This window comes from Anthonomus grandis, chromosome 22 (assembly GCF_022605725.1).
Source record: "Anthonomus grandis grandis chromosome 22, icAntGran1.3, whole genome shotgun sequence".
Classification (NCBI taxonomy): Eukaryota; Metazoa; Arthropoda; class Insecta; order Coleoptera; family Curculionidae; genus Anthonomus; species Anthonomus grandis.
The window spans coordinates 7,782,643-7,926,821 of record NC_065567.1 but is presented as its reverse complement, the minus strand read 5'-3'; the positions used below and the strand labels follow the sequence as shown (position 1 = coordinate 7,926,821).

Sequence of the window (144,179 nt, the reverse complement as noted above, 5' to 3'; positions counted from 1 at the left end):
CTTTGTGCAAAGTTTCAAAAAATTTTAATAAGCGAATCTTCAATTATTCAATTAAATGTAATTGCAAAATTGTCACTAACGTGAGGAAAAGTGTCAATAAATCAGTGACAGTCGATATTTGAAAACAAGTATGAATTATTCAATCGACGAAAAAATAGCCATAATTAAGTAGCATTATGCGGGAAACAGTTTTAGAACAGTATCTGAAATGTTTTCAGTTTATTTCCCCACCAAGCCCATTCCGTCCATTTCAACTATTAAACGTATTGTTAATAAGTTCGAGCCCAAAGGTACCGTAATAAATAATTGTAAATGTTCAACTCAGGATATCGAAAATAGAGCCGAAGAAAGAGAGAACAGAGATCTTAATATTCTACTGAGTGTGGAGGAAAACAATATGGTTAGTACGAGGGTTCTTAGGCAAGAGGTAAATAAACATCATACAACGGTATTGCACACTTTAAAAAAACACAAATATTCTTCGTATAAATTCGAAGAACATCAAGAGCTGCAGGAAGGAGATGAAGAGCGAAGAATGGCATTTTGTTTTAAAATGATGGAAAGAGCAAATAATTATAGGATTTTTTAAAGAAATATTTGTTTTACCAATGAATGTACATTTACCCTCAACAATGAACCAAATGTTCAGAATTGCCGGTATTGGAGTCAAGAAATACTCGGACACAATATCCCCAAAAAACAAATGTATTCGTAGGAATTATCAGACACCATCTCATTGGACCCTTTTTTATGGACTATAACCTAACAGCTGAAACCCATTTGGACTTATTTCAAAATCAAATTGGGTTCGCCTTGGAAGAAGTTGTTCAGGAAGATCAAATGATCTGGTACCAAATGGATGGTTGCCCGGCCCATAATGCCCGCATGGTTAGAGAGTGCTTGGAACATGCTTTTAACGGCAATATTATTGCTCCACGGTACCGGATACTTTGGCCAGCCAGGTCACCTGATCTTTCACCGAATGACTTCTTTTTGTGGGGTCATTTAAAAAGTGTCATTTATAAAAGTGTAAAATTTGAGAATCTAAACCAGTTACAAAACGCTATTTCGTTAGAATGTTATAAAATTTCCCAATATCAACTTAGTAACGTTAGAAATGAATTTTATGATCGGTTAGGATGTTGTTTAGATGTTAATGGAGGGTTGTTTGAACATTTGATTAATTGATGTTTTTATGTAATTCTCTATTATTTGTAAAAAAGTTATTGTATTTTATTTTATTTTTCCACACTTAGTAAAATATTAATAGTTCTGTTCTCTCTTTTTTCGGATCTATTTTCGATCTTCTGAGTTAAACATTTACAATTATTTATTGCAATGTCTTTGGACTCGAATTTACTAACAATAGATTTAATGGTTAAAATGGACCAGATAGGCTTGATGGAAAAATAAATTGAAAATATTTCAGATACTGCTATTGGTTTAATTAAATTCTAAGTATGACAAAATTATTTTTTTAATAATCGATAATAATAATTCTTATTGGTTTAACTTCATCGTTATATTAAATAAAAGTTTAGATAAAAAAGTAATGTTAACGTGTCTTACTTTGAATGTATGGTTGTGAGATTGATAAAACGAAAAAAAAACATTTCTTGTATTCGGCTGTATGTCAGATTTGACAAAGCCTTATAACAAATTGTTTGCTGGTGGCTGGTGTCCCCCTTAAAATTTACATGGGATTTCCTATGTTCCGCTCGGCGACGCACAACCCGGTATATCTGCATATCATGGGCGTTCAAATTTAATAATCCTGGAGCTAAATAGACTAAAGGTCTGAATATTGAGCCCTGAGGAACTCCAACAATCACATTTTGTAAGTCTGAAATTTCGTCATCTATCATTTCCCTTTGTGCCTGGTCTGTGCTTAAAAAGGATAAAATAAGTTTAATGACAGACTTATTAAAACGAATATAACGTAAGATTCCAAGCAACAGTGATGATTAAGCATTTATTATAATAGGAGGTTGCCTAACTCCGGTAATCTTGCCAAAAAAACGTTGTCAATTGTAAATGATTTAAGAAATAAGGCTCCTACATCTAGCAACATCTCTACTTCACCGAAGAGCCTTAACGATTACTTTGTAAATGTGGCTAAAAATGTAATGAGTACCATAACCGCGTCAATTGATCTAATGTCATATTTTTCAAATTCTAATGTAAACTTGCATAGTTTCTTCTTCACACCCGCGGTAACAGCAGAGCTTAGCAGTACAATTAAAGACATTAAAAACAAATCTTCATCGGGAACTGATGGACTAACACTAAAAATGTTTGCAAAACTGCCGGAAGGCACTTTAACTCATGTTACTAGTCTTATTAGCCTCATTCCAAAATGGAGTTTTGCCAAACTGTCTTAAGACTGCGATAATTATTCCCTTACATAAAGCAGGAGATAAAAACGAAGCTTCGATTTATCGCCCAATTGCACTTCTCCTTACGCTGTCGAAAATCATTGAACGATTAGTTAAAAAAAGGCTCCTATCGTTTCTGTCCAAATATAAAATTCTCACTCCTTATCAGTTTGGATTTTTTGAATAACAAATGCACAAATGATATGCTATGTTTTCTCTTTTTTAATAATGTGTACTCCAGCCTGAACAACCATCATTCAACAACGACAATCTTTTGTCATTTTTCAAAAGCATTTGATTGTGTAAATCATAACATTCCAAGTAATAAGTTACAGTATTACGGATTCAGAGGTACGCCTCTTGAATGGCTTAAGTCGTATCTTAATAACATAAGTCAGCTTGTAAGAGTTGATTCGACGATGTTTTCTTGAAAGCCAATTGAATGTGGACTACCTCAAGGATTTGTTTTAGGCCTTATTTTGTTTCTGCTATTTATCAACGACATTTCTAACCTGAACATTAGCGGGAAAATTTGTGTCTTCGCGGACGATACCAGTTTCACTTGGAGCAATCCGGACAACACAACACTCCATAGTATCGTTTCTATGACTTATTGACTATAAAGTGTTGGTGCGATTTTAATCTCCTGTACCTTAACATTTCTAAAAATAAAGGCCGATTTACACGATGCCAGTAACTGGCGCCAGTCTCACTGGCACGCCAGCGCTGGTATCGTATAGACACTATGCTGTGCCAGTCCAGTGCTGGCCGACTGCACTAGCGAGAATAGAGGGTTCGCCTATTTTTCATGCCAGTCGATTTCACCTCCATGCTCCGCAACACCCGCGCCAGTGCTTAGGCAGCGTCTAAACACGTTGCCGCCAGTCAATAGCATACTTAGGAAGGCTGTCTTGAAAGTTGAATTATTTAGTTTATTTTTTGTAATTATTTCTAGTGTTTTTGAAAAAATGGCCCGTAAGTTTAGTGCAGATGAAACTTTAAAGCTTGTTCAATTGTATAGAGAGCATGAATGCCTTTGGAAAATTCGATGCCAGGAATATAAAAGAAACAAAACCGAATATTGGCTCTTCAACAAATTCGGACCGAAATTGGTATCGAATACACAATCATACACCTTTAGTGTATACATATCGATGTATACACTAAAGGTGTGTGACATCCGGTCCTACACCTTTTCCAGGTTTAGGATGTTTATTATAAACGCTTCATGACAATATAAAATTATGAAACTAATTTAATTAAATTTTAAATTTAGCTCAGTTTAACATATTTTTAATGTTCTCGTGCTTCAAATTTAAAAATAAAATTAGTTTAAATTAACTCAAAGGTCCTCTTAAGCGCATCGTTATTCCCCGCGTAGAATTGAATTGTCGAAACAGTGGGCTGCCAAGGCAGTTGTGCATATAGGTCTCCTGATGGACCCGTCATGCCCCACCGGGGGTTACCAGAGCCCAACGGCCTTAGAGAAACCGATGAGGCTCTCTGGTCTGAAGGACTTAAAGTCGCTCGGTACGCTAAAAGTGTTACCCAAGTATTTGAACTTGGCGCGCGTGAGTGCTGGGCACTCCCCGACTACATGGTCAACGGTTTCATCCTCCTCACAGCACCATCGGCATTCTGGGTTATCCGCAATACCGATAGTATGGAGATGGCTTCTTAAGTGCCAGTGACCGGTTAAAAGACCTGTCACTAGCCGAATTTCGCGTCTTTTTAGGCGTAGTAGATTTTTGGTGAGACAGGCAGAGGGCCCAATTATGTGCGCTTTGGCCTGTCTCATACCAGGGGACTCAGTTCATCTTCGGTGGGTCCACTTGTCCAGCAGACCCTTAATTGACGCGACCGCAACGCATTTGGCGATACCAACTATGGGTTCCGGCCCCATCGGCACATTCGCGGCTCCCAGTCTGGCAAAAGAGTCCACTTCCTCATTACCTGCATGGCCTGCGTGGCCAGGTATCCAGACGAGCTGGACCCTGCAGCCAATTTGTACCAGTCAGGACTTTTATGCAATGTAGTACAAGCTTGGAGCTTACCTTTGCGGCCATGATAGCCTTAATGGCAGCTCTGCTGTCCGAGTATATTGATACGACTGTATTGCGAAAAAAAATTTAAAAATGTCATTTATTGCTATATTATACTAAAATGTTCGAGAGTTTAATCTGGAAACAACAAAGTAAATTTGATTTAACAATGAGCTACAGTCGATTTTATAATAATTAACTAACTTATATAAAAAGACCACGGCTGCTACCACACGGCGGTCGGCTAAGGCTTTCATGTAAAAACGTGCGAACATTATATCTTGACATGTTCCTTTTGCTGGATAAACACCATCGGTCTTGTACATTAAATATTTTAAAAATCTACGCTGAATTGACTCAATTTTATCAATCTCCACCTGATATACTGGATGCCATATAATTGAAGCGTACTCAAGCTTGGAGCGAACAAATGAGCAATATAAGAACTGCACCGCCCTAACTTCATCAACATTGCGACAATTTCTAATTATAAAACCCGGAGATCTGGATGCTGCTATAACTGTATTATGGATATGATTTTTAAAGTTGAAATTTTGGGCAAAAGTAACATCCAAATCTTTAATTTCAAAACACCTAGTCAAAGGAAAATTTTGTATTTCATAATTATGCTGAATAAAATTTTTGTTTCTCAAAAAGTTACCTGAAAACACTTTGACACCTTAAGAAAAAGTTTATTATTCCGACACCAATTATATATATTATTTAGTTCCGATTGAAGCAGTTGGCAATCAGATATGGTTTCTATGTTTCTATAAATTTTTATATCGTCTGCAAAAAGCAGTTTAAGATATAAAATAGTCAGTGCAAGGTCACTGATAAACAACAAAAAAAGAAGCGGTCCTAAGTTTGCACCCTGTGGGACACCAGATCTTACGATGTATTGATTGGAGCGAAAACCGTCGATTTCGACAAACTGCATTCGGTCTAGAAGGTACGAAGAAAATAATTTTAATATATTTTCAGAGCAACCCAGATAATAAAGTTTTATCTTGTTTCTTCCGAATACTTGATCGAAAGCCTTCTGAAAATCCATGTACAGAACATCCACTTGACTTCTGTTGTTTAGGGCTTGACATGTATTCGGAAAGACAACATAAATTAGTGATACATGATCTTCGTTCCATAAAACCATGTTGATCGGGCGATATTAGTGTACTTACTTGTGCGTATAATTGTTTGTGTATACAAATTTCAAAAAGGTTAGAAAAATTGCATAGAATTGATATCGGTTTATAGTTTCTAAGTTCTGACTTATCGCCCTTTTTAAAAACTGGAATAACTCGCGCGATCTTCCAACAAGACGGAGGTATGTTACTCTAAGCGCAAAAATAATAACTTCAAAGCAGAAAAAAAATTATTAACATTCTTATTCCTAAAACCGCTTCTAAAAAAATTGAAAGGGCCACACCGCAGGCAAAAGCTGTTGTCATCTTGACAAACGGTTTTGTGTTTACATTCGGCATTTGTAAAGTTCTGTGTTTTTTCTTTAGTTTTTAATTAGAAAAGGAAAAAGATTGAGTCATTTCAGTGTTTTTGTGAACTGTTACGATAGTAAATACTTGTGCCGTTTGTGCCGCACCACGAGAAAGACGCGATTTAGGCCGATCTTTTCACAAGTAAAGACCGATATTGTCATCACATTATATCAAGGGACAACCGTCGTCAGAATAATAAAAACTTATTAAGAAATCTATAATAATTATAAAATATTTACTTTCCATAAAAATGCTTTTTATCAAATAAGTACCTACCTTTACTTTAATGAAGTATGTTAAAAAGCGCATAAAGAGTTCATAAACAATAATATTGTTTATAATTTAAAGCATAATCTATTAATAATTAATGTTTATCATGTAAATATTTTCTGATAACGTCACTGGTAAAGATAACTTGTGTCGATTGAATCAACAATGCGATCGAGCGACGTTGCGATTTTGCATTTTTCTCTAATACAGGGATGTTATCTACATTGATTTAACTTTGAACGTTGACTTCCTTATAGAGTATTTTATTATATTTATATAAAAAAAATGCTTTATATTTTACTAAACAGGAATAGTAATATTTTGCGCATGTCAAAATAAGAGACAAATTTTTATGATATTATAAAGTGTATTTTTTTTGCCATTTCTACATAAGCATTTGGCATCATTGCATCAGAGATGTTGGAAGCAAATAAAGTGCCTATAGTTCCACGGCAATGCTAATTCTAGCCTTTTAATATCCTAAGTTATTAGATTTATTACTAAACATGTTTTATTAGCATCACTATTTCCGATTTTTTTATTTAGATACGTCTTTTTTTCCAATCTTATAACGTTAGTTATAAAGTTTCTTAATTTCTTCATACATCGTCTGCGAAACGAATGAATTTAATAATTTCTTCTCCAAAATTGCTTCTAAATTAATAAATGAGTTGCTTAACTTCCAAATATCATCTGAAAGCTATACATAAAATGATTATAAAAATTGTACGTCTAGTTTGGTAATCAATGCGTCAAATAATCAATTCATTTAACATTTTTTATCAATTCATCAATTCAGCTTTTCCCAGTGCATTAAAAATCTCTTGTAAGTTGAATTGTAACTTGTTGTTTATAAGACGAGCGCTAAGAAAGATTTAGCAAACTACAGACCTGTATTTATTGTTTCTTTTTTCACGAAAATATTTAAAAAAGGAATAAAGTTTAGAATCATTAACTATTTTGATTCACATAATCCTTTTAACAGTAAACAGTTTAAATTCAGAAGTTCAAAATTAACAACAATGGCTTCCAAATGGAGAATATACAGCTGCCGCAGTGTGATTTGAGCGAGGCATTTAACTGTGCATCCCTTACCACTCTCGTAATGATGCTAAAATATTATAATAAAATAAAATATTCAATACTTGACATTCAGTTTTTAATATCAAGTATTGAATTATTAAGTCCTACCTGATGGACAGAACACAAATAGTTGATATTAATGGTTTACAGTCTGATTTCTGTCAATTGCAGTATGGTGTATCACAAGAATCAGTACTGGATCTATTGCTTTTCCTGGTCTATATTAATGATTAGGAAAGCAGCGATCCTATCCGAAGGCAGTGCTGATATTATTATTATTATTATTGCAGATAATACAGGAGAGGGTGACGCAGACACAGTTGTATATTGCAAATTGGTTTACAGCAAATTATTTGAGTATTAATTAAACAAAAAATAAAAATCTGAACACATCTGCTCATATAGATTTTTATTGTCCTAATGAACCAGATTTATTAATTAGATCTAAAAAAGGTAGATTGTGGGCTGCTATAAAATGCCCACATACATTTTTTACGTTTAAAAATTGCCTCTGGAGTTTTTGCCCTTCGAAATTGAATGGTAACGGTTTCTTTAGTTATGACTCGGTCAGTTTACGTGTATCCATTCTAGGATATCTTATATGAAATTCTAATCTAGAGACATGCCACTGACGCAAGCCCAGTCTTTTCCATTCACAGAAGAGCAGTCTGTTCTTCAAGGGTTGCACTTTAGAGCAGGTTGTAGAATGTATTATTGCAGGCTGAATGTTTTAATTGTTCTTTCCTTGTTAATTTTGACCTGTTTTTTAATATAACCAATTAATTAATAATAATATTATATTTTTGCTACTTAAAAGATTTGAGTTAAAAGTCAAACAGTGTCTTATTTCAAAGTGTTTTTGCAGTATGTACGCATAAATATTTATATAATAATTGGAATTTTCAACAAATTAAAAGTTTTCTATTTTATTGTTATTATTCTGCTTATATTGGTATTATATTTATAGTTATTGTATATATACACATTTTATTTTCATCTGTGTAAAACTTCTGTTACGACATGAATAAGTATTTTATATCTTTTATAGCTCATAATTAAAATATATATATTTTTGTTTCCGTTAGACAAACCACATTCATTTAATCTTATCTCCTTTAATTGATGTTTAGTTTTAATAAAATTGGAGCATTCTCTTCTTCATCCTGTCTTGGAATTTCAGATTACTATATTATTGAGCATTTTCCTCTGTTCAGCAATATCCAATTTTTTCTCGACCTTCCTGACTTTTCCTTTATAGTACTTGTAAATATCTGGTTCTCCTCTGTAAATTTCTTAACTTTTGCTAACGCATTTTGTAATTGTTATTTTTGCTCATTGATTTTTACAAATTTGGGCTGGTATTTTTGGAAATTCCATTGTAATTTTTTTTCTTCTTGGAAATTTAACAGGGCATAGGTACTTGGTGTTATTACAAGATGCCATCGATCCAGCTTTAACAAGCATTATAAAGAACGACCCTGCAGACAACGAACAAGAACTGATTTTTCAACAAGACGGAATTCTTTCGTTTTTATTTGCTAAATGTGCGCAAGTTAAATCACACTTTTCCAGGACGCTGGATTGGACGAAGAAGTGTGCTGCCCTTCGGTTATAAGATTTAAGTTTTTTTTTTTTTTTATGGTAAAAACAAGCACAAGAGGAAAGTCCTATGTCACTCTTGGAGTGGTGCTTGCGCGAAGATATTTGTGGGCATTTATCTTGAATCGCTGCAGGTTGTATGCGTCGGGAAATATGTGAGGTGGAAGCCCGTTCCACAAAGAAGATGTTCTCTAGATGAATGAGTCCCGATACAGCGACGTCCTTGGGGTAGGCAGGTGGACTCGATGTTGATGAAGTTCCCTGCGTTCTGTTATGGGATCATATAAAAATCACAGTTTAGACTACTCCACCTAACGAATTGGAAGCTTTTCAAGCACGAATCATTGATGCGAGGTGACACCGCAATTTTTTTTTAGAATGTACAATAACAGTTGAATTTAATTTCTAACGCTGTAAGGGGGTCGACGGACAGCAGTTTGAACAATTACTAGACTAAAACAGTAGGTTTTTAAGTAAAATTAAATCGCTTTGTGATTTTTAGTGAAACTTATTGTTAGTTTTTCCGAGTTCCATATTTTCCAAAAGAGTGGATCGACTTTTAAAAACTCAGCGCATAGGGAATTTAGCACAAAAAAAGCACTTTTTATTGAGGTATTACTTGATCCTCATTCCCATTTGAGCCAAAGGTTTTGCAATATTTTTTGTGTCAAAATTCATTCCCCTCAAAAACAAACTTGACATGTTTTTGGATCTTGCAGAAAAGTTCTTTCCGACCTTTTATGCCCTGAGGTACGTTTTCGATATACAGGGTGCCCCCCTGTATATTATAAAATGTTATTAATTAACCAAAATACAATTTCTTCGTTTTCCTCTTGGGGAAAAGAACGCCTTTATGCAGAATATATATGCTGATTTAGAGTTAACTATATCACTTTCAAATTATTAATGTATCCCTAATTTATGTGACACAAGACACAACAGTTTTTAGAAAATATTTATTTATCTAGGCTGCTGTGACTACATGTCACATGTAATATGTCAATGTTTCAGTATGATATAATATTGACATGCAGGTTACAGTAGTAATATTGTTTTCTTCAAAAATATTGATCGTCCTTATAAAGCCTTTGAGTGCACCATGAATATCGATCCTTGCTATTAACATCCCACCAAATTTGATTTAAATAATCATTTAACTATAATTAAAACAATTTCACTTTTTTGAAGTACTCTCATATTGGTGATGCTTTAATGCTATTAGACATCTCATAAAATTTGAACAAATATTAAGGCCATTTTTTTGAGCCTATGAACATGACAGAAAAGGTCAAAATTTCTAATCCTCTTACATATCTAAAAACTCATACGACTTAAAACTAAATTATTTATGCAAAGTCTAACTTATTCATAACCCGATAATTTTTTTGCACAAAATTATCTAACAAGCTTGATACTCGTCAAGATAAAATACTAATTAAATATTTTACAGTTCATAACCTTAAGCTTATTTATTACTATATTCGTTCCAAGTTAGATATTCATCAATTACTAAATCTAATAGTTTTGCTTGGGAAAATAAGTTTGTTTCCCAAATTAGGTTGAATCGTCTTCTCAATCCTATTATGCATCATTTTAAACAAAATAAGGCTGATGTTATCAGTCGCTATTACCAATTTGTCTTAAATAAACCACTCATACATGAATTGTAATTTAGTTTCTTAGTTTTGAACATGGTGATCATTTGAACTTGAAATGAGTAAAAATGTACATGCGCATAATAGTATATGGCGAAATATACTATTCATGTTTTTTTTTCATATAATCTACTACTAAAAAAAAAACCTAATGCTTATTGCAATGCACATGGCAGAAAGTCAATATGACAAGGAATAAATTTAAGAATGAAACAAGAGATCATGATCAATTATCAGTAAACTTTATTTTTGCATATCTGTTTTTTGTGATGTGCTCAACATGGAATAAAAGTACTGAATTTAAACCAATCGCATGCTAAATATAAAAATATATTTCACCACATCTGGAAATTGAAAAAGTAATGAGTGCCTTTAACTCTCATTGATTTATAAATAAATAATTTGCTTCATTTTCAAAACAATTTTAAACATTTCGTATTCAAAGCTAGTAAGCTAGTATAAAAATATGTAAAAAACAATACAGAATATATAACAACCAAATATAAAAACACAAAATATATACTATAAATCTTTGTATAATGAAATAAAAATTTTAATGAAAAAATTATTTTAATAGGTACTCAATATTATTAAATGAAAAAGTGGCTTAACTGCATAGAAAGGTATCTCTAAGCGTATTAGTTGTAATGGTGGGGAGACAGTGTCCGACGGGTAGGCCTAACAGACCCTTTCCGCCAACCCCTGAAACCCCGTCACTACCATCTTTAGTCTCCCCAAGCAAGCGATTCCTCCTCCTAATAAAGGAGAGTAGACCTTCCCAGCTAAAGTACTTTAGCTCCTCTTACTGCAGGAAGGAAGAATCCATGATTTTTCTCCTGATACTACCTCATCTTTCTCATCATCCTATAAGCTGATATGGGATTTCCTCCGTCACCACTAGGGTACAGCGGACCGGGCATTGGGTAAGTGCGACTGGGTTAAGTCTGCAGTGACCTGGTACACCTCTGAGCCGGGACAGCATCCACGCTGTCTTAGCTTTAGTGGGATTGGATAGCAGTTTTTTGACTTGTCTGCAACCGTTGTTTCTACTCCAATTTTCGTTAGTCTTTTCCGATGCTCAGTTGTCTAGGATATACGAAATGTGTCTCTTACTTGGTACAAGGTAGGGCCCGGGGCTGACAGTGGGAGAGATGTTCGAGTCTGCCGAACTCGTCTACCCGCTCATCCACTACGTTGTGTCCCAGGATCCAACTTCGTCCTACCCAAGGTGTCCAACGTATTACTGCACTCTTAAACCAGTTTAGTCTGTTACTCTTAGCCTGTCTCAGTAAATGATTATTTCGGTTCCCAAAGATGACCCCTTTCACTTTTTTACTTACAGCCACCTCCAGAATGGCGAACACCGCTTGAAAGACAGATTGCTGGAAAAATGACATTTATGACATGACATGACTTCTGTTATTCATATATGACTATTCGATAGGTATTCCTCTGTACGCCCAGTGCTTTTTTTCCTTTCTAATGGCTCTGAAATACCAAATAGCCAGCATGATTTTTCATTTTAGCAGCTAAAGTTCTTTCTTACTCCTAAAGCTCTTTACATACGTCTAAAATATTTAATATCACAATATTACATTTTACATCATCATTTGCTGCTACCTATTAATTTAGATACTCGTATTATGATGTACACAATCGAAAGCTTAAAAAAATGGCTAAAGAATATTTCTGTCGAGTGAACCTTGTACGCAGAAGTATAGTCTACTAAAAACGGAAAACATAGCATCGTCGGTGTATCTATTAAGTACGGAGTTCAATAGAACGATAATTTACGACGATTTGATCCTTATCACCTTCTTTATGCAATGGAGGAATGGAATAATTGTCGTTTTCAGGAAGCTTGGAAAAGCTCCATTTTGTAATGACTTAATAATAAGATTCCTAATATGATGTCTTGTTTCCAATGTCATTTATTGTACTACAAAGTTTAGGAGAACTATATTATGGGCGTAAAAAAAGTATAAATTCACATTAAGGAGGTATAAAAGTAGATCAGGGTAGGTGAAGTAGAAATTAACCAAGACAAAGAATGTGAATAAATTAAGCCTTATTTCTTAATTCATTTACAATAGACTATGTCTCCCTACTGACACTACCTGCTTTGGGCAGCATCTTATTATAATACATATCCTTGACAGCCCTTATAGTTTTGTGATCAATTTTTCTGTAATATCTCACAAAATAATGTAAAAAGATGCTGTCCAAAATTTGTTTTAAGTGTGATAATAAGCGCATGTTCGTTGCATATTTGCATGTTCTTCGTAATAAACGGAAGTCTCTTGTATATCAAACCTTACGATGTTTGATTTTGACAGGCCTAAGAGGAAACGCTTCGAAGGCAAGGCTGGATAATAACTTAATAAACCTAGAAAACTCAGTATCGATATCATCAGAGAGGTAGTTTTAATCAGTTGTTATAATAATTTTATTATACAGGGTGTCCCGTAATTAATTGGACATAGGTTAATGTAGGATACCTGACATGAAAATAAACCGTTTGAGCTCAATGTCGTTTAGCAAAAAGTTATTGGTTTTCGTTCTACAGGGCGTTAAAACTTTTTTTTTTCCAAACATTTATTGAAATATTTTGGAATCCACTGGACAGATTAACCTAAAATTTGGTGTACTCTTATTATTTGGGATGAGGAACACGAATATGATATCTATTTTTCCATTACCACTAGATGGCGCCACATACAACAACATTGAGTGATTAAAATGCTCATAACTTTTTTGACCTACCTATACGCACATTTGCGAGTAAAAATAATAAAACAGCATTTAATTCTAGTCAAAAAAGGTATACTTCTTTGATCTCCAAAAAGTAGACCGTTTTCGAAATAAACGCATTTTTGCATTAGCTTGCGTATGAACAAATTATTATCGGAGTTTTACAAAGTAGGCTTTGCCTAGGATGAACACATCATAACTACTACCTGTCAAGGTGAAGTATTAATAAGTAAGTCTTTAATTTGGCTAAAGCTCATGTTCTTGTTGTGTTATTTTCGCTTAAAAATGCCGCGTCACAATGATTTTTCTAATGCTCAGATGCGGGATATAGTATGTGTATATGCTCATGAAAATTTTCCTAGTCGAAGAGCAGCGCAGCGTTATTTAAATCTGTATCCGGATAGAAGGCAGCCAAATCATCAAACATTTAAAGCGTTGAACGATAAAATATGCGAAACGGGCTCATTTCGTTAAAAAAACGTAAATGCGGGAAGACCAAGGATAATTGGAGCAGATATGGAAGATGAAATTTTGGTTCGTATTATCGAAAATCCTGAAACCAGCACAATGCGTATTGAGGCAGCCACTGGTGTAAGGAAATCTTCGGTGTCCAAAATTATACGCCAAGAAAAACTGTATCCGTATCATTTCACTCCAGTTCAAAATCTTCTTCCTCAAGACTTTCCTGCAAGACTCCAATTCAGTCAATTTTTAAGAGAGCGCCAATTGAATGATCCATTTTTTTGTAATAAAATTTTATTTACGGATGAAGCCACATTCACAGGAAGAGGTGTTTTTAATTGACGTAACAATCATATCTATTCGATGGAAAATCCTCATGCTTTCCAAGAACACCATTTTCAACATGAGTTTTCAATAAATATTTGGTGTGGTATATTTGGGGATTGTATTGTAGGACCGTTTGAATTGCCAGCTAAGCTTAATGGAGAACGTTATCTAAATTTCTTGAGGAATGTACTACCCATTCTTCTGGAAGATGTGCCCCTAAATTTAAGACGTTACAGTTGGTATATGCACGATGGTGCACCGGCACATTATTCACTACAAGTCAGAAATTACTTGGACAAAATTAATTCTCATAAATGATTTGGTAGAGGTAGTGAATATCCGTGGCCTGCGCGTAGTCCCGATCTTAATCCCTTAGATTTTTATTTCTGGAGCTACTTGAAATCACTTGTGTATAAAAATAAAATAAATAACCGTCATGATTTGAGGCAAAATATTGTGGAAGGAGTCAATACCATCAAGGCCCAAGAAGAATCATTGTTTGGAGTTAGGCAAAATTTAAATAAAAGAATTAGACAATGTGTCCTAGTGGATGCTGAACATTTTGAACAATTATTATGATCAACAGCCTTTTCTAATTTTATCGTTGTTAATTAAATTTTAGATTAAGTGTTCATACGCAACCTAATAAAAAAATGCGTTTATTTCGAAAACGGTCTACTTTTTGGAGATCAAAGAAGTATACCTTTTTTGACTAGAATTAAATTCTGTTTTATTAATTTCACTTGCAAATGTACGTACAGGGAGGTCAAAAAAGTTATGACCTTTTTAATCAATCAATGTTGTTGTATGTGGCGCCATCTAGTGGCAATGGCAAAATAGATATCATATTCGTGTTCCTCATCCCAAATAATAAGAGTACGCCAAATTTTAGGTTAATCTGTCCAATGGATTCCAACATATTTCAATAAATGTTTGGTAAAAAATTAGTTTTAACACCCTGTAGAACGAAAACCAATAACATTTTGCTAAGCGATGTTGAGCTCAAACGGTTTATTTTCTTGTCAGGTATCCTACATTAACCTATGTCCAATTAATTACGGGACACCCTGTATGGTTATATGTTAGTTATAGTTATAGTTTATATATAGTTATACGTTAACATAAATGCTGAGAAACCAGAATTAAAAACAGTACAGTCAGCGAATTCCGGATTAAAAAATTACCCGACATAGTCTATAGCAGAAGACCTAGTTTTAGATATACCGATAGGTGGGTTAATATTCATAACTATGCTGAGAGAATCGAAAATAGACTGAAGAGATTTTTGGGCCACACACACACTGGAAAATCAGTATTGAAATCGATGCATAAAATTAATTTACTTTTAAAGGCAGAGATTCTAGCAAGCTCAGTAATTTTTGACAGAATATATATACTTCAGCGTCAGGTGTTTTGTGAATGTAAACAATAGGGAGGTAAAAAGGTTTAAAACAATGAAAAATTGAAATACTTTTTCAGATAATAAGTTGTCAAACGACATCGAAAATGTACCTCTACGAGATAAATTACTTCTAATAAATCTTTAAAATTAATTAGGCATTTTGAAATTAAAAGCACTGAACAAAAGCTAAAAAGAGACATTTATTAAAAAATGTTAAGAGATCTAAATGCATCAACTAAACAAGCATACATTTTCTTATATAATACATTTCTTTAAAAACCGTTTCTGTTATGGAATATTTTATTGATCAAGGTTTTTTTTTAATCACTTTTTTGGGATGTTAAGGGTTAAAAACAAGCTGTGTTTATAAGCTCTTCAAAAGACGCTATTAACAAAAAACTTAATAAAATATATTATTTTTGACTTATAAAATTTAACTTATTTTAAAGCAGGCAAATATTTAGAAACATGGGTTTATGGATACTTTCAGTATTTAACTCTGTATTCCCAGTTTTGAATAAAAATAAAACATCTACAATCTAATAGGTGGTATCTTATGCTTCAACTACCTGTGTGACAGGTTTATCCGTAAATACTCCGCAAATCGGAAAACGGTAATGTAAGGGAGTACTTGCCGATTCGTGTTTCTGCTTATTGGCCTATTCAGGAAAATGACAGCAGAAAACCATAGTAAGAGAAAAATATATAATATAATCATAAATAGAAGCAAAAAACTAATTATTATTCAATAATTATATGATATAATGCTCACTAACAAGCCCACAAATTTGACTTACATTGATTTAATCACACACTGGTTTGACAAGAGTCCGAGAATCTACCATGATGTTAGGTATTACCGCTTAGGACATAAACATAATTAAATCAATTTTCTTACCGGGGCATTTAAATGAAGATAATTGCTTACGATTACTTACTCCTGACTGATGAATTCGAAGAAGGCGTGCTTTATAATAACGTATTTATGACTTATTTCCAAATAGCTTGAATTCAGACTTACGCCACCTCATTACTAATGAATGATAAAAACAACTTTAAACAATTGCTGTTCTATTGTGTAGAAGTGAACGCTGGATATTTTGAACACAAAAGTAGTATATAATGTGCATTAAAGTAATATGTAAGTGAAACATATAGCGAGTGCAAGAAAAAGAAAAACATCCTTTTTTAGATTGTGAACCTTTCGACGTCATACTAAGAGGCAGTAAAATCTATCTAAAACAGGCAAAATTCAGAAAAAAATCTGTTACACTATTACATAAGGTGTGTTTGACATCATTATAACATCACGTGGTTCCTGAATAATCCCATCGAGTATATTCAACATAGTAAGTTTAGAATATAAGTTTAAAAGTCACTTTCAAAAATTTACCTCAAAAATCTTCTTAAACATATCTCAGTTACGTGTTAAGTTCTTTACAACAGCATCTGTGCAAATCTTATCTGAATGCTTAATAATACGCTTAATAAATAAATAAATAAATAAATAAATAAATAAATAATTAATTAATTAATTTCTTTATTATACCAAAATATACAAAGGCGAAGTCTAGCCTAGGGTTAAATAACTAAACCTATGTAATTACATAACAAAAATATATACCACGTTGCATAGATAGTATTAACATAGAAAAAGGATAATAGGAAACCCGTGAACTCTATAAAATCTATTCTGAGTTGAAAAATAAGCAACGACATAGAATTAAAAGAAAAAAATTACATATTTTACCTATAAATTATAAGGAGATCATCTATAACGTGAGAAAATGCGATTTTGATTTTACTTTAAAACCAGCAATGGACATCTTCAGAAAACAACCTCTTTCCAAACAGGAGTTTATAACATGAATCAAGTGAGGAGCAACATGTTGAATAAAATGTTGAAGCATATTCATTATAATTAATTTTGTCAGGATTTTGAAGGGTTTACAGGTATAGAACGGCTAGAAGAATTTCTAAGGCTAAGGTTTTTATTGCTTTCTATAGTTTTTTACTATTGCTGCTTTTTTGATAAAGGCCCAAATATGTTTTCTTTTCCCGCGTAATCATCCCCACCACCGAATTACGTAGTTCCTTGTAAAATAGCCAATTGGTTAAACTCTTAGACTTTTTAAATCTCGATAACGCTTTATGTTTTTTCTTTTATAAATTTCTTCGGTTTTCTTTTATTAATTTGCTTTCGGTAATCCATGGAGCATAAGATTTAGAAATCCTTGAGTTAGTTAATGAGGTAGTTAAAGGGCGTGTGTCTCAATTAATGAACAAGTGTTGATGGACAAAAACTCGACTTTTTCGACCAAACCATGAATGGTAAATATTATCCCAATTTATCTCTCCTAGATAAGCAAGGAAACGTTCTTGTCAAAAAACCTAAAATTGCGGTAAGACCTGTATGTTATTTATTCACTTTCAACCCGAATCCTGACGTCACAAATTATTGCATGGTAATCGGAAATTAAATCAGCATTTAGAGTATAGAGAGTCTGCAGTAGTACTGCTCACCTGAGTTTTTTACTGTAGATGCTGCATTTTTTTCCAAAATCGGATGTACCAGAGCTGAGTACATAAAATGATTGTTCGGTTCTGTTCATGATCTCTTTTTTTATATATATCTTTTTTTCATTTTTTTTCCTTTGCTTTTCTGGTGGGTCTGCCCTAAAGCAGCCAAAAAGCAGAGACACGTGTCGACACAGTATTCTTTTTGTAAAATAAACGTTTAATTTGATTCGATTGATGTGATTTGATATATCACAAAAAAAGCATTGTGGTATTTGAAATTGGAAATTGTGTACTGTTTAGGTTCCTATCTATCTTTATTAAAGTTTTTAAATTGACATCCTGTAGTAACGAAAAAATTTAATCAAATCAGTCAATAACGTTAATTTTGTCTCCAAGATATTTAAAATATTGAAAATGTATAATTTAAATGGTAAAAAAGTAAAGCATATAGAATAGTGCCTAGTTTTTATATAAATTTAGGCAAAGTAATTGAATACATAAATGTATTACCTTGCCGATAAAAAACGCAACGATTTTGAATACAAAGGGATCTTTTGTGCGGGCTTTAAAGATGGAGAAAGGTGATTGGTAGCGTTACGTGTAATTCCTTCATTCTTCTCCATCAACAAAAGAATTGTACGGGCACCGAAGGCAACCCAAAGGGTCAATTGAATTGCCAATTTCTTATAATGTTCTTGAAATTGTATTCTGTACATGTACAAACCTTGTTGTTTACATAATGCGCCGCATTGACAACCTGCATTGTATACTTCAGCTACCGCGTTTACTCTCAATCTAAGGAAATTCAACTTTGTCTTTTTTTACAGTTACTTTAACTTTAAGATATATTTTTAATAAATTTAACGTTTCCTTTTTAGGTAAAAGCTCTTAATAATACCTTGAGTTATTTTGAAAAACGTGCGTTGCGTTTGTTTTTTAAAGAAGCTACGTAAATAATAAAATAACGACGCACTAAACATTAGCATAATCAAGTACATTATTTTTAGTACTCTTAATTATCACTGGTATATTAATGTTACATATATATAAAATCAATAGATGTATATATTTATATCTGTTTTGAAGCATCTAAAGTAAATAAAATATAGATATGAAGCAATGTTTTATTATCTTTGTGAACATAATTACAGCTCTTGCCACGTCTGACTAATTGGCCAATTCACAATGCCGATTAAATTTAAATAGGTGCTAAACGCAAAATAGGCATACACAATACGCAATCCATAAACAATTTGGCATCCTTCTGTATACTGTAGTCTGTATACTGTATGCAGTTAAAAACTGTACATAAGGTATCAAAGATTTTAATTAATGATTGTATTTATATAAATTACTTTAACTTGAAAAACAGCTTATCTGCCTTTTTTATAAATGCTATTATCAAATTAAAAATGGTTAGAAAAAAAAGATATTTTACACTTTAACTTGGACTTGGACAGTAATTTAGAAAATGATTTAATTGATAATTACTTCAAAATTACAATGCTATGATGTTCTATTTTATATAGAAATGTATGTCATTATAAGTCCAAACAAATAGAAGTAAATTTAAAAATATTCAAGCAAAATAAAAAACATCTTGTCCGAGTTAACAAACAACCCGAATTTTAAAGCAGTTTATTCAATTTTACCATCTCTTATTACTTATTACTTACTCTTATTACTTAATTTATACCACGAAACAAGAAAATATTGCTTCCAATATTAATATGTTTTCATTAGTTTCTTTAATTTAGCGTAAGTTTGTATAAAATTTTTAGTTTTACTTTGTTTCTCTTTTAGTTTTATTACCAATATTAAGACAAAAGTTTTATAGCATTATGGTTACACTTAGTCTCCAAAGCTTAGCCATGCAATTCAAATAATTTTTATGTGTTTAATAATGAAAACATTATTTCTATAATAGAAGGGGGATACAAAATAATGTACTAGTTCACTTGCTTTTATTTATCCCTTCAGCACCAGCCAGCCCAATTTTATAATCTCCACCGTATCTGAAAACTCTTAAAAAACTTTTTTTAATGGTACCATACAGTTTTTGTGCACCTGCTTTAACCTGCAAAAACAACCTGAAGGACATTATAGTGAGTGTTAAATCATCAATACTTGCCAGATTCTTCAAAAGGATTTGCTAGAGAAAGGATTTGCAGCCAAATCTTAATAAGTCTTACTAAATCGAAAAACACATGACATTCTAATACTATTAGGTGAGAGAGAAAAAATGATTCCATTTAAGAGCTAATAAGGGAAACAAGGTTGTTATTTTGAGCAAAACAGAATATTTAAAACGAGTTGATGAAGTGATCTTATTGAAAATGACCCATATAAAACGATTATCTAAGAACCCTCTATCAAAATTAACACAGCATTAAATGATTGCAAAAACCTTATTCCCTCTTCAGATAAATTGAAGTTCCAACTTTGGAACCAAACAATTCCAAAACTATATTGTTTACCAAAAATCCATAAATCTGACAATAAAATGAGACCAATTGTTTCTACTACATAATCTCCAACTTACTAAATTTCAAAGTTTGGTAAACCAATTTGAGACATTAAAATTATCTTATGAATATTTTTCAATAATTTAATTTTTAGTGAAGATGAAATTCTTGTTTCTTTCGATGTAGTTTATTTGTTTTCGATCATTTGACTGAACTTGTAGAAAATAATGGTTTCGATAATATACGAGAAATAATTAAATTAACAAAATTTTGCATGTCACAAAATATTTCTCAATACAACAATTTGTATTATAAACAACTTGAGGGTACAGCTATAGGTAATCGCCTGTTTTTCTTTCCAGCAGATTCTTTATGAACCATTTTAAGTTAAATGCAAAAAATATATTTCAATACTTTCCACGAGTTTTTTATACATTAAGTTTACCTTCGAACAAGAAACATATAACCAACTTCCATTCTTAGATACCCTTGACATCAAATTTTATAAAATTAATCAGGTAGAATTTAATAAATATAGAAAAGAAACAAATACTTTTAAATACAAAGCTAGTGACTCCAACCACTCTTTCCAATATAACATTCCTTATTAAGTCTCATTTCCCGGAAGTAGTAACAGATTTAATAAAGAAAAAGAAATAAATAAAACACATGCTAGGATCAATAGTTATGACGATAGATTAAGATTAAGACATAAGTTTAAAGTTAGTCTTATATTTCATAAATTTCATCCCTATAAAATGCAAATCCTTCAAGATTGATGACTACGACAGAAGAATAGAATCTTATGAAATTGGGAGAACTAGAATTATTACAAATCCTCGGCACATCAAATATATTTGCTTTAGTGATGAGTGCACTTTATATTTTAATGGGCACGTAAATAAACACAACCATCGTTACTGGCATGACGAGAACTCATGAGTGTTTAGAGGACATACTACAACTTAATGTTTGGGCTAGTATGTTGGGAGATGCAATTATTGGTTCGTTATGTTAACCAGAGAGATGCATCCGGTATCCGGTAATTATCCTGCAGACGAAAACTTTTACACATTTTTAACAGGATAAAGCACCCCGTTATTACGTAGTTCCATTTAGGCAATGGGTAGAAAATAATTATCTAAATCAATGTACTAAAATAAGAGGTCGTGTCAAGAAAGCATATTTTAAGAATGCCAAGCTATTTCAGAAAACAAACGAAACATTTGTCAAGAGTTGGAAAGAAGATAATGAAAATCAGTTTCAACATTTCTTGATTTAATAAAAAAATACAATTTTAATTTAAATAAGAAATGTGTTATTTAAGAGAGACAAGATATCATAAGCAGGGTATTTCCATAAACGATTATGGCAGCTGACGGAAAGGGGTTTAAAAACATGTTAGCTGTTACATTAATTTGTTTCTCTCTTCCTATTATAAAAATTGTTTTCATTTTTTTGGTTGATATAGCTCTAGATATAGCCATTTTCTAAAATCCTATTTTTTTAAATATTAAAAATTTAAAAAAATAGGAATGTTAATAAAAAAAACTTTTTGATTTTCTCGACGACACTCAGCATTGTGTAAATTCATACCGTTCTTTTGTTTACTACTCTTACTGTTTATGAAAATGTGTATTATTGTATGTTAGTATTGTTTTGAGTACGGATCTTTGGATCAGTTGCATCAGTCATTTAATAGTGCGTGTTTCAGTTGTCTGATTATTCTGTGTGGACAAATGGCCCATGTTTACGAAAACAATGAACTAATGGACATAATACTTTCCTATGGAGAGTGTCAACAAAATGCAGCCGCAGCAAGCAGCTTGTATGTGAAAAGGTTTCCTTTAAGAAATCATCCAACCCCACATACGCTTGTAAATTTATTTTTTAGACTTCGTGACACAGGGTATTTAAAAGAATAACGAGGGGATTTTGCTGGACGAGCTACTCAACCCGAAATGTTACAAAATGAGGAAAACATTTTAGAAATGGTTGAAGACGACCTAACCAATAAATACTTACTAGAGCCATAGCAGCTCAAGTCAGAGTTTCTCATAATAGTGGAAGACAATACGACAAGAACAGTATTATCCTTATTAATATCAACAGAAATGAAGATTTTCATTTTGTTTACAGACGAGGCACATTTACACGAGATAGAGTGCAAAATTTCCACAACAATCATGTTTGGGCAGTAGAAAATCCTCATGCTGTAAAAAGATCTAACTTTCAACATAGATTTTCATTAAATGCTTGAGGTGGCGTGATAAATGGCATGCTTATTGGACCCTACTTTTTTCCACCTCAACTGACCCGTAAAATTTATTTAGATTTTCTTCGACACAATCTGCCACAATTATTAGAAGACGTTTCTCCAAATGTAAGACAGAATATGAAAACACCCTGTATAATATCGCCATGACTGCATATTTGGACCTATATTGAGAAATACTGCAAAATATTAGGGAAATGATTTATAATGTTTGACTTGGAGCAATTTCCAAGCTTCTATCTTCCTATTTAGGAATACCCTGTACATCTACATATATACTATTTTACTTTAAACCGATTGATCGAACTGTGCGTTAAGGTAAGCTAATTTTTTATAAGGTGTATATGATTTCATAAAACATAAATTAAGAATTAAGTATGTAAATTTTTGTTGTTTTCTCGAAGGACCACTCATCCAGCTATGAAACACGTAAAATTTTTATAAATATTTTTTTAAATTTTAACTAATTACTTAAAAAATTAAAAGAAAAGGTTTAGAACTCGATATATAATTATGTTCGTTCACGTTCTTGTTCTTCTTGATGATGATGTAATAATAAGTCGACGCTTGCTTCCCCTCTCTCTCTCTTGTGCAGTGTAGCTAAGGTTTAATTTACCGAACAACGTTTCTACAGTATGCGTATGGAACACTACGTATGGATTAAAATGGTAGAGTCAAATGAAATTTAAAAAAAAATTTATTCCACTCTAACTGGCTCCTTACAGGAAGTAGTATAGCTGTTTTCAATTCAACCTACCTTCGTAAAGTCGATTTTGTAAAGTACCTTGGTAGCTTCCATTGCTAACTTTGTAGAATCAACTATTTATTATACACATTTAGATTTATTATTTAAAAATGTTCGACGTTTTTAACTCTGAGATAGGGCAGGTGGAAAGGTCGATAGACCACTCTGGGTGTATTTACTAGGAATACTTGTTTTATTGTGAATAGCATCATTGAGGTTGCTTTTCACAATAAAAAGTTTCCCTAAAAATCAGTAACTCGCTTAATATAACACCCCAGAAAAATTGAGCGGGTCGATTTTTAATATGCTTGCTAAAAGAATTACATAAATAAGTGTTTATAAATATGTATATTTACTGCACAATAGCTTTTCCAGATGAGATAGTTATTATGCAAAAGGGCAACTTCGAGTTTGCAAATGCTTGCAAACGGGCTTCAAGTAATAGAGAAATGGTGTGCGGAATACTCCCTGTCCATTAATTTCAAAAAGAGTGTGATGGTGATATACTAGAAAGAGAAAGCTAACATTTCTGCAATCACTTAACCTATCAGGTACCTCACTAATTTTTCTTTTGTGTTACACTTTACAGCACACTAAATTCTACAAGACTCTTACATCACACAGAGAATATAGTGTATTTCATCTCACATGAACAATTTGTAGGACCTAGACCTTTTTCCCCAGAGTTGTTTTATGACGTATCTACCTAGCCATCATAAGACTTATGCTAACATACGGCGCTGTTTGAGAATCTGTAAAATATGTATGGTATCCATATTTTCTAATTATTATTGATTTGTAGTACTGCACATAATTTTATGTCTAAGAAGAATATTGGTGTAATTTCTAAATATAATATTAAATGAAAATGCTTTTGAATTACCACACCTACGATACCTTAGGAAGTTTCAATAATCCAATAAAAAAAAATTAGTCACATTTTTTTTGGATTAATAAAACTGCAGCCACAACCAAAAGCAAATTAGAAAACCCATAAAAAAACACACAGTGCCTCCATTTATCGGAGAATGAATGAAACAAAACAACTTCTGTACGGCAAATCGATGACATGCCGCGCCATCTTTCGATTGAGCGGACAACTTAAAACAACCCGACATATTCGTTCCATTCACTTTCATTTTTAACGGGGGATGTTCTGTGGGATAAGCTAAGTAGAGGTGGCGGTGTCGCTGTATATCTTAAAAACACTTTTAACTTTCGTATTTTTTGTTGAGAATCTGCAGTTTTTCTTGAACAAATTTGGATAGAGCTAATAATAAACGACAAAGAAATGCTTGTTGGAAACATCTATTGTTGAACTAAACCTTTTTTATTCCGCTCTGGATAACATTCTGGACTACACTACTCTACATAACGACTTCTTGGCGACTTTAACATAAATATTCTTAATCCAAATGTAAATACTTCATTATTTTAAATTACTAAAGTTTATGGTTTAAAACAATTCATATCAAAGCCAACCAGAGTGTCTGATAGTTCTATGTACCTGATAGATTTGATTTTTTCTAATATTGATCTCATAGGGTCTTGTGGAGTTAGAGATATTGAGGTGTCGGATCACTAGCTGTTTTTTTGTGAATTTTTTAATTTTAATATTTCTAAGCCACAAAGGTTTAGTTTTACATATAGAAACCTTCATAATATTGAACATTTACGTTTTCAATCTGATCTGGAATTAATACCATGGGCATAGGATGCATATTATGCCCAGAACTGATTCCATGGATTATTTTTTCACTCAGTAGATACTTCATTTCCTAGACATACATGCGTCATTAAAGAGGGTTAATATACAGATGTGAAGGACAAGGCCTATATTGTATATCTTTTTTTCTCTCACTCTATTAAAATTATAATAATATAAAGATTAAAGCTTATGAACTTTTGTCTTTCATATCCAGTTTTTCTAATCACAGTTAAGTGTATAAGTTTGGTGTGTATATTTATATAACACTGATTAATTATAATTATTTTCATCTTAAATTACAATTATAAATTAGTTTAGTTAAAAAAAAACTTCTGGTTCTAAGTTACGATACAAGATCCAATGTAATAATTTCATTTATTAATTTTCTTTTTGATGTATTTAAATCTCAAGGATCTAATCTTATATCTTGTGAATATTATTTAAATAGGCCAAAGTGCACCTATGCAATAATGTTTAGTCAAAGCATAGTGAGTGCTGCTGTTGTGATATGCGTTTTGTTTTAATTAAATTTATGTTTTGAGAATGTATGGTTGATAGTTTGTATTAATTATTTGTTAGTTTTAGTGTCATGGCGAAGGGGGTGGGTGGATGTGCGTGGGTCAGGATATTTTTTATGGGGTGACGGCGGTTAATCAGCAAGATAATTTGATTAATCAAGATTATAAGAGGGTAGGTATGAATTTTACTGTTGCGCATTCTAATATTCGATCGATGAACACCGGATTTGACGAATTTTCAAATTATGTGTCTGATTACGACTTTGACATTTTGGGACTGTCAGAAACGTGGTTAACTCCCTAGCATGATAGCAGTAGCTTCGAAATTCCTGGATACAAACTTATTAGGAGGGATCGAGTAGGAAGGGGTGGAGGCGTAGGCGTATATATATTTTAATGTAATTTCAGCTGATTTTGAATATGCTAGCATTAAACTTAATATAAATAAAAGATCAATTCTGTTTACAATGTATATCGTCCGCCTTCATCTAATGCGGATCATTTTATTGATTGGTTAGAGGAAATATGTAGCTTATTCTTGCCATTTTACGATCAGGTTATCTTTGTTGGAGATCTTAACATTGACTTTTTAAAACAACATTCACCGAAAAAAAAACTTGAGACTCTTAGAAATTTTTAACCTAAAACAGGTTATTACAGAACCTACTCGAATAAATTTTGCTGCAAACAGTTTTAGCCTCATTGATGTTATTATAACAAACCAATCATAAATCATAAAAAAATCAGGTTCAGTAAGTATTTCGCCAGACATTTCAGACCATAATATGATATATACTGTTTTGGATTTGCCAAGGGACGTGATACTGTTAAGCATCCAGTATAGAAATTATAATAATATAAATCGCGATCAGTTTAACTTAGACGCAGAACAGCTACCAGGGGATAATATATATTATACACAAGATATAGATAAAAAGATTAACATATTTAATAGGAATATATTATTTTTAATAAATAAACATGCTCCGCTATTATCCAAAAAGGTAAAAGAAAAACCGTTTACGCTATGGATTACAAATAATATTAAATTTCTTATGAAAGAAAGAGATAAGGCTCATCGTAGATATTTAAAACAAAAAACTGAAGCACACCTCCAGTACTAAGCAATTAAGAAATTTCACTAAGCATGCTGTTGCGAGGGAAAAAATCACCTATTTCAACACAATGTCACAAAAGCATGGAAGAGAATTTTGGAATGCTGCAGGAAAATTAAACCTTGGCTGTAGGAGGAATTCTGGCTTACCAGACAAGTTTTTAAATGCAACTGATCTTAGGAACTATTTTTGAGGTTTAAATACTACAGCTGATACAACTTCAAATGAAAAGCTTAATTTTTATAAAGCTAACAGGCATTTTAACACAAGGTCTTACCTAAATTTTACACAATTGGATGAGCCAACATTAATTAAAATCATTAAAACAATACACTGTAACGCAATAGGTGAAGACTCCATAGACATCATCTCCATAGACTCCATCTTAAAAGATCTAGAAATGTGCCTACCATATCTTACAAAACCATTATTAAATATTTTAAATAGCTGCTTATTACAAAATTTGTATCCTACAATTTGGAAAAATGCTATTTTGAAGCCTCTAGCAAAGGTAGCTGATCCAAAAGGTTTTAAAGACCTTAGACCCATTAGTATACTGCCTCTGGTATCCAAAATTTTAGAAAGGTTTCGGTTTGTGCACCAACAAATATGCAGCTTTGTTGATTTTTATAATATTATCCCGGACTGCCAATCGGATTTTAGAAAGAACTTTAGCACTACCACGAGTCTAGTACACCTTCTTAATAACTGTAGGATAAATGAGGAAAAAAAAGAAATAACATGTCTTGGATTATTGGATTTTAGTAGAGCTTTCGATACTTTAAACCACGAAATGTTATTAGCAAAGCTTTATTATTTTGGTTTTTTGAATAACGCGATTGATTTCTTTAAGTCATATCTTAATAATAGAGCGAATTGCGTAGTAATAAACAAGGCTTCTACAACTGAAAAATCAAGTTATTATCCTGTATCTACCGGTGTTCTCCAGGGTTCTATTTTGGGGCCGTTGCTTTTTTCATTGTATGTTGCAGATATGAAATCCTGCATAAAGTACTCAATGTTACAACAATATGCTGACGATTCCCAGCTGTATACTTTATTTTCACGTGAAACTCTACCCATAATAGAAGAACAATTTAATAGGGTTTTAGAAAATATAGATAACTTTTCCTGCGACCATAATTTGAAATTAAATTCGTCTAAATTATGTGTAATTTTTCTGGGTGGTGGAAAGAACGCCCTTAATGCAGCAACAACTTTAAATGCAAAAATTCGTAATGAGCAGCTACCAGTAGTACGAGAGGCCAAAAACTTAGGAGTATACCTTGATAGCGGTATTTCATTTCAAACACATATAAAGAATATAAGCTCAAAATTGCATACATGCGCTTAAGAAAACTTTACCTCTTAAAAGTAAATATTTTGTATGTAACACACTTGTTTTATTCTTATTTCTTATTTTATCCTTATTTGATTATTGTGATGTGGTGTATTCATTGACTGAAGACTCCGCTTACTCAATACAAAAACTTCAGAATTGTTGTGTGCGTTTTTCTTATAAAATTCCATTTAGAAGTCACATTTCTCCTTATTTAAACAATAACTTAATTCTAAATATGAAAAATCGTAGAAAATATCACATGTCTTCCTCCGTGTATAAAGTTATAAAAACTAGGGAGCCATTATATTTAGCCATCAATTTTACAAATATTCTTCATGAGCATAACACTACATTTATAAATTTATTTAGAATACCACAACATAGAACAGCAAATTTTCAAAAATCTTTTGTTTTTGTCGCTTCTCAACTTTGGAACAGACTTCCGGCTAATTGCAAAAGTTTTCCGTTTACTGCATTTAAAAAATATATTCGTAATAAACTGCTTGATTCTCAAAAAAACAATACTTAATCTACAATAAAAATTAAAAGAGCAGAGCGGCTCGATCTTCTATTGCCGTCTACTTATTATTGTTATAAATATTAATTAATTTACCTTTTCTGCATATCCAGAACCCCCGCCTTACTTCGCCTTACTTAAATACTTAAATATGATACTCAACACATGCATGTCTCGATTAATTAAGAAAATTTTTTTTTTTTACTTTTTACTTTTAAGGTTTTTAAAGGGCTATGCCACACAGGTTCTATCTTATGATGAACCTGTGTAAACGGTTCTCTATAATCGAGGCATGGTCCTATTTATCCTATGTATTTGGTAGGTGGTACAACATATGTATATTATGCTACAATTTTGTATATAATTATTTATTTACCCTCATGATGAATGAATTTGTTTTGAATTTGAATATAGCCCCCGGATAACCCCCAACATCAGGTTTGTGCAAAAGCTTCGTAATAGGGCTCTAAATAAGTTTAGAGCTTATAAGGATCGGGAGGACTGGAATACGTATAAACAGTATAGAATTATTACAAAATCAGAGATTCGTGCAGGGAAAAAAGCATATTAAACATATAAACTTGGCATTTGTAGTAATAAAAAAAAGAAATTTAGAGTGTTTGTAGTAGTTGAAAAAAATCCATATATTTAAAAAATCTAATGTACAGCTTTTTATATCATTACAAGATGTTGAAAAACTTACCCCTTTTCCGGAAACGTGGAAGGAGGCTAATATTGTTCCCTTACCTAAAATTAAAAATTCCACGGAAATCAACAATCTTTGTATTATATACTATTTCCATCCTTTGGGTTCTTTAGAAAATTTAGGAAAAAATTATGGAGCGCCAAATTATAATATCAGTCTGGGTTTCGGAAGCGCTAGAGTTGTGTCACTGCGTTATCTCAAGTTACCGATGATATATTTTAGGCTTTCGATTAAGATCAGGCAACTGTTTTAATTCTCTTATACATTACCAAAGCATTTGACATGGTAAATCATGAGATACTCTTATCTTTATAACATTATATAGGATTTTTTCAGTCGGCCTTAACACTAGCATCATGTTTTCTTTTAAACTGCAAACAAAGAGTTCTGCCCAATGGCAGAATATCTGAGGGACTTGACGTTATCTCTGGCGTACCACAAGGTAATATTTTGCGTCCATTGCTATACACAATTTACATATAGCAATTGACAAAAAAATTAAATAGATGTAAACAACATTGCTATGCGGAGATTATTCATTTAACCCAGTCATGCTCCTGAAGCTAACCTTAATATTAATATAGATATTAATAATATCTTTGCTTAAACACAAAATCTACTTTTAAAAATTAATCCAGTCAAACCAAAAGCTATTCTTTTCTGTAATGACGCTTACCGGATTGAGATTTTAAATAACTTTAGGTTTGAAATAAATAACGATGTTATACAATTTCAAAATTCAGCCAATAATCTCGAGCTCCTAATGATCATAAACTAAAATTTAGGGAGCATGTTACACTTAAACTTAAAATTGGATACTCTGCTTTAAAAACTATTTATTCGCAAAAGAATTACTTAAGTATTAATATTAAAAAATGCTTTATGTAGCATTGGTTTTGTCACCTTTCAATTCCTGTGACACTACCTATGGACCTTGTCTTGACTGGTCAGATGCATATCAAATGCCAAAACTTCGAAATTCGTGCCCAAGACTTATATTTGGCGTAAGGAGAAGGCAGCATATTTCTTATAAGCTAAATGATGCGGGCTGGTTAAATATGTTCAACCAAGAGTATTACATCCTATTTGTTTTTTTTTATAAATTACATAAGTGGTCTCCATCATATTTGCATAAAAAGATTGCATAGATTCCAAATAGATGTACATAACCTAAATATTAGAAAAAAAAATTTGCTTACTATTACGGCGCACAATAAGGAATTGTTTAAAAAGTCATTTACATACTTGATTACACACTACATAAATAAGTTTAAAATGAATGATTTTACATTGACAGAAAATACTTTTAAAGTTATCATTAAGCTACTTCTCCTTGGGTAATTATGTGTATTAGCAAAGAAAATAATAGTAAACTATAGAAAATCCATCCCGTGTAAATTTTTTGACCACCTAAAAGGATCCCCGCTTTTCGAGCGAGGATCCATCGGTGAAATTACGCGTTGAAATCTGGCCGATCACTTGGCTGTGTTGCAAAATTTAATTTGGCGGCTGCGACTCGGCTGATCAACACAATATTATTTTTGTTATTCGCTCTTGTGACGGACGTATCGGTACAGGCACCGTCTATAGATTACAACTTATATATATTATTAACTTATACTTAATTATAGTTGTAATCTATAGACGGTGGTACAGGTTATCAACACCGGCAAAGCTCTCCGTCGATTTTTGCAATTTACAAATAATTCTGTTATTTTTTTTAAATTTTGTCACTGGTTCTGTAATACATAATGTGGGGCAATGTATGCCAATATTATGACTGTAGGCGAACTAGAAGAGAGAATCCTACGTTAAAGATGTTTAAATTTCCTTATAAAAATCCAAATATTTGCGAACGTTGGATTTTAAATTGCGGTGAGTCCTAGAGTTCTATAAACATACTTAACAGTGCCTTAGTAAGTAAGTACAGGGTGTTCCATTTAAGAGGAAAAATGACATATTTTTTTACTTTCCCGGTATATTTAAAAAAATTGAAGATAGCCAATCAACGTATTTTAACTCGGAGAATTTGAAAATCGTAATAAGAAAACAAAAAAGACTGACGACATTGTTTTCTTGTGGATTTTCAAATTCTTCGAGTTAAAATACGTCGATTGGCTAATTTCAATTTTGTAAATATACGGAAAAAGTAAAAAATATGCCTTCTTTTCTCTTAAATTTCTCTTCTTTTTCCTCTTAAATGGAACATCTTGTACCTAAAGTTCGTTTCATGGGCCTTTAACTGTGGCTCCTAGAAGAACCAGGTATAAATACGTGTATTTTTACGCAAAGTTACAGCTGAATACCTGTGAAATGAACATCACCTACAATCTATATCTATCTCAAGTTTTCTGACTTTTAGGTAAATGAAAAATGTGTAAGGTGGTAAAACTATGAAGTGATGTACAAAGTTAATTTTTGAATACTGAAAATTAAATTTAAAGAATAAAAATATATAATAGTCAAATTCCAAAACAATAATTACTTTGAGATAAAACCTTAAAAATAGTACCATAACAAATAATAATAGTTATTTATTAGAATAAAATAGGCGTTTTAAAATTACTGCCTTCGCTAAAGCTCGTGTAGTAAACTTCATCATTTTACTGCCTCATCTGTAAAAGTCAATAAAGTGAAATTTTGGTACACTTATGTTTTAAGTGGTCCTGAACAATAATCCAGTGCCATTTTTCAAAAATAAATATCGCTAATACTACTTCTCGATTTTTCGCACTTCAAACTTGAATACAGTAGGCTATGGCCTGCTTTCTCTAAATGTCGAACTTGGCTCATAAGTGCCATTTTTGACCATCTATCCAACGAAAAAAAGTTTTTATAAATTGGTTAAGAAGCAAAAATTTTAGAGGGGTGGCTACCTTTAAGTGGGACACACTGTATAGACATAATTTAATATAAGCTAATGAGCATTAACTTCCTGTATAACCGTATAACTGTACAACGGAAGTGCCACCAGCATAAAAATATTTAAGTCGTATGCCCCCCATCCCTATCAACCCTATCAAATTGTGAGATTTTATAATTTCTTGTTTTCGAAGAGAGAATGAAAAGGAGACCTTGCAGTTATTAAAAATAAGGGATATGCAACTAAGTATTAATTTGTTGTTATTATATATTTTCTTTAAATATGTGTTTCTCTATTTTTGATCCCTGTTTTTTTTTAATTAATTTACATATGGCTTTATAATAAGTAGAATTATATTGTTTATGTTTTATTTTTATTATCTAGTTTGGTGTAGTATTATAGGATAAAAAAATTTTAGTTAACTTTAATAAAATAAATTTATAAATAAAAAAATAAAAGTTTCTTTACTTTTGCTCGGTACTGTATATTATGTAAGTACATACCTATATTATTAAAATTAGAAGTTTTTAAATTTTTGTTATAAAATATAAGCAATTATGCACCAAAATTCAACCCGGCATTTTGTCCTGTTTAATTAGCTTTAAACCATAACTTTAAGTTTTTTCATAAAAATAATATAGGTACTAGTAATGTTTCTTTGATTTTGTTATTTAAAATGTTTGTGAGAATTATTTTTTATTAAAACAAATTAAAACATATTCCTCCACTTTGTTCCTAATTAACTTCAAATGTCAACTTTATAGATTAAGGCCTTATCAATAATAATTCTGCGATGCGGTACAAAGACAAATCAATGCAAAAAATGCCAAAAATTAAGTTTTTATAGATTTGAAATCGTTTTATTTTTCTAGGCACATGCGTTTTTTTTAAATTTTAGCGTTAGAAATAATAATGGAGAAATTTTAATTTTAATGCGAACGAAACCAAAAGGATGACTCAACAATTTTTCGCGATTTTTACAAATTTTTTCAATGCAATAATATGGTAGGTGTAATATTTTATGTAGTTTTACAGAGGCAAATAATGCAGGCGACAAAACCTCACTATATATTTAGGCCCAAGCAATTTTATCTTAGTGTATCTAAATAAATAAGGCAAAAAACATAGTCACAAGTTTGTAATAATAAGTTAAATCAATATGTTAAGAATAAACTAAAAATTAATTAAAACATCCATTTTCCCAAAACTATTTTTGCGAATACCTTGTTCTGCCTTTATACGGCGCGGCGCGGCGCGAGAGAATTATTCACTAACAGATAAAATTTAAAATGTTATCAGTAATGGCAACGTCGCTTCGATTCTTACACGGTTAGCGCATAAAATATTCTTATTTAAGGAAGCATTGATGTCTCCTTGTCGGTTCACAGCTTGCCATTTACGTGGGTTATCTATTCGTTAGTATAATTATCTTTGGTATTAGTCAATTTTTTTGAGTATAATATTGTTTATGATTTTGTTTGTGAAAGGCTTTGAACGTTCTCATAAATCATTATATAATTTCCCTCATCTTCCCAACCCTTCATATTTTTTTCATATCCTGATCCTCTTCCCGTGCTCCCGTTAGTTATGGTCTTATTATTATTAATAATTATTATTAATTAATTTTTAAATTATTGTTTTTTTTATTTTTTAGCCTCGATAGAATTCAGAGAACCTTTTGTCTAAGGAATAAACCCTGTAAATCTGCATATGTTTGCCTGTTGGTCACCTTGCATATATGTATATATACAGTGACCGCCTAAAGTTCCGCATAAATTCGATAAAAATTAGAGACATGATTTTTTGAGAAAACGCTCGGACCCGTCGATTTTTATTTAAAATTTTTTCGATTTTTATTTTTTATTTAAAATATAAATATATATATATATATATATATATACAGGGTGTCCCAGCGAAAACGAAACAGAGCTATTTTCGGTATGAAAAAAATTTTTTTTTTCAAAAATCTCGGACACGTCGATTTTATTTTTGAGTTGGGACAACTTTTCCTTACCAAGGCACCCTCATACCAGCAACCCCCTTCGAGGGGGTGGAATCACCCCTAAAATCCTAAATGGAAAGAGGGGTCGTATGATACCTTATGTTGAAAGCGTTTTCACTTTAAATTTAAATGGTGACTTCTGAGTGACTGATGGATTTCTTCTGGATATGAAAGCCAAATAAAATTCTGGAAAAAATGCTTTAAATAAACCTTTATGCCTGAAACCCTTTCTTACAATTTTTTTTATTGGATCATTGAAACATGATTAAAAATTTATTAGTATTGTTAATATTATTGTTATTACACCTTATCAGCATATCATAAATAAAAACAAAATACCAAATAAAATGCAAACACAAGTATCTGAAGAACTTATTTAGCTTGCTAAATATCATTGGTACTTTTTTCATAAAGCAGCATTTATTTAAATAGTTTTAAATTATTACCCAGTCTTTTACGTGTTGAAACACTGTTAGCAATGGTTTATTCTACTGCAGAGAGGGTTGAGATGATAGAGTTTTTCTTTCGGCATAACAATTGTGCCAATAGAACGGTACAAGAATTTAATGACCTTCATCCAGAAAAACGAGTCAACAGAAAATACGTTCTAGAAATAGTTGCTAAATTTAGGGAATCTGGCAGTGTCTTAAATAAAAAGCGTGAGGTTCAAAATGCTGTTGTTGTCAATGAAGCAATGCAAATAACTGTCCTAGGTCAACTTCATGCCGAGCCAGGAATAAGTGTCAGAAAATTGGCGACGAGTACAGGAGTAAGCAAAAGTAGTGTTCATAGGATACTTAAGCATAATAAATTCCATGCTTACAAAATTCATCTGGTGCAAGAACTGAATGAGGACGATTTTGACAGACGAGTGCAATTTTGTGAATCGCTTAGTGATATCACAGCATAAAGAAACCAGCAGTCGCACTTCAATAAAAATACATTGGCTTGAATAAGCGAGTTCGGTGCATGTGTACTAACGCAGGCGAGGCATTTTTGCTTATAGTAGGGATGCCGCTGACACTCGCTACGGTCCACGCGGCTTTTGCCTTGGCTAGAGCCGGACTTAAACATTTTTTTAGATGTTATTATCTTGTAAAATAAAAATACCTACATAGTACAAATATTGATTTTTTAATATAAATAAAGTTCATACATTAACAAAATATTTAAACAAAAATAAACATCGCATTTCTACATCTAACAACGACGATATAGAAGAATACGTGCAGGAAGTTAATTAGGTATGAACCATAACTTTAAGAGACCATTCTTTGAGTAATTTTAAAACAAAAAGTTCATATAAACATATGTCCAGAAATTCTTCGTTCTCAATATACAGGGTGTTAAAATTTAACAACAACTAAAATATATGCCACTGATTTTTGTGCAATTTTTATTATGTTCTGTGGATTATACAAATAAAACTTTTCTGTCTCTTGAATTTTTTTCGTATCTTGCTTAGTTAATAATAAATTCCAAATGAAACTTTTCCCCAAATTCCTTGTGTGATCCAGGGATATGCAATTAAGTGGACTTTTTTTCTCGAAAAATAAGCGAGATACGAAAAAGTTGTATTTATATTTGAGTAAATCAAATAAGATATTAAAAATGGCACAAAATTCAGGTGCCCCAATTTTTTTGCCACAAATATTTCTTCAGGTCCCGTTCGAGATTACACTGAACCTAATAAATTTAATCATGTTAGTAACGCTTTTAGATTAACATCTGACTACATAGTAGTTTAAGGATAACTAATTATACAAATAAAGTAATATTTCAAAACAAATAGAAACTCTTAGGCCAATAAATAAAGACAAATAGTTGGCAACAATTCAAAACAATTCTAACATCTGCGAATTTTTGTTATATTATTAAGTACCAACTAAAGTAAAAGTATACAATTTTGCAACTCTTTTAAGTATGGCAACACTGTTAAAATGGTAGAAATATAAATAATGTCCTTAAAAATCAAAAAAAATATATATATTACATTGCTGCAACTTTAACTGATGCTTAATTATGTTATTTAAGCCATACAACCAAATTTGCAGCTATTAAAAACTTTGGCAAAGTCAATTATTTTGCTTCATTAATAATTTTTGACATACCCCTCTTTTAATACAAAAGTTTTTATAAAAAACGCTACGCTTTGTAAAAACGCTATCAAAATAGTCACTAAGTACGGCGCTGAACTAGGCGATACACCTATGAACACAGTTCGATAAACAGTGAGCTCGGCATCCGGAGAACATGGCTGCGGCATGGCTAAGGATGCTATTAGTTCGCTTACATTTTCGAGCGGAGTGAGACTGCTGGTTTCTTTATGCTGTGGTGATATGATAACTGTTAATCCGCGTCTTATTTAAAACATTTGCTTTTCATATGAATGTACTTTTTTTCTTAATGGCAACGTAAATCGTCATAACTGCCGCTACTGGTCAAATGCAAATCCGGGCCAGTTTCGTGAAGTTCATACCCATTTTCCCTGAGAAGTTAAATGTTTGGGCGGGAATCTTGGGCGGCTCCATTGTTGGTCCGTTTTTTCTGCCCGGAAATTTGGATGGATCAATGTACCGAGATCTCTTGGAAAATGCCGTATATCCAAGAATAGTAGAAATAATGGAAGGCGGAAATCATTCTGATGATGATCAAGTCGTTTTCCAACAAGACGGAGCGCCTCCACATTATGCTGCTGGTGTGAGGCAATATCTTGATGAGATATTTCCTGATCGTTGGATTGGAAGGAGAGGACCTTTTATGGAATGGCCAGCTAGGTCACCCGACTTAACCCCATTAGATTTTTTTTTATGGGGGCATTTAAAAACAAAAGTTTACGCTACCCAACCAGACACCCTAGATGACTTACGCTAGAGAATTATAAATGAGTGTCAGATGATAACACCTGAAGTTCTACAAAACGTCAGGCATCGTTTTGAGCAAAACCTGTATTCCTGCATGGAAGTAGGCGGGGCACAATTTAAACATTTAATAAATTGACGTAATTTAAATAAACTTGTTTTATTTAAAAGACACAAAAGGAAAAGAGTAGGTATTTCTTTTCTCTCCACTTTTACTGGCAGTAAAGATATTTCTTGCTATTTTTATATCCACAAGTCACTCAGAAGTCACCATTTAAATTCAGAGTAAAAAGGCCTTCAAAATAAGGAATGACACAACCCCTTTTTCTATTTAAGATTTAAGGGGTGCTTTCAACCCCTCGTAAAGGGTTCCAGGTATTAGGGTGGCCTCTTAATTAATAAGTGACCCCTTTGAAATTAGGACTTTCTTATTCTTTTAAAAATATTATCCAAAACAGAGTTCAAAATACCTTTTTCATTTTCGCTGTTTCTACAATTTTCACAAGCAGTCATATCCGGATAAAAAATGTTAGCCACTTCAAATTTGGCAGTTATATTCAGAATTAAAAGACCTTTAAAATAAGGTATCACACGACCCCTCTTTCTATTTAAGATTTTAGGGGTGATCCCACCCCCTCGAAGAGGGTTTCTGGTATGAGGGTGCCTTGGTAAGGAAAAGTTGTCCCCCTCGAAAATAAAATCGACGTGTTCGAGATTTTTGTAAAAAAATTTTTTTTTCATACCAAAAATACCTCTGTTTCGTTTTCGCTGGGACACCCTGTATATATATATATATATATATATAAATTATAAAATAATTTAGGTATACATTAAAAGAAAGAAGATTGCTATTTATAAACTCTCTCAAATGTCAATACACCTTGCCCGTAACTTGTTAATTACATATTTTTTGAAATTAACTGGAGACATAGCAAGTACAACTGCAGGAAAATCATTTAGACGTTTCGCAATAAGATATGAAAAGGATCGTTCGAACGGGGGAGTAAAATGCACTGGAATTGTTAGCTTACCCTTAAACCTTATATTTATATTATTGATATCAGTTCAAAATTGAATTTTAATATATAAGTATGGTGGAGATTTAAGTAATAAGACATTGTGATATAAACACACCATATGTAAATATCTTCTCTCACTCATAGACAACCACTCTATTTGGTTGAAAGCCTGACCAATATGTTCATATTGGCGAATACCGTATATTAAGCAAATACAGGAATTTTGTAATTTCTGTATTCGACTCGACAGCTACTATACAGTCAGTAAACAATATCACAGTAGTTTGTGATAATGTGATAATATTAAGGAGTAGCACAACAGAAGTTCTATTGAAAATATGTCATTGTTGATAAAGTAATTTTAAATTGAAATATGGTTTTTGTAGGGACCGATTAACATGATCAATTAAGCGAAGTTCATGATCCATCAAGGCCTAAATTCTTTGTAACTGTTTTAATTTCCAAGATGTTATTTCCTAATTTAATTGATTTATTAAAATTATTTAAAAAATTTAGTTTATCGTTCGATTTATCAAAAAGCATAGCTGAAGATTTTGTAGGATTAATTATGAGGTTGTGATTTTTTGCTTTGTTAGAGAATTTATTTAAGTCAAAATTAAGTGCTGCCACATTAAATGATGCTAACAATATAGAAAGGCTTTAGGGAGCTTAGATACATATAAGTTAAATAAGAGTGGACCCAGTATGGACCCCCGCAGAACACCACTCGTAATAGATTGAAAGCTAGATAAATTTGAATTGTAGGAAACTGCCTGACTTCTATCTTTATGATATTCAGATAATAGTTGTATAGCATTATTTGTTAGACCAATATAATGTAAAATACTTAATAAAACATAAAAAATCAAAACTCTTCACTACTAATCATCTATTTACTAAAGAAATAACCAATATAAGAGCATTTTATATTACCACAATTTGTTCATACATTTTTTAATTTAAAAAACATAAACTTAAAATTCTTTATTTATCTCATTCCAAAGACCTATAATATTATCTTGAAATTAAACAAATAAAAAAACATGCTGAATTTAAAAAAATTTGTAATATTCATACTAATTCATGAAAATTAGTATGAATATTACAAATTTGCAAATTGAACATACATATAGAACCAAAGCCATATCTCTTAAAAGTCCTTTTCTAATGATAAGATATTGAGATACTCATAAACATGGAAAAAAAACTGAGGTTTCCTTGTGGGGTGCCCACAAAATGCCCTGGTGGATGGTTCTTTGAATTTTAGGCTAAGCATTGAAAATCATTAAATTTAAGACTGCTAAAATTAATAAGGGTGCTTAATAGCACATATGTCTTATATCTAGGCAATATTTAATAAACTGTTTCATTGTTACTATTAAAATATTTACTTGGTAATATAATTTGTTATATTGAATTTTAATAGATTAATAAACCTGGCCATATTACCATACGGTAATGGTAACTGTATGTCAATAAACTGTAACATCTATAAATATTATTTTATTGAGCTATTATATACCCAAGTGCTGATTGTGATTGTGGTACTCTATGATGAATCATTTTTATGCAATGCTGATTGCATATTGTATTATTTAACTGTTGTAATTTCTTAGTTTTAACTGGTTTTAATTTATTAAGGTATTAATTTTATCTGAATTTAGGGGTGATTAGTATAAAATAACTTTGCCACCCTTTTCACCTTTGTGTGATCTTATATATCTTTTGCTTTGTATTTGGTAATTGTGGTAACAGACATACATTGTAATTTGAAATCATGCAATAAAATGATTATTTAATGTAGTTACCAGCCATAAGGACAGTAACCATTTGAGATGACTGAAACCTATACTGAAACTAAACCTGACCCTATGACTGAAATTGTAATGGGTTCCAAACAAAACAGGAGGTGTGACCAGAATTAAACAAAAAATAATTTGACAATTTTCAGCCCATTCGGATCCAAAGAAAACGCCAAAAAGTAGGATGACTACACCTATTAAGTAGACTATTCAATAAAAAAGTGGAGGAAGAAATACTTGAGTATTTTATTATTTATTTACCCATTTCTTTATCTCTTAACAATATATTGAATGAGGCCTCAGCAGTTGCCTGGCACCAAAAGCAAAATAATATGCACAAACATTAAATCAGTTTTCTTAATATTATAACTTGTTTTGATTGATTAAAACTTGATTTATATATTGTCAAAGTTTAGCCTTGTGTGTTTGTTTTTCAGAGGTCTCTGCTGAGTCAAAACTTTGGTTTGACATTAACTCAACTCTATTTCTTTCTGATATCTATCCAAGTAACACTTTGATCCTTTTTCCTGTTTCTAACAAATGTTGGAATTTTCCAAACAAACAAGTTATAAATTTTAAAATTTGTGTGAGGCTAGCGCCCGATCGATATTCAACAACCAAAATCGTGAACGCAGCATATGTCGTTTACCAGCAACCTAGTTATAGTCCGCGCTCCCTGTTATTTAATCATTATAATGCCCATATCTCCTGAAATTCCATAGAGATTTTAATAACTAAATCGATTTATAGTGGTTACAAACCCCAACAAACTAAGGTTTTTCTGTGAAAATTAATTAAAAAGTCAAGGAAATGAAAACAGCTGTAGCTCCCAAAATTCCCGCAGACTTTCGTAATTTTTTTTTTTTAATGAATAATATATATCTAAACCATTTCAGATGACTGCAAGCCTCTACAAATGAAACTTTAAAAAAAAAAATAAACAGCTAAAACTTTCAAAACTCCCAAAGGATTTGGATAAAACTTTTTTCTATAACATATCATAAATATTTAAACCGATTTCAGATGGAGGCAAACCTCTACAAGCCAAAATTTTTGGTAAAAAATTGTTGAATTGGTAAATGTTAAAAAAAAAATTAAATAACTATAACTCTCAAAACTCTCACAGGGTTTAAATAAAACTTTTTTTTATAATAGATAATAAATATCTTAACGGATTTCAAATGATTGCAAATCTCTACAAATAAAAGTTTTTCGATAATAAATTATTGAATTGTTAGATGTCAAAAAAATATAAACAGCTATAACTTCCAAAACTCTCAATGGATTTGGATAAATTTTCTTTCTCTAATATACAGTGCATCCCAAAAGTTATGTCTAAATTCATTTAAAATTCAGGGGTGTGTTCGAAAGAAAAACGCTCGGACCCGTCGGTTTTTATTTCAAGTTGCGCATTTTTGTACGTGAAGTTTGTATATACAGGGTTGCTCAAAAATAAATTACGACCATCAACTTCATTTTTTCAAATGAAAGCACCTTTTGTTTATTTCATCTTTGAATTTCGCGTGGAATTCTACGTATGTTTCATGCATCATGTCCTATACCTAAAGTCAACAGTCATGGAAAAAAAGACGATTTATGTAAGAAATAAAAAAAGAACAAAAATTAAGTTAAATGTTTAAAATGGTTGCCATTCACGGCTTGACAATATCCAAGGCGATCAATAAAGTCTCGTTGCCCATTTTCAATCATTTCCGGAGTTATGGCGCGCACTTCTCTGCGAATTCTGTGTTTCAAGTTGTCTAGATTATTTGGCCTATTAACAAATACCTTCGACTTGAGGCATTCCCACAAAAAAAGTCCATTGGTGTTAGGTCAGGCAACCTAGTAGGCCATTCGATGGATCCTCTCCTTCCTATCCACCGATTGGGAAAGGTTTCATCCAAAAATGTACGCACAGTAGCAGCATAGTGCGGAGGAGCGCCATCTTGCTGGAAAATTATTTCTTCGTCAGGATAGTCTGGGTCCAATGGATTTGGAAATAAAGCTAGTAATGCTGGAACTAATTCAAATTGGAGAAAATCGAGATACACTTGTCCCGTTAAAGTCTGTTCAAACAAAAAGGAACCTATTACTCTTCCGCGCACTATTCCACACCACACATTTAGTTTTTGAGGGTACTGGGTGTTTACCTCCATCGTCCAATGCGGATTTTCTGTTGCTCAATATCGACAATTTTGTCTGTTCACACTACCATTCAAACAGAACATGGCTTCATCGGAAAAAATAATATTTGTTACTAAATTATTATTTAGATTGCACATGTTTTGTAAGCGTTCACAAAACCCATTTCGCCTATCGAAATCGTCATCAAATAACTCTTGCACAGGAATAACTTTGTAGGGGCGATATTTGTGCTTTTTAACTATTCGGTGAAGTATAGATTTCGCCATGTGTACATTTGCCCCAATCTGCGACAGAGGAGTGCATGGATTTTCTTCCAAAGAAAGCAAAACGTCAAGTTGTTTATTTTCATCTCGAGCAGGACGACCAGATTTCGGCAGATCTCTAAGATGACCGAATTCTCTAAATTTAGCCTCTATTCTACTCACCACCTTTTGACATATCGGAGGACGATCAGGATGGATTTCATTGAATAATTGAGCAATTTCTATTTTTTCTCGTTCCGTTAACTTTACCATTGTGAAAACCCCAACTTTGCTCGTACACTTCACACTTGACAATATCTGTTTGGCGTACAACTGTCATACAGTTTCTATAAAAATACACGGTCACCAGACAACAATAAAAAAACACGAATGAATGGAATTTTGCTCTGTATAAAAATTCTCAGAGATAAGGTGACTCGTAAGGTGAACTTCAATATTAATGTTTGGTCGTCTTTTTTTCGATAACTGTTGACTTTAGGTATAGGACATGATGCATGAAACATACGTAGAATTCCACGCGAAATTCAAAAATAAAATAAAAAAACGGTGCTTTCATTTGAAAAAATGAAGTTGATGGTCGTAATTTATTTTTGAGCAACCCTGTATATAGAAACGTTTTCGAACACACCCCTGAATTTTAAATGAATTTAGACATAGCTTTTGGGATGCACTGTATAATAAATCTTTAAACCGATTTCCAATGGTTGCAAACCTCTACAAACGAAAGTTTTGATAAATATTTATCAAATTGTTAGATGTTAAAAAATATAAACAGCTGTAAATTTCAAAACGCCCAAAGGATTTGGATCAAACTTTTTTGTCTAATATGTAATAAATATCTAAACCGATTTCAGATGGTTGCAAGCCTCTACAAACAAACATTTTCTGGTAAAAAATTGTTAGATTGTTAGATGTTAAAAAATATAAGCGACTATAATACCCAAAACTCATCTGATCGTCAAACCGAACAAAAGCGGACATGGGGGAAGGAGGGATTCATCCCGAATATGATGTTCATTGGATTTTTTTGATTTTGTAGTTCAAATACGAAAGTGCTTATGAAACGAAATTGTTAAAACTCCAATCAATTATAATGACTTCCGGGAGGGGGGGAGGTTTGTGGAGTTCGGACATTTGCGGACATAGAGATGGAGGGGTCTCAAAACAGGCTTAAATCAGTGGACGTCTTTTATGAGCATCCCCCTTGATATAGTCATGTTCCTATACAGTTGGGGAATTGAGATTACGCATTCTTCAAAATAATGGTAACACCGCTTCCCCTCGGCGATGAGCAATAGCCTCCAGTCATCAGATAGGTATTTCCTGTTTTCTTTTTTTTTACAAAATAACAATAGCTTCATTTTGCTATATGACTGCACTAGTATAGTCAAAGTTCATATTAAGAAACGAGAAAAAAATGGCCGAAGGCTGATTTTTGTCAGTTGATTGCATAAGCACTAAATCCGAAGTTTCATCATCGAAAATGCCTAAACTTTCGCGAAATATTTTACGAAATTTTATTGCAAGTAATACAGTTCCGCCACCAAATTCGTACTGAAAAATGGGTGAGCGTTAAACTATTTCGCCTTTAAAAACTTCTCAAAGCGTAATAATCGATTTCCCAGCCTCTATTATTTATTTATTTATTTATTTATTTAATATATCAACGGGCTTTGGCCCAATATTACAAAAAAAATATAAGAATAATAATTGGATGATTAAACTAACCTAACCCAAGATACAATTAAAGCTTAGAATATAAAGATTACCTATAACTTAGAACAATCAGTTCAGAGAAAAAAAAAAAAAGAAAAAGACAATACTTATAGTTAACACAAAGGAACAATTACCATCACAATTCACAACACCTTATAGTTCTAGTTTAAGATAGCATTATCAATTAATAAGATTTAATTTCTTAATGAACCCTGTGCGCCCCTCAAAGCAGTCAATTACATCAGAATACTGATTAGCCAGCCTAACAGTCCTTGCCAGAAAAGAATTGTGACCATAATTTGTGCGGTGTGTTTGGCTGTAAAAAGAAGTAACTTGCCTTGTTGACCTAGGTGGAACATAAAGACCTATTTTATTAAGAAGTGCAGGACAAAAGCTTTGAGAGTGAAGGATGTTGTAAAATACTTTCAAATCTTTATGTCTACGACGAGTTTCAAGACTTCTCAAATTCAATGAGGCTTCCATTTGCTGATAGTCCAACTCATCCTGATAATTTATAGGTACTCCATTTTGCTTAAAGGCAATATATCTTAAGAATTTATGTTGTACACTTTCAATCTTATGAATATGATTATCATAGTATGGAGACCAAACACAGGAACTGAATTCTAGATGAGGACGCACAAGTGCACAATAGAGCAAACAAATAGATGAAATATTATAAAAGTCCCTTGAGCACCTCTTGATAAATCCAAGCATCTGCAGAGACCTGAAATGTGCGGAATATAACTTAAAGGGCTATCCAGTGTCACACCTAAATCCTTAATATGAGAGACAGATTTCAATATGGAGTTACCTACAAAATAGGAGTGGTTTACGGGGTCTCTATTTCTTTTAAAGGACATTGAGTAACACTTTCCAGCATTTAGATCTATACCATTTGTTGTACACCAATCAATAAGCCCATCCAAATCCGATTGGAGTCTGAAACAGTCCTCCAGAGATGAGAATAAGGAAGAATTTTAAATCATCTGCAAAAAGAAAAAAGAAGCTGTACTGAAAGCATGCTGATCATTAATGTAGAGGTTAAATAACAAAGGCCCTAAGTGGGATCCTTGCGGGACACCAGACAGCACCAAAATCTCCCGAGACTCAAAGCCCAGAACTCTAACGAGCTGCGTTCGACCCACCAGGTAGGACTCAAGCCATTTCAGCAGTGGATCCCCAATCCCTGATCTTTTCAACTTAAAGATCAAAAGCCTGTGATTAACCCTGTCGAAAGCCTTGGAGAAGTCGGTATACAAAGAGTGCACTTGATACCCCCTCTCCAAGGACTCTGACAGAAAATCAGTAAAGGATAGAATATTCAGCTCCGTAGAACGTCCCGCAATAAAACCAAATTGTTCATCTAATAATTGGCCCTGAAGATCTAATATATAGTAAAACATCGATAGTAAATTTATAATTTATATTTATTCTTTTGAAGGTTGCACCTTATTAAAAAAAAATTGCATAACGGATTTAAATTTCGCTGCATCTAACTCATATTAATGTGCATGTTAAAAAAATTACTATTGGTGTTTGGTTTTTTAAAGATTTCTTTTTTCAATTCTTTGGCTGTTCAGAATCTAAAACTCTATTGATTATTTTTGAAAATTCTCTGAAAAATATTATTTAAACAAATGAAAGATAAAGGTTTTAGAAACCAGAAATAAAGGAGCAGTATAGAAAAAAAAATATTTACAAGAAAAAATTATTTGTAGAGGTTTGCAACCATCTGAAATCGGTTTAGCTATATTATAGAAATACGTTTTATAGAAAGTCTTTGGGAGTTTTATTCATTTCTTTAACATTTGACTTTTTAATTTTTTCACAGAAAAACCTTAATTTGTAACCACTATAAATCGATTTAGTTATCAATTATTAATAAATGAATACAAAATTAATAAAACCCTAAGGAATTTTAGGATATACGGGCATTATATCGATTGAATAACAGAGAGCGCGGACTATAAATAGGTTCGGTTGCTAGATATCGATCATGCGCTAGCTTCATACACCTAACTTATAATCCATATTTAAAATAATAAAAAAATGATCATTAAAATTTCTAAAGCCCGTTTTTTAATCAACTTATTGCAATGATCAAACGATTTTAAAATATTAGTTGGTAAGCGAACTAATTATAGAGTGAATAATTGAAAACGCACTATAAACAAAAACTTCAAATTACTCTGTCTCTCTCTCTCTCCGAGATGATTATAAGATGGTGGATACCGGTTATGGTTTAAGATGCTATAGCTAATTTCTGTAACTTGAACTTTAAACTGGGATTTTATTTTTTAGATTATGCAATATAAATATGTACTACAACATTTACAGAAATTTTAATACAAACAAATTTAAAATTAGCAAGGTAGTTGTCTAATAAACATTTAGAGTTGCATATCATAAGGCTCGACATCTTAACACTAAAATAAAGAAATTTTATTAATCTATATCTACATGTGAAAATCATTTAGTTGCAGTAACAGAGACTTGGATTCCGGAGGATTTATCTGATGGTGAAATATTTAGCGAGCAATATGTAGTCTTCAGAAAGGATCAGAATGTAGATCTAATAAATGTAGAAAAAGGTGGAGGTGTAATTGTTGGCGTTAGATTATGAAATTGCCTCTAGCAAATTGGGTTTACAGTCTCTTAAAGATCAATTACCTAGTATCGATATAGTAGGTTGTAAGCTTAATGTTTTTCATAAAATAAAATAGCGTTTTTACCATTCGTTAAGGTGTGAATTAAATACTCGACTGCACAATATTTTTAATTTTCACAGTATTTATTTATTACTATTTATGTCTGATTTACATATCGCCCAAAATATTTTGACCTTCACTGCATTGAACTTTCATTTTACTCCCAGCAGTGACGTGGTTCCTTATATACTCGGCCGACCATGATGCCGGAAGATTCCCTGAACTTCCACGCATCTCCAGAAACGTCGTGCCGTGTGTCACTTATTGTGTCATCCCGGAATGACGGAGTATCAGCTTGCATTTTCGACGCTTCCGATATAGTTTCAATAGTATTTATATTTGTCGTTTATACGCAAGACACCTCCTTATCGAAGCATAACCAGACTTTGTTTGCGACTTTAATATTACTCCTGCCTCTAAAAAAAAGTTTCACACAATACAACACTTTCACCAACTGTTACAATAACCTAATTGACTTGGTGATTGCTAATTTTGAGTGTGTTGTATTGAGAGAAATATGACAAAAGGTCACTGTGGATAAATGAGGATAAACGGATAAACCGCAATCAAGCAGTAGCATCTCTATGTCATTTTAGAATGATTCCATTATCAATAATTTTGCACCTGAAACCTGTATTACAACTCTTAATTCTATCATCTTTTGTTTCAGACAGATTTGGAAAAATTTTCAACCGGCACTAGCATATCAAACAGTATAGTTAAAGTTTACCATGTCCACTGTCTCTAAATGTGCGAGAGCTGCATCCATAGGTTCTAGGTTTTTCTATAAGTTTGCTAAAGTCAACGTGTTAGATTTGAGCTAGCTTTTATATCAGAATCTGCTTTAGAACTATTCCTTCCGGTTGGTTTTGTGGGATTCTGACATAAGCCTATAAAGATATTGTTTAGATATCATTGAAAGGGTTTTAATACTTCTTTTATTGTAGTATTGCTCTTACATATGAGGCTCTGTACCCAAACATACTTTAAAGCTGCTTGATTCTATCCAGAAGAGGGCTATTCATCTTATAAGAGATCAAGATATAACTAGAATCTTGGACAGTTTGGCGCATAGAACGAAGGCCGTTTACCTTACTCCGTTTTATTGATACGATTACGGTAAATGGTCTTTTTAACTGGCTCATATCATTCCTCCTAGAGGCGCAAGATCCATTCGACAGGCAAATGCGACTAATGATTATCGAATGCATCTGCAGGCGCCTAGAACGTGGCTATATCGGGACTTTTTATAGAGAAGAATCAACTCCCAAATTCTTTCCACGTCTTTCCTGAAAGTTAAAACTGGCTGAACTTTAAGAAAAATATCTACGGACACCGTCGCAGAACTGGCGCTACTCGTGATACTCGAGTACTATAGGATTTTTCCTTTTGTGTTAGTGTATTCCGTAGAAAAAAAAACTATATCTTGGATTCCGCACTCTATATAAAAAAAACACACACACATCTATTTTTGACTCACGGTGACCTAACTAACAAATCCGACACTGTACTAATATTGTACTATCATCTGTCAAAGTACCAGAGTCGCCTTGAGTATACAAGGTGCTTTCGATTAAGTCGGCACTATTGGTATCTTTGTTAATATTTTAAGTTTGTTTACACTAATAGGATAAAGCCAAAAATAACAAAGCTATTATTACCTTATTGTATTTATTACCTGCTGCTTCTGCTGTAAACTGGACTTTTTGCACTTTGTTGTATGCTGGTTGTTTTCGTACTCTATCTTTCTTGGGGGGTTACAATGGGGGTGTACGTGGCGCGTCAGCCATTATTTGTTAACAAACAAATTAACAAAAAAATAAACACAATCTCAACTTTTCAATATTGCGAAGATTCAAATATTCGAATAGCAGAAAATTCAACCAAAACGATCTAAAGCCGCTCGACTAATAAAATTAAATAAAACCCCAAGTCATCAACCCTATCGAGGCTCTAGGCCACACCTCCGGCGCAGAACGATCACGTGACCACTCCATCTGTTCGGTAACCCAAGTATAACTAGAGTTTTCCCAGTATGACGGCTTGTCAAAGATTTTGAAACAATGTTTAATACTTTTAGCGCTAGTTTTTAGAGGTTCTTGATTTACAAAACAAAAACGCTCGCACCCGTCGATTTTTGATTTTAGAAAAACGATTTTTTGTTTACATTTTTAACCTTACATCTTCAACTCTATAACTGACATCATGTCTGGCTGCATATCTTGGACACTTGACATCATATCTGACATGCGCAATGCGCATGTCAAATACATAAAAATCTTTCCAACCACATGAGATCTGGAGATCTTAATTTTTATAAAACTCGAAATGCAGATAAATTATACATCCCTTTTACCCGGTTGTCGCAGGTACGGAATTGTCCAGAAATTACATCTCTCAAAATTTTTAATCATCTTCCATAAAGAGAGCTAAGACTTTTCCGAATTTTAAAGCCTAGTCAGGCAGTATATCAATTCATTTAAAGGTCGTGGAAGTCATTATGGCCTGAAGGACTCTTCAAAAATATACCTTTCTGAAGAGCTAAACATAAAGAAAATGCATAAAATGTTTAAGGAACTTCACCCTGGCAATAAAATATCGTACGAGTCGTACAGGCAGGTGTTTTGCCGTGATTTCAATATCTCCTTTAGTTATCCACGAACGGATACTTGTAGCAGCTGGGACGAGTTCACAATAAAAATTAAAAACTTAGAATCTGAAAAACTGGTGAAAAACTCATCTGAGGAGATCTTACGGATATCTAGGGAGATGGAGAGATTAACTACAGAAAACGCGTTAAATAAGAAAAAAGCGGAAATTTTTTATAGTAGGAAGAGGATGGCTAAGATAAACAGTAAAAAAAAATCTAATTTAGAGGCAATTTGTATGGATTTTGCCAAGAATCTTCCAGCGCCAAATATACCAACAAATGATACCTATTACAAAAGGTATCAACATACGCATTTAATGTTCACGTATTATCTACCTCTGAGAGCTATTTTTACGTCTATCCAGAAACCCAAGGGAAAAAGGGTTCAGATGATGTGTGCTCACTGCTTCATAACTTCATATATAACCATCTAGATCGAGAAGTAAAGCACCTACAAATATTTTGTGATTCATGCAGTGGCCAACAAAAAAATTTTACCTTTTTTCGTTTTCTTCATAACTTAGTCAACAACGAGAAAAGGTTAGAATCAGCTTCTATCACGTTCCCCATTCGAGGACATTCCTATATGGAATGTGATAAGAATTTTGGCCTCGTAAACCAAAAAAGCAGAGCAGATCTTCCCAAAGACTGGTTGAAAATATTGGAAGAATCCCGCCATTCCCCAACTCCATTTACGGTTATCGAGGTCAATCACACCTTTTTCCGCAGTTGGGGAAATTTCTTGACAATAGTTACGCAAAAAAGTCGCCATTCCCATCTAGATCAATCAGAGAAATTACTCCCAGGGAGATTTTTTGCACTATATGATCGATGAAAAAGAAAAGGGCATCTAGTGACGATGGTATTTCAGTGAATTTATTGGGAAAACTTCCTTTGAGTGCTATTCAGGCTCTTTCTGATGCTATTAATATTTCATTTCAGTTGGGCACATTTCCTCTTTGCCTAAAATTAGCAAAAATTTTGCCTCTTTATAAGGGTGGTGATCGTTCTAGTCCATCCAACTATAGGCCGATTTCAATTTTGTCTACTTTATCTAAGTTATTTGAAAGACTTATGAAGGATCGTCTTTTAAAGTTTCTTCTGGGGGAAGGGGTTCTTCGAGATGAACAATTTGGTTTTCTATCAGGGAAAAGCACCTCTGACGCTATGTTTGATTTCTTGTCCAAACTTCTCCAGGGTGTTAATGGAAGAGAGGCGACTGCGGCGGTGTTCTGTGACTTGTCCAAAGCTTTTGATTGTGTGAGTCATAGGATACTGCTTCAGAAGCTTTCTGCTTATGGAGTTAGGGGTGTTGCACTGAAGTGGTTTGAGTGCTATTTGTCTGGTCGCGAGCAGTCTGTGTACCTTAATGGTGACTTTTCTGGTAGGGAGTCTGTGGATTGTGGTGTTCCACAGGGGTCAGTTCTTGGTCCCCTTCTATTTCTTGTATACATTATTGATCTTATTACTCTTAGCATATGTGGACATTTTACATTGTTTGCTGACGTTACAACGGTTTTATGGTCGAATAAAGATCCCAAGCAGCTTGTCAGAGATGTTGCAGCCGATCTCCTGAAATTAAAGCAATGGTGTGATTCCAATCAACTTTGCTTAAATATGTCAAAGTCCCACATTATTGGTTTCAATTTTCAAGCTGAGAGTCTTGATTTTGGTGAGAACGCATTGGACATGGTAGACAATTCTGCATTTCTTGGTTTAGTCATTGATAAAGATTTAAAGTTTTCTGACCATATAATAAAGTTAAATAAAAAACTTGCTTCTGGCTGCTTCTCTGTTAGGGCAACCGTTCATGAACTGGGGAGATATGTTGCTCGTGATGTGTACTTTGCTTTGTTCGAGTCGCATTTAAGGTATGCTCTTCCATTTTGGGGTGCATGTTCAAATTATCTGTTTCAGTCTGTTTTTGTGCTGCAAAAGAGGGCTGTCAGAAGTTTATTTAGGGCCCATTCTAGAATGCATTGTGGTAATCTTTTCAAAGAGAGCCGTATTTTGACCCTACCATCATTATTTATTTTGGAAACTGCATGTTTAATATTCAAAAATAAGAACAGTTTTCCAATCCGACATCACAGTTATCCTACCAGACAGATTAATAATATTCCCCTTCCTATTCCTCATTTTACATCTATCAAAGATTCATTTATATATCGCGGTTTAATGATTTATAATCACATTAGCGTGGAATTAAGAAGTGTTCAGTCTTTGCGCCAGTTTCGTTGTAAACTGAAGTCATATTTGCTTCTAAAAGCCTTTTATTCGATTGAAGACTTTTTTAAGGCTGAGGATGTTGTGTAGTAGATGCTAAGCTTTTAATCTGTTAATTTTAATTTTGAACATACCTTTATGTGTCCCTTTATCTCTGCTACCTTTGTCTACATGCATGTATTTTATTTTATAAAGATTTTGTTTGTAACATTTTCTCTTGCATTTTTTTTTTTAGGCATTTTATATGTTGTATAAATTTTTTATATTTGTTTTGTAAAATCTGATTTGATTGTATTTATTTTCTGAAGCTTTGTCAATAAAATTCGTGTACATGTACCAAATTTTCGACAATAAATTACTTGAAAAAATAAGTAGAGGACCTTTGATACAGTATCGCACTACATATAATGGATGTTGGGAGTCAGCTTCGCTGCAAGGAAAAAACCGAAAGTCTTCGCGATTAGCTGTTCGTCATCTTCAAGACAACGAATTTATGCTACCTGAGTTAAGTTATGAAGGTACAAATGGTTTTTTATTATTATTAAATCTGTTTTCTACGTATTTTATTTATATATTTAGGGCAGCTTCCAATATCTGCTGAGAAGTTTCGGGACCTGCAGCATTTAAAAAAGTTTTGCAACAAAGCAGCGCAAGACTTTTTTTTAAACCTGCCGCATCACTAATTAACGAATTGGTCAATTTTAAGGATAAGGTCGGTTTTATAGATCTACAATAGTAATATCTATTATTTTTTTTAGGAATATTGTTTGGAGCCTTTCGCACTAACGACGATTGAGGTTATGATTACTGTGAAAGAACAGGCTCATTTCAATAAAATGGACTCCTTTTTCCCCTGTCACTTTTGTACCTGTATGCGATTTTATTATTTTTTTGTACTGAACGGAAATACAAACAGTCTCAAAACACTTAGGGAGTTTCTTTATTGTTTTATCTTCACAAAAAAAAGTTAATTGATTGAAAAAAGCAACAGAGCGTTCGTAAGCTAGAATTTCAACCTTAAAATCGCTCTGCTGAAAAATCACAAAAATGCTCATGAGCTCCTTTTACCCCTGTGCCCTTCAATTTCAAACAGTTAGGTAGTTATAACTAGAATAAAGAGTTTCTTCTTAATCACTTGACCTACACTCCTATTTAAGATTTTGAGGCTGGTTGCCACCTCTGCGAAGGGGTTGATCTTAAAGGGTTGAAAGTATAAAAAAAAAGTGTCCCCCTACAATCAAAAATCGTCGGGTTCGAGCATTTTAAAAAAAAATTTCAAAAGAGCTCTAAACCTTGCTGGACTGTTTTCGATGGGCCATCCTGTATATATGCTCTTATAATTGATTTCGTCTAGAACCTATTCATTTCTCATTATCTCGATAGTCGTACTACTTACTCATCTACCAAAACAATGAACCAAGTAACTAAAGCCAAGTAAAGAAGCAGTATAATTTTAAACACTTAGCCTATTTAAATGCTTATCACCATTTATAAAATATTAATGATTACATTCCTGTAAAGGGAAATGTATTTAATTAATTAAAAGTACTCAATCAAGCTTTCATTTATTTTTTATTTAAGTTAGCTTTGTTGTATTGCCGGTTAAATTAAGTATAAAAAATGGTAATTTAATTTACGCGGTTTTTATATTCAGCCGCAGCATGCGCAATAGTAACATGAAATATTTTGTGACGTAAAGATATCCTGTGATACGTCTAAAAACTACATGAAACGCTATCTATAATATTAGCAACCTTGGGTGAGCTGAGTGCGATCTGCGAACAGAAAAAAGCGAAGCGAACTAAGCGAACCAAATGAGATAAGAAATAAGCAAAACAAAAAATCCCCATTGAACATAAACATTACATTACTTTCTTCGCCCAATGGTTTTTTCGAGAAAAATTGTTTATTATTCCTGTTAATTGTGTAATTGTGACGGTATTTTGGTGGTAAAAGTAGTGTTTTATTTATTTTCGAAAAGAAGTTTGTCGGACTGTAAAGAAATGTTACAGGATGGAATACAAATCTACATAACACTGGAAAATTAGGACAAGGTGGTTTAATGTAATGTGTATTGTGTATACAGTATTGGAATGTGATAATTTGATAATGCTTCCTAAAACAGTGTTTACCCTTCAAGTCTGGTGATAATATTTATCCAAAATTTTATTGGTGATTTACAAATCTTGTTAATTTGGTCAAATTTTCTACATCAAAATGCCCACACTAATAGGAATTTCGGAGTTTATTGATGAGACCAGGGATGATTATAACTCTCCAATTACATCAACATTTGTGTCACGGATGCAACAATGTAGAAACACAATTACAACACTGGAGGAGGTAAGCATTCATATACTTTTTGCTTGATTTTTTAAAACATTTCATGCATTTTAATCTTGAGAATCAGTAAATCAAATAATAAAAATCAGGATTCTTAGTTTTGAATTAGAGGGAGAAGAAAAGGTATTTAAACAGCCTATTGGTTCTTATTCTATTATGTTTATTCTCTCAATGTCAAGAGATATTTCTATTAGCAATTCTACTACCTAGCTCTAATGAATTTAAGTCCTGGTCCTTAACTTACTAGAAATTACTTACTAGGCAGCATTTTTGAAAATGCTCTGAAATGCCACAGACTTATTACAATTATGAATCTAATAGTTATAAACAAACTTAAAATAATATATACAAAGTTATGTAAGTGTGATAACGGTATATAATGATTATAAATCAGTTTATATACATTAATGAAAAAATATTACAAAAGGTTAATTCAATTTACCAGTAAATAAACATTTATCACAGAAGTATAATAATATTACATGATAACTTATCACACCTAAACCTATACATAATAATATAATAATAAATAATATAACAATTGGTTCTTGGACTTAGGTTGTAGTCTCAGGTAATTTACATTTTGACGAGTTCAGTATTTAATGTCTCTTTTTGGGATTTGGGTCATATGTCTTGTTCAGTAGTTTTTTTTTGTTTTTTTTTAAATAATTTATTTTCTGAGATTTGGAATCTCTTATTTTAGTTACCCCATGTATTATTTATTAAATTATTAAATCTTTCTCTGCCCATCTCATGTATCCAATCTCCAACATACATTTAAAATTTTTTTAAATTTAATTTATCTCTAATATTTTGAGGAACATAGTTGAAGATTTGTGAAATATAATGCTTACTGTATTGCAGATCAATAGTGTTTCTACTTCGGGGTGCTAATGCATAGATAATGGCAGCATGGTTTTTTAGATAATGGGTATATCATATATATTCTCTTGACACTTATCACTTTGACATTTCCAACATTGATGCTTCCCAGATTATTTTGGCCAGTAAAAAACTCAAAAATAAGTTAACATCTAGCTTCTTGGTTAAAGATTGCATTGGTGTCCTGGCTGATCTGCTGACCTACATTTTCAATTTAATACTGTCAACAGAACAAATCCCTGAAATTTGGAAGACTGCTACAATAATACCTATTTTAAAAGCTGGGGACTCTGATCAAATCGTGAACTACAGGCCAATCTCATTACTCTGTAACTTCTCAAAAATTTTCGAAATTATCCTGAATCGGTCGCTATTTAGTCACGCAAAAGAACTCATCTCTGTAGACCAGCATGGATTTTTTAGCGGGCGATCTTGTGTTACTAACTTATCCTGTATGTCTAGCCACATCTGTGAATCACTTGATGTTAATACTTAAGTTGATGTTATTTATACCGACTTCCAAAAAGCCTTTGATCGGATAGATCACTATATTTTGCTGCATAAATTAACTCAGTATGGTTTTTCAGGGAGATTATTTAATTTATTTCATTCCTACTTGATTGGTAGATCTCAATATGTTGAATATGAGGGCTTTAAATCGAAACTTTTTAACGTAACGTCGGGTGTGCCACAGGGCTCGAAACCTGGGTCCGCTCCTGTTTAGTTTTTTTATAAATGACTTGGTTGAGTCACTCACTTGTCATAGGCTGGCTTTTGCCGATGACTTGAAGCTATATTTAAATGTATATGGTTTGGAGGATTGTGTTTTTCTTCAGAACTGTCTAAATACATTGGAGGTATGGTGCGCTGTTAACAGGTTAGGTTTGAATGTGGCTAAATGTATTGTGGTCATTTACTTTAGATCAAAAACACCCTTAAATTTTAATTACTTTATTAATGATACTATTTTGAGTAGATTAGAGCAAATTACTGATCTTGGTATAACCTTTGACTCTGAATTTACATTCATTCCACACTTCAATAACATAGTCAAGTCAGCCCTGAGAAGGCTTGGGTTCATAATTAGAAGTTCTCAGAGTTTTACTTTGGAGTCTACATTAAAACTGCTTTTCTGTTGCTTTGTGAGATCAAAACTGGAGTTTGGCTGCATTATATGGAACCCGCTCTATCAGAATCATGTTGGTCTTCTTGGTGTTCAGCGTAGATTTGCTAAGTTTTTGGCCTTCAGGCAGGATGGCATATATCCGGTAAGAGGGTTAGATCATAAGTTAAGTTAAGTTTAATCAAGCTTAATGCTAGACATCCCCTAACATTCTTTCTGCCAAGGCCTCATACTAACATCCTGTTGAAATCGGCACTATATACAATATGCGCTATATTTAATCGGATCTGTCACATGTGCGATATGAATTTCTCTCCGGTTCATGTGATTATCGATATCTTGGTGGATCATTACTCTTGGGATTAGGGCCCATGTGTTTAAGTTATAGTTAGTAGGTATATTGCAGTTAATTTTATTTAATTTTGTTGAACATGTGATTATCTTGTTAAACTTTTATAATTGGGTTTTTATATCATATTAATAGTTATTTGTTCTAATTTTTTGGATAACTTTTGAGAATGTGACTTTACTTTACTCTTTTTCTTTTCTTTTCATTCTTTTAGGTTTGTTTGTGTGTGTTTTTTTTTAACTATATTTTTCATTGTTTTGCAACTGTTTCCTGTTATTGGGCAAGTTGCCTGTTGGAAATAAAGGCTTATTATTATTATTATTATTATTATTATATTCTTACTATATATTAAAATAGTTTTCTTTGCATTTTATGACCTAAATCTTTTACACACCTATTTAAAATGTCCAAACCATTAATTTTGGCATTTACTTAATTTTTTTAAATAGCACATTATTGGGAACAACCACTTTTCAAATGCGGCTTCTTTTTCCCAATAATTTGATATGATTATTTTTTAAATCGGTTGATAAATAAGCCCATAAAGAGAAAAAAACTATTTTACAAAAATGAACGAACAGGAGGCAGTGTAATGACACGCCTGCCTATTTTTTTCACATAAAATAACACATCATATTTTGTCAAACATCATATTACTATTTGAGAATAAAAGAACAAATTTTTCACTGCAATATTTTTTCAGTATCTTAATACAACATATTTTATTTAACATTTACCTAACATAACATAGGTACACACAAACGGTAAACAACAGAAAAAATATTTATTTAGATAAAGATTTAATTAGTGTCAAACGTGCAATAGACGCAGAGGGTGAAAATGGCCATGAAATAGCATCTTTATTTGTTTATTTTTATTTATTTATTTATTTACGGACTTGCCATTTTACAATAAATAGAACTAATTACTAAAAACAGTATAGATATACATTGCTATACAAAAAAAAAATTAAAGTATATATCACAATATATGCCTTAAAGATCCTCTAAATCTTGCCTCTGAAGTTCCAAAAAAATCTACAGATTGTTGCATAGAGTTTGCATTATTTAACATTCTTGTAATAAGGTTATTTTTGCCATAATTTGTACAATGGTAAGGAACATAAAAAACGTTAGTATGCCGATTCCTTCTTATAGGTACATTTAGACATACTAGATTTAAAAGATCTGGACAATAATCTTGTGAAGTAAATGAATTTCAAGATTTAGTCTCCTCCCTTCCAAAGTATCAATATTAAGTAGCGATCTTAATTCACTATAAGAATAATCATCTCTGATATAACCACACCTGTAACCAATATAATGAAGAAACTTATGCTGCACTCGCTCAATTGCAGTTACATGTGTTACATAACAAGGGTTCCAGATAGGTGAGCCAGCTCCAGAACACTTCTAACTAGCGAGCAATATAGTTTCTTTTGCACAATATTTTTCTTCAATCTACTCTCCTGATGAATTTGATGTTCAGGAATTTATGCAGCCTGATATTGCATGTTCTTTTGATATTAATGAAATGCATGTACAAATATCTGAAGTCTTTGAAAAGTTAACCAATGTCAATGTTAATAAGGGCCCTGGGCCTGACTGTATTCCAGCTGTCTTCATAAAACACTGTGCTTTTGCTTTGACTCGTCCACTATGGCTGATTTATAATTTGTCTTTCAAGACAGGTAGATTTCCAACCTCATGGAAGGTAAATTATTTGACTCCTATATTTAAGAATACAGCTCAGAGGGATGATGTGAAAAACTATCGTCTGTTTCTCTGGCTTGTCGCTTTGCAAAGGTTCTTGAAAGTTTTGTCACAGATTTTTTATCAGAGAAATTTAAAAACATAATCTCAACTAAGCAGCATGGGTTTGTCAGGGGTAGGTCCATTACCACTAATTTGTTGCTTTACCAAACAACTTTGTCGGGGGCCTTGGAGAGCGGTATGTCAGATGATTCCATATATACTGACTTTTCCAAGGCCTTTGACAGGGTTAATCATTCTCTCCTGGTTACAAAGTTGTCACTCTATGGCATTGGTGGTTGTCTTTTGGCCTGGTTGAAGTCATATCTGTCTGGAAGAACACAGATTGTAAAGATAAATAACTTTTATTCTAGTCCTTTTCCAGTGACTTCTGGGGTTCCTCAGGGTGCTATCTTGCCCCTTTTTTATTTAATCTTTTTATTAATGATGTTGTTCATTGTTTTGATTATTGTAATGTGTTGCTTTTTGCTGATGATGTTAAGATTTTTAGAATTATAGACAGTAACTTGGCACATCATGAACTTTGTTCTGATCTTCACAAATTTGAATTATGGTGCAAGAACAATAGAATGGTCCTAAATGCTAAGAAATGCAAATATATTCAATTTACCAGGAGTTTTAGTCCACCATTTCATCAGTACCATCTAATGAGTTCACTTATTGAGAAGGTATCAGAGATATGTGATCTTGGGGTGCTTTTATTGCAGACTAACTTTTTCAAAAAATATTGAAAACCTGTGTAATAAGGCTTACAAAATGTTGGGTTTTATTAAGAGGCACACTCAGGATTTCAGCAGTATTGATTCCATCAAACTTCTGTATTTTTCATTGGTTCGCAGTCAACTTGAGTCGAATTCATGTATATGGTCACCTTATTATGCTAAATATATAATGTGTCTAGAAAAAGTTCAAAGTAAATTCATAAGATACATTGCTTACAAGCTTAATATTCCTTGTATTGATATTAATTACAGTGAAATGTGTAGATTGCTGAACATTGAAAAGTTGGAAACTTGACGTAAAAACTGCAATATTGTCACAACATACAAGATTCTTAACAATGTAATACAGTCTCCTGAGTTGTTGTGTCAGCTTAGTTTAAATGTTCTACTTCTACTACAGTGCTCAGACAGACTAGATTATTCTACCTTGAACAACATTGAACACTGTATGGTGAAAACTGTGCAATAGGTAGAATGATGATTATAACTCAAATAGTGTCAGTATAGATTTGTTTCATTGTTCTCTGAGTTCACTTCAACAAGTTTTAAAATCTGCTTAAGTGCAATATAATTTTATATCTTGACTTTGCTTAAAGTGTGTCTTCTTTTCTATTGCAGTTACTCTGTTTTAAACCATTGTTGTCCTTATATTTTATTTAATTTTATTGATGTTACCTGTTATTTGTTATTTATGCTAGATATTTAATGATAGTACTAATACTTCAAGTGCTTTATTGAGATATAAAATCTTATTTTTTTGAATATTTTATATACTATATTTATTTTGTAAATTGGTTAATTACCGTAATATATATTAATATGAATACTGAATACTGACAAGATTTTTGAGAATAGCTTGCACCATACAGCAATTAGTTTTGACCTTTGTTGTGAAGAAAATTCAATTTTCTATAATGTGATCTACTCCTCAATGGAAAGGTTTATTCCTCTAAAGAGGTACAAAAGTTCTTCTTTTCCATGTTGGTTTTCTTCAGAGCTTCGCAGTTTGATCATAAGAAAGAAACAAATTCACAAAAAGTTTAAAATTAGTGGTCAACAGCAGGAATATGATGAATTTGTATTTTTGAGACATCAATGTGAGTACTTAAGAGAGTTGTGCGATCAACAATATATTAATAAGGTGGAAATGAATCTCGCTAGCAATCCGAGGTACTTCTGGTCATATATTCAAAATAAAAGAACTGGTTTTAGCCTTCCCTCCAGAATGACATACAATAACAGGATTAGTATGAATATCTCGGACACTGCAGATATGTTTGCAGAATACTTTTCATCCATCTATTCGGATGAGCAAGTCAATGACATACCATCTTTTGATTTGGATAAATCAATTTGTCTGAGCAATTTAACTTTGTCAATGCAGGATGTTTATGAGGTTATTACATCCTCTAAGAATAAGCTCTGCTCTGGACCAGATGGGATTCCTGCATTCTTCCTAAAGAAATGTGTTTGTGTTCTTACGAAACCAATACTGTTCATTTTTAACAAATCTCTAGGTACTGGTTCTTATCCCACTCTCTGGAAGAGAAGTTTTCTAAAACCCATGTTTAAATCTGGTAGTAGAAATGAAATTTCTAATTATCGGGCTGTGTGTAACCAATCTGAGTTGCCAAAGCTGCTTGACTGCCTGGTCAGTCATAGGATTGCCTGGAGTTTTAAATCTTTATTTAATCCTGAGCAATTTGGATTTATAAAAAAAAAAAACATGGTTTATTGTTATTAACAAAGAAAAATTGTTACTAAAACAAAGCTACCTTAAATTACTACCACTAAACTTAACCACTACACCCCATACACACTCCAGTTCTAAAACAAACATCAGAAAACAATACATAAGAACAGCAGCAAAAAAATACATAAAAAGTAAATTAAATTCCATAATTATCCCCTCAAGTATAAGACAGCAAAGAATTCTAACCATACAAACAAATCAAATAAAATTCAAATACTGTAAACTTACACTTGAAAATCAGAATGTGTCGATGTAGTATTCATTTAGTGAATAGTAACATTTTTCGGTCAAAAGTATTTTCAATTTACGTTTAAAAGTGTCAATACATGTTGCCTCCCTGATTCCACCTGGTAAACGATTGAAAATTTTGATTCCCTAGTAGAAAATAGATTTTTTAGTTAATGTGGAGGAGGGGATTGGAAGATTTAGATCGTTCACTTGACGCGGCTTATAAAAGGCAGATCTACTGATGCTAATTTGGTGCTGTATGTCAACTACCTCTACCGCAGCTTGGAGAAGGGACTTCAGGTTGACTCAATATATACAGATTTTTCCAAGGCTTTTGATAGGGTTAACCATGGGACACTCTTGCAGAAGCTTAGGGCTTTAGGTATTGTGGGGCCTCTTCTTCAGTGGATTCGGGATTCATCAGGAGGAAGAATCCAGATTGTTAATCTTGGAGGTACATGTTCCTCTGAAATGTTGGTGCCATCTGGGGTGCCACAGGGCTCTCACTCAGGCCCTGTTTTGTTTTGCCTCTTTTTGATTGATTTAGTTTGGAAACTTGAAAATTGTCGTGTGATAATGTTTGCTGATGATGTGAAGCTATTTAGGCCTATCACATCCCTTTCCGATGCTGTGCTCCTGCAAAAAGACCTTAATTTGTTCTTTGATTGTTGTCACTTGAATAGAATGTCCCTTAATATCAATAAGTGCCATAAGATTACTTTTTCTAAGCAAAGAAACCCTATTGCTTTTCTTTATAAAATAAATAATGTAGCAATTGGTGTCAAAACAGAGGTTTCTGACTTAGGAATATTTATTGACTCCAGGTTGTCTTTTAAAAGTCACATCAATCAGGTGACTGGTAGGGCAATGAAAATGCTGGGTTTTATCCAACGGTCTACAACTGATTTGTCTTTGTTTACTTTTAGATTACTTTATTGCTCTCTTGTTAGGCCCATCTTGGAGTATGGCTCAATTGTGTGGTCCCCGTCATATAACTGCTACATTGAGCAGATTGAAAAAACTCAAAATAAATGTTTAAGGGTGGCTGCTTTTAGATGTGGTTACAGGAGACAGGAGTATTACTATCAGTTGGTCAGGGATAACCTGAACTTACCCACATTAGAGTCACGAAGAACATTACTTGACGTATTTTTTACAATAAGAAATATTTTCAGTCCCATTCCACCATACCAATTATGGCATTAATGAGCCAATTACATGAATGGCTCAAAGTGCTAATGGTCTGTCAGGACAGATAAGCTTTTTTGACTCTAGGATTACATCTTTTAAGGGGCAGTTAAAGAATATTATTTCATAGGGGCTTTAATTAATTAACTCATCTACACTTTCATTGATTTATAGATAGTTTTGTATCTAAATATATATGCTTGTATGAGTATGCTATGTAACACTTTTGTAAATGGATTCCGTAAATAAATAAATAAATATGAGGTTTACAAATTATTTTAACATAACATGTTCGAAACGACCACCTTTTTGTCTAATGAATGTACGTATGCGAGGGGAATATAGCGTGCGACATATCAACTTTTTCTTCATTGGTAAACATTTCAAATATTAGCAAATTTATTTAAATAACAAATAATAATTGCGCTTGACAAGATGTCATGTATTATGTCAACTGAAAAATAATTGAAGAGCGCAGGTATTATATCAAAACGCAGCCTATTCAAGCAATCAAAGCCTTCTCTGCTATTTTTATTGATTAAATGCGTTTATTTATGTGACTTAGTTTTTTTCTTCTTATGGGCTTATTTATCAACTGATTTAAAAAATAATCATATCAAATTATTGGAAAAAAGAAACTGCATTTTAAAAGTGGTTGTTCCCAATAATGTGCTATTTAAAAAAAGTTAATTAAATGTCAAAATTAGTGGTGTAGACATTTTAAATAGGCGTGTGAAAGATTTAAGTCATAAAATGTAACGTAAACTATTTTTCCGTGATTACTTGATTTAAAATTAAAATTTTCAACGCATTCATGGCACCCTATTTTAAAATTTACAAAAGTGATTTTTTCTATGAGTATAAAAGAAAAGGTAGCAAATATAGTATCATTGTTTTTAGAATATTATTTTCTATCGAAATACGTAAAAATATACCAAGTGTCCCATTTAAAATAAGAAAGTTAAACATTAACGTTAAGTGTTAAACCAGAAGTGATGGAAAATAATAGAATATGTCAAAAGGTGCTCTTCTAACTATTCTATTGCTATACCAAATTTCAATTGTTTATCTTGAAAAGTAAAAAAGTTATTAAGTGTTCCCTTTTGTCTGTGTCACCTGGTATAGTTCTGAGAAAAAGTATTCCTAGCCATTTGACAGGCAAACGACCTGCTGTCTTGCACTTACGTCCGATTTCAAGAGAGAGGAGAACATACCTCTAATCTCATAACCCTTCAGCTTTTTGAAGAGCATATATGGCTACGGTGTATTGTCACAAAGGCCCTTGACAGAGCAAAGAAATGACCTGCTACTTTATGTAGCAGAGTCTAGGACAATATATATTGTCAACATACAGTATTGTGCATAAATATAGCCACAAGTGATGTTTTCAAAAATATTATTTGCTCCTATTTATTCCATATTATTTCTTTACTTTTAAGTACAGGCCTGTGTATTATTTATAAATATACGGAGATATCATAAGAATGCCAATGCAGAGTAAGGAACTTCATGTTTGTTTATTTAGACAATGTGCATAAATATAGCAACATTCTTGTTTCGCATTTATTTTATCAGTTAAATATCGATTTACCTGCTGTAAAGTTGTTATTTTTGAATCTCAGAATTAACTTAAAATGGGTCGCTCAAAAACCGTCTCTGGTGATGTAAGAAAAATTATTGTGGAGCATTACGAAAATGGTGTTTGCAAGAAGCTTACGGCTTCACAGGTCAATTGTATCCAGAGTTTGCAAAAAATTTCGCCTTACTGTAACAGCTGTACCGGCGCCCATTCCTGGTAGACCCAGAAAAACAAATTTGAGGATGGATAGGCAGCTGCTACGAATTTCCAAAGAAAATCCTTTTTTGTCTTCTTCCCAAATTTTGGCAAAATTAAAAGAGGGTGGAGGAGTAAACCTCAGTTCCAGTACCGTAAGGAGAAGATTACTTGATGCCAACTTACCTGCTCGTCGCCCCGCTAAAAAACCGTTACTCTCAAAGAAGAACGTCAAGGCTCGTTTTCACTTTGCCCAATCTCATGTCCATTGGTCTGTAGCTGATTGGAAGAAAGTCGTATTTAGTGATGAATCTAAATATAATTTATTCAGGACTGATGGAATGATGTACGTTAGACGCCCCAGTGAACAAAGATTAAACAAAAAGTACATTTGCCACACAGTTAAACATGGAGGGGGAAATATTCTTGTATGGGGATGTTTCTCGGCTCGTGGCATGGGACCCATAGTAAGAATAGTGGGCAAAATGGATCGTTTCATATACAAAGACATTCCGCAAACACATTTAGTGCCATATATGGATGAAGTCATGCCAGTAACAGCCATATTTCAGCATGACAACGATCCAAAACATGCTTCTCAATTTGTTAAGAGATGGCTATCCGATGAAAAAATAATGATGGTCTGGCCATCTCAATCGCCATACCTAAACCCTATAGAGAATTTATGGCATTACATTGACACCAAAATCAGGCACCTAACATGCTCTAATACAAATATTCTCTTTGAAATAGTGGAAAAGGCTTGGAAAGAAGTGAACAATGACTATATTAGGAAATTAATTGAGTCCGTGCCAAGACGATGTGCAGATGTTATAAAGGAGAAGGGGTACTACATGAAATATTGAATTGATTTTAATTTAGTTGGGTTATATTTTTTTTAGAATCAAAACTATTTTTTGTTGCTATATTTTTGAATAATAAATTTGCATAAAACAATTTGCTGTTTTATTTATTGTGATACAAAAAATATGATAATATGAAAATATAAACAGGCTCTAACTATTCTTGTAAATAATATATAAACCTTACTTATAAAATAGATACTAAAAGATATAGAACAGGAAAGTTCAATGTTGCTATCTTTTTGCACAATACTGTATATAATTAATGGCTTTAAAAATTTCGACCTCGATTGGTATGGTCGGAAGCAAAATTATTTCTCAGTAGGAATATTTTGTTGGTTAATAAAATCAACAAGTTATACAAGACTTGTTGGTTTTATTTTTGGTTAGTTTAGTTTTAATGACCCTCAGATTTATCACCTTTTTTTAAAAATGGGCAAAGTTTGGCTCTGCAGCCTGCAAGCCTGGAGGTATATCCCATTAGAGCAGTACTTATTTGTAAGGCAGGATAGTGGATGACATATGCTATGAGCTGATTGTTTAAGTACAATACTGGGTAGTTCATTTAAAAGAACTGAAAATTTAATGGGTATTTTCAGTATGATCCTAAATACTTTACAATTTGTAACTGGGTGTAAAAAAAATATTAGAAAGTTACGATTTTGTACACTGTAATTTAATTCTGTACTAGTAATTATTTTGAAAACATCTTCACAGATAAGGGAAAATTCTCCATCATCACATTGTCATTTCAGAAAATTTCCAAGAATTCCTAAATTCAATTGAATCAATTATAAATAAAATTGGTATACATAATTTTTTTTTTGTGGGAGATTTTAATGTCTACTTCAATACTGATCAGCAGAATTTCCTTGACCTTTCTGACATCATGGGGAGCTATGGTTTTAAACAAACTATAACAGACCATACAAGGGCTAGAGCTTGCCTGGACAAAATTTTTATAAATTTCAGTACCGATTCCTTTAAATCCAGTGTGTTCGATATTGGGGTGTCAGATCATCTTGGACAGGAGCTCGAAGTGATCGTTGAGAGTATTGATGGTGGGACTCTGCACCACCATAATGTATGTAGGCCTGTGACCCAAGGAGGTATGTTGTCTTTCTTTGAACTGGTTTCCTGATATAACTGGAATTTTGTGACAGAGGAGAGTGTAGCTCAATGACTGTTTCAAAATATTTCTATCTTCTCTAGAAAAAGCATATACTCAATCTTTTTCCCTGAAAACATATAGGGTGAGGACTGATCAGAGAAATACAATAACTTGGTTTGATAATAACCTAAGGGCCATGCGGGATCATCTACAGTTGCTGAGTGGAAATTTTGAGGGGGAGTTTAAGGACTTTCAAAAAGCTTATAGAGCTGCTATATAGGAGGCAAAAATAAAAGCCAATGATAAATTCATCTCATCATCTTCTAATCCAACTAAGGCCGTATGGTAAGTTGTTAATGGTAATGTAGGTACGTCAAAAACGAAAAAATCTCATGAAAGTACTTTAACGGCTGACGATTTCAATAATTTCTTTTCTCGTATTGCCCATGATACTGTTAGAGACATTCCACTGTCGCAGGGTGACCCAATCCAAAGTCTCTCTGTTCTGGGTATGCCGGAGAATGTGTTCTCTTTCTCCCCTGTATCATTCATAAAAGTAAGAGAGATTATTGATGGCTTAAAAAATAAGACTAGTCAAGACATCTATGGGCTAAATGTCAAATTAATTAAGTCTGTTAAAAACATTATCATAGCTCCAGTAACAAAACTAATAAACAGATGCTTCAGGGAGAACACTTTTCCAGGTGTGCTCGAATCAGCCAAGGTAATACCTATTTTTAAAAAGGGTGATCCTGATAGGCCCGAGAACTACCGTCCTATCTCCTTGCTGCCCATAATCTCAAAAATCTTTGAAAAATGTATTTCTGCTCAACTTGTGAAATTTTTTGAGCAAACAATCAACAATCTTTTTACATCCAGCCAGTTTGGTTTCAGGAAGGGTAAAAGTACCACTATGGCCATTTTAGATTTAGTTGATTACTTGTTAAATGCTTTTGATAGCTTGCAATATGGCAGTGTCTTGTTCTGCGATCTGAGCAAGGCATTCGACTGTGTTCCCTATAACATATTGCTGAAAAAACTTTCTAAATATGGCAGTCCCAACAGTGTTAGTTAAACTTCTCGCTTCCTATCTGGCCAGTAGAGATCAGATGGTAAGTGTTGGTGGGGTGTCATCAGCAAAAAGTGGGATAACCATAGGTGTTCATCGCCTAGCTGGATGTTTATCTGAATCTGGCTTAAGAACAGCCTATTTTGGCACCTTCCATCCCTTAGCCACATATGCTATTCTAGCGTGGGGTCATGCCCCACAAACAAAAAGGTTGTTTTCACTACAGGGAAGGGCAATCAGAATTTTGGGTAGGCTGGGTTGCAGGGAGGATTGTAGATCTGTTTTATGAGGGCAATACTTACCCTACCTTCCATATATATATTGGAAAATCTTTTATGGGTACACAGGAATAGGGATCGGTATAAAGTACATGGTGATATACACAACTATGGTACTAAAAACTATCTGTGATATTGAGTACCTACCTATATATTGCATTTTATTTAAGACTTATTGTGATTGTGTATTGTTCATAGTATATCAATCACTGTGTTTTGGTTTTAATGAGTTTTATGTAGTGTTTTAGGAAAAATTTTATTATCAATTTTTATAAACAGTCACCCTATTTTTTAACTTTTAACTGTAACTTTGTAATTCTTGACTTGTGTGAATACGATTTTGTATATTGGCATTAATAAATTGATTGATTGATTGCTTTAAGTTTGATATGTGTGTTAGTACCTGTTTGATCAGTTTCACTCTTAAAGATGTTGTAGGCTGTTTCTGTTTTGTTATTTGTTTTCAAACATTTAATTTCATTAATCGAAATCTTAAAGTGAGACAGCAAATAATCTGCTTATCTTTTTGTTGTTTCATACCACATATACAAATCTGTATTATACCACCGAACATAAACTAGAATAGAACGATCACTCTAAGCGCCGCCCAAAATGTTGCCTTTCTCACTCGCTTTCTGATGCTACTCTTTTTTGCTGCCCGGTGGCGACTGCGTTATACAGGGGCGTCTTCAATATTAGAACTATAATAGCGTTGTGCGGAAATTTTGTACTTTAAAAATGCCGGCGATATGTTGCGTAGATGGCTGCAGGAGTAAAAGGGGATATACATTTTTTTTTAAATAAAAATGGATTAGTTTACAGAAAAAAATACACGCTTTTCTTCAGTATTTCTTAAATATCTCGGAAAATTGAGATCCTACAAAAAAATCTAATAAACAAAAGTTGGTTTAAAAACAAAAGATTGGCTTTTGTTTGATTTATCTAGGTGCTATAGGCGCTAAGATACAACTGTGTGAACATAACCCCTTTTTTTAGATAACAAAACATAATGACGTAAAATAATAACGTGAAATAATTTAAAAAAAAACGCTTTTTAGACAAATATCTAGCACATTTTTTCAAGTATGTACTATCAAAAACTTTAAAAATAAACTTGATTGTAAGTCATTAGCATAAAAATTAAAAAAGTTAGGAATAAAATAAAAATAATTGCAGTTTTAAAAAAATTTATCATAAAAAATTATGTATTTATTTCAAAAATTAAAGCGTACCCTTCTACAATGGACTATATATAGGTACCAATAATATGTTCAAAAAGTGTCAGCGATTTAGAGTACATATTTTTTTTAAATCGTGATTTTAATCTAAAAAAATGCAAAATTTTTTGTAATATTCTGTTATTAGTGGTGGTTTTTAATAGTGAAAGCTATCCGATTTATTATTAGTTGCATTGCAATCATTTGAATGATATAAATTTTAGCCACTTATACCGTCTAACTATACTTAAAACTACATTTTTTTCGTCATTAAGGGTGGTTTTTAAGGGTTTAAGTTTCAAAATATTGATGTGATACTATAATTCCCAATGTAAAACTATATTTATTTTGCATATTTATATGAATTCTAAGTTGTAAAACACCTATTTTCGTTTTATTTGAATTTTAGTGGTTTGTTCCTTCATCCCCTATTTTAAAAGCAAATAATTAGGCATTTAATAAGTTTTTTTTATTTAACTGCCTTTTCATATTTCACTGTTACCGAGTTCCATATGCTGAGTGTTGTTATCACATTATTATGTAAATTTTATTAAATATTTAAAAAATGGGTATATTAACGAAGTTATTATTAATTAAGTGTATGTAATATTAGGTAGGTAGTTTCTTGGTCAGTTAAGAAAAGAGCATGAAAGGAACGTAAAGCTAAGATTTAATTGTGTACATTCTAATAAACTTAATTTTAAAGCTATCTACCAAGTGTTTTTCTTATAGTTATTTGTTCAAAAGAGATACTTAATAATATTCTTTCAATTTCATTTTAACAATAATACAAAGTGCCTTTAATTTCAAAAAATTCCATATATTACACGCTGCCCGCCGCGATGTACGAAAATATTCCTTATTAAAAATGTTTCAAACACTCCCCGTATCGTAAAGGATTGCCGTCGAAACTAAATAATGATTTACGACCGCGTAAAAAAAGTCGGCACTGTTTAGAAGTTCCTACTTCAAACGGCCGCAAGAGAGTGAACCTACTGTCTTGTTCTTTATACTGTGATTATACCCATCATATGCTTCTGAATTTCTGGATTCACCCATGACTGTTTTACATTATTTATTTTGGAAAGGCATATTAGAAAGGATTTATCAAAATGGTAAAAATAAATGCAATAGGAGGGGCTATACTGATGATCCACAGTTTACAACATATTTCCAAGTATGTTCATTTAAATTAAAAATAAAATAAAATAACATTTTTTCTAAAACATAATGTGGACCGGACAGTCCCTGTATCAATCAAAATTGTTCTGCCCTAGTGATCTGAAAAATCTGTAATATAAATACTACAAGTAACGTTTTGACGATTTAGATCAGAAAAAATATTTTCAATTTTTTTATTTGTGGAAAAGATTACTCTAGTTGCAACCTATATATTAGAGTGTATCAAAGCACAAAACCAGTTGTATGACAGAAAGATAATAAAGATATAACTTAAGCAGTACTTAAGTTATGGTTTTAATAATAATATTATTAATCCATCTTTATTTCATATGGCATTAGAAATAAAAATGACATAACGAAACATTCAGCTTAAAAATTAAGTATAATTTAGAATATCATTCAAAATATATGGCTATAGCTGTAGAGAAACTGTTGTTAATTTCTTTTATAAATGCTTGCTTACAAGTGACACATTTAAATATATTAGGCAACTTACAAAAAAACTCAACTCATATATATTTCTTTGACAGTGTGAACCTATAAGAGAGATGAACGAGGGAGAGTTTTCTAGTGTTGTATCTGTCTTTGTTGGGATTATCAAACTTATATTTATACTTAAAAAGGAATGTATCGATGTAGACATTTATGTAGCAAATGTAGCAAATATAGCATGAATGTAGCAAAAACAGTCATAACACTTGAGGCCTTAAAATTATCTGTGTATGGACTAAGATATGGCAACTTGCTAATGACCCAAAACGTTCTTTTTGCACAAAAACTATTCTTTGAATTCTGATGAGCTTCCCTAAAAAATAACGTCGTACAATATTACCCTATAATATTTTTAAAGCAGTTCAAATTCAAATTTCAAATTCAAATTTATTAATCATTTTGGTTATAGTATAACAAACTTTTTAACTTAATTATACTTAATAATAATAGTTAACAGTAATTTTTGTTTTTAACATACACCTAGATGTTTGTGTATGCTGAGAAATCACAAAATTTTAGTAATTATATAAAATATAACTAACCATAATCTACAACTAAACAAAAATTCTCCAATAAAGTTTCCCTTCCCAAAACTATTTAAAAAAAAATTAAATTTATCTATATTTGAATAAATAAATTTTCTACAGACCTTACTAAAGTTTTTAATATTATTTATATTTTTTACGCTGTTTGGTAAGATGTTATAAAATTTTGGGGGCAAGTATCCTAAAAATCGTTGCCCTATAGTTTTTTTATGTTTGATATTTTTAGGTGTCTGTTTATATTATTTCGGGTTGTGTAGGAATGACTAACATAATTCTTGATTTTTTCTGATTTATGTGTATAAATGCATGTTGACAATATGTAAATTGAGCGTATATTAAAGATTTCTTCAGAATATAATTGTTGTGTAGGAAATCTTTTTTGTTTTTTGTATATAACTTTTAAAATAAAGTTTTGTACTACATTAAGTTGTTTTAAACAATTCTTGTATAGACCTCCCCAGACAATTACCCCATACCTTAACAAGGACTCAACCAAGGATTTATAAATTAAAATTAGTAATTGTTCATTTAAAATATTTCTCAAAATATGAAATTGATAAATAAGTTTACGGATGTTTTGTGTTAATTTTAGAATGTGTTGGTCCCATTTTAAATGTTTATCCACAATGATACCGAGATATTTAGTAAATGAAACTTCCTTGATATCAATTGATTCAAGTTTAATTTGTTGAAAGCTGGGGCGATTAGCAGCTGTTATAGAAAATGCAATATAGTTTGTTTTTTGACTATTGAGACTTAGTTTAAAAGAATCCAGCCAGTTCTTGACTGTTGCTAGAGCAAGTTCTGCAGTTTTTTTTGTCTCCCCAAGAAATTCCGTGAAACACCGCAACCGTGTCATCTGCATATGATATCAGTGACCCATCATGAATTTTAAGATTGGTAAGAGCATTAATATAAGTTATAAAAAGTATAGGTCCAATAACTGTTCCTTGTGGAATTCCAATTTTTATATAAGATGGTTCACTAATCTCATTATTTATTTTTAAAGACTGTTTTCTGTCCCCCAAGTAACTTTCAAAGACCCTTGACACTGGACCTCTAATACCATAAGATCTTAAAGTATCTAGCAAAAGCTCATGCGGTACAGTGTCAAAGGCCCTTGCTAGGTCCAGAAACACTGCCAAACACTTTCTATCACCATCAAAAGCCTGATCACTCGCTTTGTTAATTCGCAGACAGCATCGGATGTGCTGAGCCCCCCAATGAAACCAAACTGATTTTGTGTTAATACATTATTTTTTTGTAAATAGTCAATAAGTCTATCTTTCAAACATTTTTCGAAGAGCTTGGAAAAATTATTGATCACACTTATAGGACGATAGTTACCTATTTCACATTTATCACCTGATTTATATATTGGAGTGATTATTGATACTTTAAATTGAGTAGGTACTGTTCCTGTTTTAAATATTAGGTTGATAATGTGAACCAATGGTTCACATTATCTATTTCACATTTATCACCTGATTTATATATTGGAGTGATTATTGATACTTTAAATTGAGTAGGTACTGTTCCTGTTTTAAATATTAGGTTGATAATGTGAACCAATGGTTCAATAAGGTAAATATGAATTTTTTTTATAAATTTTGAGCTAATAGTATCTATCCCAGGCGCGGAATTGTTTTTTAACGAAAAAATATGTTTAATTATTTCATTCCTATTAGTTGGTTTTAGAAACATTGAAGATACACTGTACTAAACATTGAAGATACACATACTATGATTAGTTTTGAATTGTTTTTTTGGTTTTTTTATTTGGTTCTGCATATTTACTCCTACGTCTATAAAATACTGATTACAAAAGTTTGCCATGTCTTTGTTATTTGAAAATTCTTTGTTATTATTTTTTATTTTTATTATGTCATTTCCTTTAGTAGTAATTTGATTTGTAACCTCATTTATAACTTTATACATTTTGCTCATATTATTCTTAGATTCCTCAATTTTTGTTTTGTAATAGTCATTTTTACATTTATTTATTATTTTACCCAATGAGTTTCTGTATGTTTTATATTGTTGTTCTTTTTCCAAACTATAATTTTTATTCAATTTTCTTTTAATTTTGTCCCTATTTTTTATTGAACATATAATAGCAGCAGTTATCCAAGGTTTTTTTTTAATTATTTTTTGTTTTAATATTTTTGTCTCTTCAGAGCTTTGTATAATATGTTCGACAACATTATAAAAAATTTTGGTTGCAATTTCGACATCATTAATATTGAAAATTGTGTTTCCCAATTTTGTTTTATAAGTAAGTAATAATAATAATGATAATAATAATAATAAATGTGGTCAATACAGGCTTTTGATGTTAATGTGACCCGTGTAGGACCAGTTATACGGTAGTAGAATCCGTAAGATATCAAGAGAGCTAGGTAGTTATTTGTATCAGCTGAATTATCAGATAGAATTTTTGTTTATATCTCCCAGAAGTATCTCTGTTTGCTGATTACATTCACGTAATAAATAATTTTCCAGGTCATCGAGAAAAGATGATACTACTGTCGAGGGAGGTCTATATATACAAGTTATGCCATATTGTATATCAGTTATAGCTAAAGTTATCCTAATCAAAGTAATTCCCGACCTAATTAGTTTTATATTTTCTACTTTGTTTATGTTTAAATTATTTTTTATATAAACAACCACCCCATCATTCTGGTTACAGTCTCCCCCACTATAATACATTTTAAAGCCTTCTATATTAAATTCATTACCAACCAATTGCCATGTTTCACCCAAAACAATAACGTCGCAAGATATTAATTTATATGTTTGTAGAAAAACTATCATTTGATCAAAGTTTTTTTTTAAACTTCTTATGTTAAAATGAATGATATTTAAGAGTTTGGAACCTATGTTAATTTTTTTGCTTACATAATCACAGTCCGTACTTTGTTGATCCGCATTATCTAAAACGTCCAGTTCTTGTAGCACTTCTACCTCTTGCGTATTATTCGCCATAACTTCCATCATAGTCAATTTTGTTTTTCAAAAGCGTGATTTGATGTTCAAAAGACGGACAAGTTTTGTCGTTTGCTGCATGATTAATATTGCGCTCCAAATTAAACTTTGCGTTTGCATGAATACAATTGATGCATTTTTTTTGGTTTTTTGGGCACTCCTTAACTGTGTGTTTCTCCGAACAATACTCACAAAAGACCTCATTCGGACATTCCGTATTTTTGTGAAAAAATCCTTGGCATTTAAAACATCTGGGTACACTTATATCTTCAAATACTGGGTAACGCTGCCATCCTATATATTGTTTCTTTACTGCAATTAACTTATGAAATAATTTGGCTGAACAATTTCCGTAGATAGTATAAGAATCTCTTTTTTTATTGAGTTTAAAGAAAGTTATTTCTAGGTGGTCCACTGCTGCAATAAAATGATTTTGTTCCCGGATTCTGGCCTCTACAAATTCACTATTTAAATTGTCTTTATCATTTATTTTATAGTCAATTATCATGAAGCGGGGATTTCTTAGTTTTGTCACCTCTATGTTGTAGCCATTCAATTTTTCTTCTGCTTCCTTTTTAAGCATATCTATATCATTTTTTCCCTGGCATTTAACTAGAATATAGCCGTTTTTTGTACTTTTAATACTATTTACACTAATCTTTAATTCGGCAGGATTTATCGTAGTTAGTTAGTTAACATATTCAGATACTACACTAATCCCATAACGTAGACCCAGTTTTAACTATAGCCAATCAATGTGTTGTTATCAGGAAAGGTAGTCAATAATTACTAGACTAGACTTTACTACTAAAATTTATTTGAGGCCCCGTATATGGATAATTTTTCAATTTTATTTTTTATCATATTTAATAAAATTATGTTTGTTTTATCACTGTTCTTAAATTTATAGTTTTTGCCAGGTTGATTTTTTAAACAAGAACTAGTCAATGTGTACCATCAGCATAGTTTATTACCAAAATAATTTTTTGTCTCTAAGATTGCTAATAAATAAAATAAACAAGATAACAATTCAAGGATGCATCTTGAATTGTTGCCGCCTTATTTAATTCAATTTCAGACTTCATATTTTCAATAATCACCCCTTGAGTGCTATTAGCACTTTTGGGATCGTTTTGCCCCTTTCAAATATTTGATAATTGACAATACTGTGCTATGCGCAAATTGCAAGTAAATAAACAGCAGCTCTAGTCCAATGTAGCAGATTCTTTTCTTGCAACTTTATTAGCTTATTAATATCTTTGTTAATAACTCACGAGTACAGTAGTTTTTCGGATCTGAATATTCTATTATAATTTGTATTTATTTATACGGCATACCACTTAAATATAAAATACAGTGCTTTTATTCTAAAATGAATAATTTTTAAAAACAAAAAAAAGTTAATTTAGATACAGAGGACTCCCATCGTGTGATACATCATTGTAAAGAGCATAAAATTGTCTATTTAACTGTACCAATAAAGATTAAATCGTTTGATGTACAAGCGAATAGTAAGCAAAAATGTGTGGTAATAATGGATATTTTATCGACCTATAGGGTGATACATCTTTTTAAAGGGCATACAGTCTGCTGCCCAATGATGTGAAAAATATTTACAAAAAATAATAGACTTTAAGCCATTAGAGTGTAAAAATGTATGTTAAAATTAAACAGTTAATTCAGTTCAAAGAAATTATTTTACTAAATTCAAAATATGAGGCGCTATTGGTAAAACAATAATAAATCCCAATTTGAAATTCCTTAGGGTACTGGTGATTTTATACTATTTTGTTATTGTTTATTTATCTTCATTAACAGTATTAAATAATTGACAAAAAAAGAAACTTTTAAATAGCATAGTTACAAAATAAAAATATCTAGCATTCGAGTAGTAAAATATAACACAAAAAATTAAAGATTAACATGCCTGAGAAAACTTTTACAGGTACAGGTGGAAATGTGTAGGTCCAATCCAAATAAATTAAAAGAATGCTCCATTCTGGTAAATGGACTATGCTGGCCATAAGTATTTCTATAGAAATCAACATAACAAAGATGTTTAAGTCTTGTCCCTTTATTTGCACAAATTATAAGCCCACTCAATAAATAACTACAATCAATAGATCCATTCAGTAATTTAAAAATAAAACATAAATCATCTTTTATTCGGCTTCGTGTATATCGTTAATATAGTTTAAACTGATTTATAGTCAGTATGTCTATTAAGTTTAGAAAAGTTTAAAGGAAAAATTTCTTAAACATCCATCCTATATCTTTCAATAGCATCAATATGATTTCTATAACAGGGAGACCAAACAACATACTCCAAACCAGGATACCAATGAACAAAACAAGACTTCTAATACAGAACATGAAAAATCACCACTAAACCTAGATATAAAACCTAAACTTCTATACGCGCTTTGTATGGATTTTTCATTATGTGGTACAAATGATAATTTGCTTCCGAAATAATGCCAAGATCTCTTACTTCCGTTACTCTTTTTAACACAGTAGCACCAATGTTATCATTAAATAAAATTGGCTTAGAACATTGAAAGGCCTTTCAATATTCTCAGAAAATTGGATTGGGTGACCTAGAAAAATAAATCGAATTACACTTTTATAATATACATATCTTGTTGATATATGTTGAGGTCATCAGTTTGAAAATATAAGATAATGAATATTCCTTCCTTAACAAATACTGGCCTACAGTGGCCTCTAAAGCTGCAAATAAATAGTCATAGCACGCTTCCGCAAGAGGAAAAGTAGCTGAATAAGTCTTTGGCTAGTAAAGCCCCAAAATTGAATCCTATATCTTAAGTTGAAGTCTACCAGGGCAAGGTACACCACCTCTGTACTAACCTCAATGCGTATATAATTCCAACAGCATAGCAATCTTTTTCTACAACAACAATATGTATTTCAATATCGAGTCAATAAAACCATTGGATATAAATATATATATAATACGAGTAAAAGAATGTTTGTTTGTGTTATGCCAAATTTTAATAGGTTTAATATAATTTTTGTTTATTTTGATGTAGTGTTATTTGTTCCTAGCCACCGAATAGTAGGGTCATTTCCATTTTAGCTCTTTGCTCTTGACATAATTGCTTGGGGTGGTATGTACAGTTGTGGTCACATAAATAGCACACTTAGCCTTTTCATATATTACTTACAAAAAACAACTGATAAGAAAATATTTAAGCAGTTAATCTCCTCCTAATATGCAAGACTTTATGTTTATTTTAAAAATATATGCACATACAGAATTTCATTCCAATATTAACGTTTTAAGGCTGGTCACATAAATAGCACACCTTTCATTCTTATTAAATATATCGAGTGTTAATTAGTAAGTATTATTTTAACTTTTAAATTTTTGAATATTGTCAAGAGTAGTTTTGTTTTTAGTGGGTAGAAAGAAACATTGTGGACCAGAGAGGAGAGCTCTTATTATAGAAAAGAAAAATCAAGGCTTTTCTATTTCTGCTATAGCAAAAGATTTAAATTGCTCTAGGAAAATGGTTTATAATGCTCTGGCTCTCTATGAGACCACTCAAAGCACAATGAACAAGAAAAGATTAACAAGGCCTCGAAAAACCACGTATAACATGGATAAAATTATTATTAGAATAAGCAAGGGTAATCCATTTTTAAGTTCCGCCCAAATAAAACGTGAAATAGCAGACCAATATGGCGTCAATATTTCTGCAAGAACAATAAGAAGAAGATTATGTGAAAAAGATCTCAAAGGTTGTGTAGCTAGGAAAAAACCACTTGTTTCAAAAAGAAATATTAAAAAAAGATTGGCATTTGCTAAACAACATATAAATAAGGACATTAATTTTTGGAAAACCATATTATGGAGCGATGAAACCAAGATTAATAGATTTGGAAATGATGGAAAATGCTATGTTAGACGTCCTCCCAATCGTGCCTTAAACCCTAGGTACACAATTAAAACTGTTAAGCATGGAGGAGGATCAATTATGATATGGGGAGCAATGTCATGGCATGGTGTTGGACCTATTCATCGTATAGAGGGAATAATGGACCAATACAAGTATAGGGAGATTTTGCAGAATGTTATGGAACCATACATGGAGCATTTTATGCCAATTACATGTAAGTTCATGCACGATAATGATCCAAAACATTCTGCAAAATCAATAAAACGATGGTTTACTAAAAATGTGGTAGATGTTTTGGAATGGCCGCCACAAAGCCCAGACCTGAACCCTCTGGAAAATTTGTGGGATCACGTTAAAACCAAAATTAAGGTATTAAATCCCTCAAATCTGGATGAACTATGGCAAAACTTCCAAGAGGCTTGGAACAGTATTCCGGCAAGCGTGTGTGCAAAATTGGTGGATCAATACCCAAGCGATTAAGTGAAGTTATAAAAAATAAAGGATACCCAACAAAATATTAAATTGGTTTTGGTGAAAGTAAATATTTTTTAAGTGTGCTATTTAAATGGCCAGCATTTCTTTAGTTTTTTTGTTATGTTTCTTATATATTTAAAATACTCTTTTAATTTTAATTAAATACAACTCTTTGTAGAACATCTAAGCTAAATATATTATAAAAAAAATAGAAAATGGTATTTAATATTTTTTATCGCAATTTAGAAAAGTGTGCTATTTATATGACCATAACTGTACATAATTGTTTGGCCGTTGTAATCTAGAATAGTAGGAGCTGCCACATAGATAGGGTTGTGTTCCTTGCAAACTGTTTACATTTGTAAGGTGTTTTCGTACTACAGCATTAACTTGTGATTCATCGGTTGGTTTGGTAATTTTTTTTGGTAGCCTGGTCTTGTAAGAGGTTCTATGTTTCATAGAAAGTTTAAGTTCCTTAAGAATTTTTTCTCAGCATCACTCTTTTGCACTACATTTTGGACTTCATCCGCTACCTCTTGTATTGTCTTCTACCTCTCTTTCTTCCTGTTCTACCGTCAGTTGTTGTCGGACTTCTCTCCCTATTGTTGCTATTTCGGTTGGCGTATAATAACTGTCTACGATATTCTGCTCTAATGTAAAATGTAAAAAAAAAGACTTTTATTACATATTTGTTTAATTCCTTTGTCTATTTAATTTGTTTCAGTTAGTCTCGTTTAATAGAGCAGCTCTACTTTTTTGATTTTGGTTTTTAAGTCGTCAGGCAGAGGGGATTCTTGTTGGTCACTCCAATTTTGTATATCCTTCTCGTTATCGTGTTGAGCTGTAGCTTCGTAGTTCACAGAGACTATTCTAGAGAGATCACGATTAAAGTCGATTAAGTTTGGATTCCATTTTCTATCACCATTTCAGCTACATCAGATGAAAAATATATTAGTCCTGTGTGCATTAACGATCAACGTTTTCTAGTATCATGACTACATACATATTTTTCATCAGATGCTACGTTGTACCTTCCAGGTTGTAAGCAGGGGTGGATCTTGGGGGAAACGAAGGGGTGATCGCCCCCCAGAGTAGACGACTAAATATTGTTTTAAGTTAATAATACTTCAAATAATAATAATTGATATCTTTCTTATAGAAATTTATTTATAAATGTCCAATCGCAACAATTTTTGACTATTTTAATGATATATGTGTATGCATTTTCAGTTAACCTTAATTTCGGCGATGCCTCATAAAAATTAAAAGCTGAATTGTCTGTGGTCGTCGGTAATCGTCCCCCTCATTGATCGCTCTGTATCCGCCCCTGATTGTACGAGTATCAAGAGGAAACTTATCTTCCTTATAAAGCTTTTATGTTGGACTTTCATATTATAGAGAATTTTATCAGTATTGGTGGTATCATTAAACAATAGAATCGGCACCCGGAATTCCGGTGTGCAACATGCGTTTATCTCGAATTCGGATTTTTGTATATTAGTCCAGTAAATTATTATAATTTGGATGTTCATCGAATAAAACTTTACTATTCCTGTGTAACAGGATCACACTTAGAACACTAAAAGACTAGAATTAGTAAACAACAACTTTGAGTTCAACATGTGCTCAGGGGCAATGGGCTGTTATGTATACAAACATATTCACTACACAGATAGTTTACACAGATTTTTAAAAGAGAAAATTTTCAGCTATTTATTAACACATATAATAATGTTAATTTAACTTATTTGTATTGGATTTTGGATCAAAAATAAAAATTAGAAATAGATATATCCTATTCTAAGCTCAAAAATAACATCTTTAAACAAAAAAAAAATTAACATTTGCATTCCTAAAAGTGCTTCTAAAAAAATTGGAATGGCAACATCGCAAGCAATGCGCGAAATGTTAACTTGTCAAATTTGTGTTTTCTCTTTAGTTTTTGGTTGAAAAAGGAAAAAGGTCTCATTTGAGTGTTTTTGTGAACTGTTACGATGGTGAAAACTTGTGCTGTTTATGCCGAAATATGGGAAAAAGGCGATTCAAGCCGATCTTCTCATAAGTAAATACCGATACTGTCATAACATCATACCAAGGGAGAACCGTCATCATAAACGTAGAATAGGGGATCATAGACATAAACCTAAATAAAAACTTAGTGTGAAACATAAGAACTTTTATATTATAGCGCCATCTGTTAAGTAATGATAGCGTTCACGAATAAAACAATTATATTTTAAGCGGATTATTTATAAAATAAAAATATACAGTAGCGGCCAAATGTAGAGAAACTTTTAATTTTTTAAAAAATTAATTAATAGGTTAAATAAAAAGTTTTAATTTCATCACTAAATCATTGGGTACCTTAAGTTACTTATAATGATATAAAAATAAACACATTCTTTAACACATGACGAAAATACCAAAATATTTTTCATTTTTTTGCGGCCATAAGTAGAGAAACTTTTTTTCCGATCATTCCTAAACAAACAATGTTTTTGAATAAAGAGAATAATATTTTAGTCGTGTGTTAGTATTAGTCGAGTAAGATGCCACGAGGTATTCATTTGTCAGTTCAGTTAAAAGAACTAATTATAAAAAAATATCAAGATGGATTGAAACAAAATCAAATTGCAATTGATTTAAAGCTTAATAAAAGTGTTATATCTAAACAAATCAAGATGTACAAAGAACGTGGAGGTTCTTTAATTAAACCTAAGACCGGAAGGCCGCGAAAGACTACTCCTTCAGATGATAAAGTAATAAGAAGATGTTCCCAAAAAAATCCTTTCTTTACTGCCGTGGATATTAAGAAAGGAAACCCTTCCATTTCACTATCCATCCGTTCCATAAGAAGACGCTTAGGCGAAGGAAACCTCCAAGCCAGACGACCGGCAAAGAAACCATTCATTTCCAAGAAAAATCGGCATGCTCGTTTAAAATTTGCTAGAGAACATTCCACTTGGACTTATAACCAATGGAAAAACATACTTTGGTCCGATGAAAGTAAATTTAATTTATTTGGGTCGGATGGAATAAAGTATGTAAGGCGTCCCCCACATCAAAGATTCAATCCTAAATACACTAGGCCAACCATAAAACATGGTGGAGGTAATGTCATGGTATGGGGTTCTTTTTCTGGGCATGGACTAGGTCCGCTAATAAAAGTTGAGGGTATTATGGACAGATATCAATATTTACAGATCCTCAAGAATCATATGATACCTTACGCCGAAGAAAACCTTCCACTAATTTGGAAATTTCAACAGGATAATGATCCTAAACATACAGCTAAAATTTTCAGCTATTTATTAACACATATAATAATGTTAATTTAACTTATTTGTATTGGATTTTGGATCAAAAATAAAAATTAGAAATAGATATATCCTATTCTAAGCTCAAAAATAACATCTTTAAACAAAAAAAAAATTAACATTTGCATTCCTAAAAGTGCTTCTAAAAAAATTGGAATGGCAACATCGCAAGCAATGCGCGAAATGTTAACTTGTCAAATTTGTGTTTTCTCTTTAGTTTTTGGTTGAAAAAGGAAAAAGGTCTCATTTGAGTGTTTTTGTGAACTGTTACGATGGTGAAAACTTGTGCTGTTTATGCCGAAATATGGGAAAAAGGCGATTCAAGCCGATCTTCTCATAAGTAAATACCGATACTGTCATAACATCATACCAAGGGAGAACCGTCATCATAAACGTAGAATAGGGGATCATAGACATAAACCTAAATAAAAACTTAGTGTGAAACATAAGAACTTTTATATTATAGCGCCATCTGTTAAGTAATGATAGCGTTCACGAATAAAACAATTATATTTTAAGCGGATTATTTATAAAATAAAAATATACAGTAGCGGCCAAATGTAGAGAAACTTTTAATTTTTTAAAAAATTAATTAATAGGTTAAATAAAAAGTTTTAATTTCATCACTAAATCATTGGGTACCTTAAGTTACTTATAATGATATAAAAATAAACACATTCTTTAACACATGACGAAAATACCAAAATATTTTTCATTTTTTTGCGGCCATAAGTAGAGAAACTTTTTTTCCGATCATTCCTAAACAAACAATGTTTTTGAATAAAGAGAATAATATTTTAGTCGTGTGTTAGTATTAGTCGAGTAAGATGCCACGAGGTATTCATTTGTCAGTTCAGTTAAAAGAACTAATTATAAAAAAATATCAAGATGGATTGAAACAAAATCAAATTGCAATTGATTTAAAGCTTAATAAAAGTGTTATATCTAAACAAATCAAGATGTACAAAGAACGTGGAGGTTCTTTAATTAAACCTAAGACCGGAAGGCCGCGAAAGACTACTCCTTCAGATGATAAAGTAATAAGAAGATGTTCCCAAAAAAATCCTTTCTTTACTGCCGTGGATATTAAGAAAGGAAACCCTTCCATTTCACTATCCATCCGTTCCATAAGAAGACGCTTAGGCGAAGGAAACCTCCAAGCCAGACGACCGGCAAAGAAACCATTCATTTCCAAGAAAAATCGGCATGCTCGTTTAAAATTTGCTAGAGAACATTCCACTTGGACTTATAACCAATGGAAAAACATACTTTGGTCCGATGAAAGTAAATTTAATTTATTTGGGTCGGATGGAATAAAGTATGTAAGGCGTCCCCCACATCAAAGATTCAATCCTAAATACACTAGGCCAACCATAAAACATGGTGGAGGTAATGTCATGGTATGGGGTTCTTTTTCTGGGCATGGACTAGGTCCGCTAATAAAAGTTGAGGGTATTATGGACAGATATCAATATTTACAGATCCTCAAGAATCATATGATACCTTACGCCGAAGAAAACCTTCCACTAATTTGGAAATTTCAACAGGATAATGATCCTAAACATACAGCTAAAATTGTTAAAGATTTTTTTGCAGAGGAACAGCTCAACGTTTTAGCCTGGCCTCCACAAAGCCCCGACTTAAATCCCATTGAAAACCTATGGGAACAATTGGAGTTAGATGTTAGGCGTAAATATCCCGAAAAATTTAAAAACAAAGAAGAACTGTTTTGCGCATTATCGCAGGCCTGGCAGGAAATACCAGAAGAAAAAATTGTAAAATTGTTGGAGTCGATGCCCAGAAGATGTGCAGAAGTTATTAAAAACAAAGGTTTTGCTACCAAATATTAGGTTTATTTTAAGTATTTGTAATATTTTGCTTAAGTTTCTCTACTTTTGACCGCTTAAAAAATAAAAAAAAAATTTTTTGTGGGTTTATAAATAATTTTCTTATACACTAGTTATTTATTTTTTATGTTGTATTTGTGTTCCACCTAAAACAATAAAATATATTTTTAAAAAGTAATCTATCAATATTTTTTTAAAAATAATCAAAAGTTTCTCTACTTTTGGCCGCTACTGTATATTATTTTTATTTCTGATAAAATAATTATGTTATATTAGTGTTATGAAATTAAATAGATTTATCTAATGACGCCATTTTTTAATGACATTTGTTTAGGTTTATTTCCTCCATGTTGGTTTTGATGAATTAAATTATTTGCATATGCAATTTTGAGAAAAACATACTTGAATTACGATTTAGTTTGGGATATTTCTAATTTATTTACGTAGGTAATATAAATGTAAGGCGAAATTGATAAAAAAATTGCCATTTTTTAACTTAATTTTAGGAAATTCTTTTTACTTATCCAAAATCTCTAATATTCCGAAAGGGTTTCAAAAATGAGATGCGAATATGCTCCTATAATAACAATAAAATTCGTTGCGCAAGAAAATATTCCCCAGAAAACCCTAAAATAATGTTTTCCTATATAAGTCATTACAGGTATGATCAGCTAAGCCGCCATGATAGGCGTGGTGTTTTTTTCAATTTCGCCAATTATCTTTTCTTCTAACAAAATGTATAGATAGGGTTTATAAATGGCAGCATTCCAACAGCCCTGCATTGCTAAATAGGGGGACCATCTGGTACACAGATGGCTCCAGAATGAATAACAGAGCCGGATCAGGGCTTTGTGGTGGGATCCCACATACCAGTAGGGCATACTCGCTGGGGGAGCACGCCACTGTCTTCCAGGCCGAAGTATTCGCTGTATTAAAATGCGGACAGAAAATCCTAAGCTGCGGACACCGCAATACTGTCGTATCAATATGCTCGGACAGCAGAGCTGCCATTAAGGCTATCACGGCCGCAAAGGTAAACTCTAAACTTGTACTAGAGTGCATAAAAGTCCTGAAAAAACTGGTACGGGTTAGCTGCAGGGTCCAGCTGGTCTGGATACCTGGCCACGCAGGCCATGCAGGTAATGAGGAAGCGGACTCTCTTGCCAGACTGGGATCCGCGAATGTGCCGATGTCTGCCGATGTCTGCTGGACAAGTGGACCCACCGAAGATGGACTGAGTCCCCTGGTATGAGACAGGCCAAAGCGCACATAGGTGGGCCCTCTGCCTGTCTCACCAAAAATCTACTACGCCTAAAAAGACGCGAAATTCGGCTAGTGACAGGTCATCTCCATACTATCGGTATTGCGGACAACCCGGAATGCCGATGGTGCTGTGAGGAGGATGAAACCGTTGACCATGTAGTCGGGGAGTGTCCAGCACTCACGCGCGCCAGGTTCAAATACTTGGGTAACACTTTCAGTGTACCCAGTGACTTTAAGTCCTTCAGACCAGAGAGCCTTATCGGTTTCTCTAAGGCCGTTGAGCTCTGGTAAACCCCGGTGGGGCATGACGAGTCCATCAGGAGACCTATATGCACAACTGCCTTGGCAGCCCACTGTTGGACAATTCAATTCAATTCAGGGTTTATAAACTTTGTTAATTTTATTAAACTCTATGAGTGTGATAAAATAATCTCAGCCGAATACAAATTGTGTTGATTAAAATAGTTATATTTTATAATTGTATTTATATAGTCTTATAAGTTAGTAATAAAACAATCATATAACATTAATAAAATAATTTTGTAAATGCTTTATTAAGGACTGGAATCGATTTTATAATCTTATATAAAACTATTAAATGAGCTTAATGAAATTTATTTAGTTTATTAGCGTGGGCCCTTTTTTAATTCATACACGATTTTTAAATGCTTATAAGAGCAAGTTTAACCATAATAAAGTTTTTTTATGATGTTATATAACATGCTATATGATAATTTCAAGCACATTTGTGCTGCTTGGGCGGGATCCGATTTGCGCAGACCCCGAGATTGCTAGAAGAGTGAGAGGGTAAAATAGGCGATTCAAATCAATCACATTCGAATCTATGCGAACAGTCTAAATTAGAGGCTATTTGGCTCTATTGACTAAATTGAGGCTCTGAACCAATTACATAACAAATAAATAATGACATGTTAGTTGAAAACTGATTTCTTTATTTTAACAATACATTAATGAAAAGAAGAATAATAAGAAGTCAGCATTATGTTATTTCACAACCAAAATGATGATACACAATAAACGAAAATTAGGCAGCCATATCGAATAACAGATAACATGCAAAGTAGGCGTTGAACAGAGTACCGTTGCCGTTGTAATATTATTTTGAGAGTTAGCGATTATTTTATTATTCTTTGTAAGCTATCGTCAAACTACTATTGAAGAGCGAAATTTTGCAAATAACCATTTATAATAATAATTTTATAATATAATTTTTTATTTTATAATATTATAATAATATAATTTTATAGAAATGGTTACAAAGAAATATTTCTTAAGGGGTTAATAAATGTGCGTCTATTGTTACATAACAACATATCATCGAGAGACACAGTAATGAAAATACGATGGAAATAAATCAAAAGTCCCTCACAATATAATTTGTATTGAAAGAAAGGTGGATTGTAAGACAATTTAATTAAATGTCATAATAAAATGCTTAAAATGTATAAAAGTCAAAAATGAATGCCATACCATTTGTTTTCATTAAAATTACTTGAAGGTGTGGCCGTACGCACGCCTGGAAGTAAAATAAAGTTTTTAACGTAAGAAGGTCAATCTAGATTATCCACCTAAAATTCTGGATTTAAAACATACCCCTGGCGGTATATTTCATAAACCTGATGGCTTATTGGGAGTGATAATAATAACATCAAGATATCTTAGATACTTTGATTATACGATTATCATTATTCATCGTTTTAATAAAATAATTAAATATAATAATAATAATAATAATAATAATCAGACAGACTACAGATTGACAAATATTACAAATGAAAAAGAAAAAAAGGGTGGGGTCTAGCCTAAGGCTACTCAAACTTAACCCTAATAAATAATAAATATTTAAGTAATCATACATATGGTGACATATTATAAAGAAATAATTGTTCCCACTAAAAAAAATAGTTATACCCTTCTTTATACCCAACACGGGGGAGAAATAAAACTCACAACCTGCACCAAAACAAGACTGTAAACAAACAAATACCTTTGTATGTAATCATATACAACCATCATGTTACCTCTGGAGCACACCATGCTAGTGGTTTAAAAAATAGGAGCTCAACTGTTCTCTAAACAAATACAACCTAAATCCTGACTTAAACTTAGTTAAATTATGAAGTAGTAAATCATTGTTTGGCAAGGAATTACATGTTTTAATTGCATTATAAGTAAAAGACTTCTTGTATGTTCTTGTATTATGTCGAGGTATATTTAAATTTACTTCTGGTATTTATATCATGGACGCTAAAATTAGTTTTAAAATTATTTTTTAGAGATTTAGATATGAATTTTGAATTAGTAATTAAACCATGCATAAAAACACCCAAATGTTGAGTTCTACGGTTTGACCTATTTAACCAGTTCAACTCATTAATTTTATGTGATATGAGATCTGATTTTCTTAAATTAAAAATTAGACGAATACATGTGTTTTGCACCTTTTGAATACGATATTGTTCAAGTGAGTTGAAAGTACAAGAGTTTCACATAACATTGCCATTAACTTGGTACTTAAAAGGTTTCTATTGGAATATAGTTGTTTAAGTGATATACAGTGCTTTCATTTCAAAACGATCCACCCTTAATAACTTTCTTAAAAAAAAAAAAAAAAAAACGTCGAATTAGATATACAGGGGGACGCGTAATTATGCATTTACTGAATATTTTATTTACGGCAAACTTTGGTATTTTAAATTAATACTTTTAGTGTAGTACCTACATCATTTTAAAATGCTTACATTTTTTATAATAGATCATCAAAAAAAAACAAGCAATTTAGAAGTTAAAATGTGTGGTAACAAACAGTACATTTAGTTCAAGCAAATTATTTATTTTTTTAAGTAAAGAATGTGTACCGTTATTTGCGAGAAAAAAAGAGTGTCTTCAAATTTTTTGCAAAAATCTTTGGAGTCTTATAACTTTGTATGTGTATTTATTTCACTTATATTTTTTGCGAAACCTACCTAATAGGTACAAAAAAACACTGCAATACCTTACATTTTTAAGGCGTTTAAAAAGCAGGCGATTTATTATTGTTAAAACTGTCAGCTTGACGCGTGCAATTTTTCAATTTTAGTTAAAACAGTGAGTTAATAAAATGGTGTATACGCTAGCCGAAAGAATAGAAATAATTTTCCTTTATGGAGCTCAAGATCGGTGTGCTCGCAGAACCGCGAGAGGATTTAATGAAAGGTATCAAGATAAAAACGTGAGCCATAAATACGTACTAGATTTGATACGAAAATTTGAAGAGACGGGATCGATTTGCAATAAGAAAAAATATGAAAATAGAGTTGTCGATGAAGCATGCCAAGTTGAAGTACTAGGACAATTTGCTATGGATCTAACTTTGTCTATACCAAAGGCCGCAAAACTAACAAATATTTCCACTGGTTCCGTATATAAAGTTTAAAAAAAAAATAAGTTCTTTCCTTATAAAATTCATATTCTTCATGAACTCGGAGAAGATGAGTTTGATAGGAGAATTCAATTTTGTGAAGTGATGTGCCAGTGAATTGACGAAGATCCCCATTTATTGAAGAACATTTGCTTCAGTGACGAATCGACCTTTTTTTTAAATGGCCTGGTGAACAGACATAACTGTAGATACTGGGATAATGAAAATCCGCATGTTTTTCGGGAAGGCCATACCCAATATCCCCAAAAGATTAATGTTTGGGCAGGAATTTATGGGAATGAAATAATCGGGCCATTTTTTTTGGAAGAAAATTTGACTGGCGAAATTTATTTAAACATTTTAGAAAATGCAATATACCCTTCCATCATCCAATCTATGGAAAATCAAGTAGATCAACATGGTGCTATATTATTGAATGAAAATAATATAAATTTTCAGCAGGATGGAGCTCCCGCGCACTACACTTTGGTAGTTCGAGAATGGCTTGATGAAAATTTTCGAGAAAAGTGTAATGGCAGACGTGGTGCAATCGAATGGCCTGCGCGGTCTCCGGACCTAACCCCACTAGACTTTTTTCTTTGGGGCTACTTAAAAAGCAAAGTTTATAAAACCCCACCTGAGAGTATTGAGCATTTAAAAAATTGAATATTTCAAGAATGCAGAGAAATTAGCGGGCAGACCCTTGCCAATGTTCGTAAGGAGTTTGAAAATAGGTTTTTTTATTGTCTTGCTAATAACGGCGCGCATTTTGAACATTTAATAAAATAAATTTGTTAAACTAATTAAATTTGTTTTTCTACCCTACCGATTTACACTTTAATTGCTTCTTGGTCAATCAATTTTATTTTTTTTTTACAAGCATTGATAGCATAATGAATGCCCTTTAAAATAATGTATCACACCATGGGGTAGCCATTTGACATACCAAAGTTTGTCGTAAATAAAATATTCATTATTTCTAGAAATTTTCGCTAACTATTTGCTTACACATATACCGATTTCATTTTTTTTGGACAGTTGAATAGAGAATTTTACGCTCCTTACTATGATGTATCACACGATGGGGGTTCCCATTTGACATATTAAAGTGAGGTTAGCTGGAGGTGAGGAGGTGATTGACAGAACTTCAGTAAATGCATAATTAAACGTCCCCTTGTATATCTAATTTGACGTGTTTTTTTTTTTTTTTTTTTTTTTTTTTAAGAAAGTTATTAAGGGTGGATGGTTTTTAAATGAAAGCACTGTATATGACCTTTGTAGAAGTAACATGATCGGAAAAAATCAAGCTGACAATCAAGTATAACACCCAGATTATGAGCAGAATTACAAAATGGTAATATTTGGTCATCTATTTTGATTTTAATATTTTTTTTTAAATATTCGTTTTGATTTCTTTTGCCAAATCAAATAGCATTTTGACAACAAGTTTTGATTTTGATGGATTAAGTTTAATGTCGTATTTTTTTAGAGAGAAGGTTGTTTAGTTCATGATTAATAGTTTTGTTACAAGGAACAAAGTCTTTTAAAGAGTAGTGATAGTACATCTGGGTATCTTCAGCAAAAGCTTGTATCTTTTCGACATGAAGAGAGCTTATAAGTTCAGACGTGTTAATAACAAAGAAAAGAAGACCAAGGATAGAGCCCTCAGGTACTTCTGATAGTATGGGCACTAGATTCCGAGTACACACCATTAACAAACTCTTTTTGTAACCTCTTAGAGAATTACGATGCAATGAGTGACAATGAGTCGACGTCAAAACCGTAATATCTTAGCTTTTCCAACAAGAGTCGATGATTTATAGTTTGAAACGCCTTGGAGTAATCTAATAGTATAAGAATGCTTTCAAGTCCATGATCCAATACCTCAATTATATCATCAGTTACCACAGCTGCCTTAGCTGTGGAGGATGCGGAATACCCCTTACGAAACCCGTTTTGCCGTTGTAATATTATTTTGACAGTTAGCGATTATTATTTCTATTATTCTTTGTAAGCTATCATCAAACTACTATTGAAGAGCGAAATTTAGCAAATAACCATTTACAAATGGTAACAATTACAATGTTTTTGTTTCTGAGATCATACCATTATCATTTAAATATGAGTACATCTGGCTGTATAAAATTTTCTCTATTATTTTCGAAATGGGAGGTAAAATTGCTATAATGTGCAAGACATTAAAGGTCTCTGGTTTTTTTTTTTGATTTTGGTAAAGGTATTCGTATTGCGGTTTTCCAACTTTGACGAAAATTATTTTGTTCTATGCAACTGTTAATAATTAATATTTTTTTAGAGTTTTGTAAGGATCAATAAATGGACAGCAATATTTTAATATAGATGACGTGATTTTACCTGTGCCACAAGCATTAGTTTTCATGTTTTGAATAATTTTATGAACATCTTCTATAGAACACATGGAAAGTTTAAATTTTTTCGATGCGCAAAATTTGTTTTTTTGTAAAATTATATAGTTTCGTCAAAGTCATTAGATCTGTTAAAAAATTGAGGAAAATGCTGGTTTATTAAATTTGGATCTGTTAAATTAGAAGGTAACTTGCTATCATTTGAGTCTAGGACATTTAACGATCTTAGTGCTGATCATGTTTTTCTGCCGAAAAATAAAATTCAACAAAAACGAGTCTGTAATCAGAGAGTGTATCGGCAGAGAGTGTAACAGAGGATGTAAGTAATGTGGTATCACTGATAAAAATTGGATCTCTAAGCTTGCTTGAATTTTCAGTTATGCGAGTTGGTTCGTTAAGTATCTGTACAAGATTATATGAGTCAAAACAGTTAAGGACAACAACAAAAAAATTAACATTAAATTCTCCTAAACATAATACCACATCAAAATTTGAGCTTTTCAATCAAAGTTAAAGCTGCAGGCATTTATTGAGGTTCTCAAGAGTTTGCAGATGGGTTCGCGATTTTTTTTAAGTCCGTCTATATTAATGACCACGATTTACCATGCTTGCCTTTTAAACCCAAGTCCTTTTTTTTGTAATCCTCTGGTCTCCGAAGTTGAGATTGTAGAGGCCATCGACAAAATTAAAGGGATCAAGGCTATTGGTCCAGGTGACCATTTGTTAAAGCCGCTAAGATATCTTTTTAATATTATTCTCCAAACTTCAAGTTATCTATATAGGTGGAAAATTACCAAATAAATTCCTATATACAAATCTGGCTCTAGAGATGACATTAAGAACTACAGCCCAATTACTATTATGAGCTCTATTTCTAGTCTTGGAATTAATTATTGAGCGTCTATTTAGTGAAATTGCTGGTCGCATTATTTCATGTCAACATGGCTTCTAGCCCACAAAACCAACTTTCACTAATCTTGTCTCATTCTGTCAATATGTCCATGAAGCTATCAAAGGAAAATCCCAGGTTGATGTTATCTATACAGATATGGAGAAAGCGTTTGATAGACTGAGACACTGTACGATCCTGAAATCTTTATTAGACTTAGATGTGTCTCCTTCTATTACGTGCCTTATTCAGTCATACTTCAGTTGTAGGTTTCAATATGTTGAAATTAAAGATTCCAAGTCCTGTATCTTTAAAAGTACTTCTGGTGTTCCACAGGGCTCCAATCTTTAACCACTCTTGTTTTTGGCTACTATCAACACAGACTTGCAATATTAAAAAGGCAAGAGGATTATTTTTTGCCGACAATTTCCTTCAGATTCAATCTGTGAATGATTGTCAGGCTTTGCAAGATGAATTTTGGGATGTTGCGAGCTGGTGCGAATTAAATAGCTTTAGATTAAATGTCAGTAAGTGCGCTTGTATGTCATTCACTCTAAATAGTAGTCCCACAATTTTTAATTACACTTTTAATGGTGAACCTCTTCAAAGACTACCCCAGCAGAAGGATCTAGTGATTCTTGACCCGACTCTTTTATTTTCTAAACACATTTTATAAAAAATAGAAAATGCTCAAAAAATTTCTGGATTAATTGTTAGAACCACCAAGGAGCTAAGTGTTGAAGTGAGTTTCCATCTTTTTGATAGCTTAGTTTTCCAAATCTTGGCATATACATAAGTCCATTATTTGGTCGCCCAGTGCAGTATCTGGGTAGCTATGGTTTTAAGACATGTAGAGAAAGTTCTTGAAGTGCATGTATTTTAGGAAATTTGGTATATATCACCAGAGCGGCTCTGATAATGATCATTTATTTGTTGCAGGTTTTTGATAGACTGTGTCTGAGTAAGAGAAGAATTATAATATTTTTGTGCACTCTTTTCAAAATATTGAAAAACAAAATAGATTGTCCTGAAATTTTCATTCAGTTACCCTTTGCTTTAAACAAAATGAACACTCGCCATCCATTAGTTTTTTATCTGGCTTATCCACGAACCAACCTTTATAAGAATTCTCCCATTTATAAACTTTGTGAATATTTTAACTTATATGCTTCCGATATTGACATTGATTCAACTAGTCTGAATCAGTTTAAAAAAATAATACTAATTAAACTAAAACAGAACTAAACTGGTCAGTGATGTGTTGGGTTTTTGTTATTGTATTATTGTTATTGTATTATTATTTATTACAGTATTTTTTATGCTATATTAAGTTATGTATATTTTCATAGGTACGTATGTTAAGTTAGTATCTATAAGTGGCCTTGTAGCTATTGATACTTTGTAAAATAAATGAATAAAATTTGGAACAACTTTAGATAAAATTTTATCAAAATCTTTCAAAAGAGGACCTATGTTTATATTTGGGGGGCGATAAAACTTACCAATGACAATAGAAGATTTTAGCTTTATTTTTAGGAAGATATATTCAAGTTCTTTAGTTACAAATATCTAAGTTTTTATTTCGAATTGATACTCAACTAGTAGACCTTTGGGTAAAGCGCGTCTCTGGTGTAGAATTTATTATAAGATTATTTAAATATGGCATAATAATTTTTTTATGAAAGATGAAAATATTTATGAATCCTAAAATTCGTTGAGACGCCCAGCTAAATGAAATCCTATTTGAATTTATCATCCATTCGTCCAAACTCCGAGCGTAGGTCTCGCTGATGTCTGGCTTAATTTATATAAAAGAAACAATCTGCCTGGAATGTAAATTAATACGCGCCAGCGAATTTTCGGTCAAGTTGACTAAGGCGACTTGCACAATATTAAAAAATTACATTGCAATATTAACGGTGCTCTTATAATTAAATATGGTAAATAATTACACATTGCATAACTATTGGTCACTACCTAATATACTACATGTTGTTTGATTTCAGATTTAAAGTTATTGTAGCCTATAAAAGAAAGAGGCTACAATGCCCTAGAGTTTCAAAAAATACGACGAGTTTATGATGTACCACTATCTCATCCTGGATTTACATTCTGAAATGTAATATGTTAGTTCCGAATTTATATAAAAATAATCAATCAGTACTTGTCTATATGGTTATCTATCGCCGTATCATTATTGAAACCTATTACGAGACAAATAATTTGTTTAATGTTTTGTAGCGTTTATGTTATTCAATGATTCAATAATATTCGAAATAATTTGGGCGACGGATCTCCTGGATTTGTATAGCTTGCAAAAAAAGAAAAGAAAAATTTTAATAAACATTTTTCCTATGTAGTTATACATATTTCATTAATTTTTAGTATGGTCATAGGTGGATAAGCCGCCGTAAGATAAACTCATAGATACATATCAAAATAATTTTGTGTTTCAGAGACGGAGTATCTCCACCCCATTCTTACCATTTTTTTTACACTCATATACTGTATAATAGAGGCGAAAGGTACGTTTTAAGTCGACAACCTTAAATAGGGTAATGTTTATGAATAAAATAAACGGTTTTCGAGAACAAGCTATTTGTATTCAATTGCATTTTTATTAAAGAATTTACATATGCACGCTGTGTCTCTAAAAGGTTCCAGGTTCTGCCATGAATGTTATACAATGGCTGGGTTAAGAGATTCTTGTAAACCTCTCTTTATATCTCAAAAAATCCTAACTCTTTTTTCTCTTTTTATCTTAGAAACAGCTACTCTTATTCATAAATGTCCTAAACCTCCCTCTAACACTGGTCATATGACTCGCCAGGTTAACGATTTTCCCTTACCAATCCCTACATCCTCCCTCACCAAGAACTCACTTATATATCTTAGCAAAAAAATTTACAACCATGTTCCTCTATGTATCAGACAAATTTTAGAAGTTAAGAGATTCAAAAAGGAATTAAAATCACTTTTATTATCCAGGGCATATTATAGCCTTGACGATTTTTTCAATGATACCTTTTAACCTGTGCTCTGACATCATTTTAGTGTTTTAGTTTTGTTTCCTGTTAAATAATTTAATTTACTTCTTCTAAATTCTGTTTTATTGACAGCTATACTTATTTTTTAATGAAATTTATCAAAAAGATGCTTTTTTTTTCTCAATCTGTTTTGTTATGATTAATTTTGGTAATGTGTGTAAATGTTATGGTAAAGTGTTTTAGATGTTATGTTTGTTTGAAATTTGAAATTTAAAGTAAATTTGGAATTTTTTAGTTTTTAGGATGCTTGTACACAAGATTTTGTTGTCTTACGTAATATAGCACATTTTCTTTCTTTCTTTCTTTCTTTCAAAAAATTACTGCATGCTACTTGTTCTCCTGTACTTACTTTCTGATTATGTATTTTTTCTTTATATTTGTTTTCGTTTTTTGTTCGTTCGTTTATTGACATAATACTTCACCACAATCGAAAATTAGTTGGAGCCGAACTGGGTTTAAAATGTGTATACAGTGTATTCTAATATTGGCGTTTCGAACACTATATTTTAAATGCTACAGAGGCATACTCTTCTAAAAAAATGAGAAAATTAGTATGCCAGATTAATAAACCTACCTATTTTTATAGTATCATTGGTACTAACAAAACAAAAAGGAATATTTTTATTCTTGTTATACATGGTGTAAAAAATGCTAAGAATGTGTTACACTATCGGGATTTTCCATCTATCAACAAAACATAGAACAGATTTTTATAAAATTTTCCACAGTGGCAAAGAAAAGTATGGAAACATTTTTTTTTCTACAATTACCTTATCTATTACCAAGAGTGTATTCTGTGTATGTTTGGTAAATCTCAGAAATTTTAGTGACAAAGCATAAATAAAAATAACTTGTGATTTATTGAAGTATTACCAAATACAATGCCAGAGCGACTTAAAACTATAACGACTGAAGGGAGGAGAGATATCTTGCCCCTGGGTGGGTTGTTTTCTCAGTCTTGCATTGCTATTCTCAGACTAGCGTTTGTGCAGTAGTGCGCAACGCCCGCCTTGCAAGTGTAAATAAAAATCGACATGTGAACAAGCGTGAAACAAGAGAAAACGCGTTGCATCGAACGCATAAGCGAGCTCGATGCTGAGATACAAGAAAGGAAACCGGAGTTCAAAAAAACGTGAATTGGAAAGGTTATCTTTAAAAATCGAAAACAGGGTGCTTAACAATAAACTGAAAGATATAGAAGGCCATAAGCACTAACAGAGAACGATAATAAAAAAAAAACAAATCTCGGACCTGTGTCTCGGACTCAAGCAAACGGAGATAATGAAGCAAAATCTGATGGCATTTAACCAGGAAATTACCTCCCGTCTGGAGGTGTTGCCGAGACAGGTTTTCAATAAAAAAACAAGAGCAACCGAGGAAAAGATCCAGAGAAGAGACAGGAATTCCTTACTCCATAAGAGTGCGGAAGAGCCGCTCTCCGAACTGGAAAACCAGGACACAAATGTAGCCTGGGAACCTGTCTCCTCAACATCTTCTGGGGGAAGTGTGGCCCCAAAAAGCAACAAAAACCCTCTATTTATACAATTCAGCAACCTCTCTCTGGTGGGCAAGGGGAAGAACACCGAGCCTAGCATATCAAAAGTACCGAAAGTGGTAATAAGAGACACGAAATATCGGGCGGAAAAATAAAAACTCTTTGCAGAAAACAATATAAATATTACCAAGGTGACAAAATATGCGAAAGGCTGAGATTGACGCTTTTTCCGAAGAGCCCAAACGATCAGAGGAGCTTAACTGGACTCCTCAGGGAGAGAAAGATGGAGTTCTACTCTTTCTACAGAATACTAAATCTAATATTAAGGCGTTTGGTCAGAAACTTCAGGATCGAGAAGATAAAAGAGGAACTCGAGTCAATGGGCTGATTCAACGGGTTCAGGAAACAGGCGAAAACCCGACCTAATTCGATTCTTAATTCCAAAAAAACAGGTAGAAATTTTCAATGTAGATGCACATTAGGGTCCGTGTCGAGAGCTTAAAAACGTTAAAACAATTGTCAACGCCCGACAAATAGGACATGTAATCGCTGCCAGGAATACGGTCATGTCATGAGTAATTGCAACGCGGAGCCGCGTTGCTATAAATGTAAACCGGAGCATATTTACACTGAGTGCACAAAACGTAAAGCAACACGGTTGCAATTGCGGCGGTGACCATTCAGCTCGTTATTATTATAATTTTATCATAAAAAAGCTCCTGCCAAGGACGTGGGGTCTGGGAAGGCGAATCCTGCGGCGGAGAATTTGAGACCGGGCATGCGGTGGGTAATCCAAAATGGCCCAAACAAAACCTGCGAAGTCTACCAGATGAAGTTCTGGAAAAAAAAATCTTCGAAGTCTTATGGAGAGACTTAATAAAAAAAACTCAAAGACAGCTGTTAATTTGTTCCTGGGAACGTGTTGAGCTTCGCTTCGCGCCCGGAGAAAACCCATCTATGCGCTTCGGATTTCCTTCCATCTGGATCTTCAAATCAGTTCTTAGCCATTGTTGCTAGCCCTGAGGAAGTAAGTGAAACACAAGTCAAATTTGTAAACGTCTCGACGGAAGAAGGATTACTTTAAATGAAATTATTAAGTGTTATCTACAACAAGGAACTGTAATACCTGCACTTAAGAGGAAGGCATTTCGTCGTAGAAAAGTAAACTTAGCAAGTTTAATAAAATCCATAAGTTGTAAAAAAAAAACTGTCGTTGATATTAATAAGGAACTTAAGAAGTACCTAAACATGAAGCTTTCTGCATGACTTTAAGACGTCGCCTTATAATAGATATTTTTCATGGTCGAGGTACCGGTAATATTGTTGACAAAACGGCATTGAGTTGCCATATGAAGTTTCCGAATTTCCGAAATCCGGATTTTTTAACATGATAATGCTCCTAAACACACCTGCAGACTAGTTGTTCCTACATTAGTTAGTAGAATTGGGCTTACAAAGGAAAAAATTCGAATATTGGATTTGCTTTAACAACCCAGGCTCCAATAACCCGGTTTGAATGAATAGTAGTTTCTTTTGTTTATACCTTACAAATGGTTCCATATTTGTTAACATTTCTTTGAATAAATTTTTTTTTACAAAATATTTTTGTGTGTATATTTGTGCTTTCTGTAACTTAATAAAAAAATTAAATCACGAGACAGTTTTATCAAATATTATTACAGTTTTCAATAAAGTTTTGGTTAGTGGTCAAACTGTCTCGTGATTTGAGTGTTACCAAAGGTTCCAAACATAGGGCTAATAATACAAAAATGACATTTAATACAAAAATCGTAATGATATGTACAATATTTAAGATTTATAAAACGCTTCCATACTTTTTTCGCCACTCAACTCCACTATGTCTATGGCTTCATTTTAATGAAACGATCTACTTATAAACATATGAAAAAGTCAAAAAATTGTAGAAGGTATATTAAAAAAGTGATTTTTAGGGGCGTATAACTCCGTAAAAAGGAACTGTAAGAAAAAACCTTAAATTTGGAATAACCTAAAATTAAACGTGATTAAGACATATACTCAGTTTCAAAGACATATTCTCAGTTTCATGTACTCAGTATTCTCAGTTAAATTAATTGAATAAAGTAATTAAATATACCTAATGGAAAGAATTATATTAATAAACCTTTTCTTTTAGACTTTGGATTATGACAGAGATGGATTGAATAAAATGAAAAAGGCTATAAAGGCCATTCACACTTCAGGGATATGTAAGTAAATTCTTTTCTCGTTATTATACTATTTGTTTTCTTTTTTATTTTTTACATTTTGCAGGTCATGTTGATAACGAATCATGTCTAGTTAAGGCATTGCAAAAAATAGGTCAAAATGCAATAACAAAAGAACATGAGGAAACTATTGGCAACGCTTTTGAAAAATTTGCGGTAGTTACTCAAGAATTATCAGCTCTTATGAAGACGTTAATGCAGAATTTAAACAATATTGTTATGTTTCCTTTAGACAGTTTATTAAAGGGAGACTTAAGGGGAGTAAAAGGTGATCTTAAAAGACCGTTTGATAAAGCTTGGAAAGACTATGAGAGCAAATATGCCAAAATTGAGAAAGAAAAGAAACAGCAAGCTAAGGAAGTTGGTTTAATAAGGTCTGAGATTACTGCCGCTGAAATCGCTGATGAAATGGAGAAAGAAAGGAGACTATTTCAACTTCAGATGTGCGAGGTAAGAGAGCAAATTCAATGACCATATAAAAGGTTTTCTTGATGTAAACAAGTTAAACAGAATTATTGACTTTTATATTTATTTAATAAATTTCTAAAAAAATCCCGTGTCATACTAAGGCTTAGTCATTAATACGACAAACTTGATAAAAACATTATTGCACACAAAATAATTTGCAATGCTAAATCATTTATTACAATGTGACTGAATTTTTTAATTAGTTATTAATTCGTTTATGAGCAATGCATTGTCCTTGTCACTAAAGTTGGATTCGATTTTAAATAATATTTATTGTTATATCAACGACAATCATGAAGAACAAATACATGTTTTTTTTTTGCACTTTCTCATGATAAATATTGTTTATACTCGTTTCATACCTGGACATCTTATCTAGAAGCATTTACAAAGCTGCATTTTACGCCTGACTGTAGAAATGAGTAATAATATCATAAAATAAATGTACACAATCAATCAATAAATGTAACAATACATTTATGATATTTTTAATTGTAGTGACTTTTTTCCTATAAATATTATATTATTCCTTAAATATTATTATTATTAATAATAATAATAATAATAATAATAATAACCATAAGAGGCCCTAAAACGGTCCGATGACCGCCGGGGCGGTGTGGGGTGACATCTCGCAGTACCACGGATATTTCACATTGTCACTAGAACAATTGATGAGCAAGCTTCCAACAATCCACCGCGTTCGATTAGGGATATAGGGCAGGTTGGAGGAGCGACCCGACATGCCCTTAAACGAACTTGGCAATGGAAATGGACGTTTCACGTGGGCGGCCGAATTCAGGGATGGTTCGATAGATGCATATGTACTTAGTAAACCCACTAGAAGGGGCTATATGATTAAGGCTGCACATCGCATGGTTTATGAAACATCCAGATTATAATCATCTCTCCCAACAACGCTTGAAAGACCATACCGCACACGCAGATAATGAACTTAGAGATAGACTTTTAGAAAACGCGTAAACGTGTTGGCACTTAATAACGCAATATATAAACCTGCCAAACAATTGATCCCAGAGAATCGGGCAGGCAATGTTTATCGAATAGTTTAAAAGATTGAACGCCGAATTCAACAGCTAAGCCAGCAAGCCAACAAGACAGACCTCATATGACAGCAGGCATCGTTTACAGAGTGTATTGGATTATATTTCGGTTACCTTAGACCTTTTACCGAGAAGTTCAGAAAAATAGCTTTAAAACTACGCCAACAGTACCATAAACTAAATAGAATGAAGTTTTAGATCATCATCAACGACTCTCTGGATCGCATACGTTTCCTGGGTGTCATTAAGCACACCTTAAAGAAAAAAGCTAGAAAAATAGCGGATGCCAGTAAGTTTGTGACCAAACCTTCTAGCTTTGTTGGCGATCCGATACCCGAAATTATTGTTGAAATTATATAATTTTGGAACGATACCTATGAAACAACAAAACCTTCGCGACACAATACTCTAGCTCTGAGACACTTTAGCGAGACCTACAACAGCCGAAAAACTATAGACCACTCACATCTGGTAAAATGTGAAAAGTAATGTGTGTAAAGTAAAATCTGCCTTTTAGACAAGTAAAAAAGACCTTTACCAAAATTTTGTATTATCGAACATTAAGGGCAGTAGGTGCTGTTCTTACCGATATAAGGGAGCAGCGAAGAGGAAAAAGGGAATCAGTGTTGCAAAGAAAATATTCTAATTGACAGATGCATTATCCAAGATTCAATCCTATATAAGCGCAATCTACCTGGATCGACTATAAAAAAGGTTTGACACACGTCACATGAATTATTTTTACATCTACTTAAAAGCCTTAAAGTTTCTCCTTTTCTCATATTATGGATCGAAAAACCGATGACACTCTGGAACTCAAAATTCTCCATAACATCAGGGGCTCAAAAAGTGGGCACCGAGTCTATTGCATTCAAGAGAAGTGTTTTCCAGGGTGACTTACTTATCACTGTGGACCACCAGGAAGACGTGACCACACGGTAACAGATCTATTTTATATGGATGACCTTAAAGTTTACGCAACAAGTGAGCACGATCTACAGCAGTCTCTCAATGTGGTTCACGAAGACATTAGAGATGTTGGCAAATAGTTTGGCTTAGACAAATGCATAAGACTAGAAAAGGGAAGATAGAGGAATAACTTATTAGAGGAACATCTTGCTTATTATGCAGTCCTTTGCTCTCTAGAAAATGGCGAAGCATATCGTTACTTGGGTATCGATATCATGGGACGTTAAAGACATTACGTAAAATCCGAGTTATCTGAAATAAGCAAAGTGATATCCACTAACATGCTATTGCTAGTTAGTGGCTATTACCAGTATTTATTTGCTCTTTTGGAGTAATTTAATGGTCTAAAGAGGAACTAAGACAGTTGGACATTAGTACACGTAAAAATGGTGCATTTGCACTAGCTTGTATCCTTGCTCATCGGTATACCGTATTTGACTAGCACGTCGATAAGGAGGTCGCGGCCTTTGAGGTCTGGGTGATATGCACGATCGTGTCGTCACAAGCCTGGCCTGCCAGCTCGGCCAATAATGTGAATCCACTACTGCAGTTTGTGCGACAATACGAAATCGCTAACGGAATATTTTTTTCCCATAGAAACAGTAGACTTTCAAGGGCAAACCAGTTACTTTCATAAATATCTGCTGTTCCTAAAAAAAAACATTCATTGTCCTAGTGCAACAAAATCAAGAAAAATGAACGTCTTTTACTAAAGTTCTGCTCGACTCTAATTTCAGCTTTCTTTCACGTGAGTGCCATTAAGCGGGAAATTTATTTTCTGTTCGCTTTCATCTACAAAAATATGAAACTCTGAAAGTATATAATTTTTTCTAATTTTAATATAATACCTGGGATTTTTCGGGTCCCACAAAATGTTTTTGTTTCGGTAACATTATATGAAATTAAGAGTAGCTTCTTCCGATCACTCGATATTAATGTTTCCAAGCTAGTTAAATTACAAAAATAAATGTATTACGCACTCCTGTCCAAACTGACGAATCAGACGACGCAACATTAGTCCGTATCATGTCTTTGAAGTGACACTGGAAAACCGACAACTGATGGGACGCCGTGATGTTTCGATGTTACGGAATTACGCTGTTACGATGTCCCATCCACACATGTTACGCGAACATTATACGATCGTGGTACGATACGATGTTTTGTTTGATGTGTGTACGCGGTTTTATAAGACTAGAGTCAAGGGCATTAACATCTGTAGTAAAGAGACCTTAACAACAAGGGCTTTTAGAAGATCATATAAATAAGCCTCGGCATGGCGTGTTTTACAGAAATGTAGACAGCCTTAATCTTTCACGAAGACTTACTTTTGGGTTCCTAAAATCCGCCAAGCTTAAATCTTAGACCAAAGGTTTTTGCTCGCTACTGTCAGTGGGTTCACTCATCGACCCAACGATGCTCCCAGGGTGCTTTACTTTTACCTCAGTACTACTACAGTCTGGATGAAACACCGGTTTTGCTATTTGCTCCAGGCAACATTGATGCGGTTGTGGAAAAACCGATAACTGCCACATTTATTGGAATTACGCTTTTCCTACTGCATACCCAATTCAGGCTAACAAGCCTGACATCTTTCTGCTTGATAAAGGGAGAAGCTCTATATATGTAACAGAGTTTTCTGTTGTAGCGGAAACTGACATATACTGTGCGATTGGCTATCCTAATCGTCGGCGTTTTGGCAGGAATAAAGATTATTCTACCGAAAGAACCGGATTGAAGATTCAGGTCAGGATTCATTCAGCGATGAATATGAAGAAATCTGTCATTCTTGGGTATCTTCGTTTGTTGAGGCGAATGAATTGGGCCGAAGATCACTCACCGAGCGGACGTGAGGATTTTAAACTATACATAATTTTTTTCATCTCTTCGGATGTAGGGCTCAAGTAAATCGTTGCTATAAAATCTTTTGGTTTTATAATTATTATTAACAAATTTTTTTGTCTTAAAAAGACCCTTTTTTCACACCTACCTGCAATATTAACATGATTATGTAGCTACTTGTATCCATTTACACTAGCTTCAGTTTTAAGTTTTTTTTTATTAGGGCTATATTGTAACCACTTTTTATTAAGATTTCTGTTTTTTATAAAAATTGACTGATGTTGAAAGTCTTGAATGAAGTGGCACATATGCTAATGGCAGCTTACCAGTCTGTAGAACATTAATTGGTGGTGGGTTGGCATGAATTATTCTAGAGATGCTTACCTTTTAAATTGTGGGCGCCATCCAGATAATGTGTTTATTTAAAGAGTAGTTGTGAGAACCTTTAACTGGCAAATTGGTTCTCTTATAAACAAAAAGGATGTTAAGAAATGTTTAAGAAAACACATAGTTAACGAAATAAGCTTCAATTAATAACATTATATTATCAAAATATGCTGTTTCTGGTCAATAGTCATTGTTTAAACTTTCAGTTAAATAAATCATTGTAAAAATTATAAGACAGTTTCTTGTTAAAAGTACAACCCCTGAAATCGATAGACAATAATTAATAAATTAAAGAGTCATCAAATAATATAAATTAGCCAATATGACTAGTCCCAAAATCAAAATAACAATAACAAAACAGAAATCGTGACATTCCTTACACCTTCCTTTTATCTTCCTGCACAATTAAGGACAGCAGCTGGCGAAGGTCCAATCAATAACGTCATCATGAAGAAGCAATACATCCTGATAAAGGCCTAATTTATGATGGGAAATGGGAACAGCACCTGAGATGGCTCGGGATGGTCTTGGAATGGCCCTTAAAACTTAATACTTTGCTGAAGACTCGACTTAAGATCTGGCGTTAGACCTTACCTAAGATCTCACTTAAGACTTGGTTTAGGACCCGGCATAAGATCTGGTTTATGACTCGGCATAAGACCCTAAAATTAACACGTGAACTTTTAAAAATGGCGGCCTTAAAAACCATGAAAAAACATTTAACAAAGAATAGGAATCAAGCTTACCTCAAGATGTTGTAGGGTCTTTTATAAAGTGTATTAAAGTAATCTTTCACTTTACATGGCTAGTGTCGCCATGAGGTAACTCACCATGAGGTCGAATCTGAAGCTCGAGCAACTGAACTTGTTAACCTGAAGACCACACCATTTGGAGAGAAAGCCAAAACGCAATTTCTGGGTACCTTTTCGATAGTTAATCCCACGCACGTCCAGTTTTACAAGAATTGACAATACAACGTTGCCTTGCTTAGCTTTAAGTTGCAGCGAGTACCAAAATCAATCTAATCCCAAAAGGCAAAGTATTCAAATTACAGGAAAAACAATAGCAACAACAGCCCGGTATCGAAAATGCCAATAAGTAAAAGTTGATCGTTCAGTATGGCGTACGTGTCCAATGACAAAGATAGACTGATAGAAAAATCACGTTAGTCGGACAGAGGGAGAAAAACAACCTGATTCCAGTAAATTTTTTAAAATTCAAAGCGAAGAACTTTTTACAATGCCATTAACTAGACACTAGATGTCGCAATCAGTACTATTCATACAATATTAAATTATTACATTATAAAAGCAGCCAAAAAAATAAAAATGCTACAATATTTCTAAATCAACCTGAACCAAATGAGCATCAAAATATGACTCAATATGTTTAAAAAGTTTTAAAACATCAAGAAAGGTCATATGCCTTGAGTCAACGGTAACATAACTAAACAAATTTCTAACGAACAGCGAGATGTCTAATAAAAGTTCGTACCAAGGGCCATAAGATTACATAGCGTTATACATAGTACATAGCATTTTTCATAGCCAAATGTAACTAAAGACATCCGAACGTGTTGGCCGGAATGGAATGTCGAAACTAATGGAAAGTCCTGGAAGCTTTCTGAAATACTCACATATATTTTATAATCTTTATGATTATAAATGTTTTATCATCTTGAGGACGACAATATAAGTTGTCGAAATGTCGATTTTAAGAAACTCGAAAATGTAATTATATTATCCGTAGTAAAAGGAACTATGTTGTTTAAATTTTTAATCTTATAGTTCGCTATTATAAAGTATGAAAATAATTGATCCGTGGGTTTAATGCAATATATGTAATACGAAATAAATAGAAAATTTTAGCTAGACTTTTTTGTTTTTTAGTATTTAATAAAATACAATGAAATCAAAACGAAGAAAGGTATAGATCTGTTGCAAAGTTTGGTGGAATATTATCATGCTCAAACCAAGTAAGTCCTATTTTTTCAAATCATTTCTATTTAATAAACTTTTTTATTATAGTTACTTTCAAGATGGCTTAAAAACTATAGAGCATTTTGGAAATTATGTGGCAGATCTTAGTGTGAAATTACAAAAAATTAAGCAAGCTCAAGATGAAGAAAAAAGGCGCCTGACTGATCTTAGGAATTTAATTAAGTCAACTCCAAATTTGGATAAAGGAGACGTAAGCTATAATAGTATAGGTAAATCGAATTTTCTAGCACTTAATATTTATATGTTCTAGACGTGTTCTCAAGTCGAGAAAGGTGCAACAGGCTATTCATTGCATCAGCTACAAGGAGACAAACACCATGGGGTTACCAGAACAGGTCATTTACTAAAAAAATCTGATGGAAAAATGAGACGTGTGTGGCAAAAACGGAAATGTAGAGTTCAAGCCGAGGGTTATCTGGATATATGTCACGCTGATGAAAGCAAACCACCTACACGGGTGAACCTATTAACGTGTCAAATTAAAATGGTTCCTGATGACAAACGGGGGTTTGATTTAATATCATGTGTGTAATTAATTATTGCTTTTATTTGAGGTGTTGAATTTGAATTATTTTATTATCATAGATAACCGAACCTATCACTTCCAAGCTGAAGATGAAGCGGATCAACGAGCGTGGATGTCTGTATTGATAAACTGTAAAGAAATGGCGCTTATGAAGGCATTTGATGATAGTAGTAAAACGGGGGGAGACAAAGTAAATAGTTTTATAGAACTACAACAAGCCATAATTAAATATATACAGAAGATTCCTGGTAACGACTGTTGCTGCGATTGTAACTCACAAAACGGTAAGAGCCATTTTGTATTATTTTATTTGTTATTTTTGAAGTTTAAATCGTTTATTAACTAACTACCCATTGCTTAAATACACTGCACCGCAAAATTATCGCATAACTGTAATATCGCAAAAACCTGGATTTCGGTCGGACAACATTTTTTAAATCTACAACAATGCCTTTAAAATATTTCTTTACATCGTTTTATAAATGTTATTAAATATTTTTTTGGTATGCAATAAATAAATACTGTCATTAAGACATGGTTATAAAAAAAATGGCAAATAAAACTAATTTCGGTAAAGCGCATTTGTGTAGTTTCAGTTGTACGTGGTATTGAAAACCTTAAAAGTTTTTTACATATACTTGCAGTCTATAATGGCCCAAAACGTTCGTGAAAACCGAAATTTATCAGCTGAGGAATGTGCTGTTGCCATAGCGCTTGTGGAAGAAGGCTTGTCGCAAGTTCCAGTAGCTCTTCGACTCGGACTGGCACGATATCGGGAGACTAACACCAATCAAAGAAGACCTGGACAGGGACGTAATCCAGCTGATAATCAAGACCGATATTTGCAATTGCAGGCGTTACGAACTCGATTTGTTACAAGCACTTCACTCCAGCAGGCTTTTTGCCATTGGCATAATTTCCATATTAGTCAAGATATAGTGCTAAGAAGATTTGCAGAAGGCTAAATTACTCCCTATCGTGCTGCAACTGGTCCCCTTCTAACCACAGACCATCGAAGGCAGCGCAGCGTCTTCACTTTGCCCGAGATCATTTAAACTGGGGAGCGTGTGAATGGAGCAATGTCTTGTTTTGTGATGAATCAAGATTTTGTGGTTTTAGTGATGACCGCCGAAGAAGAGTATCAACGCCCAGTATCAAGAGTATCGACACCCTGGCAAGCGATATGCCCAGTGTAACATGGTTGGAACCGTTAGTTATGGTGGAGGATCTGTCATGGTATGGGGTGGCATTAGTTTCGAGGCCCACACAGAATTAGTCATAAAGAGGTCGTCTGACAGCTGATCGATACATTAGAGACATTTTAGAACCGCATGTAGTACCATACGCTTCCTTTGTTGGGCAGGATTTTTTATTTATGCACGATAATGCACGCCCACACGTGGCGAGAGTGGTACAAAATGTTCTTCAGAAAGTAGAAATTTTATCAACTTTAGCAACTTTACCTTGGCCAGCAAGAAGTCCTCACCTTAATCCCATCGAGCATCTATGGGACTATATGGATCGAAGTGTTCGGTACTTCCAAACTCCACCCTGAAGCCTAAATAAACTGTCATTAAGGGTGATTGAAATATGGGATCAGAGAGACCAGGATACAATCAGAAACCGGATCTTAAGTATGCCAAGAAGATGTGATCAGGGCTACGGGGACGCAATACACGTTATTAAACATTAAAATTGTATTTGTTTTTTTAGCAAATTTTAAAATAAAATTTAAAAGAAATCCTTTTTTTTTATTAAAAAAAAAAGTGAATTTGAAAATTTTGTGAAAAATGATTCAACTAATTTGGTGCTCAAAAATATTAAGAGAGATTAAAAAAAAATATTGGTGTTCCAAGATCCATTGGCGCCATTTAAAACATATTATATAGCCAATTTTTCAAAATTTTAAATTAATAATAATTGCGTTGATTTTGCGCTGCAGTGTATTATCATTTTTTATCTAAAACTTACCAAAAATATGAGATTGAAATTTTAATGTTAAATGCCTTCATAACTTCTACAGTTACTTATATGTACTTCGTTAGAATTTTAAAGTTTTAACCTGCCAAATGTTATCTACGCATTTTCATAGGATGTTTTTAGTAAGATATAGTATAAAGGGGAGGGAGAGAAAAGCAGTAAGACATAACTCTGGTTCATTAAGTCGTGTACAGTTAGGTGTGGGTGCAGTAAAGACTCAGTTTATATGTTAGTTTTATGTAAATGGATTTAATTTTAATACATTTGTTATGCTATGTTTATATATTATATATTAAATTTGCGAATTAATTTCATTTTTAGATGCCACCTGGTTATCAACAAATTTTGGTATCATAGTCTGCATAGAGTGTTCTGGAATACACAGGGACTTGGGTGTACATATATCCAGAATACAATCCTTAACCCTGGATAACGTTGGTACTAGTCAATTAGTTTTAGCTCGTTTCATGACGAATTTTACTTTTAACGACATTATGGAAGCTCGGATGTCACCTAGCGATAAGCTTGAACCGTCTAGTTCAATGTAAGAAAAATAATGATAGTTGCCTAAAATGTCCCTTACAATTTGTTTCATTTTACAGGGAAGATAGGCTCAATTTTATACGAGCAAAATATGTTGAAAAACGTTTTGCTATGACGACATGCTCATCTGAATTAGAAAAGATGTACGAAATGGAAGAGGCGGTGAACAGGGGTGATCTTGGTCTCCTACTGCAAGTTTGGGCTGAAAATGTTGATCTGGGAGCTTGTTTGCCGTCGTCGGTATGTCCCAAACATTATCATTTTTATTATTAATATACCGAAAGTTTTTCAACAATTAAATTTGATTTTGTTTTAGAAAATCGGAGAAACAGCTCTTCATCGTGCAGTTATTAATGAGTCAGGTAGAACTCTACCAATAGTAGATTTTTTAGTTCAGAATATGTCTAACTCAGCCCTGAATAAGACGACCAATACTCCTGTCATTCCAGAAATGAGTGGTTCTAATACTGCTTTGCATCTTTGCGCGATGTACGATAAAGTGGAATGTATGAAATTACTTTTACGTAGTGGCGCCGAAGAAAATATTCGTAATTCACAGAATAAGACTCCTATGGATATTGCTCAAGAATTTGGGAATATTAGCTGTCAAGAATTGGTAGAACATCTAACTATCTTCGAAACGTCCTCTAATTATATATTTTTTAGCTTCAAAACGCAGCCAATCGACAAAAAAATTATTTCGATAACATTAATATAGACTGGAATTTATTGCACGACGATGGGTCGACAGATTTTTCTGATGATGAAACTATTATTGAAGATAGGGTTAGTAATAAATACTAATGTCAAATTCTTCGTATTTATTTATTTGTTATGCTTTTTTAGAATGGTTCGTTAACTCCTGATAAGAAAAATCGATCAAGGCCTCCCAGCTATACGGGTAAATTTTAGCAAATACAATGGCTCAAATTATGCTATGTTTAAATAATTTGGTTGTTTTAGCACCAAATATTCATAGTAGTATGAAAAAAAGGACCGCTCCTCTACCCCCTCCTGGCAGTTCTGGTCAGTATGGGACACTGCCAAGTAGTCATAGCCGGACTCCTTCGGATCCTATTGCTTCTGGATATCACACCCTGAATCACACACACAGAAGGTCTCCAAGTAGTGATTCTAGTTCCAGTAGATCTGTGATACCTGTTGGTATGAAATTTTGCCTTTATTGTAAAAAGCTAATAATTAAAATTAATGAATATAAACAGACATATAAGAACAATGGAAACTACGATTACACTTCGTGATTCCTCCATCTTTATTGCTTTCACTGGTTGACTTGAGCATCGACTCCTTGATTGCTCCTAAAACACCCATCGTCTAAAAAATTAAATTAATTTCTTTGCAATTTTTTAAAAAGTTTCAATAACTTTTAAATTTCAAGTAGCACAGTCTAATCAAGAAAAATGTTTATACACTTAATTAAATCACTACTTACAATTTCCTAGAAGGGTGCAAATATGACATAAGATATACATCTCCAATTGTAAGCCCCTAATGGGTGACTCACCAAAGTTAATAGGTTGTATAAGTATAAGGTATATAGGTTGTAAGTTATAGTAAGTCAATCACCAAAGTGAATAAGTTGAGCCGAGGGCATGTGCCCAGCCATATAACGTCGGCATTGACCTATGAAAAATTCAATTGGAATTTTTTGCGCAGGCTTTTCTTGTTAGCGCTAAATGTCCGGAAATATTAAAGCAATTGATGCAGCTTTCACTGGCAACAGTTATTTTACATGTCGTTTCGCACCTTTACCTAAAAGCTCAACATTACTCTCAAAATCCTAAGTAATTAATAATAGCATCCTTGTTAGTCCAAGTAAATATAACAAATAACTCATTATAACAAAGTTTAAGAGTATCTTATACTGATCTTTCAATCGTATTCGCCCACAAACATGCTTGCAATTATTCAGCTAACACACCTAAGATTAGCTCATATTTAGCTCAGCCTTATATTATTTAAATAGTTAATTGACCTAAATCCCTAACAATTCTGCAATGTCCTCAGCTACCATTTGCAGGACATCTACAACGCTCAGATCTACCATGCTACTCTAAGAATCTCACACCTTTCACTACAGTCTAAGAAATTGGACATATTTTTAAATTTGGACTAACAAAAAAAAAAGAATCGGTGAAATCATATAACGTATACACGCTTGATAAATTAAAGTCTTGGGTGCGGAAATCAATGTATTGTCTTTAAATCTTAAAATATCTTAATCTTTAAACAAATCTGTGTCGCAAGTTGAATCAAAAAGAAAATAAGGTAAATGAAACACGCAGTCTCCGTCCAATTACAAATATATTTGTAAGGGTGGTAAGTACATATTTCTTAAGAGAGTCTTATCAGAATTAGAGTCTGTAGACATTGTTGCTAAACTAAAATTGACTTTAAGATTTAAACAGAAAATCTTATCCAGAAAATTCTCCTTTACATTTTCTCACCCACAGCCCCAGTTAATATATTAAAGATATTGTGGTACCCACATATCTTTAATATATTTTAATAATTTATTTTATAAATAATTTAAGTTTACCAAGACTCTTTGTATCCTATTTGAAACAAAATTTATCCAGTCGCCAACACTGTTTCAAAAAAATACTATTAAAATACGATAAATACATTTCGGATACCACCGCGTCATACTTCACTCAGTCAGCAGGTAGTTTGTTCTTTGTCCTTTCCAATTTTTTAAATTGCGTAAATTTAAAATTTCACCCTCCACATAATGTTCTGCTATCAGCAATTTTCTATTGAATTTTTTTGAATGTTATTTGCTGTTTTAACCTTAAGATCAATCTATTTTAGCTCCTAGTTGAGCAATGACATCTATAGACTTTAATTCTGAAAGACTCATTTAATTTATAGTAATTGTAAATTTAGTCGTAACTTATTCCATACAGTTCTTATCTTGTATGCAGGGTAAAAAAATTCGGAGGGTGGATTTTCCGCTCTATCCATTTTTAGTATTTTTAGGAGTACTATGACCCCCCGAATTTTTTACACCATTTCAATGACACCCTGTATAACTTTCTTTTAGAATCCCCGATGATGAACATCTTTATGTCTAAACCATATAGTGCATAACAGGTGCATTATTAATTTTTTGTGAGTCGATGGAGATTTACAACTCCACCGCAAGAATGGACTACTTCTTCAACATTGAGAAGAAAACGATTACACTTTTATCACTCTCATACTTCTACTACCGTCATACCAAAATTTATCGTAGAGGTGGCCGGAAAGTACGGCGTATTGCATTTTCCGTCTCAGCAGAAAGCGCAAATTCGGAATTGGTAAAATCATCGTTCTCTTAAGGTTTTGCCTAAAAATTTCTGTAATCATCCTGTTACATGTTAATGTCTGGGCATCTCAGTACCCAATTCAGCTTTGCGAAAATCTGTTGCGTGTGTTTAAGGTAGTATAAGAACCTAAAACTTAGCTTACGCATATTTCTCACTGAAACTCTTTTTGTCTTGTTGAATTTGTCAACTGTTTAAATAAAGCCGTGTTTTTTTTTCAAGTCTTATTTTCTTCTTTCCAAATACTTCATGAGGCTATTTTTGGAAAAAAGTTAAATAGTTTTTATACAGATTACATAAGAACTATCAAAAACATCCAAACTGCATTAGAGTTTATTTTTAAGTGTAAGCCGAATGCTCTGGACCGCATTGACCTAGACTATTAATTATACAACTTTGATTGATTATACAACTTTAAAAATTTTAAACTAAAGATCTCTAAAAACTTTGACTTTCCCGTGAATGACCGTTTCTGAAAAAAATACCCGAACCCTTCGATTTTACATAAGAAATACCTATCTAAATTAAATGTTCGAATTGAGCATCGTTAACAACCTGACAATAACTAAGGGGATTTAAAAATTCTTTTTGAACGTTGTCAATGACATCTGGAGTAATATTTCTTGTTTCCTGGCAAATTTGTTCTTTTAAATCTTCTAAACTCGCTGGTTTAGTGACACACACTTTACTTTTTAAGTATCCCCATAAAAATAAATCAAGGGGAGTTAAATCTGGCGATCTGGGTGGCCATTCAATGAACCCTCGTCTACCTATCCAACGATTTGGAAAAACTTCATCTAGATAATTGCGAATGGGTAAAGCATAGTATGGCGGGGCTCCATCTTGCTGAAAAAAAGATCACGTTGGTGCATGTCGGGTTCTTCCAAATCCGGATACAAAGTTATCAGAGCAGAGATAAGATCATTTTAAAGAAAGTCCAAACACCTCTCACCAGTGAGAGTGTCATCAAAAAAGTAAGGTCCTAAAACACCTCCTTCCACTATACTACACCACATATTGACTTTTTTAGGGTATTGTGTATGACATTCTGTGAAACAATGAGGGTTTTCGGTCGCCCAGTATCGGCAATTCTGTCTGTTCACATGGCCGTTTGGAGTAAACGTTGCTTCGTCAGAAAATATTATCCGTTTTACAAAATTATTGTTATCATTACATAATTCTCACAAAATTCATTTCGGCGATCAAAATTATCTTCCGATAGCTCTTAAAATAAGAATATTTTATGATGGTGGAACTTTGCTTTTTTCAATACTTTATGCACAGTAGATCGCGATAAATTAACATTAGAAGCCGTGCCTGTGATTGTGCTTTTTGGATTATATTAGACCGTTAACAAAACGTTAAGCTCATCTTCTTCAGCTATTAAACCTCGGCCAGCTTTTTGAGTATCCCGAACATGCCCGAATTCACGAAACTTTGCTTCAACTCTGCTTACCATGCTTTGGCTATTAGACGACCGATCAGGATGAGTTGCATTAAACAACTGAACCACCTCCTTTTGAGTAGGCGACATATCTCCGAAACCAATCATGCACAAGATTTCGATTCTTTCACGCTCGGTTAATTTTTTCATTTCATACAATAACAGTAGGTAATAAAGTGAAGTTACTAATAAAACGCAGGATGATACTGTTTCGCCTCTCAAAAAGAATAAACACCACTTGCGAATGTAAAAGGACTTCAAATAGTTGTACCAAAATACATTAACTTTTTAACAATGACAACAACAACTAAAAAACCAGCATATAATTTAGATAGGTATTTCTTTAATGTGACTTTTTATCATAATTTTTCGTTCAAAAATGCTTATGTAACCACTATTCATTTGTACCATATCCTTTGTAAAAAAATGCATTCTTTCTGATTCTGCATTAAAAAATGGAAATAAACTAAAATAAACCTTTAATAATAGGAATTTCACTTTTCTCTATAAACGTCTCTTGGTAACTAAAACTATAGAACTATTATATTGAGAATATCTAGACCCTATCGGCTACCTTTTTTTAAAACATCAATACATTTCTAAATTACTTTTTCCTGAGTTAATCAAATATTTTTCACTCACATCTCACTGTTTTTTACTAAAAACGCATTGGCTATTTAATAAATTAGTTGCTCGAAATATTTTTAAAAAATTCTAAAGGACAGTTTCTGTCATCCACTGACCTACCTTCGCCCTAAATATACAAGACAAGTTCAATATTCAAAGGGTTTTTTTACATTGATTTAAATATAAATATTGCTTTGTAGGTAGTAAATTAGTTCTACCGGACTGCAAAAATTTAGATAAGATGGCTCACTTGAGAAGGCCACAAAATCCTCCACCTCCTGCCCCCAATCCTCTTAGCAGACTTTCAAATGGCAGATCATCTGAAAGTATTTCGTCAATGGCTTCCGATATTGATGTTGGAATTGGTCATCATCCTATTCCTCCTCCTAGAAGGGTAAGATTTTTTGTTTTATTATAATTTTTATATACAGGGCTTTCATTTCGAAACGAACCACGCTTAATAACTTCTTAAAAAAAACACAGATATTTAAGGGGACATTTAATTTTGTGTTTGAAGTTCTATTAATCACCCATCTTCACCTCCAGCTAACCTCACTTTGATATGTCATAACATATTTGTAACATAACATTGTAAGCAGTATTAAAATGCCTATTCAACAGTGCAAAAATAAATTAAATCGGTTGACGTACCAGCGAATAGTGAGCTAAAATGTCTGGTAATAATGAATATTTTATCGACTTTGGTATGCCAAATGGCTATCCTATAGTGTAGTATGATTTTAGAGGGCATACAATCTACCACCTAACGGTGTATAAAAAATGTGAGTTTATAAACATGAAGGATATAAAAGATATAAGAGTAATTCGATACCTTAAATCTATTAATATTTTCAGGTGGGGTTTTATTTGTTTTTTTAATACCCCCCAAAGGAAAAAATCTAGTACTATTAAATTTGGGGATCGTGCATTAGTTGCACCACGCCTACCAATCGACATCCCTGGAAACAGTTCATTACGCCATTCTCGAACTGTCAAAGCATATTATTTTCGTCTGGTATCCAACACAATTTTTATCCACTTGGTTTCCCAAAGATTGGACGATTGAAGGATATATTGTATTTTCGAGGAGGTCTAAATAAATTTGTCCAGTTTAATTTTCTTCCGAAAAAAATTGCCCGTTGATTTCGTTAGCATAAATTCCTGCCCATACATTATTTTTTTCAGGTTACTGTTATATTGTTATATCGGTTTACCAGTCTATTTAGAAAAAAACTTGACTCGTCAGTAAATCAGATGTTCTTTAATAAATGGGAGTTCTGGTCAATTTGCTGGCACATCAGTTCGCAAAATTCAATTCTTCTATCAAAATCATCTTCTAGCTGAATTGAACCGATCTTCAGCGCCACAAAGAAAAATTGTTTCTATTCTTTCGGCTAGCGTAAACACCTATTTTAAGTTTCGCACTGAATTTTTAACTGAGCGTCCGAATGACAATTTTAACAATAATAATCAATTGGTTTTAAACGTATTAAAAATGCTAGTTACTGCAGTGTTATTTTTGTACCTCTTAGGTTTTAATTGGACTCAATGATCTATCTATTACTATACATTTTTACTCGTAAATCGGTTCAATTTACATCAATATTTTTGGCAAAGTAAGATGGAAAATTGTTTGCCAGTTAAAATAATGTGTGACACTATGAAGCAACCATTCGACCTAACAAAGTTTAAGTTAATAAAATGTATTTTATTACAACACATTTTTGCTTACACTTATTCGCTTCTACATTAACGGATTTTGTGTTTTTTTTCGGTTTGGTTAGATAGGAGATTGTATAACTTTAAAATGATGTATCACACTTAGAGAAGCTATTTGAAATACAAAAGTTTGAGGTCGATACAATATCCATTATTCCCAGACATTTTTGGTCACTATTGGCTGGTACGTCAACCAGTTTAATTTTTTTTTTTTGGTATTGTTGAATAGAGATTTCAATGCTACTTACAATGATGTCTCAGTCGATGAGTGTTTCCATTTGACATATCAAAGTGAGGTTAACTAGAGGGGATCGACAGAACTTTGTTAAATATAAAATTAAACGTCCCCTTGTATATCATAATCGTCTTTTTTTTTTAATGTAAGGGTGGTTTGTTTTGAAAAGAAGGGCACTGTAGTATTTTTTTGATGGGTAGTTAATTTTACTGAAATTGAAAGTTGAGATTAAAAATACATGCAGATGTTTTGTAATTTAAGTATGCATTAACTTATTTATATGCAAAAGTATCATGAGCTGACTTGTGGTTTGCAGAAACGGAAATGCCATTTGGATAGATTTGAAGCAAGTTATTCTAGTCTGGTAAAAATAAATTTTGGCCTTAGACGCTTACTAATATAGTACATTGCGTGCGCACATATTTTGTTTTGCCTTTAGTGGTGCTTTCTTTGCTAGAATTTAAAAAAAAATATACATTTCCGTGTTTTCAATTTAACAATAGCATGCAAATTTTATAAAAAAATGCCAAAGAGCTGCTGAGAATAATCATGTACATCTGGGTCAAAATTTCTCAAACGCGTCACTCGAAGTCCGTCCATTAATAATAGTACCTTTTTTAATAGTATTTACGGTTTAAACAAATGTACTTTAATGGAATTTAAAAAAGAATAAAAATAAAAATTTACATTTTCCAAGAAGTCGTTTTTCGTCAATAATATTGAGAATAATAATTTTTTGTTATTTTATTTTTAAATTGTTCAATTTATTGTCAAAAATTTATTACAGGAAATGTAATTGACCGATTCAAACAAAACTATAATTATTTATTTCATAAACTTGTCATAGAGTAAAATAATGTAAAATTTTTAATTGAGTAGATTTTAATTCAACTGCTCTTAACCAATACAGGTCTCGCGAAGCCAGGCCTTAAGTGCGGAAATCACTGTATTACTTGCAATAATAAACCTAAATCACAAGTTAGAAAGGCGTCGATAGCGTTTCTCTTAATTCCCCTTTACTAACTTCAAGATGAAGGTAGAGTAGGGTGAGTGACGAGAAAGGGCTGGTGGGATTGTACGATCAACCGATCTTAAGTTGTGACACTTGCGGTATAGTACTTTCGCACTTTTTGAGGTAGAAAACATAAACCCGTTGAGTGTACAGTACTTATTGTTTATACATTTTTGTTTTTTAGTAATAATAATAGTACTTTGGTTTTTGAGTTTTTTGCTAGGCATTATTAAAAAATAGTAACACTGTTTTTAGTGTGAGTAATGTAAAAAGTAAGTAATGTAGATAAAAGCAGGGATTTTTATTATGATTAACTAGCTAACTGGTCTAAACCCGCAGCTTCGCTCGCGTGTAAATAGAATGAATTGTTGACTTTGTGTAAGTAGTATCGAATGAAATGAAAAATAGAAATGAAAAATCGGCGTCGAATCCGCGATTAAATAAAACCATGCCTATAAACTTTCTCAGTCAAAGATACATAAATGTACTCCTTTTCGTATCATTCCGTAGCGCAGTTTAGGCTTGATGCTAACACAGGGGGGCGTTTCATTTTATATTTGACAAAACTCTGACAATCAACTCATTACCTCCAGCTAGCAGTTTTCTTTTTTTTTTTTAAAGATTAACGTCTGACGTTAGAATGTATCAGAATAAAATTATTTCCAATAAAATAAATATATGGAACAACAAAATGTTACAGGATATCATTAATGTACCTGACAGCAGGGCCTCTTGGAATAATGTACAATTCCATGCATGCTTCTAGAGAAATTTCAGATCACAACATAAGTGAACCCCCTTGGTAGCAATTTTACATTCTGCAAAACATTCTTGTGGCCTGCGCCATACCGTTTCACGATCATCTGGAGACCGTAGGCTAAATCTTGACTCATAAGTAAACCAAAGGCGCCTCCATTTATTGTCCCGTAACACGATGACGTCTAAGAATACCTGGATCTGTCGCGGGTTTATGTCTAGCGAGATTGGCTCCAACTTCGTCTAACGATCCGTTTGCTTATATTGGTATTCCGGACGTGAAGAAGTCAATTTCTCATCTTTGTAAGATGATGAGCGTTAGTCTTTTGTTGAGGATCAGTTCTGTATACACTAAAGGTGTGTGACATCCGGTCCTACACCTCTTCCAGGTTTAGGATGTTTATTATAAACGCTTCATGACAATATAAAATTATGAAACTAATTTAATTAAATTTTAAATTTAGCTCAGTTTAACATATTTTTAATGTTCTCGTGCTTCAAATTTAAAAATAAAATTAGTTTAAACTAACTCAAAGGTCCTCTTAAGCGCATCGTTATTCCCCGCGTAGAATTGAATTATCGAAACAGTGGGCTGCCAAGGCAGTTGTGCATATAGGTCTTCTGATGGACCCGTCATGCCCCACCGGGGGTTACCAGAGCCCAACGGCCTTAGAGAAACCGATGAGGCTCTCTGGTCTGAAGGACTTAAAGTCGCTTGGTACGCTGAAAGTGTTACCCAAGTATTTGAACTTGGCGCGCGTGAGTGCTGGGCACTCCCCGACTACATGGTCAACGGATTCATCCTCCTCACAGCACCATCGGCATTCCGGGTTGTCCGCAATACCGATAGTATGGACATGGCTTCTTAAGTGCCAGTGACCGGTTAAAAGACCTGTCACTAGCCGAATTTCGCGTCTTTTTAGGCGTACTAGATTTTTGGTGAGACAGACAGAGAGCCCACCTATGTGCGCTTTGGCCTGTCTCATACCAGGGGACTCAGTCCATCTTCGGTGGGTCCACTTGTCCAGCAGACCCTTCATTGACGCGACCGCAACGCATTTGGCGATACCAACTATGGGTTCCGGCCCCATCGGCACATTCGCGGATCCCAGTCTGGCAAGAGAGTCCGCTTCCTCATTACCTGCATGGCCTGCGTGGCCAGGTATCCAGACGAGCTGGACCCTGCATTTAACCTGTACCAGTTTTTTCAGGACTTTTATGCACTCTAATACAAGCTTGGAGCTTACCTTTGCGGCCGTGATAGCCTTAATGGCAGCTCTGCTGTCCGAGCATATTGATACGATTGTATTGCGGTGTCCGCAGCTTAGGATTTTCTGTCCGCATTTTAATACAGCGAATACTTCGGCCTGGAAGACAGTGGCGTGCTCCCCCAGCGAGTATACCCTACTGGTATGTGGAATCCCACCACAAAGCCCTGATCCAGCTCTGTTATTCATTCTGGAGCCATCTGTGTACCAGATGGTCCCCCATTTTTGGAAATGCAGGTCTGTTGGAATGCTGCCGCGTAGAATTATGTGGCAGATTATTGGTCTCTAAATTCTTTTGTTTGCGTGTGTTTCGGCTACTTATTCTGAATAAATTCATTGTTTTAAAAAAATATATATGTTATTTGAAATCTTATAATGACAAAAGTCGTTGCCTTATAAGTGATCCATTAATTGGCCTAAAATAGATATTGAAAATTTAGTTTGTCAAATCAGCTTTAATTTTTAACATTTAGACAAATAGTTTGGAAAATTAACTTTAAAAATTTTCTTTACTGACAGAAATTATCAATATTGTTGCATGCTGTTGTTTATGACGTTTTATAAATAATACAAATATTACTGCAAATAATGAAACTTCCATTATTACAAGGGACGTTGAAAATCAAGAAGCACTTACATCTTCGAATAAAATAAATACTTTTATTTAATAAATTAATGGGAAGTTAGCAACAAAAATGTTTCAGAATTCTCCATCCATCTTCGGACAGAAATGGAATTTTGAAAGTTACTTCCAATTTTCAGAATTGTCACATTTACTATGTTTTATAAAGGGCCCTATATTATTCCTTTATTATCTTGAACTTTTAAATTAACTTTTAAATTATTTCCTCAAATTATTGATTATTGAAAATCATAATAAATATTTTTGTCATCATAACCTTCCTCTTCTTTAATACCTCTCTTGATTTATCCGTCCCTTTAAAATCAGTATGAATCGTTTACGAAGTACCGAATGAAATTGAACCATTTATATTAGATACGCATCTGACTTAATAATAATAATAATAAGGTTAAAAAATATTTGGAAACTGATTAAACGGATCGTCAGTTCTGAACATAAATTTAATCGTCCCGCCTCCTTTTGGTGGACTGTGTTTGGTGTTGTTAAAGTTTGGTTTGGTTAGGTTGTAGATATTGATGTCTAGCCGGACACCGCCTTCTTTTATTAGACGGTCCGCCATAAAAATATGCTGATAAAACAGCGTCACTTAACGCCGTATAACAGGATTTCAGTGGACGGCTAACTTAAGCAATGATCCTACCAATTTTTTAGCTTTAACTGTAGTGCACTTTTTTGCATTCATAGCTTTCTGTCTTTCCATAACCTAATTTAGAAGAAATAAGCGTTAATAGAGTTAACTCTTGGCGATTACTACAAATACTTTACTTTAATTTCTGAAGAGAATATGAATTCATTTAGATTTTTATAACTGCCAATACATTGTGGTAAGTAAGTGGTTTCTTTTCTGGAAATTTGCGCGAATGGCCATACCCCACAGTCCATTTAAAAAAGGAGAGCAAATTCTTCTTGGGTAAATCATTTACTTTACGCTCTTCATAGAGTAGCGTGGCGCGTGCTCTTTATTTGACCCACACTACTGCATATTCCTTAGTTAGTTATCAAACCGACTTATAAATAATCTATTAATAGTTAAATAGAAATCCATATTTTGTAGGAGAATGTGTATATAAAGATTATAAAATGGGAAAGTCTTTATCTCCAAGAAAAATGCATCTAGGTCACTTAGGTAAATGCATATTATGCATTTGATGATGACCTCCCCATTTTGTAATCTTTAATCTATAAATAATTTGGAGAGAATCTTCTCAGAGTAAAGTCTAACCATCCACGATTCCGGAACCAAACCAGAGGAGTGAGAGTTTTCTCGTAAATTTACGATTTGCGATTTACCGCAGGCAAGTTTATTCTGTATAACTTTACAGTCAATTTAATTCCCTACACCGCACATTTGCCATACTTCATATTTCAAGCATCCCTATAGAAATATATTTAGATGTGGAAACTGCGGCGGTTAAGCTATTAGCAGACCTCTTATTATAGGGCTTATCTGGCTTAAAAACAACTGTTGGTAAAAAGAGATACAATATCTAGAGAAATAATTTCGTACTTTCCGAATAAAAGCGTGCCTCTAACATCTTGTACAAACTTGAAAGAATTCTTCACATATCGTTCGTCTTTGATAAACATTTGACTTAAAACAGCACTAATAAACTTAGTGAAATTGTAAAGGGGAGAACTAATAAAAGATATTATAGGCCGAGAGGTACTCCTACTTTATATTTTTTGGCTGAAAATACACTTTAGGAGGCAATGCTGCATTTGTTTTTAATTTCCTTCCGTCTTCCTTACTTATATATAAGTTTAAGGAGTCTATAAGTTTGTTATTTTTGTTTTGAATTGATGTTGTTGATTTTTTTTTGAGTTTTGTGTAGGTTTCCGTATCATTTAATATATTATTACCTTTGTTTGAGTAGTCATTTTTATTTAGAACCACAGGTGTGTTGCGTTTATCGGCTTTTAAAATATATACATTGTTATGTTGTTTAAGAAATTGTCTTAATTTACTTTCTAAAATTGAAAGATTAATTTTGGTTTCGATTTTTATTTGAATTTAAAAAAAATGTGATTATATTTATATATCTGTTTGTTAATTCTTCCTGTTTACTTTCTTCCAAATTGTAAAGTACGTATTCTAAGTAAACTATCAAAATTTTGGATTGGTTGTTCTTTTTTATTATAGGGTACATTAATTTTTTTTCCCAATGATATACCATTTTTCTCAGAATTTCAACATCACTTGAATTAATAATTTATAGATTTTATAGATCTTTATTGTTTCAATAACTTATAAAATTTTTTGTTGTTGGTTTTCTTATATTCTTCTGTTTTGAGAGGATCTAAATTGAATTTGACTTGTTTCCAATAAACGTAAAAGATCTCTACATTATACATATATTGTTTTGGAACTTGCTTAAAATTTTATAGCATTTGTTGGTGAAAGGCGAATTTTCTACAAATAAGTTTTCACGCACTTTTTTTATACACTTTATTGTGTGTAAAATATGTTGTGGTAAAACTCGATTTTTATCACATCTTATTAAAAACAATTTGTGGTTATTTTAACTTACTATCTTACGTCTATTAAGTGTGTTTCTAGGGTTTCCAGCTACTTCGCCACTGTAAAGTCTTTCCATGTCCTGTATAAATTCCATTATACTTCTGTTAGCTACCTATTTTCTTTAATCCAATGGTCCTACCCGGATGTCAAAATTGGTTTATCTTTTAAGGATCCGGAATTTTGTTAGGTGTCTGATAAGATTTTGGGCTTCGGGATCAGTGAAATAAAATCGAACATTTTGAATTAAACTGAACTTTTAGTTTACTGATGCCGAAACCCAAAATCTTACCAGACAACTAACAAAATTTTGAATCGTCAAAGGATAAGAGCTAAAACACACGGAGCTGTTTGGGAGCGTTTTGTGCCGAGTCGGCCGCCGATCTCCAGCCGACTCGGAGCATCGTTTACGGGCTTTGTGTGTTTCAAAACACACGAGAAACTTTCAGAGTCGGCGGCAGCGCGTACCCTCGCATCAACCATGTGCCGAACGCGTTTTTATTACTTCAGTCGGCGGATCATTTATGGGCATTCAGTGCTGCGAAACACACGCAGAGCGTTTTTCGAGCTGTTTGAAAAGGCAAAGTTGTCAGTGTGTAAGTTAATTATTAGTAAAAATGGAATTATCCATGCTCGATACCGAGAAACTCATTAATGAGATACAGTTAAGACCCGCGATTTGGAATATGTGTCCTTTCCCTTATTATAGGGTGTATCCAAAACCGCCGCTTTCTTTTCTTTTTAATTGTTTGTGATAATACATTTGCAGTTAATAAAAAAAGAAACTTCATCACTACTACTACTGTCGGATGAACTCATTTCGAATGTCTTCGCTATACATCTGACAACAGCGAACTGATTTTTTTTTCCACAACACGCGCGAGACCAGCGCTAGCGGCCGACTCGGCCCACACCGCTCACAAACAGCTCCGTGGGTTTCGAAGCAGTCGGCGGCCGACTCGGCACAAAACGCTCCTAAACAGCTCCGTGTGTTTTAGCTCTAAACGAAACTCACTCACTGTTTGGTTTGAAGTTTGAAATAATTTGAGAATTTTTTTTCCATGCACGTCGGCATGTTACAAGCACGAACAGCGAACAACTTTTTGGAACACTACAATATTTGGGTATTGACATGGCCTGCGCAATGGACTGTGGCTAAACCTCGTTGAGCATGAGACGGATTAAAGTAAAATATTTTATTTTTGATGATTGATTTGCGGAGGCAATTGTCATATGTCCTTAATATTTTGACATCTGTGCTCAAACTGAGTTAAACAAATTTACGGAGTCCACTAGATGGAATTAATGGATTTAAACGTACAAGTGACAATGAATGATATTAAATCATATCCGCATAAATATCGTCTTGTTTGTCTTCTAGAATTTATTACGAATGTAGGTGTAGTGGCAATGAATTAAAATGTTTTTATTTAGACGCAATATTGAGAACCCATTCTTATTTAAACCTAAAATCTTACAAATTGACAGCACCATCTAAACTGTAATAATTATTAAATGGCTGCATGTTAAATATTTAACTTAAAGTTGTGTGACGGAAAAGTTGCTTAACGCTTAACAATCAATGCAGGATTCGCCACTTTTTCGCAAGTTTTTAATGTAATAATAAAATCAGTTATTGGTAATTTAACAGGATTTATAGAGGTATACAGGGTGTCTCCTTTTTCATAGGGACAGTATTGCTATCTCCCATACTATAAAAGATACGAAGGCGGTTAAATTAGAAAAAAAGCGGCATTTTATTCTGATTAAAAAAGTGCATTTAGATTTTTTATGCGACGTTTCGTTTTTTAGATATCATCATCAACTTTTTTTTGTTAAATACGGACCTGAATTTTTTATTTTATATTTAAAAAGAATTTTTATTTTCCTTTTCAACAATGTATAACTTAAATGTCTGTCTCGACGTTTCGGTATAAAAATAGCAGTTTTCAAGCTTTTTTCTTTAATACGGACCTGATTAGTATTAAAAAAAATTAAAATACGGCAGATTTGGGTTGAGTTAAGTTAGCTGCTAATATTATTCACTAACATCAATTGCGGCTGATATTTTTTTATGTGGTTAGGAAAAAAATTACGATATGTGATTTGTTCGATATTAATATTCGATAACGAAAATCTATTTTCAAAGCTGCATGGAGAGCCACCTTTAATAAAAATGGAACCGTGCTTGCCGAATGGTTCAAACTTTATAACAATGTCAGATTTATTACGGCTGTGACTTATTTAGGTAGGCCATGAAAACAAAAATATGTCGTAGCTACGACAACAATTATTATTATTAATTACAACAAAATTATTAAAATATTACTTTAATATTTTAACGTTTTGCCGTAAGTTAGTTTCTTAAATTAGTTTAAAAGCTTTGGTTGTTTCCTTAGCAATTTCCTAGTTCAATATTAACAAAATAAATACAAGTTGTAAAATGGTACGGTATAGTGATAGTGAAAAAAAGGACATGTACGATGTTTTTATAAGATGTTATCAAAAGGTTGATGATGCAGTAAGGGAGTATGCTAGATTATATCCAAACAGAACTGCTCCAGCGCGAAAAACTTTTTATTTGGTTTCAAGAAACCTCACCGAATTTGGATGTGTATCAAAAAAACGCGGAAAATACCGTGCCAAGAATACACACAACGATGTTAATGTTTTAGCTCAAATTCATCTTTATCCGGAGTCTTCATTAAGAATTATAGGTTCTGAATGTGGGATACATCCTTCAGTGGTCGGAAAAATTTTAAAGAAATATAGGTATCATGACTACAAATTCCAACCGGTTCAGAAACTGCATCCAGGTGATTCAGAACGCAGACTTGTTTTCTGCCGTTGGTATCAAGAGATGTTAAATGCAGACCCGATCTTCTCTACGACCATTTTATGGACCGACGAAACTACATTCACTAATAGTGGCATGTTTAACCGAAAAAATAAGCATTTCTATGCGCAAAACAACCCACATTTAGTAGAAGAAACTAAGCCTCAAAATCGATTTAGTCTTAATATGTGGTGCGGAACGATCGGCAATAGGCTAATAGGTCCCAAAATTATTGATGGAAATTTAAATGGTGAAAGGTACGTTAACCTATTGACGGAAGTTATGGATGAAATTGCATTGGAAACATTAAGAAGTATTTGGTGGTTTATGCAGGATGGCTGTGCCGCTCACAATTCCGCTGTTGCCCGAGATTTTCTCGACACAAATTTCCCTAATTGCTGGGTAGGAACAAACGGTCCTGTAAGGTGGCCTCCTCGTTCCCCATGCCTTAATTCTCTGGATTACTTCTTATGGGGATTTTTAAAAAATAAGGTCAATAACAGTGAAATAAATAATATGGAAGTGACACATCGGGTCACTGCTGCATTTAAAGATTTAAAGGCCGAATACTTATCCCGCTCAATAGAGAATTTAGAATTAAGGACCGTAAAATGCATTGAACTTAATGGGGGTCACTTCGAAAATTGTTTGTAAATAGTGTAAATGTTATTTGTAAAAAACTGCTTAATTTCTTCTCAGAACTAAAAAACTGCTTTATAAGCAAGAAAAACAGCAACTTTTCTTGCGTAATGTATGTAAAGAAAATGTTGTTTCTTTAGTTAAATCGTATTGTTTTGTTATTTTTTTGGTTAATACACGTTTGTCATTTGTTTCTAAAGTAAATAAAATATTTCTTATTAAAAGTGTAAAATTCTATTTTATTTACACATTTATTGTTCCCCTTCTAAATCTAAAGCAAGTACCCGTAAATTAAAAGAACCATACCAAATTTTCGAATTTCTTTTTCTTACCCACAAAAAAAAGGGCATTGTAGTTTTAAAATCTTATGTTTGATATTGAAGATAAATAGGTAAATATGCATTCAACAGGTATTTTAATTTTGTAAATACTAATCAGGTCCGTATTAAAGAAAAAAGCTTGAAAACTGCTATTTTTATACCGAAACGTCGAGACAGACATTTAAGTTATACATTGTTGAAAAGGAAAATAAAAATTCTTTTTAAATATAAAATTAAAAATCGAGGTCCGTATTTAAAAAAAAAAGTTGATGATGATATCTAAAAAACGAAACGTCGCATAAAAAATCTAAATACACTTTTTTAATCAGAATAAAATTTCGCAACTTTTTTCTAATTTAACCGCCCTCGTATCTTTTATAGTATAGGAGATAGCAATACTGTCCCTATGAAAAAGGAGACACCCTATAGACAAGGCAGCAGCAAAAAAGTTGCAGCTCGATATCCACTACTCAAGATTAAAATCGCTCAAACCAGTCGATTTCTATGTAACTGTTTTACCAGTAGTATCTAAATCTAAGCAAGAATATTAAATGTTGCTGTTCTTGTGTTTTTCTGTAATCGTTCGGCAGCCGAAAATCCAATCTTACTATAATTTGTACCGTCAAATATTTACTCAGATCTGCAAGTTCAAAAAAGGACAAAATTTCTATATCGAAAAAAAATGCATCGTCTGAATACTGACGATGATCTGATGGTGTCAGATACCCATCTCTACCTTGATATCCCAGACCTATTCGAGTGAACGCGGGGAATTGGTTAATACATATTATCAAAGACTTACGTACATAAAGTATTTGTAATATATGTATAATTTCGTATGTTGCCTCAAACGCTTTTTTGGCAATCAATCCAGATTTGTCTATTAACAAGGTTCTTCTATTCCTTTTTTCCCGCCATATTGCTCTATTACGTTAGGTTTCACTGATTTTAACAACCCAAAATGTACAATTGGATGAATATTTTGTAGCCAGCTGTAGACAGTTTATTTCCTTTTTTGGGTTAAGGCGTTATTCTCACTTTAACAATTCACTCAATATAGGCCTTTTTGCCTTAGTCCAAGAATTGTATATCCTAGCAAGGATGTTGGTAAGCAGTTTAGAATTCCTTCACCATAAGTTGTTAATGCTATCAACACCGGAAGATGACATTTCTGGACTCTTCGTTTGCTTTTCTTATCTTAATTTGCAGACTATTGTAATATAAAAACGTACTATGAAACGTACTAGATATGGTGTGTTTTTATTAATGGTTGTCACACTCCCATAGAAATTTTTCCAGGAAATGTACATGTCCACTGCAGTATACAATTCCTTATTGTTGTCCCTAGATTTTCATTTACGGGTCATATACAAGTTGGCAAATAGAAGACTACATATAAGCATTATAAATGGCAACACAGCTTCTCACTTTCTTTCTGGCGGCGCGGCGGATTACGATGGTTTGATTTTCGGCACGGCACAATCAGCAGACTTCATTTTGCTGTGTGATTGCATACTGCACTGTTGAGTCTTAAAGCGCTATTTTAATTTTTTTAAATATTTATCATTATGGCGGTTTATACTCCTTCCGAAAAAGTTCAATTGATTTAATTGCGTTATGGAGGCAATTCGGCAGTACAATCCAGGGATTTATTCTCAGTAAATTTTGCAAATAGACCGCTTCCTTGTGCTAAAACTATTATATTAAATGTCGTATCAAATTTTCAGACATCTTTTTGCCTCTAAGAATGTAGAAATTGTCACAGCAAAGCTCAAGAACCACCTACTGAAAGGGTCAAGGAAATAGAACGGCGGGAAGAAATGGTTTGTACTGCCTTAGTTTTGGATTCAACACGATTGAGCAGAAGTGTTGGAGAGGAACTGGGCATGCACCATAAAACTGTGACGAGTATTTTGAAAAAACATGGATACAAATATTTTAAATATTTTAAAACTCAGGAGGTTTTTTTTGAGGAGGTGTTTCCCAAAGACCAGTGGCGAAGAATGGCATTTTGTGAAACCATGCTAAAAAAGAAATGAAAATTTCTTAGAAAATATTTCGTGCATGGTTAACACAATCCTTCCATTTTTCGTTACTGGTCTCCGTCGGAAACCGAGCACAGAAGTTTTCAGGTCCGTACTCAGTACTCTCAAAAGTGAAATGTTTGGGCGATCATTCAACTTCCAAACGTTCAACTCTTCCCTGATATACACCTGGAATTACTGTTCTGCTCATAATGCGGTTAGAGTAAAATAATTTTTAACAAATACTTTCCCTAACCGTCTTATTAGTGGGACTGGCAATATTAAATGGCCTCCCGATCCCGATCGGAAGAAAGGTCTCCCGATTTGTCATCAAATGAGTTTTATTTGTGGGGTTATCTTAAATAGGTAGGCCAGCGAATTTAGTGGAGTTAAGAAACAAAATTGTTGAATCTGTCAATTCCATTTTACCTCAAGCTCTCTTGGAAGTAAGAAACAGCTTCTACGATAGGCTAACCTTTTGTTTAGCTAAAGAAGGAGGTCGTTTTGAGTCTTTTATTTGAAGAATTATTTGTTAGGTTTATTACTTAGAGTTTTATTTTGTGTTTTTTTATAATGTTTACATTCTATTTTTATTAGAGTTTATATTTTATTTTAATAAGAACACCGCTTTAATTTTCAATATGTAATGTATAGCATAAAAAAATTGTAATTACGAATCTATACGGGTTTTACACGTGCAATTCCTGCATTTTTTAAAATTTTGCCGCAAGAGATACAGCCCCCACCGACGTCAGATGCTTGTCGAAAGAACAAATTAAAAATGCTCGAGCTCGAACACCAGCGTACAGTCTTTATATGTGTCGTAATACATTCGCCAATCTATATATCTAGATGGTTTGGTATGAAAGATGTTATCCTTTAATTCTCTTAGTCTTTTTAATAAGGCTTTTTTTTATAAACTTTAGTGAACATATAAAATCCTGTTTTTCTTAAAATGGAAAACTTTACTTAACTGCCTTTCTTTATTTTCTAGAACCGGTGACTTTGAATCAAGTCGACCACCACTTTTCATTGGTTTTTTGGGGCTCTTACGTAACCTGATCTACGGAAATTACATGTCCGCATGGTCTCTAAGATATTATATATAGATAAGATTTATTGTGTTTCGAACCAGTCCATGCAGCCTCCTTTTCCAGGCTCACAACTGTGCTACACTATCCCTAAATTCTTCTGTTCATTGGAGTCATCCATTTTCATTGCCAGTAATAACGTAAGAATTTTGAATAACTACGGATTTAAGGTATATGCAATGATGGCCTTAAAGGGGATTTTTTTTCTATTAAGTCCACTTTTTAGTAATTGTTTTAGTCTCTTTTCATACTCGTTAAATCTCTCTTTCCAACTTCCTCCATTTTTAGATGCTCTATTTTTTCGACTTATTTAACAGCCAAGTATTTGTTCGCTTTAGATTTTGTATTTAAAACTTGTATTCAAAATGTCAAGTGTCGAAAACTCAATAACAATTTCTAGCAGCTGCTTCAGCTAGTACAACTAAAAGTATAAATTTTAAATGATGCGGAATTATGTAATTTAAATTTAAATGTGGTCTGATATATTCAAGTAAAATTTGGGTATTTTAAAATTAAACTTACGTGAGTATTTACAATGCAATTTATTCAGCGAACTCCACCATGTATGTATACAGCAGGAGATTGAGAGTACCATGAAACAAAAATGTTTACGATTTACTGTACTGACCCATCTAATAAAGATTAAGTTTACTCACCGGGGAACCTCGGTCCCCTTGATTCAGTCATGCCAACAACCATCAACATAGTTACTTTATGTTTGTTAATAATTTACATATATATCTTCTTTTTTCGACGACTAGCTAGTGTTCCCAAAAATAGTTAAGGCTACCCCAGACGCTCCACTGCCGCTAAGTAAGCATCTCAACACTCGGAAACTAAGATAACATATACCGAGATCTTAGAATCCAAATGTGTTTATCGAGAAGACAAGTGAGGGCCCTTTATAACTCACAAGACCAACTCGAAGGAACTGCACGCTCAGATGGCATCTCTGTCGATTGCTACACAATCGAGCACATCCTGGTAATACCTCGCTAAACAGCGACAAACTCTGGTATACCATAAAATTCTAGCCATGGACTTATACAACAACAATATAAAATATTACTCACATGTCGACATGATTTACCTGTGCACAAAACAATCACAACCATTCTAATATCCACCTAGTGGACTAGTGGACAAACACCACCACACGTGGTAAACTATGACCACTCTATACATGGCTCTTTATAAGCCGAAGTGCACTCACTGCCTCTTTTACTTTTTTTGGGTCTCTCAATCTCTGCTTATATTATTATTTATGTTTAGGGTATAGATTTTCAAGAATGTAAGATAATTCTCGGGCGGTTGAGACACTTTTAAACGAATACAGGGTGTTTACAAAATGTACGTTTATTAAATATATTAAATTACCTTAGGATATTTTACATTCACATATGAATGTTAACATATGAACATTTAAAAAAATATATTTTAGTCCAAAATTCTGTATTTTCAAATAGGACCTTTATGTTGACGTAATGCCTTAATATCATATTTTGCTGGCGAACAAAAACATTTATTTTTATTAAGGAGTTAAACAATACTTGAGCCGATTAAAAATTTAGGTCGAATTTACATTTCCAAATGGATTTTTGATATCCACAATAAATCTGCGGAAAAGGAAGGAATTCTTTCTTTGTGTTGTTTATTTTGCTAATGTTAACCATTTTATAGTATTATGCCTATTGTTAAAATATAATTTTGCTGTCATATCTATGCTGTCATTGAAATATTATCTTAAGAGCAATCATCAGCACGTGACTTTGCCCGAAATAGATTTAACGCGCTTTATCGGGAAGGTGAGCATTTGGCAACAACGCAGCGCTTAAGCGAAGCAGAACGCTGTTCGTCTCACAGCAGACGGGTCAATGACACCCGAGATTCATCGAGAGGAACTATCCTCATGTTCTTCTGGTAATACAGTTTATTCTCTACTCAAATTGACGGATTTAGTTTATTAATAAAAATGCTTTGATATAGGAGGGTATTAGTATCGGAAATTTAGGGAGTGAAGGAATGAAATATACATTTTTTTATAATTTTTTCTCACTTCGAAATATGCCTAACACAGTTTGTTAGCAATCAAAATACAAAAAATAAATTATAATAGTAATTTACTTTATTTACCAACAATACTACAGTAATATTATAATTAATTTATAATGTACAGCGTAAGAATAAAAATCTAAATGAAAATTAGAAAACAAAGATAATAAATCACAAAAAAATAAACAAGAAAAATCATCTATATGAGGAAAAAACACACAAAAAACAACATTTATCTAAAATTAGAATAACTAAAGATTAATTAAACAGTATGTGTGCTAAGCGTAGAAACGTAATAATAAAAATCTAATAAAAAGGACAAAATGAAGTATATCATTTCTTTTAAAAATGTTAATCACTTTTAAATATACCTAAAAAGTTCTTAGCACTCAAAAAATAAATTATAGACACACGCGTGAGCTTCATCAAAGGTGCATAAAACAAACCCCAAAGTTCAATTAATTCTTAAAAAATGTGTGTCTCACTTTCAAATTCAACATGCTATGACTTAAAAATTGATGTGTAGAGAGAAAATAATAAACAAAATAACATGTTTTAGAGACACATGTTTTTTTAGAATAAGGGGAGACAAAATGATTCATATTCTTCACCACACCACGTAGATAATCATAATAATTTTAATAATAATAATTTTGAATTCGTTACATTAGAATGCTTATTTTTGTTTTGTGTTCATGGATTTACCTACTTATAATGACGTAAGTACATGTTTTAGAACAAGCTATAAAATATAAGACAATATTAAACAGTTATGTAAGTAAAAATACAAAAATACAAATTATAATATAACGAAGTGGTATATTCTAATGAAAATGAAAAAAACCAAACAAATGTAATACAAAAATTGTCATTTATAGTTCTAGATGGGTTTCGAATTTCTATGCTTCTATTATGCCTAGGATCTATAATTTTAGGCAGAAGACATTTAAAATAAAAAATCTTTAATTTTTCTTACCCAAATGAATCATTTATTTTCAGTTATATATAAACGGTAAAAGCAATGTGGCATTCTTACTCCATAGTTGCAGCCGTTCTAGCCCTAAACTGATCCTTTTTTGGGTTTTTACTTTTTCATTTAGAATATTAAACTTTTCACTTTCCGTCTTTTCTTTTTCAGTATAAAAAATAACGCGCACAAAATTGGAACATCTTCGCAATAAAATACTTCTAAGTGAACTCTCGATCAATTACTCAATATAAAAATTCAACATTTCAATTTTACATAATATTGAATTGCTGTTGACCATTAGCCGATACCTGACCAGTAACCGATACCGTCGTTTGCGCAAATCGGGCCGAACAAGCGTCGCGGGTTTCTTGATTTGATTCACGCTAGCCCGGCCGTGCGTTGTTGCCAAATGATACTAAACTTAATGGCGCTTTAAAAAATTGAAGAAAAATACCTGAATTTTGTATTTCCATTCTCAAAGGTTTATTATTTATTTTTGTGAAATGGTTTTTCGATATAATGTTTCTAAAATCGATGTGGCTAGAGACGTATGGAAGAATTTTTTTATTTATCTTTCTTGTTTTTAAATAAAAAATCAAAATTTTAGAAATTAAACTATCACCTATCTATCTACTCTTGAAAAAAATATGTATATTTCATTAGTGAAAACTGCATTAAAAATATTGTAAAATAAAAAAGTTATCCAGGAAACAGGAATATATGGGTGAATAATACCCTTAATCACCAAGACGGCGTCGGCGGCGAAGATGGAACAACGCTGGCTGGATTTATAAACAAACAAATATCACCCATACGAGGGGTTTCCACCGGGATAACATTACGAAATAAAAGCTGATTAATGAGGAAGACCGAATTTGTATGGACTGGTAGCGCCAGTTCGAGAGTAGCATTGATTTGTAAGCAAAATTTGAGCGTGGAAATATTTTTTTTTAATTCGAACCGGGCTTTCTTTTATTCGGGAAATCTTTTATTTTTCTACGTCTTATACATTTTTGTTGATTATGAAGCATTCAAAATAGATTTAAGTCTCGTTGATAAATATATTAATGACAGCACATCGTACGTTAATTAAACTATATTGTTGTTCGTAGTTCGGCTTCTAGTGATAATTAGCCATTTTGTTGATTTATTAGAAGTATATCGGTACAATGTCTACTCTTCAGCCTTTCGGTAACCAATAACATTCTTTAGTAAATACGGTATCAACATTTTTTGTGGCGAATTCTGTACACATGTTTTATTTAATAACAATAAAATATTACAAGAAAACAGCAGGCGATGTTAAAAATAATTTTCTAAAACAGCAATTTTTTCAGGCCTCAGATTCTCCAACCCAACGGATATCATCTAGTCCAGTGTCAACCCTTTGTTCTCCTCGTTCGTTACCTACCGCTCGTCTGTCATATCCTTTAAATGGCACAACGGGTATGAGACGCTGTAAAGCACTCTATGACTGTGCCGCTGATAATGAGGATGAACTTTCATTTCAAGAGGGTGAAATCATCATTGTAATAAATGAACAGACCGATGATGATAACTGGATGGAAGGAGTAGTCGAAAATGAACCGGAAAGAACTGGAATGTTTCCCATAAGTTTCGTGCATATGCTTCCAGATTAAATGTTTACTTGTCGGTCGCATTAAGAATCTTTTACTTACTCGAAGACGTTCTCTAATCGCACATTCAGGCCCAAATGTTAAAAAAAAAGATTCTTCTTTGGTGTATCGTAGGAGCAGTCGTATTTTTGAACTTATTTCACTAGTTATGACTTATCTCTATGGGAATGATTTATATATAAATATATGTATATATAAGTATATATATAGTTATATACCATATCTTTATGTAATGTGATTATTTTTTGTTGAAGAGGTAAGTCAGTTGGTAAAAGATGCATGTTAAATATTATAAATAATAAGAAAATTAGCGATATATTAACCATCTACAATTTCTAAAAGAGCATTTTGAAGTGATATTTAGAAAGTATTTCTTTTTAATTTTGTTTTAATTTCTTTTCAGTCTTTATTATTGTGTGATATACAGGGTGTTTACTAGTTATGAGGTAGAGCTTAAATGAAAAGAAATAAAAATGGTCTATATCTGCTAATGCACAGGGTCATTATGTAGTTAAGTAGAAAAAATATACTTTTAAAAAACATCCTGTAGGAAGTGGCATTCGCTTATTCTGAACTGATTCAGTTTTAATTTATTTTTAAACTTAAGAAAATATTTATTGTAAAAAGTTGTAATTATTTTTTGTTTATATGTTTTTTTACTTTGCTATTCAATATTAATCATTGCTAATTAATAACTGTAAGCGTTTCTCATGGCACAATTACATTTTCATTAGATTTGTACAGAAATAAAAATATATATTTACTTGTTTATGGTCAAGCGATGGGGAACAAAATACTGCGTATTATATTACTATGATGACTCGCACTCATTTAAACTGTATTTGGTATTGATTTTTTAGGCCAGCTTCAATATACTAATATTGTATTATCTGTCTATGGTTTTTTTAATTTTGTTTTTGGCATATTTCACTTCAAATAAATAGACGTAATAATAAATTAGGTATTATATAGGGCTTACCTATTATATAAAATAATACTAGTTTAGTTGTGTCTTTAGTACTAAAGAACATTTAAAAAAAAATAGGACAAAAAAATTCTTATTTATCATTTTAGTGCCCATGCAATTCTTCTTTTCAATTAATACATATCTTTGATTTATTTAGTTTGTAAATATTTATTGCCAAAAACTGAATTAAAAAAAAAACATTAACGATTTTATCGCTTCGTTTAATCAGTTATTTGAACAAATATTATATTTCATGGATTCCTCGTTTTAAATAATATAAAATGAGCTAATTCATAATGTTTTAAAACATCATCCTTGGAAAGATTCAACGTTTTTATGAATTGAATTTAATGGTAATTAATGGAAACATAGTAGGCTTCCTTGAGAAAATAAGGTGTACTTATTGTTTTATATTTTTTAAAAATAGCAAGTTTAAAGTGAAATTTATATATTCAGAAAATATCATTATCTTAATACGTATAGAAAAAGGTGTAAAAAATGCATAAACAATCGCACTTCTACTCGAATTAAAGAATTCTTCGGATTCCCCAAATTGGATTTACCTCAAACTCTTAGGATTAAGCTTTTTGCTAAATGAAGCTATATTACTCGTATATTCTCGAATAGAGATGAATTATAATCGGCACATAACTTTTACCAAAAATATAAGTGTTATTTATAAGTTTTTTAAAACATGCTACGTATTACTTTACATTCGTATATATTACTTATAAACTTGTTTTGCACTTTGTGATAAAAATCTATCTAATCATAACTATTTAATCACTTTGCTTTTTGAGTCTAATTAATTTTTATTGAGTTTTCATTTTTATGTAATTAAATTCAGTATTACTGTTGCTTATTTCGATTAATAAACTTGAAACTTTACACTACCGTCTTTATCAATGTTTTCAAAAAGGTAGCCTTTGTTGAAATATTACTTTAAGCCGCTAATTTGAAATTTAATTTTTTAAATTGCTATAGAATTTGTGTATATTAAAGCTGTTTCTTAGATATCCTATTGTATAAATTTGTAGGTGCTAAAATTTGCAAAATATTTGTAAATGTGGACAATATATTTATTTGACCTTTTCGTTGTACTATGCATTAAATATAACATGACGTTTGCTTGATATCTTACTTGGTTTTTAAGTTGCAGGGTAGCTTTAAAAATGTCCTATTAATACTACTTTCAAAATACTATTATTACTTTGATTCAAATTTAATACGTTCGTACTTTAACACGTTAGTTCAAATTCAACTTATTAAATACACACAAGTTGTATTTCCAACGACAAGGCAGAATAATGGCAATATTGTATCATACATTCGAAAGTTGTTTCAGAAAAACCTCTTTTGTTCAGATTATGTGACCCGAGAAATTCCAATATTATTTTTTCCCTTACACCACAAAACGCACTTAAAAGGTTGAGAGACCCGTTATATCTTGATTATTTGATTACCACCCAGGGTGAAACCCATTACCAAACATATTGTCTTTTAAGTCCCAAAAGGTGAGTTCATGGTCTGCAAGACCAATTCTATGGAAGGTGGCAAATAGAATTGACAAACAACATAAGTAATTTACAATACATTGTAATTCCCCAATTTCCGAAATTAATTTTTGCGTTCTCCTTATTATAAAATTAAAACCTTATTATCCTTATTTGCATAAACCCTTATTAGTCTCAAACCCACTTTGGTTTAATTAAAATATGTATTTCGTGTTTTACACTAAATAAAATTGTTCATAGGAGTTAAGGTATCTTACTTAAATTACACATATATAGAAATTGTTTAAGTTGCTTAAGAAAGAGTAATAATCACAATAAAAAATTATTTTTTTATTACGTAAAATAGTCGCAGGATATTATTACCAAAATGATAACCCCGCCCAAATTACTGATTTTACAAGCATATTAGCACTCATCAAGTCATTATAAGAAAATCTATTTTCCCCTAAGATTTAAGAACCTTGAACGTATTGGTTGGTAGCAGTTTTTTACAACCACATTAACTATAACAAAATCCATGTCTGATTTAAATATTACTGGGTTTGTTTTATTACTTATTAATTTATTTATTGACTCTTTCCGACATACAAATAACTGCTGCAGAATGCAAATTAAGAAGTTTAATTTACGTTCTTATAAGGCCCTTCAATGCCCTTATTTAATAACATGTCTTTGAAGAACCTATCACATTTTTTAATACTCTTTTTTTTCATTGTCATTTTATCTTCTTTGCTCAAAGTCCCAATGCTCTGTCCTTAAGTAATAATTAATTATATTCCTTCTTGTATAAGCCCAACAACGAGGCATTGGTGAAATTTTTCTGTAGTATTTCATTTTGCACGTCCATATAATCTCTGTTGGGGAACATACACGGAGTCGACATGAAGCTGGCCCTATCGTATTTGGTCGCTGGCGAAAGTTTCGTTCAGGTTGTTATCTGGGCAAGATATGTGGTGGTGAAGATGCTTGATAGCGAAAAGTGTTACTTTTTGGTCGATTCGGTCGATCTTATTGATAGCGTAGTAGCCAAGGAAACTTTGTGTTGAGGTTTGAGCAAGGTTTTTTGGTGCATGAGGACATGTTTTGGAGTTCACTTTTTTGTCCCGAAATAATTGATATTCAACGAAGAAAAAAGATTTACAGTTTTATAAGATTTTATTTGGTTTATATCACTATCAAGAATTGCGCAATTTGCTGTTCTATTGGAGCAATTTGCATCGGGGCCAGGAGGTAGGTTTTGGATGCCAGGCGTAAGTTGACCTGGATATGCCACGTGAAGCCGTTATACCTTTTCGCCGCTGAAGGCTTTTGCGTTTTAAATGCTTCGTTTCGTGTTCTTTGAGCCGCCTCTCTAGGATGTTGGATGTTGGGTGGTGCCTGAGGCAGTCTTTGCAAGTGTGTGTGTGCAAGATTTGCAAACATTCGGTGAGATGACCCTTACCGCTTTTCTTGTGCTTTGGCTCTCTAAGACGATACGAAAATCCCCAAGGAACTGAAGATTGAATATTTCCTTTTTCCTGGAAGGCAGTATAATTAGTGCCATCAAGACAAGTCTACCGATGCAACGGTGTCGTACCATCTGGACACTCTGTCAGAGTGACAAGACTGAGGCGGGTTCCTCCTTGGTGAAATATTCTTCCCAGCGTTCCAACACCTCTTGGAGGACAATATGTAGGATTCGCTCGTCCGCGAAGGAATACGAATGGCTCATTGCCCTTGTCCAACGAAGCTTGTACCTCGCGGTAATGGTCAGCAGTAGGGTGAAGTTTTATACCCTCTGTAAAAGATACTTTTCATCAAGCGTTATTTCAAGATATTTAAAATCCGAAACCTTATTTTTAACCTGCTCTCTGTTAGAAGGAAGGATGTAACAGTTGGATTTGTAGTTAACTCGGACTCAAATATCACTTATCGCTTAATATCCTTTTTTTTCGACATGGCCAGCTTAGTCGATTATTTAGCATTGAATGAGTCTGCTAGGCTTTGTTGCAGTTTGTTAGAAGATACCTTTTTGTAATGAAGTCGTATTTAGTTACCTTTTTTATTAGGTATTACGTCACTTGGTAAAATTACTTAAAAAATGTTGTAATTTACTTATTGCCTAAACACGATGAAGTTAAACTGAGTTGTTTTGACTTTTCTTATCACTCGTATAGTATCGGGTATGTTAAATAATTCGCCGCACACGGTCTTCTCGGAAGGTAACGCATTTTAACCTTCAGTACTCTTTACTTCAGACATTGGTAGAAATAATTTTCTTCTGCACATTTTAAGCACCTTTTTCTTAATGTGCTGTGGTCATGTATGCCAATTTCTGTTATTGTTGTTGTTCTTGTTCACAATGTTGTGGTTCATAGCCCTAACTTTTTTAGGCTCAATAATTTTTGGGGTGTCTAACTCTATACGAATGACCGTTTCCGTTAGGCGCTTTAATTTTAATTACAGTAATTTCTGGGATTTTTTTTTAGGCACTTTGGCATTTCTCTTATGCTCATTGGCTCTTGAAAAAATCCTTTTTTTCGTTTCACTTCTTGGTTTAAAGGTAAATAATTCTATTTTTTCATTGGTTTCATAATGGGCTTTTGCGATTGCATAATCGGTCATGTTTTAACTACTTCCACCATATTACGATGCATTGTTTAAGGCACCCTTAATATCTAGAAATCTCTTATATGTATGTAGATACTTCTTGATGTTATATTTCCAGCGGAGCGAAATTAGTATTTTTCTTGCTAACTAAACTAAAGTATGAGTTTTACTTTGTTAAAAGTGCTCAGGATACACAAGTTTAAAGAATGTAGTTCTAAAGAAATGTTTAAGCATTTTGCTCAAAATAGCCCAAGTACTTATATTCTGATTCGGTCTGCCTTTCTTAAGAATAGTATCTAACGTTTATTTCTTCCAAATCGTAGGAAAATACTCAAAATAAAAACAGCATTGCAAAATCTACACAAAAAATTAGAATGAAGTCTTAATAAAAATTTCAGATATTTTTGCTCGCCAAGGCGCTAAATTTTAATAACAAATAAGAAATCTTGGCTTCTTTGGTTATAGTTTTTTAATAAAGGTAATGTAGGATTTGATCATTGACACTAATCAATGGTCCTACGAAGTCTAGATATTGTGCTTATAATTCCACGACATGTGTTATCAAGAACAAACGATACAAACAGTATTTAGATATAGATCAAACTATTGCTTTTTAGGACAGGATACTGGGCCAATCTCCCTGGCTCAACCATCATCTAGATAAACCAAGCTCATCAGACACTTGGCTTATCTACTTAGTGACAGGCAAAAAGTAATTCTCCAAGTCACTTATTTTAATAATATTACTCCCTTAATAATAGTTAAATCCCAAACTTTAATATAACATATAATTATATAAATTTTAATATAATTATAGGTTAACAGCCATATCTAAGATACTCTATCTTAAAAACCTGACTGGAACCGCAGTTTTATCATATCCCAAGGGTAGAACTCTATCGGTTACGATAATGCTATAATTTAAAATATTGAGTATCACCATGTAACCTAAAAACATGGCAGCTATCAAACAATCATTGTGTTATGTTACTTTTGACGATAAAGTTATATATAAGCGTAATAATAATAATAAAATAGATATCCAATAAGTGTCGAAAATTATACATCCTGTAATATATACAAAGTGGCATATATAAATTGTCCTGTATATGACAAAATCCTATAAGACACTTAATCTTGTCATTTCAATGATTACCCGTATTTTCTAAATCAAAAATTGTAAAAGCAATTCCAATATATTTACAGTACAATAATGTTATAGTATTGCTACAAAGCGAACTTTTTTGTAAAATAAATATTAAGCTAATTTAAAGTGAATATTTTGAAAAACCGATTATTCGGTAAAACATTAGTTTCTTTAAAATCAAGAAAATTAATTAATTGCCGATAAACAGTATACACTTGGATAACATTTAAATAAAATATACTAGAATATACTCCTCATAAAAAAGATATTTGTTGAAGATTTATAAATAAGTAAATATTTTTTGAACCCAGTTAATTATTTAAACTTTTTATTTCAAAATAAAATCGCCTAAGAACTACATTAGTAGTCTGAAACTAAAAACCGATTTAATTTTTACTAAACAACTGTGTGATGATTGTTATTTTCATTTCGAACGATTTGCGATTTTATTAAAAAAAGTGTGTTAAACGAGTACAACTAAATAGCTCTGAAAAGAACATTAAGAAGTATTAAGTGATAAAAATTACTTACGTCATGTATATTACATACACGTAATACGTAGTATACAGGGTGTTACCTAAAGGTATGTCATAATTTAAAAGGGACATTCCTGGACCGATTTTAAGTCAAAAAGTTCATATAAACATGGGTCCTAAAACGATTAGTTTTTAAGATACAGGGTGCTAAAGTTTTATTTTTTTTTCGTTTTTAATAAATTTTTCAAATACGGTTTAAAATATTGAACTGAATTTTGGCACAGGATATTATGGCATAAAAACACATTTTTTAGATGTTCACCTACTTTTTTTAGCAACCAGTGGCGTAGCTATGATGAATTTTTAATACAATTTTACAAAAAAAATACTACGCCATTGACGAAAAAAATTATGATTTTATCTTAATTATCAATTAATTATAAACAAAAAATTCCTCCATGACTTTTGCTGTAAATCTTACCGTTTGGGTGTAATCGTTAATTAAAAAAACGTCTTTTATGCATAAAATGCATCTTTAAAAATTATGGAAATAAATCAAGTTAGCTTTGCTCGTTGCCAGCAACTGTTTTTTTGTTGTTGTAAACATTATGACACTGACATTAATGATTATTTTTGATTGTGTTAAGTTTGATTTTATTTTCAGTTTTTATTAGGTACATTTTTCAAATATTTATTTTCAAGTTATTTTTTACAAACTGGTGAACAAAAAGCAATAACAATTAAATACAATACATACATACATACATAATTTACAACAAATGTTGGAAATGACCACCTCTTGCCTCTATGCAGGCTTCTGCTCTTCTTCTTATAGAATCACGAACTCTTTCGAAAATTCCAGGCGTGTTTCGTATAGTTTCACATCCGTCAATAATTCTATTTCTTAGTTTTTCTAATGTCACAATTGGTGTCTGATAAACCAGTGTTTTTAGGTGTCCCCACAAAAAAAAAATCTAGACTATTTAAGTCAGGTGATCTAAACTGTGGTGCTCCACGGCCTATCCATTTATTTCGGTAGAGCCAATATGCTAAAGTGGGCTGGAGCACCATCATGCATAAACCAAAGTTGTTGCCGTAACTGAAGAGGAACATCTTCGAGAAGCAAAGGCAAATCATTTTGGAGAAAATTACAATAATTCTGTCCGTTAAGGCGTCCTGGTAAAAAAGATGGTCCAATTAAATGATCGGATAAGATCCAAACGTTTATTGAAAATTTTTCCTGAAAATGTGTCTCTGTAATCGCATGAGGGTTTTCTTGAGCCCAGTAATGATTGTTATGGAAATTGATTATTGCATTTCTGGAGAAATTAGTTACGTCCGTAAACAAAATGTTCGCACCAAATTGAGGATTTTGTGTTACTTTTTCGAGATACCATCTACATATTGCATACGCGGTTCATAATCTCTAAGAAGCAATGCCTGAACCCTTTGTGTGTGAAAAGGATATAACAAAGAATCCCTTAAAATTTCCCATATCGTCTTGGAGCAGATGTTTAATACCATACCAATTTTTCGTGTACTTGTGGTCGGATCCTCTTCGACTGCATGTAGGACAGCCTCTTCAACTGCCGGTGTTCTAACTGTACGAGGCCTTACCTCGGCATAATTAGCCTTAAAACTCCCAGATTCAGCCAGACGACGATGAATGTTTATAAATATTTTTCTATCTGGGACAGCGCGATTAGGATACCTTTCTTGATACAAACGCCGCGCCTTCATAACATTACCATTGGCAAGTCCATAAAGGAAATGCATTTGCGTCATTTCCAAATTAGAATAATCTACCATTTTTTAACTAGTACAATTCACGTTTTAAGATCCAAAGGGTGCTAAAAACAAACTGTCAAGAATAATCACTAACGCAAGTGTCAAACAACAAAAAAGTTTAAAACAACAAAAAACAATTTCTGGCAACGAGCAAAGCTAACTTGATTTATTTCCATAATTTTTAAATATGCATTTTATGCATAAAAGACGTTTTTTTAATTAACGATTACACCCAAACGGTAAGATTTACGGCAAAAGCCATGGAGGAATTTTTTGTTTATAATTGATTGATAATTAAGATAAAATCATAATTTTTTTCGTAAGTCAATGGCGTAGTATTTTTTTTGTAAAATTGTATTAAAAATTCATCATAGCTACGCCACTGGTTGCTAAAAAAAAGTAGGTGAACATCTAAAAAATGTGTTTTTATATCCTGTGCCAAAATTCAGTTCAATATTTTAAACCGTATTTGAAAAATTTATTAAAAACAAAAAAAAATAAAACTTTAACACCCTGTATCTTAAAAACTAAGCATTTTAGGAACCATGTTTATATGAACTTTTTGACTTAAAATCGGTCCAGGAATGTACCTTTTAAATTATGACATACCTTTAAGTAACACCCTGTATACACGACTGGCCAAATTGTTTTTGTGTGCCATTATTAACATGCAACAGAATAGGCTCGACTTTTAGACAGAACGATAGTGCTTTACCGATTCCGTTCTGGCTACTGGTAGGAGAAATTTGACATTTTTGGGTGGGACGGAATTAGGTACCTCACCTGTTATTTTAAATTAATACAGAAATTTCAGCACCCAAAATCTAATTTGGTCAGATATGAATCAAAAAGTTTAGTCGCAAATATTGAAAAAAAAAAGTATATACAAAGTCTTATATGTTTTTACGCCCCGTAAGGCATGATGTCTCTTGATGTAAGTAAGATGCCTAATATTAAAAAATATATAGGTGTATAGGTATTAAGTATAAAAACAAAAAAACATGGAATCATTAAATTAAAGCATTATAGGTACAATGTAAACTACATAGTACTTAATACATAGGTACTACAAATATACTCTTTGAGCTGGAGCTATCAGCCAGCAGCATAATATAATATTTAATAAGTTTAATTACTGATGTTTTACGAAATAAACAGTTTTCACAAAAATCAACTTTAAATCTGTTTTTTACAAAAAAAATCATGATATCTAAGGATTGATATAGCCATTATGTACATAAAGTTATTTTTGTAGAAAATATGTATTTTATAGATACATAAACATGTAGACCAAAGATAATAGTTATTTGACCTTTTTTTTTAACCGCTTGTAAGAAATGTGAAATAAATCATAAATATCTCAACTGCTCGAAATCGTTTTATTTTCCTTTACTATGGAAATATTTTGAACTTGGTTCGAGATAAATCCGAATACTCATAAAAGAACATTAGATAATTATATCGTTTTTCATGCTAAATACTTTTTTTTATTATAAGTCCCAGACCATTAAAAAGTCAACGGACAGGTATTTGAATTAGACAAACGTATAGCAAGTTTGATAACATTAGATCAGGGAATCTGTTTTTATGGGTAAGTTTTCAAGATATGTCTGTCTATATTACTAGACATCTTGTATTATATTATATAGTACTTATATATTATTATTATATAGTACTTATATATAATGTATAAGTATTTAGACAGAAAAAATGTAGCAAAAAAGTGGAGTCTTTATCCCGTTTTTAGTGGTATTTGAAATGGTTTAAAAAGTTTGTGACTAAAGAGACCTCTTTGTGACAAAATATCCCTCTCACACATGACACAATTGTAGTACACTGTAGACAAAATTGGTCAAGAAAAAATGCCTATTTGCCAATGAAATCTAATAATTTATTATTATTTTACCTTACAGATTTTTGAACAAGTTTTATATATTTATAAGATTTATATTACATTTTCGAGATTGACAGAACTGTTGGGGTGGGGAATTATAGGTGGTGATATTTTTACTGTATTGACTTCCGTAAAATAACGGACCACTCTATAGTAAGTAGAACGGTCGACTGAAAAACCCCAAATACCGACCATCTATACTTGGGTTACCGAAGAGATGGAGTGGTCACGTGATCGTTCTGCGCCGGAGGTGAGGTCTAGAGCCTTAATAGGGTTCATGACTTGGGGTTTTATTTAATTTTATTAGTCGAGCGGCTTTAGATCGTTTTGGTTGAATTTTCTGCTATTCGAATATTTGAATCTTCGCAATATTGAAAAGTTGAGATTCATTTAGAAAAAGCTGTGTTAACTAGTGATGTTACCTCATTGCTGGTAAATTTTACACTTGCTGAGGATGTGCGTCTCGGTATATTTCTAAAGGAGGATGTAACACTTCGTCCCATGTCAACGTCCATGCTGGAAGTGTTGGTAACAGGCGTTACTAAAGAGGATGACATCCTAATGGAGGGAAAAAGGTTTCAGTTGGGAACCTCATTAATCTGCATGTGTTAAGAGGAACTGACACAGTCTTGGCAGTATCGAAAATGAGCGACGAATCAATTAGCTGAAAAAAGAAGGTTATTGAGTAAAAGAACCAAATGCTCTACGGTGCAGACAGAAAAGAGTTTTAGGGTGAGTCAGATACAGAAAAATGTAATAAGTAACATAGATTTGAGTAGAGTAGAGATAAATATTGATTTAATAAACTTCTAGAGGTGTTGAATAAGTAGCAACACTGTTTTTGTGAACAAAGGAACGGAGTTGGGCACTGTAAAGTGTGTGAGATGAATATACCAGATTTTTTATCATCCTTATAGATTACTCCTTAAAAGAAAGACAAAGTTCGGGAGAAAGTTGACGACTTATTAAAAGCCGGTATAGTAAGAGAGTTAAACTCAAATTTTGCAAGCTCTATAGTTCTTGTGAGAAAGAAAAATCATGAATTTCGTCTATGTTGCGATTTTAGAGCGTTGAACAAATTAACGATTAAACAGGTAT

The 144,179-nt window shown here is 32.7% G+C and overlaps 1 protein-coding gene and 1 long non-coding RNA gene across 2 annotated transcripts; both read left to right on the top strand.

Moving 5' to 3' along the window:
- Positions 1-50,920: 50,920 nt before the first annotated feature.
- LOC126748239 (uncharacterized) lies at positions 50,921-52,498 on the top strand. The gene is made up of 3 exons (XR_007664675.1): positions 50,921-52,149; positions 52,211-52,325; positions 52,390-52,498. It is a non-coding gene; the product is annotated as an uncharacterized LOC126748239 (long non-coding RNA).
- Positions 52,499-53,368: 870 nt separating this feature from the next.
- LOC126748216 (arfGAP with SH3 domain, ANK repeat and PH domain-containing protein) lies at positions 53,369-132,939 on the top strand. Its single transcript, XM_050457297.1, has 16 exons — positions 53,369-53,974; positions 97,723-97,795; positions 97,860-98,263; positions 104,433-104,518; positions 104,571-104,733; positions 104,794-105,067; positions 105,129-105,353; positions 107,371-107,593; positions 107,652-107,832; positions 107,909-108,208; positions 108,259-108,378; positions 108,439-108,493; positions 108,556-108,756; positions 113,190-113,383; positions 115,260-115,307; positions 132,407-132,939. Exons 1-16 carry the CDS (start codon positions 53,849-53,851, stop codon positions 132,707-132,709), a joined length of 2,976 nt encoding a protein of 991 aa, XP_050313254.1. The 5' UTR covers positions 53,369-53,848; the 3' UTR covers positions 132,710-132,939.
- Positions 132,940-144,179: the final 11,240 nt, after the last annotated feature.

Excerpts from the sequence above, each read along its gene's own strand:
- LOC126748216 (XM_050457297.1), top strand. The coding sequence starts at position 53,849 with ATGCCCACACTAATAGGAATTTCGGAGTTTATTGATGAGACCAGGGAT. Across the intron at positions 104,519-104,570 it reads TATTATCATGCTCAAACCAA|TTACTTTCAAGATGGCTTAA; the intron begins GTAAGTCCTATT and ends TTTTTATTATAG. Across the intron at positions 108,379-108,438 it reads AAACTATTATTGAAGATAGG|AATGGTTCGTTAACTCCTGA; the intron begins GTTAGTAATAAA and ends ATGCTTTTTTAG.